The sequence below is a fragment of the Dipodomys merriami genome, unplaced genomic scaffold (assembly GCF_024711535.1).
Source record: "Dipodomys merriami isolate MVZ:Mamm:240054 unplaced genomic scaffold, mDipMer1.0.p SCAF_13, whole genome shotgun sequence".
NCBI classification, from domain to species: domain Eukaryota; kingdom Metazoa; phylum Chordata; class Mammalia; order Rodentia; family Heteromyidae; genus Dipodomys; species Dipodomys merriami.
Window position 1 is genome coordinate 40910755 of NW_027202604.1, and position 138805 is coordinate 41049559.

Below are 138805 nucleotides of genomic sequence, written 5' to 3' on the forward strand. Positions count from 1 at the left end.
GAGGTCTGCGGTCCCAGGCTAGTGGGAGGGGGTCTGCGGGCCCCGGGCGGGGGGTCTGCGGGCCCCGGGCTGGTGGGAAGGGGTGTGCGGGCCCCAGGCTGGTGGGAAGGGGTGTGCGGGCCCCGGGCTGGTGGGAGGGGGTGTGCGGGCCCCGGCTAGTGGGAGGGGGTGTGCGGGCCCCGGCTAGTGGGAGGGGGTGTGCGGGCCCCAGGCTAGTGGGAGGGGGTGTGGGGGCACCGGGCTGGTGGGAAGGGGTGTGCGGGCTCCGGATTCCGGGCGGGGGTCTGCGGGCCCCGGGCGGGGGGTCTGCGGGCCCCAGGCCGGGGTGTGCGGGCTCCAGCCAGCAGGGCGGGTCTGCAGTGCAGGTCTCCTCGTTCCACGGGCCACGCCTGGAGTGTGGCCTGCTTCAGGTCCCGGCCTGGGACGCTCCGCCCGCGTGACGCCGGCGTGACGCTTGACGTCCTCCATCCCCGCGGCTCCCGCCCGCCTCGCCCTTCCCGTCCACTGGGCACGTTCCCCGCCCCACCCCCGCCCCGCACACCGCGTGCGCCGCGGCGTCAGCCCCGCTCAAGCGGTGGAGCGCGGATCTGGAGCACAAAAGCTCGGGACTGTGCTCAGGCCCTGAGTTCGAGGCACGCGCGCGCACAGACAGACAGAAACACACACACTCCCCAGCTTGACCCCTGGACTGCAGGGTGCCGCACCATCCCGCCTGGCTAGGCTACTTTTTATTCTTGCTCCCATCGCCCTGGGGACGTCGGTCAGAGCGGAACCCCGCGAACCCCGCGAACCCCCGCGGGCCGCCCCGCCCGCGCTCGCCTCCGCACGGGGCGGTGCGCAGCATTAGCTTTGGAGGCACGGCTGGAGGAAAAGCGTCCGAGACGGTAAAACGGGCGGCAGGGCACCGCACCGGGCACGCCGGCGAGGCGGGCACGCGCGTGCGCCGGCCGCGTCTGCCCTGCGGGTCCGGCGCCAGCACCCACGCGCCCCATCCACGCGGGCCGGGGCCGGGAACGCGGGGTCCGGGCCGCTCGGCCCGGGCTGGCGCTCTGCCGCTCGAGCCACAGCCCCGCTCCCGTCGTTGTTGGTGCCCAGCGGGAGACTTTCCCGCGCGGGCCCAGGTCCCGGCCCGCGGACCCCAGCCCGGGCGGCCGGCGCGGCTCCGCTCCGCACGTGTTGCGCCCGCGCGCCGGAGCCGGGGTCGGAGCCCGGGGCCGGGCCGCGGAGACCCCGCCCGCCGCGTCTCCGGCCCCGCGCGCGCCGCGCCCCGTCCCGCCCACGCCCCGCCCCGAGGCCCGCGGCGTCACAGAGCGGTTGCCCGGGCGACGCAAACGCAGACGTGCGGAGCGGAGCACTGAGCGGCGGCGCGGAGGCTTCGGAGCCTGGGTGCGGGCGGCCGGTGGGTGCGCGCGGGGCCGGGTGTGCGGTGCGCGCGGGGCGGGGGGCGGGGCGCGAGGCCGAGGCGACCGCCGGGGCCCCCGTCGAGGCTCCGCCCCTGCGTCCTCCCCTGGTCCACATCGCCGGCCCCCTGCGCGCCCAGCCCCGTGTCCCCCGGGCCCGCGCCGGGCCGCGCCGGGCGCCTGGGCTGCTCTCCTAGGGGCTGTCCCCTGTCCCCGGAGGGAGGCGGGGAGGCCCGGCGACGGGGCGGAGGGGCCCGGCGGCCTCGCGGCCTGCGCCCGCGGGGAGAGCGCGCACCGTCCCGCGCCTCCGCGGAAATGACCGTCCAGCCTGCCGCTGAGGAGGCCCCGCTCCGCGGCCTTGATGGCCCGAGACTCCTGAGCCGGGCCCGCGCCGGTCATCCCAGCTGCTCAGGAGGCTGAGATCTGAGGATCAGGGCTCAAAGCCAGCCCTGAGACTGGAAGTGGCGCTGTGGCTCAAGGGGTAGAGCGCCAGCCTTGAGCAGACAAGGCCAGGGACAGCGCCCAGGCCCTGATTTCAAGCCCCAGGACTGGCATAAAAACAAGCCAGCGAACCCGCGTACCCCTCTGTCTGGAGCTTATTAGGCTCTGGGAAATCCACAATAAACCGATTTTTGTGCCGTGATAACCCTGTGGTGGTGACTGCAGAGAAGCGAGGTGCGGGACAGGGGGGGGAGGGGAGGCCTCTGCAGAGGACTGTTGGGCCGGGTCTGAGTGGGAAGAGCCCCCACGGGGGGGGGGGGACAGTTTCATGGCTGAGGAAGCTGCAAGCACAAAGGCTCCGAAGCAGATCAAAGCTGGTGCCAGGGGAGAGTGTGCGTCAGAATGGGGGACACGGAGCACATGGTGAAGCCCTGGGCAGGGGCGAGGGGCTGGGGGCCATGCGGACCCCTCAAGCGCCGTGTCCCTCCCGAGGCCAGAACCTCCTTCAACAATGCCAAGTTTCCCATCAACCCACAGGGCCTCGGCCAAGATGTCCAAGATACTGTCTGAAGTGCTCAAAAACTTGGCCCCCAACAGTAAGTGTGGGCTTGGGGGAAGATGGGCTCTCGGGGGTTCAGGCCAGAGACAGAGAGGAGAGACTCACCCCAGGAGGTTCTAAGTCTGCAGCCGGGCAGGTAGGCCCCCGTTCCCTAGATGTGAACTCCCTCAGGAGTTTCTTGGCCCACTCTAGGCTGGAAGGCTGAAGCAATAGGAGTGGGTGGTCTCCCAGTTCTGGGGGGCTGGAAGCTAAAGAGCAAGGTGTGGGCAGGTGGAGCCTCCTGAGGCTCAGGGGGCAGGCTGTGCGTGCGCGCTCCTGTGTTCCGGCCGCTGGCATCTCTGTGTGCCTCCTCAGGGCCCTGTGGTGTGGCCTGTGTGGGCATCTTGAGTTCAGCCCCCTGGTGATGTCGGGTCAGGGCCCATTCCACAACAACCTCGGCTTTGGCGGCCACATCTGCAATGATCTACGTTCCAGGTTCTATGGTACTGAAGCCTCAGGATTGGGGGGCGGGGGGACAGTTCTGACTGTAGCAGGCCATGAAGAAGCGTGCCCCTCCCTGCTCTCCACCAGCCACGGCTGCCCGGCTGGCTGCGGGACCGTGGCGGCTGCCCTGGCCTCTGAACCCACTGGCTCTCCACAAGGCCCCTCTCTAGCCCAGTGACACGCTCGCTGCCCGGCACTCATGGTGGATGGCTCTGGGGCTCTGGGAAGGGCGTCTGCGCAGTGCTATCTGTGTGCTCACCACTCTTTTTTTTTTTTTTTTAATTTTTTTTTATTGTAAAGATACTATACAGAGGGTTACAGTTACATGAGTGAGGTAATGAGTACACTTCCACTTTGTCTTGAACATTGTTACCCCCTCCATTGTTTTCCCCCTACCATCCCCTCCCTCCCTCCCTTCCCCAAGGTTCTTTTTTTTTTTGATTGTGATTAAGTGATTACTTAATTTCCGGAAATTCACAGTATTGTGGAATAATGATGCTCATTTAAAGTCACAAGTTCATTCTAACTTTCCTGGAGCAAATTGTCTATCACAGTCTGTAATATATAACGGTGCTCATATGTTATATACCATATATGTGATCAGCAGCATGGGGATATTTAGTAGTGGTTCAACCAGATGAGTGGGAGTTCTTTGTTTCTTAAGTCCTATTAGTTTTGTCATATCACCTAACATTTTGGATTCATCATCCACTTATCAGGGAGACCATGTACTGTTTGTCTCTTCGTTCTTGGCTTACCTCGCTCAACATGATTCCTTCTAGCTCCATCCATTTCCCTGCAAATGCCATTATTTTGTCATTTCTAATGGCTGCATAATATTCCATTGTGTATAGATACCACAATTTTTGGATCCATTCATCTGTGGTGGGGCATCTAGGTTGTTTCCATATCCTAGCTATTGCGAACAGTGCTGCAATAAACATGGAGGTGCACGTGTCCTTGTGTATTGGTTCCTGTTGTTCAGGGTAGATGCCTAGAAGTGGTATGACTGGGTCGTAAGGGAGGTCAATCTTTAGCTTTCTAAGGACCCTCCAGACTGCTTTCCAAAGTGGTTGTATGAGTGTACATTCCCACCAGCAGTGTAATAGCGTTCCTCGTTCTCTACATCCCCTCCAGCATTTGTCGTTGGCTGATTTGTGGATGTGGGACATTCTGACTGGGGTAAGGTGGTATCTCAGGGTTGTCTTTATTTGCATTTCCTTCACCACCAGGGATGATGAACATTTCCTCATGTGTTTCTTTGCCATTTTTATTTCTTCATTTGAGAAGTCCCTCTTTAGTTCCCTTGCCCATTTAGTAATTGGTTTGTTGGGTTTGGGAGGGATTAGTTTCTTGAGTTCCCTGTATATACAGGATGTTAACCCCTTGTCTGATATATTGCTGGTAAATATTTTTTCCCAATTAGTTGGTTGTCTTTCTAGCTTGGTTGCGATAGCTTTATCTGTGCAGAAGCTTTTTATTTTAAGGTAGTCCCATTTGTCGAGTCTCTCTCCAATTTGTTGTGACCCTGGGACTCTGTTCAGGAAGTTCCTTCCTGTGCCTATTAGTTCAAGTGTCTCTCCTACTCTGTCCTGCAGTAGTTTCAGAGATTCAGGTTTAATGTTAAGGTCTTTAATCCATTTTGAGTTGATGTTGGTGCATGGTGATAGGCTGGGGTCCACTTTTAGTTTTCTGCATGTGGCTGCCCAGTTTTCCCAGCACCAGCGGTTGAAGAGGCTGTGTTTCTTCCATTGTATGTCTTTGGCTCCTTTGTCGAATATCAGCTGGCTGTAGGCCTGTGGATTTATTTGTGGATCTTCTATTCTGTTCCATTGGTCTTCGGGTCTGTTTTTGTGCCAGTACCATGCTGTCTTTGTTATTATAGCTCTGTAGTAGAGTTTGAAGTTCGGCATGGATAGTCCTCCCATATTGTCTTTATCCCCTAGAATTGTTTTGGCTATTCTAGGTCTTTTGTTGTTCCATATGAATTTTTGGACTGTTTTCTGTATTTCAGTGATGTACGTCATTGGGATTTTAATAGGAATTGCGTTGAATTTGTATATTAGTTTTGGAAGTATTACCATCTTTATTAAGTCGGCCTATCCAGGAGCATGGGAGGTCTTTCCATTTCCTAGTGTCTTCTGCAATTTCTTTCTTTAACTTTTTATAGTTCTCATTAAATAGTTCTTTTACATCTTTGGTTAGGTTAATTCCTAAATATTTTATTTTTCGGGAGGTTATTGTGAATGGGGTTGCTCCCTTTATTTCCCTCCCTTCCTGTACATTATCAGTGTATAGGAAGGCAACTGATTTTTGGCTCACCACTCTTTTGCTTTTAAATTTGAACTTAATTTGTTTTTGACATAGAAAGAAGTCCGTAGTTCAGAAGGTTCATCTTCAGCCCCTCTGTGAAGACTTAGCCCCACCCTGCCCCTTGGGGACACCTTGGAGGTGGCCAGTGCCCCCCATCCCTCCGCTGCTGGAGAGTTGACTGTCCACATACATTAAAGAGGGCAGAAGCTGGTGCAGTGACTCTCACCTATAATCCTAGCTACCTGCTCAAAAGGCTGAGAGCTAAGGATCATGGAAAGTCCATGAGGTTCTTGTTTTCAATTAACCACCAGTGGTAGAGCACCAGCCTTGAGCGAAAAAGCTAAACAAGAGCACAGGGATCTGGGTTCAAGCCCCAGTACACACACACACACACACACACACACACACACACACACACACACACACACACACACACACACACACACACACACACACACACACACACACACAGAGCAGAGATTTCCACAGGACAGCTGTAACCCCAGTGCCACCTCCAGCAGAGCGGCAAGGGCAGGAGCGGCAGGGGCAGGAGCGGCAGGGGCAGCAGCGGCAGGGGCAGGAGCGGCAGGGGCAGGAGCGGCAGGGGCAGGAGCGGCAGGGGCAGGGCAGAAGGCAGTAAAGGGAGGCCGGCACCGGGCCGGTGTCTGGCTGGAAAGAGGGCAAAGCAGAGAGAGGCTGCAGGGTGCCAGGGATGAGATGTTTGCTGGGGCAGCCTGGTGCAGGGCCAGGACAGGGAGATGGCGTGGGAAGACCCGCCGCGCCTGTCACGGGGACTTGCTTCCAGAAAGAAGCGAGGGAGTGATCCACGGAGCAGCTGGAAAGCTTGAAAACTGCAAAATGCTGAAAACAAAATCTCACCCCGCCCAGCCGCAGCGCCGGCGCAGGGTGCTCACACGCAGAAGGCGCAGGGTGCTCACGCGCAGATGCACTGTAAAAAAACAACACTTTTTTTTTTTTTTGGCCAGTTCTGGGGCTTGAACTCAGGGCCTGGGCTCTGTCCCTGAGCTGCTTTAGTTCAAGGCTAGCGCTCTACCACTTGAGCCAAAATGCCACGTCTGGCTCTTTTTTTTTTTTTCTGAGTAATTTATTGGAGATAAGAGTCTCATGGACTGTCCTGCCCAGGCTGGCTTTGAATCCTGATCCTCAGATCTCAGCCTCCTGAGTAGCTGGGATTACGGGTGTGGGCCACTGTGCCGGGCTAACCACCAAAACTTTAAAATAGGGTAAGACGCATCTAAGGCGGACTCAATCATCGTCCTAGCAGTGTAAGTGTGTAGCTCTTATGTGCAGGGAGCATTCTGGTCCACCCAGACCCGACAGCTTCTGCACCTTTGGGCAGCAGGTGTTGGGGAAGAACACAAAGGCGCTGGAGCCCGGTGTCCGCCCGGTGCCACGTGAGTCATTGACTTTCTGTGTCTCCCCAGGGGCCACCGTCCAGGACATCATGAACAATTTTTCAGTCACTGAAGTACCACAGGACAAAGAGACCAAGATGGCCAAAGGTCAGACACAGGGGGGGGGGAGCCAGGCCCTTCCCTCTGCCCCAGATGCCCCTGGCCTCAGGCTGCACCGCCAACAGAAGACAGCAGGTGCATCAGGAACACAGCATAGGATTTATTTTTCCCTCTGGCTCCCAGGGTCTCACAACTTCATGGACTCATAAAGTGACCAGGCCGGGAGTCTTTCCTGCTCCACCTGAAAGCCCGGGGCTTTTAACTACAAGGCTGTCTCATAGTTACACAAAGGCTGCTGCCGCTCCATCTGCTTCTAGGCAGGGAGAAAGAAACAATGAAAATACAAAACTGCCCTCTTGCTAACTCCATCCTTCGGGGAAAGGGTTCTTACCCAAAGCCCCATCCTGCAAATTCTGTCCTCGTCCACTAGCCAAAACACAATGGGTATTAAAACCAGCCTTGAGCTGAAGAGCTCAGGGACAGCTCCCAGGCCCAGAGTTCAGGCCCCACAACCGACAAAAAAAAAAAAACACCAAAAAAACCCAAAAACCAAAAACCAGGCATATTACTGCCACCATGGGAAGATGGGCAGCCAGCTGCCGAGCGCCGCGCCCGCCCCCTCCATCCCTCCCCAGCCCCCAGGTCTTCACAGAGCACTGACTTCCTGCAAGATAGAGCGCTGTGCAACACAGAGTAAGCTTCTACTGTGCTGTCCTGTTCTGCCCTGCCCTGGGCTCCCAGGCCAGGCTCCCTACACACACCTGCCGTTTCCTCTTTTTAAGCTTATGTGTGTGCACATGCATGCACACGTGCACCAGTATTGAACTCAGAGCCTCACAGCTCTCACTTGGCTATTTTGTTCAAGGTTGGTGCGCTACCACTTGGTTCACAGCTCTACTTCCAGTGTTTTGATGGTTGATTGGCATTAAGAGTCTCACAGCCTCTCCTACCTAGGCTGGCTTTGAACTTCCATCTTTAGAACTTAGCTTCCTGAGTAGCTAGGATGACAGGCACAAGCTGGCGATTTCTCAAAACTTTCAATGCAGCTTGTGATCTCTACACGAGAGCCTGTACCACGTCACAGTGTGGGAACACCACCCCTGCTTAAACCACAGTGCTAGAGGAGCTTTGCGTTGACCTGAGGCACAGCCTGGTCCAGGAAGACATTTCTCCTTGGGGGCCCGGAGGGCTGCGGGTCGGGTCAGAGACAGAGCCACTGCCTCATGTGCAGCGCCCCTCTCCCTCCCCAGAGCACAGTGCCAGCGAAAATCCTTTCCACTTGTCCGAAGATACGGATTTCTTTGTGCTCAGAGAAAAGGAGAAGAGAAAGGCCATTTTGGTGAGTGTCTGGTCCCTCTGTGGACCCTCTCTGCTGCTCTGTCTCAGGTCCTCCTTCTCCCAGATCAACCATGGCTGTTCCTTCCCCTCCTTCTCCCAGATCAATCATGGCTGTTCCCCCCCCCCCACTCTCCCTGCCTCTCATTCCAGAACCGCCCCTGGCAGAGCCAGGTGGCCAGGGCTGCCTATCATCCTCCACAGCAAAGCCAGGCCACCCCTGTCTCTCCAAAGGCAGGGCTTCTAGCCTGGAGCCAGCCCACAAACAACACAGCTCCACTCCCCCCCATCAGAAGCCCGATGTCCGGCTGGGAAGGTGGCTCAGTGGTAGAGCGCTTGCCTTGCATGCCTGAGGCCCTGGGTTTGATTCCTCAGTACCACATAAGCAGAAAAAAAAGCCGGAAATGGCGCTGTGGCTCAAGTGGTAAAGTGTTAGCCTTGAGCTGAAGAGTTGAGGGACATCGCCGAGGCCCAGAGTTCAGGCCCCACAACCGGACCCAAAAACAAACAAAAAACAACAACAAAAAACAAAACAGAAGCCCGATGTCCCGCAGACGTCCACAGCCCCCAGGAGGGGGCACCTGTGGTTGCCCTCACCCAGGTCCAGGGAGGACCAGAGACCCCAGGGGGCACCGCAGACCCAGGGGGCCGCCCAGCCTTCCCCGTGGCCCTTCCCTGCACCCAGTGCAGGCCCCGCCCGCCGGGCTGCCTCTCCTTTCCCCCAGAAGTCCAGCGCAGCAGCCTGCCTCACCCGGTTCTGGAGCGGCGTCTTGCCGGCTCTGTGACTCGAGTCCTCCAGTGCGGCGGGGTTGGGCTGGGTTGGGCTGTTGGCAGCAGCGGGCTTTGCAGCGGGAGGCAGAGGGTGGCTGGCTCTGCCCAAATCACAGACGCGGGAAGGCCTGGCGGGGAGGTGCCATGCACTGTGCCGTCAGTGGGGACAGCTGGTCACCTGTGGCCTACCAGCTGGCCAACAGCAGCAGCCGAGAGCAGAGCAACCTCGGGCTTTCTGGGTTCTTTGAGAAACCCAGAAGGTTCCAGTGCCCTGGGCCCGCCATGGTTCAGCACAGCAGAGTGGCCCCCAGCTAAGCGAGAGCTTGGCTCGCAGGGCTGGTCTTTCAGCCGGGGCTGCTCCGCGTGCGTCCCGGGTCTGTCTATGCTGCTGCCCCTCCTGGTCTCCCGGGGCTCTTGGCTCAACCAGGGGCAGCTGTGCTCTCAGGGTGGGGTTAGGAAGTGGGGGGCGTGGCATGTGCCCTTGCTGCCCCCATGCAGCAGATGCAGGGTAGCACGGGCCCCTCTGTCGTCCGCAGGAGCGGGAGCAGAAGAAGAATCTGCGGGTGCATCAGAAGATGACCTACTCTTCCAAGTTGCTGGCCCGGCACGGCAGCCTCCGCCGAGAGCTGCAGATGGAGGAGGACACCGACGACCAGGAGCTGATCTCCGAGGCGGAGTGGCTGCGCTCCATCAAGGACAACACAGCCTGGAAGCTCGCCATGACCCAAGGTGCCGGCGCCGTGGCCCACGGGTCCGGGAAGCCCCGCGAGTTCGGCAGAGGCTGGCGCCCTTCGGGGCCGGCCCCCATATACCTGGCGGAGCCGGGCACGGTGGGCTGCAGACTAACTGCTCAGTTCACGTGGTTGGCACCCTGAGTGGGAGGCGGCAGGTAGCAAACAGGCAGCCCAGGGCTGGGGGGCGGCGCCGGCAGAGCACTGCTGGCAGCAGGGGCCATCCCAGCACTGCAAAAAAAAAAAAAAAAAAAAGTCAATAGGTGAAGGCGGGAGGGCTCTGGAACAGATCCTGCGGCTCCCCAGGGTCCTGGTGGAGGGGAGCAGGCCAGGGGCCACAGGGTTCTCCACAGCTCTTCAGAGGCATAGGGCAAGAGAGGGGGGTTCAGACACAGCCTGCGCCCTCGCGTCCCCCCCGCAACCCCAGGGGGAGTTCTAGCACCTGGGGTTCCACACTTCGCAATGTGGGCGTGGCAATGCGTGGTGTCACAAGCGCTGTTCTCAGGAGCGGCCTGGGACTGCGCATTCACTGCCTCGCCACTCTCCATGCAGAAAAGAAAGTGGAGCCCGATAGGATGAACAGCTACATCCAACAGAAGCGAGAGATGTTCCTCATCCAGGTAGGCTGCCCTCCTCTCTCCCCCCCACCCCCCACCCCCGGCCCGGGGGCCTCCCACCGCGCCCGGCCCGGCCAGCCGCAGAGACCTGCTCTGTGCTGGCCTCAGTACAACCTAGAAATGAAGCGGAATGAGATGCAGCGGCTGGAGATGCTGGCCGCGAGGGAGGAAGGCAGGCTGAAGAAGGCTGAGAAATCTCTGGAGAAGGACGCCTCCTTGTTTGATGAGTTCCTCAAGGAGAATGATCGCAGCTCCGTGCAGGCCATGCGTGTGTGAGCCTGCGCCCTGCCCCGCGCTACCCCGTCCCCCTGGGCCTGTGGGCCTGAGCCTCTCAGCATTCCCCACCGTGGGCCTGAGACACCTTCCCGCCTGCCCTGCCACCCGCACCCAGCCCAACCCAGCCTCGGCTGGACGTGAGGTTCCAGCCCTGCTCGGAGCCTGGCCTCCCATTCAGGGCAAGGCCAGTGTGTGGAGGCTGCCTGAGATCATCCTCCCGACCCCCACCCCTCCCCAGAGCTGAGAAGGAGACCAAAGCGAAGATGGAGAAGATCGTGGAGATCCGGGACATCACCACTCAGATCATGAATATCAAGAGGTGCGGGCAGAGCCCCAGCTGTGGCTGTCCTCCTCACCCATAACCGGGCAGAGCGCATAAACCTCCCAGGGGCCCCAAACCTCCAGGGGGCTGCCACGGGCTGTAGGGGCTGAGTAGCGTGGCCCAGGAGACGGCAGGCACCGCCCATAGCAGCGCAGCCCACAGGCCCAGAGGGCAGGGCCCCTGGCACCGACGCCTGGACTGCAAGGCAGATGCCCTTCCTGGCTCTAGGGGATGGGCGGGCCATCTGGAGGTCACGGTGGATGGGCCTTGACCTCCTGCCCCCTCCCTGGGCCCAGCGAAATCTCCAAATTCGAAGACTCACTACAGCGCTGCAAGTTGTATAAGGACTTCCTGTACAAGCTGTCGCCTGAGGAGTGGCAGGAGGCGCACAGCAGGAAGCAGCTGGCTTTCAAAAGGGCCAAGGAGATGGCTGCAGCCCCCAAACCCAGCACATCCACAGTGGAGGACAAAGGTAGTGAACGTTATGCCGTCCCCAGGGTGGGCTCTGCCAGTGGCATAGAGCGACCCTGGCCCAGGGCAGGGCCCTTCCGACAAGCAGCCTCCCCGCTTCCCCGAAGGCTGCCCGGAAACCAGACTCCCAATTCAAGCCAAGGGCTTGCCTTCCAAGGACCAACCTCCCTCCCTCCCTCCCTCCCTCCCTCTCTCCTTCCTTTCCTCCCTTCCTCCTTCCTTTCCCCCCTTCCCTCCTTCCCCCCTTCCTTCCCTCCCTCCCTCCCTCCCTCCCTCTTTCCTTCCCTTCCTTCCTCCTGGCTTTCCTCTTTCTTCCTCTCTCCCTTCCTTCTTCCCTCCTTCCTTCCCTCCCTCCCTCTCTCCTTCCTTTCCTCCCTCCCTCTCTCCTTCCTTTCCTCCCTCCCTCTCTCCTTCCTTTCCTCCCTCCCTCTCTCCTTCCTTTCCTCCCTCCCTCTCTCCTTCCTTTCCTCCCTCCCTCTCTCCTTCCTTTCCTCCCTTCCCTCCCTCCTTCCTTTCCTCTCTCCCTCCCTCTTTCCTTCCCTCCCTCCCTCCTGGCTTTCTTCTTTCTTCCTCTCTCCCTTCCTTCTTCCCTCCTTCCTTTCTTTCCTCCTTCCCTTCCCCTGAGGTGGGGCAGTCACATGAGGCCAGGAGCCCAGGCTGCCCCGCTCCTTCCTTCATTTCCTCTAGGGTTAGGACCAGGAATCAAGAGCAAGGCTGCTTCCCAATTGTCCAAAGGTAGGTGGCTGGCCAGCGCCGGACCCCCCCCCCCGCAGGGCCCGCGCCGACCCCTGACCCCTGACCCCTGCCGCCGCTTCGTTAGAGCCCCCGGCCGGGAAGAAGTCGGTCAAGCTTGCGGGCGCGGAGCCAGCCGTGCGCAGCAGCAGCCATCTGCAGCAGCCCAGCCACACCAGCGAGCTCGCCGTCATGCAAGTGTGAGCCGCCGGGGCCTGCGGGGCCGGGACCACAGCCCGGGCAGCGGGGCCGGGAGGGGCCGGGAGGCGCCCGAGACGAGGGCGCTGAGCTTCCACCCGGAGGGACGGCGACGGGGGCAGGAGAAGAACAGCCGCCGGGTGCCAGTCTCAGGGCCGTCCCGGGTGTCTCAGGGCCGTCCCCGGCCGTCCCAGGCCGCTCATCTGACTGTGGGAGGGGCTGGCCGGGCCGGGGGAGGGGCTGGCCGGGCCGGGGGAGGGGCGGCCTGGGCCGGGGGAGGGGCGCACAGAGCCGGGGGAGGGGCGCGCCGGGCCGGGGGAGGGGCGCGCCGGGCCGGGGGAGGGGCGCACAGGGCCGGGGGAGGGGCGCACAGGGCCGGGGGAGGGGATGGCCGGGCCGGGAGAGGGGCTGGCCGGGCCGGGGGAGGGGCTGGCCGGGCCGGGGGAGGGGCTGGCCGGGCCGGGAGAGGGGCTGGCCGGGCCGGGGGAGGGGCTGGCAGGGCCGGGGGAGGGGCGCGCCGGGCCGGGGGAGGGGCGCGCCGGGCCGGGGGAGGGGCTGGCAGGGCCGGGGGAGGGGCGCACAGGGCCGGGGGAGGGGCTGGCCGGGCCGGGGGAGGGGCGCACAGGGCCGGGGGAGGGGATGGCCGGGCCGGGGGAGGGGCTGGCAGGGCCGGGGGAGGGGATGGCCGGGCCGGGGGAGGGGCGCGCAGAGCCGGGGGAGGGGCGGCGCAAGAGAGTGGGGTGGAGAAGCTGTCTTCTAGCTGGAGTGAGTCCTCGGACCGTGCGGACGCCCCCCGCCGTCCCTCCGCAGGTCCAGCTCTGTGCTACCTATTCAAGACGACGCGGACAGTGACGCGGAGGTCTGTGGCTGGGACGTCCTACTCCCTCCGCCACGCCCCGGCCCCCGGCCCAGGGGCCCTGTCTTCCCCCCAACAACGCCCTGTTGGCCCAGCCCCAGCCCCCGGGCCACACCCCTGCCAGCTCCGCCACCAACCCAGACCCAGGAAATCCCTCCCACCTCCCCTCGCCAGCCTCCGGCCCACCAGACAAGCCCCGCCCCACAAAGCCCCGCCCACCAGATGAGCTACCGCCCCTCAAGCCACGCCCACAAATGCCCCGCCCACCAGACACGCCACCGCCCCACAAAGCCCCGCCCACCAGACGAGCTACCGCCCCCTCAAACCACGCCCACGAATGCCCCGCCCACCAGACACGCCACCGCCCCACAAAGCCCCGCCCACCAGACCAGCTATCGCCCCCTCAAACCACGCCCACAAATGCCCCGCCCACCAGACACGCCACCGCCCCACAAAGCCCTGCCCACCAGACGAACCACGCCCACAAGGACCCAGCTAGGTCCCGCCTTGCCCAGGTAAGCCCGCCCACCCAGGCAGGCCCCGCCCCTCCCGCAGGACTTGGAGCTGTACTTCACAGACCCGCAGCAGCTCCTGGATATCTTCGCCGATCTGGAGGAGCAGAACCTGTCCCTGATCCAGAATACGCAGGAGATGGAGGAGACCCTGGAAGATCTGACGCGCAGCCTGAAATCCACACAGAACCGCATGTAGGTCGCACGCTGGACGTGTCCCCCCAGCAGGGCCTGCCACCTGCTCCCACGGCCTCCAGGTGGGGGCCTGGCCGTGAGCTCCGTGTGTCCCCTCGAGGGGGCCGGGAGCAGGGCCTTGGTGCTGACCCCACTCCGGAGCCGCCTGCTGCCAGGAGGCCGCATTTCTGGTCAGTCCTCCCGGGCCTCTGCAGTGGACTCCGGGGAGCGCTGGGGTCCCGGGGCGGGTTCGAGGCCACAGACCTTGTCCATGGCTCATGGCAGGGCTCTCTGGCAGGCTGGCCTGGAAGAAGTGTCCACTGCCCTTGGCCTGGCTGCCAGGAGAGCCACCCCAGCCTGCCGGGAGGAAGCACGCTGGACATCAGGGGCCCCAGCACCAGGAGCGCCTGCGAGGCTGGGCTCTCAAGATTACCGTCCCCTCCCAGTCACTCCAAGGGGCTCCTCAAGCTGGTGTGGGCTGGTCCAGAGAATTGCCCTGCTTCCTAAACACTGGTGCACACTCTTCTAAGTCTGGGCCAAAGGCCCGTAAGGATTAGGCAAGGCCCCATCTTTTTCAAGCTTACATCAACAGCCAGACACAACAAACAGGCCCACCCACCATTTCACCTGTCGGCATCGATAGAGGCTAGGTAGAGGGGAGAGTCACAGGAGAAGAGACCGAGGTAGCGGTGGGCAGCAGAGGAGCTGTCTCCTCCGCAGGCAGGTGGACACCGTGGAGCTGGTACCGTAGCCCTCAGGTCCAAGTCTGGATGGTGATCGGATGGGGAGGGTCGTGTGGGCCTCTAGGTGACCTGCACTCTGCTCCCCCGCGCTCCGCCCACCCCCCAGGGACAGGGAAGTGAAGCAGCTAAAGAACTGGATCACCACAATGATGAAGTCCATTGACAAGGAGGAAGAGATGGCTGGTGAACTGCAGTTCAAAGCCCGCGTCTTCCACTTTGGGGAGTATAAGGCTGATCAGCAGGTAGGCAGGTCCCAGTGTCCATGCTGCCTCCCTTTCCCCTGTCCTTCCCACCCCTTTGCTCTTCCTCCTACACCCTGGGTCCAGCAAGATGGCCCCAAGGCGCCGGAGAGGCCTGTCCTCAGGCCAGGTTGGGGGATGAGAGAATTCTGGGGGACCAGTAACTGGGCAGTAGGACGGGCCAGGGGTCCAGAACATTCCCAGCCTGACAGCATGCCTAGGGCCTGATTCATTTAAATCCACTCAACTCTTTTGTGAGTCATGGAGGTTTTTTTTCCTTTTCACTTTTTTCTTTTTTGCCAGTCCTGGGGCTTGAACTCAGGGCCTGGGCACAGTGCCTGAGCTTCTTTTGCTCAAGGCTAGCTCTCTACCTCTTGAGCCACAGTGCCACTTCTGGCTTTTTCTGTGTATGTGGTGCTGAGGAATAGAAGATAGGGCTTCCATAGGGCTTCGTGCATGCTAGGCAAGCACTCTACCACTAAGCCACATTCCCAGCCCCCAAAACTAAGCTTGGTTTTTTATTCTTGCCATTTATTTTTGCAGGCCCTTGTTTGCCAGGTAATCATCTATCATTTGAGCCATGCCTTTAGCTCTTTTTTTGCCTTTTTTTTTGGCCAGTCCTGGGGCTTGAGCTCAGGGTCTGGGCTTTGTCCCTGGGCCTCTCTGTGCTCAAGGCCAGCACTTCTACCACGTGAACCACTTGTAGCTTGGAGAGCTTTAACTTAGGACCTGGGCACTGCCCTTGACCTCTTTTGCTCAAGGCTAGCGCTCTACCACTTTGGGCCTTAGCTTCACTTCTGGTTTTCTGGTGGTTAATTGCAGATAAGAGTCTCACAGACTTTCCTGCTCAAGCTGGGCTGGCTTTGAACTGTGATCCTCAGATCTCAGCCTCCTGAGTAGTTAGGATTACAGGCATTGTACCACTGGTGCCCAGCTCAAATGCACTCAACTCTAGATTCATCTCAGTATTGCCAGGAGCATTCTGTGTGCCGGGCTCTGAGGCAGGGCAGGGAAGGTGGGAGTAGCGGGCAGGCTGGCCCTGTGGCTCACATACAAGCACACATATGGTAGCAGCTGTCCACTGTTTTGAAAAGGTCAGAACAGGCCCAGGGAAGGGAGGCCACGCAGGATCTGGTCCTGCAGGGAGTCCTGCCAGTGCAGGGCTCCTGGGGCAGGGGACTAGGCCTCCCTGCTCACCAAAGCATCTGGGGAAGGGGCTGGGGCAGGAGGTGAGCCTGGCGTCTGTGTTTCTATGAATACTGATACTCATGGCACTGAGCACCAGCATGGCTGCTCCATCCTAGAGACTCCCTGGTGCTGGTGGGCTGTACAGGGAGGGGCTCAGGCCTGTAGCTCCCTGCCTCCCTGCAGGACAAGCTGCTGGAGAGCCTGAACCAGAAGGTGCAGAACGTGTACAAGAACTGCGTGGGCCCGCAGCAGGAGACCAGCCTGAGCACGGTGCAGATGCTCACTGTGGTAGAACACCTGCTAGACGACCTGCTGGAGAACCTGGAGCGTGTGCCGCAAGCCAAGATCGAGCAGGCTGGGAAGGCCAAGGAGAGGGAGCGGCGTCAGAGGTGCGGGCAGGCCCCGCCCGCCCGGGCCCCGGCCTTCACACAGACCAGCTGTGCTGGAGCTGGCCAGGGTGGCGGGGGACTGGGGTGGGGAACAGGGGTAAAGGCAGGGTGGGGTCTGAGAAGGGAGAGTTAGTGGGAGAAGGGGCAGGCAGGCACCAGCTCGCTGCCAGAACACCTGCGTGGGTGTGGGCAGGCTGACCTGGACCAGGTAGGGGAGGGCCTGGCCTCCCGGCTTGTGCGCTGCTGCCTTATTCTCACCCACTGCACGTGCCATGTCCTCTGCTCACAGAGCCCCTGCTCACAGCAGGCAAAAGGTTTTGGTGAGTAGAAGCTGCTACAGGAAGGAAGTAGGGCCACAGGTGCCCTCCATCATGGGTGGTTCATGGACCGGGAGCTCATGACTCAGGTGGGGTCGCTGTGACTTCCACAAGCCCCCAGGCCAGGCCTGCCTTCCGTCCTTGGATCAGTGCTGGGCTGTGGGCTGTGGTCCCGGCTGGAAGGAGCCTTTGCCAGTGTGGGAGGGCACGGCCAGACTGTCCCAGTGGAGGAGGGGCGTGGTTGCTGCTAGGCCCCAGCCCTGCCAGCCGCCTCTTATACCCAGGCTGCGGGAAGAGAAGGCCAGGATGCAGATGCTTCTGCAAGAGGAGCGGATGAAGCGGGCGCGGGCGCGGGCGCAGGCTCAGATCAAGAAGAAGGTGTGCAGGGGTCTCGGGGTTCCCCCATCTGAGTGCTCAGGACCTCCCTGCCGGTGGCATCATGGAGGCAGGAGGCTGGTCCCAGCGTGCTCTGTGCCCCGACCTGCTGTCCCCTGGGGCTGCCTCCTCCCCCAGGATTCATCTCCACTGCCCAGGCCTCTCCATTGCGGGCGGGCAACACAGCGCACAGAGCTGGCACCAAGAGCGCAGAGCCTGGGGTCCCACTGTCCCTTCCCGCTCCAGCCACACCCCAGGCCACGCTCACTGCCGAACCCCTGTTGGGTCCCAAGGCCTTCCCTGGGGACGGGTGGAGGTAGCCATCTTACTTTTGGCTTTGGCCACGGCAGGCCTGGTCCCTGGGGCGGGCAGGAGGCGGGCATGGCTTTCTGCGAAGCGCACCAGGGCAGGTGTACTGTGGCTCTGCCCAGCTGCAGGAACGGGCCCACGGCTAGCCTGGCACCGCCGTGAGCCTGGCATGCACAGGTCCCCTCAGAGCGCGCTCCCTGGGGCGGCCTTGGTGCCTGCTTCTGGGCAGCAGCCCTCGGCTGGCAGGCGGCCCGCGGCGCGCTGTCCGGGCTCAGGCCCACTCCCCACACCTGAGGGCAGGGCGTGTGCGAGCATCTGCCTGCGTGTGCAGCTGCGCCGCCCACTTCCTCTGCAGAGAGGCCGGAAGCTGGTGCGCCGCTCCCAACCCCCGGCGGCAGCGAAGGTGCAGGAGGAGTCGGAGCACCTGGAGGTGGACAAGGACAAGGAGGAGCTGCTGTTCTTCTTCACTTAGTCCCACGGGCCACGCTGGCGTGAAGGCTCGGGTGGCGGCTGTGGATGGAGAGGCAAGGAAGGCTCTGAGGACCCCGACTCCATACTCAGGGTTCCTAGGGCGTGTCCACACTCACATGAAATAAACTCTTCTCAGTGGAGTCGTGTGGCCTGGTCAAGGCAGCAGCGCTGCCCCTGCGCCTGGGCGTCAGGCATGAGGGAAGCGCTCGGCCTGGCTCTCACTGGGAGGCCCCACGGCCCCGTGGCCCCTTCCATCCGCAAGACAGAAGCTAGGGCAAGCAGGGTGCCTGGAGCCACACACAGTCCCTGATGTGAAGCCAATACAAAACACTTTTATTGATTTGCACTAGGAGCCGCAGCGGAGCGCCTGGCCATGTGGTGGGGGACACGGTGGGGGGGGAGCTGTGGGAGGAGGGGCTTGCGGTGAGATGGGGTCCTGGAGCAGGTGACTGGTAATGACTCCCCACGAGGGAGCAGGCCCCCCGGGAACCGGCCCAGCCACAGCAGAGACCTGTGGAAAGGCCTCTTCCTAATGACACGTGAAGTTGCTGGGTGGCGGCCATGGAACCTCAGGGAGGAGGGAGGAGACTCAGACGTGACATCTTCCCCAAACGCAACACACAGAAACAGGCAGAGTAAGAAGGATTCCAGGTCTGAGGACCGAAACAGCATCCGAACACACACACCAAAAGGCACGAGGCGAAGAGGCTTCTGAGCTACCCTGTGTCCAGTCCAGTGCCAAATAAATACCAACTCGTCTTCCTCCTCAAGACAGGACGTTACTCTAAAAAGACACACGGACATAGTCTATGCACATCTTCAACCTCAACTACAAAAAGCACTCGACAGTCCTACACATAATTTAGAAAAATCAGAACACCGCTTTATAAACACTGCCAAATGACTAACAACCTCCAAACACGGCATTTAGAAAAATTACAAGTTTTAACTCCTCCCATCCCAAACTGGGAGCTGCCCTTCTGGTCTAGGAAGAAGGCCCCTGGCCGACGGGCACCGGGACCCCACTCATATTCCCCCAGGCTGCCCAGCTAGAACATGTGCCAGAACTAAACCAACACAGACACCATCCAGGCTGCCCACGCTCTCAGAAAAGGAGACGGAACTTGTAGAACACAGGCACAACGCTGTGACCCAGGACCTGGGAGACTGGGGGACGAGGAGTTGTACATGAGCAGGGAGCCAGAGCTCTACGCCTTGCAGAAGCCTAATTAACACAAGTGCTACCAGATCCAAGAGGCCCAGGCGGGCGTCAGTGCCGATGCTGGGGGCCGCCCCCGCCTTAAAGGCGATTTCCAAGAAAAATGCAGACTTGGCTGATGAAATGGAAGGAAAGGGTTTTGATAAACAAGTTAGGCTGGAGTTCTGAGCAGGGATGAGGAAGGTGGTCTCGGGCTGGTCAGTCAGCGGCTGTGGTCACTGAAGGTCCTGCAGGTTGATGGTGCTTCCGGGCACGTATGGGGGCCCGGTGCTGCCCATGGGTGCTGGAAGGGCCTCCTGCAAAACCAAGCAGAGAGTGAAAAGATGGAGGGAGGAAGGGAAGGGAGAGGGAGGAGGGGAGGAGAAAGAAAACAGAGGCTTGGCCTGGAGTCTCAGCCGCAGCGTTGAGGACCGAGGAGCCAGCGGCATCACGGCAGCTGCGGTTTCGGGGTGAGCACCATGCAGGAGCTGGGCACGGAGTCCATGGCTGCAGTCCTAGTGACTCAGGAGGCTGAGATCGGAGAATTACCGTTTGACACTAGCCAGGGCAGAAAAGTCTGTGAGACTCTTTCTCTCCAATGACAGAAGTGGAACTGTGGCTCAACTGACATAGTGCCAGCCTTGAGCAAAAAAGCCAAGTGACACACAAGGGCCGGCACAGAAACACATTCTTCCATCTTCTTTTATCGGCAGGACTGGGAATTTGGACACTCAGCCTTGTGCTATCACTAGGCAAGTGCTCTGCCGACTTAGCCGTGTCTCTAGCCTTTTTCCTCCTTTGTTTTCAGCTTTCATTCCTTGAAGGAAAACTATCAAATATTAAAGAAAAATGACAAAACGTCCTCAGTATTGTACAAGTTTTTCTAGACGTTTCCTCGGTCTTGGCGCTTGGCTCAAGCACCCGTGTGCATTTCTGCAGAGCGGCTTGTCTTTGTTTAGTGTCACAACCCTCCTTGCAAATGGGCTGTGGAGAGCAGCCCTGGCCCTGTCTACCGTGAGGGGGGGAGGGGAGGGAGGGAGGCGCTGCGGTTCTGTGAAAGCCCATCCGCTGCTCTACAGGCGGTGGCGAGAAGCGTGCGTGCTGCCCCTGGCTGGCTGGACCCCAGACCCAGCTCCAGAGGGGAGCGCTCCTCACTCATCTTCACCCAGGCTGATGAGCAGCTGCATGTCTTGGGCATGATCGGCCTCGTTTCTTTAGGAACGGTCTTGCTGGTGGGTGTGCCAGGCAGAGCAGCGCCGGCAGCTGACACGCACTACACACCTTCAGGACTGTCTCTTCTCAGCCCCTGACGACTCAGCTCCCAAGTTCTCACTACTAAGCACGAAGTAGCTCGCAAGCAGGCTGCGTCCCACCCTGTCCATCCCCGAGCCAGAGGCTGCAGTGATGCAGCTGAGCCTCTGACCCCCTTTCCAAAATGACCCCCAGCGGGGGCCCCACAGAGGCCGCGGGGCGGCCCACCTGCCCAGCCCTGTGGCGCAGCAGCCTTTCAAGACAGAACAGACCTGGAGCACGCAGACGGGCAGGTCCATGGAGAAGCAGGGGTGGAAGGTGGAGGGGTGTGGGCTGAGGGCCAGCGGCAGGACTTCTTCCCCTGAGGGGTCATCCTGGGGAGGAGAACACACACAGAGCTTTCGCGATTGGCCAGCAGCTGTTCCCTCACGCCCCTGCCTCCATGCTCGGGAGAGCCGCCCCCGGCACTGCGCAGACGCTGGGCGGCTCTGCTGTCTGTCCTCACTGGCCTCCCAGACTTGCCCTCCCTCAAGCCCGTGTGCCCTGGCTAGCCCTAGCCCAAACCGAAGGGTCCAGAGCAGACTCATGGTTCCTAAGGGGGAGGCTGCCGGTACCCCACCATCTACCCAGACAGGACCTGGACCCTGCCTGTGATTGCCACGCACAGGGGCACCGAGTGCCTTGTATCACAGCCGGCCTCTACCGCCCCAGCCTCCACTACCCCGTATCCACCCCCCCCAGTGCCAGGCAGGTGCTCCATGTCTTCACCTCACAGATGACAGGCGGAGGCCAGGGTTGAAGACACTCACCCAAGACTCCTCTGCCAAGGGGAACAGAGGTGATGGAAGCCCGGGTTCAAGGCTTCTCATCTTTGATGCATCCCTTAAAGACACCCCGTGGCTCCCTCTCCCCAGCGCCCGGCCGCAGGACCACTTCCTGGCGGTTTCCCCACTTAGCCCTTGCCCACCAGCGGTGTGCCCTCCTCCACTTCTGAGCCAACCCCAGTGGCTGTGCCCTTCATCTCTTCACAAGGCCCAAACCTAGAAGTTTTCTAGGTCATCCATGCAGAGAAGCCTGAGACACCCCCCTCCCACCAAACCACGGCCAGCCCCCCCGCCTGGCCCCGCGGCCGCCGCCTCACACCTCTGAGCTACTGCAGCCCCACTCCTTCCCTCCACAAGGGTCCCTAGGATTTCAACTTCCTGACTCAGTCCCTAGGCTGCCCAAGTACCAGAACCGGGCCTGCTCTGCGCGTCTGCTGCAGTAATCTACAGTCCCAGAGCGGTCCGTGATGAGGGGGTGCCTGAGATTGGGTCAGGTCAGTCAGAACGCCGGTTCTAGTCCCTTCCTTCCCCGCAGTTCTGGCTCCTGGGCAGAGGCTGGAGTCTGTGTGGCGGCGGGCAGTGCTGGCAGGCGCCACGCACAGGCTGCCGGCCGCAGCTCTGCTGAGCCCACAGAGGTGGCTGGCCTGACCTTTTGTGGCTTGCTGAAGTAGCAAAGAAAATGGACAAACAGAAACCAAGTCGCCCACTCTGAGCCTGGCAGTGGCACTTGCTGGCACTGGCCGGTGAGCTTGCGTGTGGTGGCAGCCCAGCAAGCCCTTCATCTGGTCCTGGCTGCCGCGGAATCCGTGGGGTTGGGGCGGGGGAGGCGGGGTGCACAGCCAGCCTGGGCTCCACCAGACTTTGTTGGCACAAGAAGAGGTATAGCAGGAAGCCCTTGGTCTCTCCCTTGGAGGGGGGAGATTGGGGAGGGGGCGGCCGGGCACAGGCGAATGCAGGGCAAACCCAGTGTGCTGGTCTTAGCCCAGGCGTGGTGACGGGCTGAGATGCAGAACTGGACTTGGGGAAGTCGAGGCAGGGCTGGGGGCGGAGGCGGCCACGGTGGGCCTGGGGATCAGACAGGGTGCGGGGCCTCCACCCGGCCTGCTGTTGGCACGTGGCCCCCCGCTGTACCTGTGTCCGGGGGCGCCAGGCGCCAGGCGCGTCAGCAGCCGAGGCTGGTCCTGGCAGACCTCTGTGGGCCACCACGGGGCTCTCACAAGCACCCCTGCCCAGACCGGCGTGGAAGGAAGGAGGGCTGTTCTGGCCACTTTCCATTTTTCTTTGAGATGACTCTGAGACTTCTAAAAGGAAACAGATAAAACCAGCACATCCGACATGGCTCCAAGGTCAGACTCTTGTCCTCTGCCGGGCTGCAGAGACCACCACCGCTCTGTTACCTGGCCTTTAGCAGAAACAAGTGAGCCCACCACCATTCCGATTAGAGAAATTGGAAAACACACCACAGGTCTCTTTGCGGAGCTGGGCTGAAACCCCGGGGGCTCACAGCTGGAGGGCAGCGCCCACGCCCCAGCCTCTCCCTGCAGCTGCTTGGGGCAGGCAGGAGACTGGAGCAGAACGCTGTAGGAAGCACACAGAGCCACCAAGGGGAAGGGAGGGGAGCAAGCGCGCCTTCACTGCGCTCCCCTCCCCGGGACTTCCCCCGATTCCCAATCATCCAGCCAACAGGTTCCTTCCAAAGTCATTATTTCATAGGCTTTAGAAACAGGTGTTAGAAAAATTCAATGACTAAGGGGGATGTCTGAGGGCCAGGGGAAGCCCCACAGGCTTCGGAGGGCACCTGAGCGGCTGGGGCTCAGCACCAGCTCACCATGAGGCCTCCTTTGAGCGAGGTCCAGGAGTCCTGGTGTCCATGAGACCATGTCTACCGCCCTTCCTGGAGGCAGATCTGTGAGGCTGGCCACAGCTGCGATGACTGACTGCCCCACAGGGTATTCACACGAGAGTAATTTAATCTGTTGAACTGCACGCTGGCTTTAATCTGTGATCCTCAGATCTCAGCCTCCTGAGTAACGAGGATTATAAGGCATGAGCCACAGGTTCCCTGCCGTAAAATGTAAAATGTGCGTGCACTTTAACATGAGTTTGTTACAACTCTGCAGCTGAGCTCCCGTCCTGCAGGGGGTGCCTGCTGGAGGCCAGGCAGTAAGGCCTGGCTTCAAGGTCACACGGCCAAGCTTCAAGGTCGCACCTGTATGCTCTTCACATGAAAGTCTCAGTTTTTTTTAATTCTAGAAAATATACTAAAATGTATTTCAAGAAATGTCATAAACCCACTGTTTAACATGGCTTTTTAGGTTCCCTTTTTTTTTTTTTTTTGTACTGGGGCTTAAACTCAGGGCCTTGTGCTCTTTCCTAGCTTTTTTTGCTCAGACTAGTGCTCTACCACTTGAACCACAACTTCACTTTTGGCATTTTGTGGGCTAACTGGACTAAGACTCTCATAAACTTTTCTATCTGGGCTGATTTCAAACTATGATCCTTAGATTTCAGCCTCCTAAGTAGCAAGGATTGTAACCAGTCACTAGTGGCAGTTTTGTGTTACTTAAAAAAAAAAGCAGACAAAGCTGGGCACTGTTGACTCCTGCCTGTAGTCCTAGTTATTTAGGAAGCTGAGATCTGAAGATCACCATTCGAAGCCAGCCACCAAAAAGCTAAGTGGAGCTATGGCTCAAGAGATACAGTGCTAGGGCTGGGAAGGTGGCTCAGTGGTAGAGCGCTTGCCTTGCATGCTCGAGGCCCTGGGTTCGATTTCCCAGCACCACATAAGCCAAAAGAAAAAAGCCGGAAGTGGCACTATGGCTCAAGTGGTAGAGCGCTAGCCTTGAGCTGAAGAGCTGAGGGACAGCGCCCATGCCCAGAGTTCAGGCCCCACGACCGGACCCAAAAAAAAAAAAAAAAAAAAGAGATACAGTGCTAGTCTTGAGCAAAAAAAGCTCAAGAACAGGGCCTAAACCCTAGTTCAATCCCCAGGACTGGTAGACACACACAAAAGCAGACAAGGTTTAAATGATGCTTAGCTTTGGAGTAAGGTAAAGGCTGCAGGCACAGTGCAGTAGCAGAACATGAACTTAGCAACAACAATGCCAAGACACCATTCCAATTTCCAGCACCAAAACAACACCAAACAACAACAACAACAACAACAACAACAACTCAAGAAAACTTGAGCCATCTCTCTGTTGATTTTGTAACAATTCAATGGCAAATGTGTAGGTCCTGTCCTAAGTCACCTATGAAACAAGAGAGGTGACAGGCTGTACTCTTTCGCTACAGATGATTGGCATGGAGGCCAGTCAATCGTGAAGTTAATTAAGTGCTCAAAATCAATGACAATCCCACTTTTTATTTATTTATTTATTTATTTGTTGTTGTTGTTGTTGTTTTGGTAGGTCCTGGGGCCTGAACTCTGGGCCTGGGCGCTGTCCCTCAGTTCTTCAGCTCAAGGTGAGTGCTCTACCACTGGAGCCACAGCGCCACTTCTGGCTTTTTCTGCTTATGTGGTGCTGAGGAATCGAACCCAGGGCCTCATGCATGCGAGGCAAGCGCTCTATCACTGAGCCACCTTCCCAGCCCCCACTACTTTTTTCGACAACATGATTCTATTAACAGAAGACAAGACAAGGGCATATACTACTAAAAACCTAGTAAGCAGACCACAGCTCTACTTCTGTCAATAAAGGGCTGTTAATTGTGTATCAGGAAATAAGATGGACCATAAGAAGAACATTTCCCAATCTGAGATAAACTCAGTTTTAACTTCTGCTTATTAACACAGTTAATCTGAAAGAAATCACCAATGCTTGTTCACCTGTGTCTAAGTCAGCTTTCTGGGGCCCTGCGGCTACCAGTTACCTTCCCAAGTCCCTGGTGCTACCTGGGCTGCAGCCTTGGAGGTTTTTCTTTGCGGCTTAGAACTCATTGTAGGGATGACAAGCCCCAGGCTTACTCATTCTCAGATGTATCCTTCTGGAAGGAAACATGTTTGTTGATAACAGAAGATTAGGGAAATGATGGGGCTGGGAAGGTGGCTCAGTGGTAGAGCACTTGCCTTGCATGCATGAGGCCCTGGGTTTGATTCCTCAGCACCACATAAGAAAAAAGCCGGAAGTAGCGCTGTGGCTCAAGTGGTAGAGCGCTAGCCTTGAGCTGAAAAGCTGAGGGACAGCTCCCAGGCCCAGAGTTCAGGCCCCACGACCGGACCCCAAAAAAAAAAAAAAAAAAAGATTAGGGAAATGAAAGTAGGCCTCAGTGAGAACCTCGCAGGATCCCCTTGAAAAATCTGCATGACAAAGGGCAGGCTGGATATGGCTTCCAGTTAGTTTTGTTCTTCTATATGTTCTTCTATAAAAGACACTTAGCTGAGCTGGGCACCAGTGGCTCACACCTAGTTACTCAGGAGGCTGAGATCTGAGGATCACAGGTTGAAGCCAGCCTGGGCAGAAGAGTCTGTGAGACTCCTATCTCCAATAAACTACTCAGAAAAAGACAGAAATGGTGGTGTGGCTCAAGTGGTAGAGCACTATCCTTGAGCACAAAGAGGCTCAGGATCAGCACCCAGGCCCCGAGTTTAAGCCCAGACTGGGGGGAAAAAAAAAGACACTTCACTGAAGTCAGTCTCTTGAATTGTCTCACTCGGTGCTCTCAAAGATGAGTTTCTATGCGCATGTTAGGCAATGTGTCATGGTAAAAGTGTGGCTTGTTTTTTTCTGGAAAGTAGAGAAGTACTGCTGAAGGAAAGCAGGACGAGAAGCCACAGCATCCTCTCACGTGTATCCGTTTGGGGAGAGGTCACGCATTTAAGACAGGTGTCGGCCTGAATCTCCTCACCCCGTCCTGCAGGTGAGGACTCACCAGACACTGCCGGACGGCCACAAAGGGAGGGCAGAGGAGGGGAGGCCCGGGCAGCACAGCCACACCCGGGAAAATCGCTGGGGAGACCACAGCAATGCCCTGACACTTGCTAATGGGCCCTAAGCAATAGAGAGGCCTGATATTAATGATATACTTCCTGGAAGTATATAAGTCCTGGAAGGCAAGCAGGACTACCTCGGGACGCTGAGACACAGCCACACTGGGTCGTGACAGTGACCACAGGGCCCTGGGACCTCACCGAGGAAGGGAACATGGCCAACCACAAGGAAAAGCTTGGAAACCCACAAACCAACAGTGCAGACTCCCGAGAGCGGGAGGAAGGCCTGAGATCAACCCCCTTGAATAGGAAAGCAAACAGCCAATGGCGTGTATGTAGGCCAGGTGTGAAAACCACACAATCCAGTCCTGCCTCTGAGCTCTTTCGTGAACCCAGCTGACAAATCTACCTCCACCCTGCTGAGCCGGAAGAGTTCAGGGAGCCAACACAAGAGCTGGGCTGCATGGAGGCAGGACAGATTAGGGAAAACGAGGCACGGTAAAGGCGGCCAGGAACGAAAAAACACCAAACCAAACCATAGCTTAAAGCTAATACAGGAGATTCATCTTCACTCGACTTCCCTTAAGATTAAAGGAGGGGTGTTCGCTTTGGCAGCACATATACTAAAATTGGAACGATACAGAGAAGATTAGCATGGCCCCTGCGTCAAGGATGACATGCAAATTCGTGAAGCGTTCCATATTTAAAAAAAAAAAAAGATTAAAGGAGGGGGTGGGAGGAGGTGAGGGGGGGTAGGGGGTGGGGTGGAAAATGTAGTTGAGAAGGTGGGAGGGAAGGGATGGTAGGGGAAAACAATGCTTGATGAGAACTGTACTCATGCCCTTGCTCATGTAACTGTAACCCCTCTGTACAGTGTTTTCACAATAAAAAACTTATTTAAAAAAAAGATTAAGGGACCAAAGTCATTTTCAGGCAAAATGTGGCAGGGCAGATGAGGTAAAATAATGTGAATGGCAGCCAGGAATTCAGAAAGTGTGTTTAGAAACAGAACTATCGCTGGGCACCGGCGGCTCACACCAGCAATCCTAGCTACTCAGGAGGCTGAGATCTGAGGATCACGGTTCAAAGCCAGCCTGGGCAGTAAAGTCCTTGAGACTCTTATCTCCAATTAATCCTAGAAACCTGGAAGTGGTGCTATGGCTCAAGTGGTAGAGCGCTCACCTGGAGCTGAAGGGTGCAGGGACAGCACTCAAGCTGAGTTCAAGACTCCCGGCTGACAAAAATAAACAATGATCTTTGTTTTAACCCTTGGACTGCTTCATAAGCTGTGGTGTTAACACAAGGGGAAAAAAGGAGCAAGAGCAGCTCTCTCCATCTGACCTTGCCTGCTGGCCCCAAGCAATTAATGTGTTGCAGAAACAACATCAGAAAAAGACACGTGTCCTGGAGAAGCAAACGCTCGGGACAAAGGCTCCGCCTGGCGCCACGTGCTTGCCGCCAAGGAGTAACACCTGTGGCAGTCATGTTCCCGCTAAGGAGAAACCCCAGGTTTCCACGCACGGCGGACTGCGAGCCCTGGTGGTAGACGCGAAACGCGACACCAAGAGCACCAGGAGCAGACACTCATCACTGTGACAGTGTCACACCTTGCCTTCATCATATCAAGATATGGACGTCAAAGTGCCCAGGGTGTGTCTCCCTCTGGGAGCACCCACAGTTAGAGCGTGCCCCTCCCTGCCTTTGGCTTGTCTGTCTGCTTGCTCACTCATTCAATAAAGCCCTGCCAGGTTTTCTTGCCATTACAACTTGTCCAGACATTCTCACTATGTGATCGAGGTGTCAAGGACCCTAAGAGAAGAGGGGAACTTCACCCTCACCAGTGACGGCACATGTCTGCCACACGTGGGCAGCCATGGTGGGCACAGTGCACACGGTCCTCTGGGAGGGATGTGCAGTAGCCCAGGGGGCTCAAAGGGCTCCATTATCCCTCCCCTCCACACCACAGTCTATGGGGCTGCTTGGGGAAGCTCAGAACAGGGCACGGGACCGAGGGGCTTCTCCCCAGCTCCCGTGGACAGGAGACCTGACCCAGGACACTCATGGGTGAAGAATGTCGGGCCTTACTTTCACAGCTCTTTATGTGGCAAGCTCCAGTTATCAAAATGACAATGACACTCAACTGGACTCATTCACAAGGAATATATTCATATTGGGAATGGCGTGACTGGCAAACCCTCAACAAATCAGGGGTTTCTTTGGTCTTGTTTTTTTAGTGCTGGTAACTGGGGCTTGAAGTCAGGGCCTCAGGCTTTATTTTTTTGAGGGTTATGGGGCCTGAACTCTGGGCCTGGGCGCTGTCCCTCAGCTCTTCAGCTCAAGGCTAGCGCTCTACCACTTGAGCCACAGAGCCACTTCCGGGTTTCTGAGGTGTTTATTGAAGTCTCAAGGCCTTTCCTGCCCAGGCTGGTTTTTAACTGTGATCTTCAGATTCGGCCTCCTGAGTAGTTAGGATTACAGGCGTGAGCCACCACACCTAGCTGTAAAGACCCCCCCACCCTTTTTTTTGGGGGGGGGTCAGTTATGGGGCTGGAACTCTGGGCCTAGACGTTGTCCCTCAGCTCTTCAGCTCAAGGCTCTTCCACTTGAGCCAGTGCTCTTACGTAGCTGTTTTGCTCAAGGCTAGCAACCTACCGCTGTAGCCACACCTCCAGTTCTGGCCTTTTGCTGGTTAGCTGGAGGTAAGAAGCTCTTAGATTCGTTTGCCCCAGATCTCAGCCTCCGGTGTAGCTAGGCCAGCAGTAGTTTAGCCTGGGTGCTGGAGCTGCAAGGACTGTACAAGGAGAGTGAACCGACACAACCCGTCTGTCCGCTCACGCTGCCTCTCCCCTCGCCACTACCTGGCACACCCAGGCCACTTCAGCGACTCCTCAGCCCACCTTGAGTACCCCAAGAGTCTCCGGGATTCTAAAGGAACCAGATAAAATGAATAAACAGAGAAGCAGCAAGCATTTCCACTCAGCAGACCTAATTCAGGACCTTATCCCGCTCAGCAGGCCTGTCACTAGTGATCTCAAAATGTCCTTATTGTAAGACCTATTTTTTTTATTTTCTTCCCGATTATTCTAACAATCTAAAACACACTATTTTATATAGCAGTAAGACCGTGTTAGTAGCTGTTTATGGGTTCTCTTATTACTTGTTTAGGATTTTTGTTGCCATACTGGGGACTGTTTATGCTAGTAAGCATTTTCTCACTCAGCACCTCCCTGCAGCCCTTCAGTTTTTATTTCCAGTCAGGATGCTGTCATTGTCCTTGGACTGTCCTCTCAGTTTGTGATGATCTTGATTCCCGTTCTCAGCATCAGGGGTCTGAGCCCCTCCCGGGCTTCCTGTGGGTCTCCTCTCCTCATTTGAAGAGCACTCTCTGGTAAACCATCACCACTTCCTTCTTAGCTGGACTCCTCTATACGCCATGTATTACTGGACTTCTCTTCAGCCAAGTGGCAAGTAAGTTCCTGACAGCCCCCACCCGCGTGGAACCTTCCGCACCCATCGTGACAGGCCCAGGAAGAAGGGTAGGAAACCCGTGACTCACATGTCCAGGGTTCTTGGTGTAAAGAGAAGGATTATAACCATTGGAATGCTAATTTATGGCTGGAGTCCACGTTGCAGCTCACCCTCTGCCGCAAGCTGGTGCTGGGGTGGGCTGAGGGGCAGAGGCCACCCCCATGCTGCCAAACCACACGGGCAGGAGGGACACCTGTGCCCTGGCTTCTTCCCAGTGCCTCCTGGGAAGGGAATACAGGTCTGTTTCCAAGTGAGGACACCAGAGGCTGGGAGAGCTCACACGCTGTCCCTCGAGGAGTCTTTTAATTACACACTGTAGTGGAAATGACCATAACACGCTCACACACTCACACATACTCACACACGCCATGCGTAGACATGCCCTTCCTCTTTTTTTGAAAATATACATATCAATGTGTCTATCAATAGCTTTTTGTAGACTTACCAGAAACACAAAGTGTGCGGCTTTATTGAAAAACATGAGTTACAACTATTTCATCACAAGCAGGTCTGCACAGAACACTGGCTGGCGCATGATACCTTCTCGTGGCTCCCTGGATATTTCTGTACATCAGATTTCAAAAATAACTATGATGGGACATTGTGCTTTTTTTGGGGGGGGGTCTTGGCAGCATCACCAAATGACCTTTTAAAAATGCCAGCTTGAGCGGGCGCCAGTGGCTCACGCCTGAGATCCTAGATACTCAGGAGGCTGAGATCTGAGGATCGTGGTTCAAAGCCAGCACAGACGCAAGTCTGTAAGACTCTTATCTCCAATAAACCACTCAGAAAACTGGAAGTAGTGCTGTGGCTCAAGTGGTAGAGCACTAGCCTTGAGCTGAAGAGCTGAGGAACAGTGCCCAGGCCCAGAGTTCAAGCCCCATGACCGGAAAAAACAATGCCATGAGGCCCCTTTCCCCTCCCAGGCCCTGGGTCTCTATTCCTGCAAGCCGTCCTGTGTCCCATCCTCACCTCCCCACGAGGCTTCTTCAGCATTTGCATCTGGTGTTGCTTTTGGGCAGATCGGGGCTCACAGACATGCTCACAAGGCATCTCCCTGTAGTTCCCTGGCACGCGCAGCGTGAGGGGGAACAGCAGACTCCCTGGCCAGCCTGCCTATATGATGCTGGGAATGAAACCCAGGGCCCCAGTGGCTGAGTGCACCAAGGGCTGGGTCATGGGATCTCCCTTCTAGGGCCATCGTGAGATCATGTGCGATCATGTGCCCACATGCGCACACACGGGTGTACACTGGCTCCGATGATAGCCTCCCAAGAGCCTTGAACTCATCTTCATTATTCCGCATGGAGTTTCCATTCCTCACTGGAAGGCCAGCGCGCACCACCCCTTCCAGACACGAGGACAAGGCCGATCCTGGGTCTGTCTCTCGGACACTGGCTCTGCACATAGGGCACCCTGCCACACCTGAGTTGTGGGGACCCCGAGACAGGGCTTAACGGAGCTAAGCCTCCAGCCCGTTTTTTCTTTTTTGGGGGCAGTAAGGAGGTTTGAACCCAAGGTCCTTTGTTTGCTAGGCACAGGGCTCCGCCAGCAAGCTTTATCCCTTGTCACTTTGTTTTTCGACTGGACTGCAATCTTCCTGTTTATGCTTCCCACATGCTGAAATGACAATTGTGAAATACGGCACCCAGCTTTTTTTTTTCTTTTTTTTTTTTTTTTGCCAGTCCTGGGACTTGAACTCAGGGCCTGGGCATTTTCCCTGAGCTTCTTTTGCTCATGGCTGGCGCTCTACCATTTGAGCCACAGTGCCACTTCCAGCTTTTTCTGTGTATGTGGTACTGAGAAATCGAAGCCAAGCTTCATGTGTGCTAGGTGAGCACTCTACCACCGAGCCTGTCCCAGCCCTGCATCCAGCTTTTTATGGGTTGATAAGGGGCCCAGGCCAGCCCTGAAGTTAGATCCGCCCAATCTCTGCCTTCCAAGTGGCTAGGATCACTGTTCCTGGCTGCCAACCACGGTTCTTCCTGTGGAGTGGCCTTGGATTTCAGTCCTTCTCGACGGACTTTTTCTTCCTCATAACCAGGCCAGTCAAGAAGCCCCACTGGCTGTCTTTGAGGCAGTTCTAGAACCTCTCCCGTTGGCAAGTTGCCGCTCTGACCGGACACTTATTTCTGTTTGAAAACCACTGATTGCTTTCTTTGCTCCCATGCTGCCTATTAAATGCTTATCAGGTAAACTGGAATGATCTTTCTGAAAATGTCATTTTCCCCCTTCCAATGGCTGCTCGACTCTGGCAACTGGGCCCTCCGCTCTGGCTCCTCTTCTCAGGGTCTCAAGCCCTTTCTGGACTATTTATTGGTTTATGTAGAAGGGAAGTTGTCTCCTGGGACAACCCCCGACGGCTCCTTCATTACCTCCTGCAGCTGTCAACTTCCATGCGGCCCGTTCAGCTTGCGGCTTCTCATACTCCCTCCCTGGCCGGCTCTACCTCAGCCATCCTTTGGTTCACTCTGTTTACCAGTAGCTTCTGCCGGTCCCCAGCAGCCCGCAGGTGAGAGGATGCCTGTGCTTCTCGCCATCTTCTTGATGCACTGTAGGGAAGGGAGCCACCTGTCTCTCATTCAAACTCTGTGTCCTGTTCTTTCAGGTTCTGCCCGGCTGTGAAATTCCCCATGCAGAGCTGGTAACTCGCGGCAGCTGTAAACTGCACTGACTTGTCAGAGGGCTGCCACCGCATGTGCTTCCTGACTGTCCGCTCCAGCTGATTCTTCTGGGTTTCTAACCAACAGCCAAACCAGCTACACATTATTTGCTTCTTCCTTGCAATCTATTTTAGTTCTTTTTCTCAGTTTATTTCAAATGCAAGAACCTTCCAAAGAGACTAAGACACGGAGGTTAATACACCTGTGATTCCCGTACAATCCCAAGGACACAGGCGGGAGGCCTTTGGTAGCTGACATCACTGTACGATTCTATTGAGCTAAAGAATCCTATTTTCATCATTGATGTGAAGACCATCAATTGTTAACAACAAACAATATCTCTTGAGAAAATTATTACTAACAAAATTCTTTACTGACCTATGACTGTGATAAATCAGTCCACAGATTTCCTACCAGTAAGTCATTCTCAAGCTCCAGTTGGGCCAGCATGTACTGGGTATACTGACAGAGCCTAAAACATTTCCATCTGTCCCTGGAAGCCGCCAATCTGCGGCTCTCTTTTCAACCCTCGGCCAGCACGCACGCCACACATCCTGTGAAAATGACCATCATGAAACACGTGTGAACCCGAGACATACCCATGTTTCCCACTGCTCACGCTCTTTCTGGATGACCATGATTTGTTTTTCTGGAAATTTACATATTCTGTTGCAAATACTGAAGCTTATTACACAGTTGGGATATGACAGCAGTGTTCTTATGCTTTCTCTTTTCTCTGGGTCAAACTGCTCAGGCAGAATTGAAAAGCAGGGGCTGTGCCTACTTAAGGGGACGTTCTGCTTGGCTTACATCAAGTCCTTGAAATCTGAACAGGTGGTTACAGCTAAGTCTGAATCTAAGGCTTCTTGAGGCCTATTCTTTTCCATCTTGAAACAATAGCTAATTGTGCTTGGCTTCCTGTCTTACTGAACTCCAAGGGGTGTGTAGCACTTGCCCCTAGCATCAGCCACGTCCCTCACGTCCCTGCGTTTTACACAATGTGGAGCGGTCAGCAGCTATGCCCTTAGCGCCTCACAACATGCAGCTGTGTCAGCTCCGTCCATCTCCACAAAACTCCTAAGTCACTGCTTTTACAAAGGTTACAAAGGAGAAAATGCGCACGGGCAAGCTACTTTCTCAGGAGTTCAAATTTATAGCTAGATGGCCACCAATTTTTCTATAGCTTGTATTTTTTCTGTTATCCATTTTTCAGTGGGCTTTCTTTTTGGAGGGGGGGAGTGATAGGGCTTGAACTCTGGGCCTGGGCGCTGTCCCTCAGCTCTTCAGCTCAAGGCTAGCACTCTACCACTTGAGCCACAGTGCCACTTTCAGTTTTCTGGTGGTTAATTGAAGATAAGAGTCTCACGGCCTTTTCTGCCCAGGCTGCCAGCTCTTCCGGACAGCAGCGTGCACTTGGGATTTTGCTTTTTGACATACCGCGTCCTGGACTCTCGGCATTTGTGTTCACAGTGACATGCATATTCTCAGGTTTCTGTTTCAGTGTGTCTTGCTGCTAACTGTCCCTTTTGGTGAGCGTTATGGTATAACACAGCCATTTATAGTTCTGAGGTGGGTATCATTTTTTTGTTTTAGAAGTCCTTTTGATGGCAATTTAAAGAATAAACGGGAGCATTCTTATGAAGATGAGTTGTTCTGATGGGTGGAGCTCTATGTGAGATGCAGCAGCCAGTAGCCTCTCATTCCTGCACTCACCATGGGGGCTCCACAGCAGCACCGCAGGTGAACACATGCAGGAATGAAGTCTTGCCTGTGCTGACGGCTGAGTTCCACCAACAATGCAATTTCACTGTGCGACTCCTGTTCTCAACTAGCTGTGCAGTCCACTCACAATCTCGAAATTCAAGGACCTCCAAAAACTAAAACTTCCCTCTAAATTTGGGGCCAACATTTAGCAGCAAAACTGGTAAGAAGCTGCTAACAGTCTTATTTCAGCCTACTTAGATGAATATATTTTACTAAGTGCAATGCATTAACAGACTCAGCTTGTGGGTTAGAACGGGTAACTATAGCCTCGACCACTGGCAGCACTGTGCAGGGGAGGTGGGCGGTGCGGAGCACATCTAAGGATTCATATCCTGACCTGAATGCCATTCTCCAAGAAAGTAACCAGAGTCCTCTGGAGAAGTGGCTGATACTATCTGGGCAGGACAAATATAAGGTGAGCTGGGGGGTGCCAGGAAGAAAGTATTAAAAAAAAAAAGAAAAAAGAAAAAAGGCAAGCCAAGACAAGAACACAGACAAAAGCCACTGGACACTATGAAATAAATGGTAATAAAGTATTGATTACAACCTGAAGAGTAACAAGAATACCTCTGAGTTCATACTGACACTAATAGAGTGCATAATAAGTGGGAAGGTAGAGCCAGCTCTTCATAAAGAAGCTTTTTTTTTTTTTTTTTTTTTTTGTTGGTCGTGGGGCTTGAACTCTGGGCCTGGGCGCTGTCCCTCAGCTCTTCAGCTCAAGGCGAGCGCTCTACCACTTGAGCTACAGCGCCACTTCCGGTTTTCTGGTGGTTTATTGGAGATAGGAGTCTCACGGTCTTTCCTGCCCGGGCTGGCTTTGAACCGCGATCCTCAGATCTCAGCCTCCTGAGTAGCTAGGATTACAGGCGTGAGCCACCAGCGCCCGGCCATAAAGAAGAATTCTAAAGTGCCTGAAAATGAGAGGAAGAGAAAGTCATCAGCAGAATACGATGGTAACACCACAACAAAACCCACTGTTGTATTAGGTCTCAGTAGGAAGTTTAAAGAGAAATGGGGTATGTGCAGTGCCCCACGGACCCCTAAGAGCAGGTGACTGAAAGGACCTTGGAACACCTGCCTCGTAAGAATGTCTTTGTTTCCCTGGGGCCACACTAGACAGCCAATGCCAAGAGTGCACAGGAAGTGCACAGTGCAAAGCCCTGATCACACAACCGATCCCGCTGAGCACTGGACAGCTCGCTGCAGGCAGGTGTCCCAGCTGGTGGTCCTGTGTACCAGCACACTGTTTGCACGGCCAGGGGAGGACCACTGGGAAGCTTTGAGCTTGGAGGATCTGGCCCAAAGCCCTTTCCCAAGATGGCTTCAGTCTGTGTCCCTTCACTGCAGCAAGCCAAGTACAACAGCTTTGGTGAGCTCTGTGGATTCTAGAGAATGACTGATTCTAAGGGTGTGTTTGGGGGCCCCAGACTTTGCACACTATCTTAGATGATCTGGCTCAGGATAGCCGCTTACTGTAAGGGAAGAGTGTTTCCACCATAGGAAGCACACAGGTGCCACCTCTGCTAGGACTGCAAGTCAACACGGTTGTATCACTAACTCCAACAGATCAGGAGAGCACATCAAGAGACCTACACGGAGAGCCGGTCCACAGAGTGATGGAGCCAGCCTCTTCAAAGGCATCACAATAGGCAAGGAGGGCTGAGCTTGAGGAGTCCAGAGAGCCCAGACAAGAGGACGTGAGTGAGGAGCAGGGTGGGCCCAGGGCAGACAAGGAAAATATGCATGCCTGGTTAGAGCAAGGCGAGCCCCTCCTTGGCTCCAGGGCCGTGGTAAGGAAGCTCTCAGCTTTGATGTATGACGGCACCACGGGCATGGAGGCTAGGCTGGGCCACGGGCATCCCAGCTAGGAACACAGAGGCATGATAACAGAGTACTGCCATTCATGGAAACATGTTTTCTCTAGTCTTAAATCACAGCAAATAAGAGGCCGAGAGAAAAGAAAAGCACAGCTGGCCCTGAGGACTCTGTTAAAGGAGCCCTCGCCTCCATGTGGATTCGTCACAGTTCCTCTCGAGAGGGTCTGTGGGTGGCGAAACCAAGCGTTCTAACTGCCTTCACACAAGAAGCCAGGGGCCTCAACTCTACTTCTCTTAAAAAGTCTGTAAAATGCCTAGGGCAATGAGTAAATTCCAACACTGGCATCACCACTGGAAGATGCTAAGAAACCAAGTCTTGATACTTGACTTAATTTTTATTTTATTTTATTTTTTTGGGTCCGGTCGTAGGGCTGAACTCTGGGCCTGGGCTCTGTCCCTCAGCTCTTCAGCTCAAGGCTAGTGCTCTACCACTTGAGACACAGCACCACTTCCAGCTTTTTTTTCTTTTTGCTTATGTGGTGCTGAGGAATGGAACCCAGGGCCTCAGGCATGCAAGGCAAGCGCTCTACCACTGAGCCACCTTCCCAGCCCCTTGATCTTGATTTAAAGAAAGACTCATCTGGATGCCAGGAGCTCATGCCTGTAATCCTAGCTACTCAGAAAGTTCAAACCTGGAGGATCAAGGCTTGAGACTATCACCAAGTTTAAGACTCCATCTCCAAAAGAACCAGCAAAAAAACAATTTGGAGACATGGCTCCAAGCAAACAAGCTGAGCAAGCACAAGGCTGAGTTTAAAGCCCAATACTGGCAATACAATAAAATAAAAAAGGCTCCAATATCCCCACTTTCTGATATGAATTATAGCTCAAAGGGAAAGAGCTGACAACTTGCTTTTTCTGTGAGTACTTTACATAATAAACAGAGAAGTGCAGCATTAGAGCACCATTTCTCTGCACAACCCAACTGGTGAGGCTGAGTGCAGATCACCGGCGACTGCTACCGCTATAGGACAGGGCCTCTGGGGAGTGCCCAGCATCACTGAGAAGGGGTTTTATTGTCCCACTCCAAGCATGAAGATGCAACTACCAATGGTCAAGACACACACACACACAATAGAGAAACATACTCAAGTATGTCACAGTGAGGCAATCAACAAAAGCCTCACTACCAAACTAGTTGGCTGTTTGCAACAAACCCGAGAGAGGAGGAGACTGACAGCTGTAGAACAAACCCAACAGCTGAAAGGGATGCAGGATCATTCTTTGGATTGTGACTCCAACAGATTTATCAAAGTTCTTTTCATGAACTGAGTGATGGTGGTTCATGCCTGTAATCCCAGCTAGTTAGGAGGCTGAGACCTAGAGGATCACAGCTCAGCACCAGCCTGGGCAGAAAAGGCCTCAAAGTCCACCTCCAATTAGCCAACAAAAAGAAGGCCTGGCTGGAGAGATGGTACAAATAGTAGTGTGCCAGCAAGACAATGAGTATAAAGCCCCTGAGTCCAAGCCCTGGTATTGGCAAAAAAATTTAAAAAAATATATATATATATGGCATTTGAGACAACTATTTGCTAGATTTTAATATGAAGGGTAAAAGTGGCAACAGTACATGACTATGGTTTTTAGATGTCCTTATTTTTTAAAGATAATCCTAAACATGAATGAAAACAGTAATTAAAAAAAAAATCAAACCATCTGTGTTGACACCACACCAACATAATGCAGGGAGCAAAACACATGCTGAGTACCTGAATGTTACAGAATTCTTTTCTGCAAGTTCACAATTTTCTATCACGTTCAACAGAGGCATTTAGTTTCTACGTGAACTTTGCTTACTTCGACTGCCACATTTTCTTCTACTGAAACCTGTAAGTTCTATGCTGGTACTTTATACACTACAGAGGTCTCCTTTCCTAAATCACAACACATATACAACAGCTACTTCAAGATCACAACACTCACATACAGCAGCTACTACAGGATGACAGCACTCACATACAACAGTTACTATAAGAATTTGCTTTGAGAAATCTCATTAACAAAAATAATTATTGTAGTCTTCTTTAACATTTTTTCTTTTTTCCTGAGAAAGTCTCACTTTATAGCCTAATTTGGCCTCAAGCTCATAATCCTCATGTCTCTAACTCCTGAATGTTAGAATTACAGGTGTGAGAGCCTGGCCTAGAGTTATTTAAAATAATAAGCTATCATATTGCTAAGAACAGAAACAAGACATAAAATTAAACCCCAATCCTACATACCCATTAAATTTTAAATGTAAGAGATGAGCCACCATGCTAGATGAATACGCTGGCTTGCCACTCAGCGACCCCTCCCACCAGCCGCCCTTCTGACAGACACATGGCCGCCTCATTTATCTTGGAACCCTTCTGGGCCACTCATACCTGGGGTTGAAGCCCTACCTGGCACAGAGCTGTTGGTAAACCAAGCATGTTCACATAGGCTGGAGATCTGGTTATTGTTTATCTTAAGCCCACACAGAGCTGGAGCTGACAAAAGGACATTCTGAGCATAAAACCAAGAACATGCAAATGCCTGTTCCGAGTGCCTCCGGGGCCTGAGCATGAACAAGAGACGCAGCCCCTGGGCACCAGCACTGCAGCGCCCAGCCTCACCTGCATCGCTCCCAGCTCCTTTCTGCTTTTTTTTCTTGACTAGTTGAATGGCTCGGTAATCAGTTCTTGCTGAGCCCCCACTCTCCTGGGACCAAAGAAAAGTGTGTCAGTCACTCGATCTACACAGTAAAGGAAGGCAGCAAGGGAACTACAGAAATGTCTTAAGTCTGCTTCTGGAACACCTTGGAGCTCCAGTAATCACATCAGCGCCTCCACCAAAGGCAGAGAGACAAACACTACATTCAGTTGCAGAGTGAGAACAACATACGTAACTTCATTATCTGGAGAACTAAATTTTATTTCTCCAAAATCTCAATTGTATTAAAATATTTTACATAAAAACTATTATAAAATAAACTGCTTACTTCCCAACTTTTTCAGTACACGGGCTTCCCTTAGTGCTAAGATTAAGTCATGACAGCCTGCCCCAAGGATTCGCACTGTCCACAACCTTGACCAGCAGCTAGGGAGGTATTAATGGTAGAGGCCACACTCCATCTTTCTCTCCCACACCCAAAGAGTAAACATGTCACTGAATTCAGCTAGCTGACTCAGGGAGCCAAACAGTATCCAAACAGTGAACTGCTGAAATTGGTGTACACTTCATAAGAAAAAGACTTTCATTCTTATCATCAGAGAGGAAAAGAAAGCCCTCTACAGCTCAGGACATACCTGTAACCCATTCACTACACACCATGTGTACTCAGAGAAGCTAGGGAGCCCAGCATCACACAGCTAGCGAGACAATGAACAAGGGGTGAGGACTGAGTTCCCATGGGCTCTTCTGTCTCCACCCACAGTCAGGCCCAAGTGCTTGGTTCCCAAGGATCCAGTGCAGGGGACTGGCTTCCTAGGCAGCTCTGACCTGCGGACACCTTCCATCTCTGCTAGCCAATTGGTGCCTTTCAACCACGTAGCGAGCCAAAGCACATGCTAGCAAGTGTGGCTCTGCCACAGGCTAGCAGCTGGGATCAGAGAGACTATGCTTCTCTCCATGAAGAACTGGAGGCTGGCTCCAAAGAAGACCAGTTACTAAGTCCCCTTCACACCTGATCTGAACACGGAAGACTAACATTTTAAGGTGTAGGAAAATATGAGTGAACATTTTAAGAACATTGTCACCCACAAAATCTAGCCACACCACAAAGGCAGATCCTGCATGATCATTCCCACTGCAGACTTAGGAAAGGCAAAACTCTCTCCAAGAATCATTAAATTACATTAAATGTATCACTGATATAAATACGATTGTAGTAACTGTCCAGCCTCAATCTTGGAATAGTCATCTAAAACTCTCCAAGATCAAGGGCTCATATATCACTTAACTTTTTTTTAATTCTAACTAAAAAAAAATATTTTGGCATGTTTAAAATTTTTCATTGAACCTTAGTTTATGCTGCAATTCTTCCTCTTTTACGACTTGTCATTATGTAAAGCACACAGAGAGAAAACATTTCAACATTATGAAATGTACCAAGAATTTTCAAAAAAACACATTGTCACAGATTCACACAACTAGAAGGGACCTTAAAAGACATGTAGCCAAATCCCCTTATTTTAGAAATAACTGAGAATTTAAGGCTCAAATAGGTTGATTTGCACAAGGTCATTAGTCAGTTCCAGATTTCCAGACTTATAGCCCAGGGCTCTGTCCTTTTGCAAACCAGTAAGGAGAGTCTGCATAGAAAGGTTTGGTTCCCAGTATCCTTAGAACTGAGTGACAGAAGTGAGCTATGAGCTGGGGACTGAACAGAGTGCTTCATACCAAGTAGAGAAGGCCGGTGCCTGCACCGGGCGCTGTGTCTTTCTGAGCACTGTGCCCCTCTGCTGGGATGGAGAGCACAGACAGGGGCAGCACTTGACTTTCTTCATGTTGCCTGGCCACCGTGGGGACAGGAAGTGAGTCATGCTCCATCTTGATTGGAGCCAGCAGTTCTGGAACACTGAGAGTCTCTTGGGAGGTGCTTGAAGAGGCTGGTGTGGTGACAGGTACTAAGTTACTAGTGGAGGTCAAAACGGATGTGTCTTGAGCTAGGTTCTTCATTGGCAAAGCCACCAAGCAGCCTACTGCTCCTGAGCTCATGGCTTGTACCTCATCTGCACCGAAGCTGCCTGGCTGGAGAACTGTGGCTGCTGTCCCAAGAACCAGAGGGCTGTCCAGACTTGGAGGAATATCACTGTGGGCCACCAGAACCAGAGGGTCCATAGACCCTAAGGAACTATTATTTGTAGGGAGACTTGCTCCCAGAGAGGTGCTCACAGAAGTAACATCAATGGTCAGGATCCCAGAGTTCAGTGCCTCGTCTGACGCACCTGCTGAGCTGCTCCCTTGGGCAGGTGTGTCAGAGAAAAGAGCTGCTAGGTCTATGTTGCTGAGCTCACTTTGGCTGGGGCTGTTCAGCTCGCTGCTAGGTGTGAGGGAACTTGGAGCTTCCAGCTGAGGTACGAGATCTGCAAAAGGAACGAATATTCCAGTTACTCAGGACCTCAGAGGATTAAGAAATGTTGCTGAATCTCAAGGTATTAGCATGCAACCCCTCAAGTCAACACTGGCTCTGCTTCCTCTGGACTCTACTGTTTATCCCAAACATCCCGCTGGTCGCACAGTACTAGCAACTAACTGATAGATGATAGGAAAAGGGATGCTTGAAGACAGGTTAGGCGCTTCAAATCCTTAGGCCCACAGGGATTTCTCTGGACCATCTTGGGTCAAATCAAGGAGAATAAGGTTGGTTGAGTGGAAAGCTTCAGTTCTAGGCAAATGCACAGACCTTAGGCCTTTTCAGGTGCCCAGAAGACGGTCCCCCTTCCCATCACAGGTCCAGCCTCTAATTCCCTCCCTTCTCACAGAGTTAGTCTGACTCACCTGCTCCAGTAGCACCCAGCAGTGCCAGGCCCTTACTCAAGATGAGGGGATTACAGAAATAGTTCTAACAAACCCTTCTTCAGCTTGAGTCTTCGAAGTAATTATTTATTACTCAATAAACCACTATGAATAACCAGAAAACCCTTGGGAGAATAACAAACATAAATATACTTCAAAAAGTTTTAGGGTGGCAGGGTGGCTCACGCCTATAATCCTAGCTACTTAGAAGGCTGAGATCTGAGGATCAGTTTGAAGTCAGCCCACCAGAAAAGTCCCATGAAACACTTATCTCCAATAAACTACTCAGAAAAAGCTGGAAGTGGTACTGTGGCTCCAATGGTAGAGCGCTAGCCTTAAATACAAAGAAGATCAGGGACAGTGCCCAGGCCCTGAGTTCAAGCCCCACGACCGGCAAAAAAAAGTTTTAGGGCTGAAGACATGGCTCAAGGGGTAGAGCACTTATCTAGGCCCAAGGCTCTGGTCAATTCCTTAGTACCAGGGGGGAAAAAACACCGATGAACATTCTAGATGAGGTTTATCGATTCTAGATGAGGTTTATCGACACACACGTGTCAAGTACCCCAAACTGAAAGAAAGATGTAAGCACTGAGCAAACATAATTGGAACACAATGAGCCAGGGCAGAGTCCAACAAAGCTTTGATGCTAAACTGTGGCATGCTAAGTGCACAGGCACTTGGCAGAAGGAGGAGCTTTCTGGTTCTGCTCCTTCCACACCAACTGTCACTAACCACCAACTTCTACTTTCCAAAGGCAGATAACCACTTAGATGCATGCTGTAATCTACTCTAGACAAAACAAAACAAAAAAAGAAACAAATTTAGAACTTTTTTAGTTGTCACATTAAAAAAATTCATAAATAATGGAGCATTTTACAAGTAGCAATATTTTTGAGAAATTCTAATTGTAAACCTATCACTTATTCAAAAACTACCTTGAGGATTCAACTGACTGTGAAATTAAGAATAATCTCAGTGTGAACAAGGTCACCAATTTATATTAATTTTTTGCCCAGCCACTTATTGATTCCATAAACGTCACCTAGAGAGCTGACATGTGCAAGGACACACACATGGACACCAAGCAAATGGTGTAAGAGCATAAAGAGCAAATGCTGAGGGTCACATGCATGAGAGTAGAGATCCCAGCTCAGGTCCGGGCTCAGGTCCTTCCTACTCTTGTGACCCTGGTCTTTGTCCAGACATCAGAACAGGGCCACCAGGAAGGTGAACTGAACCTAAGGGCCTGGTGCAACCCCACAGTAAGCAGGTGTTGAGAGTTCCTGACTGCCCTGACAGCTGGCAAGAGGCAGTACAGCGTAAGCATGAGACTGGGACGCACAGGGTGTTATTAAAGGAGAGCTCACAAACAGCCGGAGAGTTTAAAGTGAGCTCATCTGAGCAGCCCTGAGCCCCTGTCAGCTCCTGTACTGGTCAGGCTAGAACAAGGGAGAGGAAAGGATGTTGTGAGCCATGGTATCTGAGAGCATAGGCAGAGGTGGAGAGAGGGACCCGAGGACAGAGGCCTGCACGAGCAACTACAACACCGACTTCATCAGGCAAGGCATGTATTCCATCCTTACGATAACCACCAGGAAACTTCTTCAAGGACAAGGCAGAATGGCAACTGCTGAGAACTGTGACAGGCTGATGTCCAAGTGTCACCGAAATGAAGAAGAGGACCGACAGAAACCTTCACTGAGCTACACCTGCACAGAACTCCGTGCTAGGCACTGTAGCATCAGAACTCTGCACTAGACATGCCACCTCAGAACCCCGCACTAGACTAGACATGCCACATCAGAACTCTGCACCAGACACTCTCACATCAGAACCCCGCACTAGACACTCTAACGTCAGAACCTCACACTAGACACTCTGTAACATCAGAACCCCTCACTAGACAGACATCTAACATCCGAACTCTGCACCAGACACTCTCACATCAGAACCCCGCACTAGACACTCTAACGTCAGAACCTTGCACTAGACACTCTGTAACATCAGAACCCCTCACTAGACAGACATCTAACATCCGAACTCTGCACCAGGCACTGCACATCAGAACTCCGCACTAGACACTCTAACGTCAGAACCCCGCACTAGACACTCTAACGTCAGAACCTCCCCTCACTAGACAGACATCTAACATCTGAACTCTGCACCAGGCACTGCACATCAGAACCCCGCACTAGACACTCTAACGTCAGAACCTCGCACTAGACACTCTGTAACATCCGAACTCTGCACCAGGCACTGCACGTCAGAACTCCGCACTAGACACTCTAACGTCAGAACCCCTCACTAGACAGACATCTAACATCCGAACTCTGCAGCAGGCACTGCACGTCAGAACTCTGCACCAGGCACTGCACGTCAGAACTCCGCACTAGACACTCTGTAACATCCGAACTCCGCACCAGGCACTGCACGTCAGAACTCCGCACTAGACACTCTAACGTCAGAACCCCTCACTAGACACTCTGTAACATCAGAACCCCGCACTAGGCACTCTGTAACATCAGAACTCTGCACCAGGCACTGCACGTCAGAACTCCGCACTAGGAGACACTTTACGTCACAACTCTGCAAGAGGCACTTTGCAAGACACTTAGTTCCATCAGCTACTGGTCCCCAACTCAGGAACCTCAACTGGGAAGACACTGTGGCTGTGGCGGCTGTTCTGCTTCCGCCATGCCTCCAGGCCATAGTGAGGGCTGAGTTAGACTCACCTGGTCTCCACAGACTTGAGCTTAAAGTACCTCTTCAGCTGGCCAGGACTTCCTCAGCCAGATCCTACCACAGCAAAACCCTACCATACCCCAGAGAGCAGGGTCTCTGGAGTGCTCTAGGGGACAGATGGCCACTGCTACTGCCCAGAGGACTGTGGACAAGGCTTCTAAGTCCCAGGCCGCAGGGGGCCAAATAGCAGGTCCTCTCACGCTCAGAACCCTCCCTTTTCACATGTCTGGACTACAGTGGCAGTTTCCTCCTCCTCCTCCTCTATTCTCAGTGCCTTGCCTGGAAGGCGCTGGGCTGGAAGGCTTCCTGCCTCCTGGAAGAACTAGACCACTGCAGTCTGGAATCTACTTCCTGCAAGACTTAAGAAAGACAGTAGGAAGCAGAAAGATGAGAGAAGGTGCTGGAAACACTGGAGGACATTAGCCCCAGTGGGAGATAGGTTAGAGCCTAATGCTCGGGCAGGCTCAGGACGTAAAGACTGAATGTCCTCCAAGGGAGAAGAGGGAAGGACAGAAGAGTAAGGGCAGAAGAAAGCGCATGAGAGGAAAGGAAGCGCAGGCTGTGCCAGCTGCCGGCGCTGGGGGGTGAGGAGGAGCAGCATTTGTTCCCTCACACAGGCTTCAGTGCATACGTCCCTGCGGCCGCAGGCACTGGGAGGGCACAGACCTGGGCGCGGGCTGTGCTGCCGCACCACGTGTGCCTTCATGCTGTGCTTAGAGGTGAAGAGTCTGCTGCAGCTGGACACAGGGCAGCGGCTTTTTGGAGCCCCCACATCCTGCAGGTGCTTCTTTGAGTGAATGTACAAACTGCTGCGAGCTGAGAAGCGAGCACAGCACCCTGAAACAGAAAGGGGAAACAGTGTTACTCCTGAGGGCGCTGGAGGAGCGGTGAGGAAGGACGATTCCTAGTCAGATCAGGATGACAAGACGTGTTCCCCAGCACTGGTGCTGGCGAGGGTGTCCACCAAACATCCACAGGAGGAACACCACAGCACAGGAATGAACCCACAGGGAGAGTGAGGGCATGCAGCAGCAACATTTAAGATTCAGTGTGACCATCAGACCTCATAACTGTCTGCGATGCATCTAAACACGTCACAAAACTGTACTACCAACAACAGCTGCCACATTCAGAGTGGCAACCATCCCAGAAACCAACTCCTTCCATGTTGCCAGTGCCCTGCTCATGACCAGTTCTCACAAGCAGGTGGCAGTGAAAGGACTTGTCCCTGGTGTGTGCCAAGTGCCACCCCTAAGCAGACCCATGGCAGAGGGAGCTGCTTAGCTAAGGTGGCTCGGCTCAGCTCAGCCATCTGCTAACTGTGGGGCCTGAGACAAGTTGTTTATCCTTTCCAGAACTTCTTTTTCCTTCCTGTAAAATGAGGATAATACTTTAAAGGATTATGACAGGGTCAAATAAAGCTATAGCTATCCACACACATGACCTGGAAAATCACAAAGCCTCATCTGAAATGAAACTGGAGGCAGCCAAGGCCCTTACTTCTCTGATTCTGGCCTAAATTTACTGTCAATTTTCTTATAATAGCCCCATTAGGCCCTGGGCACAGCAGCTTCTTTGTCTGTCCCTCTCCCCTGAAAAACATGCTTCAGCTTCCTGGTAATCATTTGTTAGACTGTAAGTTAGCTGTCCACAGGAGTTACACCACTGTGATCCACAGCAGACTTTTTTTTTAATTGCTGGTCCTGGGACTTGAACTCAGGGCCTGGAAACTGTCCCTGAGCCTCTTTGTGCTCAAGGCTAGTGCTGTACCAACTGACCCACAGTGCCACTTCTAGCTTTTTCTGAGTAATTTATTGGAGATAAGAGTCTCACAAGGGTTGGGGGAGGGGGAGGCTGGGAAGTTGGCTCAGTGGTAGAACGCTTGCCTTGCATGCATGAGGCCCTGAGTTCGATTCCTCAGCACCACATAAGCAGAAAAAAAAGCCGGAAGTGGCGCTGTGGCTCAAGTAGTAGAGCACTAGCCTTGAGCTGAAGAGCTGAGGGACAGCCCCCAGGCCCAGGCCCACGACCGGATTCCAAAAAAAAAAGAGTCTCACGGGTACTTTTTTTTTGCCCAGCTTTGAACTGTGATCCTCCGATCTCAGTCTCCTGAGTAGCTAGAAGTACAGACATGAGCCACCAGCACCAGGAGACCACAGATTTTATTTCTTACAACTAAAGATAATTAAAAATTCAGGAACCATTGGAACCATTAGGTGCTGGTGGCTCATGCCTGTAATCTTGGCTACTCAAGAGGCTGAGATCTAAGGACTGGCTTTTGAAGCCAGGAAGACTTAAGACCCTTATCTCCAATTAACCAGCAAAATGCTAGACATGGAGGTGTGGCTCAAGTGCTAGAGCTGTGAGCAGAAGAGCCAAGCAAGAGTATTTGGCCCTTGGTTCAAGCCCCAATACTGGCACCAAAAAATAAATAATTGAGGAATCACTTATCATTAGGGTCTTGATCACAGACTATGGTAGACAATCTAGTTTTACTATTGGCTAAGACAACATGGGAAGGTAAAATTATCCTTAATACAGAAGATCTCAGAAAACATCACCTTAAGCTTCTCTCTGCAATCTACATCATGGGAAATGTAGTCTTGGATTTTTTGTTGTTGTTGTTGCTACTTGGGTTAGAATTCAGTGTCTCATACTTTCCAGGGATGTGCTCTAGTGATAAGCCACAACTCCAGCTCTTATTTGTGATAATTATTTTTTATTTTAAATCTATTTTTCTCATTCCCTAGAGTTATCTACATAAGTGTTTTTTGTTTTTTTTGGCCGGTCATGGTGCTTGAACTCTGGGCCTGGGTGCTGTCCCCTCAGCTCTTCAACTCAAGGCAAGTGCTCTACCACTTGAGCCACAGTGCCACTTCTGGTTTTCTCAATGGTATTGGAGGTAAGAGTCTCACAGAGTTTCCTGCCCAGGCTGGCTTTGAACCGAGATCCTCAGATCTCAGCCTCCTGAGTAACTAGGATTGCAAGCGTGAGCCACCAGCGGCCAGCTTGACATAAGCATTAGTTTTATCAGACACACCAAGGCAATGTCCCTTGTGTTTCTCTCAAGAGTATCACCCTTTGCCAGGCGCCAGTGGCTCATGCCTGTAATACTAGCTACAGAGGAGGCTGAGATCTGAGGATCACGGTTCAAAGCCAGTCCAGGCAGAAAAGTCTGTGAGACTCTTATCTCCAATTAACCACTAGAAAACCGGAAGTGGTGCTGTGGCTCAAGTGGTAGAGTGCTCGCCTTGAGCTGAAGAGCGCAGGGACAGAGCCCAGGCTCAGAGTTCAAGCCCCATGACTGACAAAAAAAAAAAGACTATCACCCTTTGGCCTTACTGTGTGTGAATGCCTAGAGACCTGTATAATTTGTCATATGCCATATATTTTAGACCTAGCTTCTGCATATGAGGAAAACCACGTGCCATCTGTATCTCTGGGCTTGGCTTACTTCACTTAACATGATTTGTTCTAATACCAACCATTTCTCTAATGGGCAAAATGGAAGCCTGGAAGACTCTGTAGTTTCTAGGCAAAGTCATATCTCAAAAGCCATCATCATTGGGTTGAAATTTGGATATAAGCTTGTATATCAAGTTTGCTTTCCATTATTTATCTTCTTTCAAAGCACATACAAGGGTATTGAAACCTGTATTTTAAGCTGTCCATCCAAACCTAAATGGGACATTCAGCCTTCTGCAACCCATCACAAAGAAATTACAGAAACAAAAAATGTTCCAAATTATGTAGGAGGAGGAAGACACAGAGTATTGCCTAGCATTTATGGGCACATACATCTTCTCCAGTCTCTGGAGACAGACAAGAGTAGACAGACAGCTGCCTAGTAAGTAGCTAGGAGTATAGGTGTGAGCCACCAGCACCTGGTTAAATTTTGACTTTCAAGCTGAAAAAGACTCACCTTTATTTCCCACTAAGAACTCAACCAGTGCTCTTTCCCAGATGGAACTGGCTTACCTAACCAATCACGAAGCTTTCAAATCCATCCTCTACTCTTGGACTCTTCCTGGCCTGAAGAAGAGTCCGCCCATAGGGGCTGGGAAGGTGGCTCAGTGGTAGAGCGCTTGCCTTGCATGCTTGAGGCCCTGGGTTCGATTCCTCAGCACCACATAAGCAAAAAGAAAAAAGCCGAAAGTGGTGCTGTGGCTCAAGTGGTAGAGCACTAGCCTTGAGCTGAAGAGCTGAGGGACAGCGCCCAGGCAGGCCCAGAGTTCAGGCCCCACGACCGGACCCCCCCAAAAAAAAAAAAAAAGAGTCCGCCCATGCCAGGCAGAGGATCTACATGCAAGAGTGGCCTGGCAATTGGTAGGGCCCTCCAGTTACCTGTTTTCACACACAGTGTGGGCTTGGCTCTGGTGTCCATGTGATAGTTATTTCTGAAACAAAGTCTCACTTTACCCCAGTATTGTAACTTGTCTTAAGCTTAAAAAGCCAGGCACGCTGGGCACTGGTGGCTCATGCCTATAATCCTAGCTACTCAAAAGGCTGAGATCTGAAGATCACAGTTCAAAGCCAGCCCGGGCAAGAAGGTCTGTGAGACTCTTATCTCCAATCAACCACCAGAAAACCGAAGTGGTGCTGTTGCTCAGTGGTAGAGCGCTAGCCTTGAGCTGAAGAGCTGAGGGACAGCGCCCAGGACCACAGTTCAAACCCCACGACACCGCCCAGCCCCCCCCCCCCAAAAAAAAAAAGCCAGGCTCTGGTGACTCACACCTACGATACTAGCTACTCAGGAGACAAAGATCTGGTGGACTGTAGTTCAAGGCCAGTCCAGGCAGAAAAAAATTTGAGAGACTACATCTCCAAAATAACCAACAAAAAGTTTGGCTGAAGTATGGCTGAAGTGGTAGAGCCATCTAAGCAAGCAAATGTGGGGCCCTAAGCTCACACCTAATATGGGAACAAATAAAAAACAACAATCAAAACAACAGTGAACTAACATGTACTCACGTTTTCTACCAACTGAACCTTCACAACAATCCTACAAGGTAAAGAGGAACAGAGCTCAAGCTACTTGTACCAGGCCCCACAGAAGCCTTGTAGCGTGGCAGACTTGGGATTTGAGTCCAGATAGTATGAATCTAGAACTCGTGTTTAGTTACTGTCTTACTTTTACTGTCCCTTAAGAATTCCATCTACTTCCACAGTTTATATATACAGCACAATCTGTCAGCACCTGGCTAGCTCTTTCCCCCAGAGCAGTATAAGGAGTCCTATGTGCCCCAATTATAGCCTGCATGCGCCTGTTTACCACCTGCTCACACCCTAGCTGGAAGGCTGACAGAGGAGGACCTGCAGGGTGGGTCCACTATTTGTATTACATTTGCTGAATTCTAGGAGCTGGTCTCAGCTCTACATGGATCTTTACTATCCCCTCCTCCAGTTAAAGGCACTGGGGCGGGTGGCAGCTGAGGTGACCACTGCGGCTAGGGTGGGCACCCACAGGTCACAGCAGGCCTGGTAAATGAGCTGTGCCTTCAGCATCCTAAAGAAAAACTCCAACCCACCTTTAAAAAGTTAATCTAGAGACTGAGGAAAGGGGCAACATTGTCCAAAAAGAAAGTACTCATTACCTGACTTACGTAACTGTAACCATTCTGTGTATCACCTTTATTGTAACAATTTTAAAAAAGGTGGGAAAAAAAGCCAATCTGGCTTTACCACTACCTACCTGACACAAGAGTAGCTACCTACTAATTAGCAAGTTCAAGCTAAATGTCAGACATTTGAGAACCCCTAAGCCCGGGTTACACATGTAACATAAGGAGAGCCGTGGACAGGGAGAATCAGGGATGAGAGTAGGCCACAGGAAACAGGATTCTCTACCTGCAATCCTTCTAATATACTGGTCCTAAGACAGTATGTTTGATCCACTCAGCAAATAAACCATACTACCTTTACGTAACTGAAGTTACCTTGAAACAACATAAATTCTAGCGTGAGTGTGGGTGGTGCTTAGTGCATAGCTCACTGTGGCATTTAAACCCTACCTTTCACAGGACACTCAAATGGCTTTGTGCCCAGGTGGGTGATGCTGTGGCCTTTCAGGTGTTCTGCTCTGGTGAAGGACTTGCCACAACCCTCGACGGGGCAGGTAAACCTGCGGTCATCGTCATGTTTCCTGCCAGGAATAAAAACAAAGGGGCAGTGATTACTCACAGAGCTCACGGGGCCTGAGGTGATTCTTCGCTTAATGTTCTGCAAAACATATAAAATTATAAGTGCTTTCCATTTAAAATATATGATCAGTTTGTTTCAGTAAAAATTTTATTTGATCTTCAGTCCATATGAGGTTGGTAATTTAGCCATCTCATAATTAGAAATTCTACTTTAATGATTCAGTGGATTCATAATGAGACACAGAATAATTCGTGCTGCTTCAACTTAGGAAGAGCATGTCCCGAATGCACTGATGAGGCTATTTCTATTGTTTCCCTATAACAGGCTTTCCAAGCCACAGAGGACTCCAAGAAGGGCACACAGAGCATCAGTGGCAATGCCAAAAGGGCCTTCTTAAGCCAACCTGGAAAAAGTGTCTTTTCCATAGCATCCCTATGGTATGAAGCACCCAGACCGGCCACCTCTGTTCCATGGCAGAATAGGGAGAAAACTAAATGTAGTGTCAGAGGTGTGGGGTGAGCAGAGATGTGCATGCAGTGGAGGCCCAAGGCCGTCACTGAAAGTTTGCAGTGACTTGAGAAAGCTTATTCTATGACATTTGAGAGAAAAAAATAAACTGGAACTGTATGTAAAGTATGCCAACTCAAAAACAAAAAATAACAACCAAAAAAAAACCCACCCCACCCTACCCCACCCCCCAAAAAAGAACCAAAAAACAGGGCTGGGAATGTGGCTTGGTGGTAGAGTGCTTGCCTAGCATGCATAAAGCCATGGGTTGGATTCCTCAGAATTGAAAAAAACAAAAACAGAAAAAGCCAAAAGTGTCATTGTGGCTCAAGGGGTAGAGTGCAAAGCTCAGGAACAGTGCCCAGGCCCTGAGAGTTTAAACCCCAGGACTGGCAAAACAACAACAACAACAAAAACACTCGTAAAACCCCACAATAGTAGACTACAAAAAACAGATAAAAACAATATCTTGGGGCTGGGAAGGTAGCTCAATGGTAGAGTGCTTGCCCAGCACGCATGAGGCCCTGGGTTCAATTCCTCAGCATCACATCACATAAGCAGAAAAAGTTGGAAGTGGCACTGTGGCTCAAGTGGTAGAGTGCTAGCCTTAAGCTGAAGAGCTGAGGGACAGTGCCTAGGCCAAGAGTTCAGGCCCCACGACTGACCAAAAAAACAAACAAAAAAAAATCCCCCAACGTCTTTAAGTGAGGAGATTCTAGCAATTTTCTTCTTATAATTTTCCAGTTTTCTAAGAATCTACACTGTGTTTCTTTATAATAATCTAAAAAAAAAAAAGCGAATAGGTTTCTACTACTAACAACTCATTAACTTTCAAAGCTGATAATACATACCAAAATGTAAGGATTACCTCTTGTGCCTTAGAAGTTTGGACATGCTAGTGAAGGTCCAACCACAACTGTCCGAGTCACAGACAAACGGTCTTTCACCTTGTGAAAAAACAAAAATTACAGAGAATAACTGCAACAGCTCCTAGAGACAAATCGTGGCTCCAAAGGATTCTGTTCTCCAGGTTTCTACCTGTATGGCTTCTTAGGTGAATTTTCAGTCTACAGGCCTTGTCATATTGTTTGCTGCATCCGGGAAAGGAGCAGGAAAAGAGCTCTTGTTCCCTGAAGTGAGCTCGGTTATGGGAGAACAGGGCACTCACTGTGATGAACGTCTTCTCACAGCCTGAATGGAAGAAGCACAAACCCTGCTCACCAGAAGACAAAAATCAAAGCAGTCAATGCTAGTCACAACCAGGGACATGAGTCCTTTCTAAAAGGTCTCTGTAATAGCCAAGCAGGAGCGGCTGTGAGGCCTGAGGTGCACACAGGCCACCTCTTGCAAGGTGACTAACTTGGGAGGGAACACGTGACCAAGTGTTGCTCCAGTCTCAGCCGTCCGCTTGGCTGGTCTCACACACATTAAGTGCATTTTTCATAAACATAAATGTCAATGCTGTTTGTGAAAACCAAGAAAACCCCAGGAGAGAAATAAAATACTACAAGAACAAAATTTTGTCTGGTACAGTTGAGCTGTAAACAGGTGCGAAGCATCCCGTAACCTTTTGGGTGATGCTGCACTCCCTACACTTCGATCTCCTCCGACAGCCTCTGAAATGAACTGCCTCGCATCCTACCCAGGGGGCTTCTCTTTCCTCAGGTCTGTCATCGTCACCCACCTAGCATTTTCCTTCACCTCCAAACTCAGCTCCTACTGGGTCACCTATACTCCAGCAATGGCTGTTGTCCATACTAACACTTCTCCTTTGATGACAACAATCAGTGCTTAGGCAATGTGGAAAATCAGGCTGAAAGAGCCTTCCATGTTATCAGGGGGCCCATGAACCACCATGCAGAAATACATTGCATAGCACTGCAAAGAACCTACTCTCCCCCTGGGGGGAGGACAGCATTCTGTGGACAAATGGTGATTTTTCTAAATCACTAAAGTTATCCTCTCTGGCTTCAATCTGCCCTCCCTACCCCTTTCCTATTCTGGGCCTTTGTGTGTTTACACAATTGGTCATGTGAACTGAACGACCACACTCCTAGCCTTAACACCCCTTCCCCCAGGTACCCAGGCCTTCTCATCCTACCGCTGTGATTTCTTCTACCTGTAAGTCCACCACCCATCCCACTGCTACTCCCTGGCTCGGGCTGTCCAAAAACTCAAGCCGGGCCATTTACTGCATCACCTGCTCCTCTCCAGCTTCTCTACCAGCTGCACCAGTGGCTAACACACATCATGACTGGATCCTCAACTCTGCTAGAGAAGATGATACCCTTCCTACCAGACTCACAAGCTGACTAGAAAAAGTCTGCAGGCAGTGGCCCAGTGCTCTCCAGAACCACACAATCCACCCACAAGGGAGAAGAAAATATTAGAAAAAATATTAGAATCTGTTGATGTTTTTCGAGTTACTCTCAAAATGCTGTGATTGAGCACCTGATGACTCACATTATTAGGATGGGTTTGTATGACATCTTCTAGACACTCAGGCGCGTTTTAATGAGCGAAGGTCCTCTAGCCAATCCACGGTGGCCCCCACCCCACTCCTCACGGCCCGTCCTCCACAGAGGCGCCGCCACGCTGCCTCCTCTCGACTCTCCTGCCTTGCCAGCCTCAGAGGGAACTGGGCCTTCTGATGCCGACGCCGGGGCGTGGGGCCGCGCTGGGTGGGACTCTCAACCCCCACCCCAACAGCCCACTCAACTCGGCCGACAAAAACCCACCGGGCAGTGGGTTACTTTATCCACACTAATCTAGCCTCGCATCTCCATCTGTAAGACGGAAAAAGAGGTTTAAGCTCTAGACAAGGGTACGGCTTAAAAACTCCTGGAAACTACGAAGCCGACCAGAGCGAGGCGGAAAGGGCGCCAGACCATCGGGCGCCCCCGCGCCCCGGGTCGTCAGGGGCCTGCGAGGCCGAGCGTGGACCCCACCAACGCGCGGCCGCCGAGTACGTCCAAGCCGACTCACGACACGACTCGAGGTCCACGAACGTGAGCTCGCCGCGCGGGGCGCCGGGTCCCCCCCCCCGCCCGCCCCGGGCCCGCCCCCCGCGTTACCCGGAAAGTCACACTTGTAGGGGCGCTCGGGCTCGAAGTGGCTGCGCTGGTGCGAGCTGAGCTTGGCGTGCGTGGGGAAGCGCTCGGCGCACACCTCGCACTTGAACAGGCTCTCCTGCTCGTGGCCCCGCATGTGCGCCTTCAGGTTGTAGACCGTGGTGAACTTCTTGCCGCAGCCGCCCGCCGGGCAGCCGAAGGGCCGCAGCTTGTCGTGCGACTGCAGGTGGCGCTTGAGCTTGTACGAGGTGGTGAAGGCCCAGCCGCAGCCGTCCAGCGGGCACTTGAAGGGCCGCCGGCCGCGCAGCCCGCCGTGCGTCAGCAGGTGCACCTGCAGCTGGTGCTTCCGGGCGAAGGCCAGCGCGCACTGCGGCTCGGGGCAGCGGTAGCCGGGCGCCCCGGGCCCGCGGCGGGCGGCGGCGGCGGCGGCGGGGGGGCGCGGCGGGGCGCGCGGGCTGCGCGCGGGCGGCGGCGCGGCGGCCACCGTGAGCACGCCGCGGTCGAAGCGCACCAGCAGGTCCCGGTCGTGCAGGGCGACGGCGCCCGCCAGGGCCGCGCCGGGGGCGGCGGCCGGGCCGCGGGGCGCGGGCGCGGGCGCGGGGAGGCCCGCGGGGCTCGCGCCGGGGCCGGGCCCGGGCTCCCGCCGCTCGGGGGCCTCGGCGGGCCCGCGCGCCACCTCCAGCAGCACCACGAAGGAGTCGCCGCCGTCCTCCGGGGCCGGCGCGCCGGGCGCGACGCCCTCCTCACGCCGCGGCCCGGGGGGGCCCCCGCGCCCCGGCTCGGGCCCGCCATCTTCCGGGTCGCCCAGGAGCAGCAGGCGACGGCGCGCGGGGCTCGCGCTGAGGGGCGGCCCCGCGCCCCGGCGAGGCCGGCCCGGGGCGCCGCCGCCATGTTGGTCTCCGCGCGCGGTCGGGGCGGCGAGCAGCGCCGGGAGGTCCATCTTGTCCGGGCCGCGGCCGCCGAGCCGCCGCCTGGGAAGACGCGCGGCCCGCCCCTCCCAGGCGTGCGCGCGACGCCGCGTGGCCGCCGCGGGCTCGTCACCGCGGGGGCGGGGCGCGGGGCGGGGCCCCGAGAGGGAGCCCTCGCTGCGGACGGGACGGGCCGCGCGAGGCCTGCTGGGCGGGGGCGGGGCCGGGGGCGGGGCCGGGGGGAAACGGGCTGCTCGGAGTGGCCGTGGCCGCGGGGACGAGTGGCTGGGTTGGAGGGCGGGGCGGGGCTGGAGGCGGGGCCGCGCGGCGGGGGCGGGGCCGCGCGCACTTCCGCGCGCAGATCGCGAGCTTGGCTCTGGAGCCCGGCTGCCAGCGTGGAAAGCGGGCTCGTCTCTCTCCGCGTCCCACTTTTGCTTCCGGCCGGGCTAGCGGACTGCGATGGCCTAGTGCTTGGTCTGGAGAGGACCGGCGTTCACACAGCGGGCGAGTGCGTGGCGGGGGCCGTGAGGCCGAGCCCCGCCGGGATTCCGGCGTCCCCGGGCCTGACGTCAGGCCGGCCGGGTCCCCTGCAGCCCGCCAGCTGCCCTGGCCCCCGGCCTTCGCGCCCGCCCCGCTCCCGGGTGGGATCCGGACTCCCTCCACCCCGTCTGCACGCGCGTCCCGCCCGCCCTGCCCCTCCGCCTGCGGGGGAGCCCGGGCCCCCGTCACGAGGGGAAGCAGCCAGGGGCTAAAGGGAACTGATGTGTGAAGTCCCTGGACACCCCGACGGGTGGCGGTGCTGGGGGTGGCGCTCAGTGGGGGTAGTGTTCAGTGGGGGATTAGCGTTTACTGGGGGTACCATTCAGTGGGGGGTGGCACTTAGTGGGGGGTGGCGCTCAGTGGGCGGTGGCGTTTGGTGGGGACAGTTTCCCCTCGGGAAGGGGAAGGTCTGGCGCGGGTCCTGGGGACGACGCAGCCTGTGCATTTGTCCACTGCCGCTGGAGAGTGGTCACGGTGGACAACTTCATGTTGTGTTTTTTACCACGACGATCTTGGAGGGCGATGTGGACAGTCCCCCTCAGAGGTAGAGGTTCTGAGTGGTGGGGTGCTCCCTGGAGCCTCCTGTGGCCCCTGGTAAGGATGAAGACCCACAGTCCTCTCTCGGTGGGGACTCCGGTATTAACTCTTGTACAGATTAGGAAACTGAGGCCCAGAGCCCGTGCCCCCAGGCACCCTGGCCAGCAGGGTTGGGAGAACACGAAGGACTGTCTGGCTCCACACTTACTTTCTAACTTAGAAAAATCTTTAAGCAAGAAACACATTGGGATTCCAAAAGGAAGGTTCTGGCCCCTATGCCTGGAAGAGAGCTCCCAAAAGGCAGCCGCATCTCCAACGGGAGGAGATGGGAAGTGGAGGAGGGGCAGTGGCCGGTCCCTGGCCCCTGGTGTGCCTGCCTTCCCTTTGCTTCTGCTTGCTGTGCCAGGCACTGAGTCCCAGAGGCCGCCCAGCCTCCACTGGAACGTGCGGTTTCTCCTCATGACTGCCTCAGGTGTTTTGTTATGATAGCGCAGAGCTGACCAGTACAGCCACCCCACTCTATTGTTGGGCTCCAAATGTTTTATTCGAGGCTTCCAGTCTCACTAAGAGAGACTAAAATCTGCAAACGGGGTCACAGGTCGCTCAGGACAGGAAAGCAGTAGCCCCCCTGGCACTGCACCCCCCTTCAGCCCCCAGCCCCTCCCTCTCCTCGCTCAGGCCTGGCTCCACGTGAGGTCGAGGCTCCCCCTGGATTGGGCCCTGCTGTAGCAAGTCCTCTGCATGGCTGGCTGGAGACCTCGGCCCTGCACAGAGCGGGCTAGCAGTGCACCCTGTCCAGGCACTCTGAGGGCCATGGAAATGTGTGTGTAGAGGCCAGAGGTGTGCTGTGGCTAGCAGGCTGAGGATGGCTGAGGGGAGAGGGGCAAGGAGGAGGGCGAGGAGAACCCCGCTTCCTCTCAGGGCTGCAGGGCCCGCTGGAGCAGGCGCTCATCGGCCACCTGGTGCGGGAGAGTCACCACCAAACCGCTGTTCTCCCTCATGGTCTGACAGATAATGTCATAGGCCTTTGAGTTCCCAGACCAGCAGCGCCGGGCCACCTGGGGGAGGGGGAGTGCAGCGGCTGGGGTCAGTACCACCACGGGTTTCACCCCAGACTCCCTGTCCTCTGCCCTCGGGCACAGGGGCCTCCTCTCTGTGTGCCCATCCTTTCTCAACCTTCCCTGATGCAACCTGTTCTTGATCTAGAACTGGCCACTGACCCCTTCATAATCTCCACTGATGACCCAGCCTCCATCTGGGCTCCTGGCTAGGAACTGGGGTCACCTGAAGCCCTTCCCTCTCTGCCCTCAAGAATCAACCTTCAAAATGCCTCTCTGGCCTGTCCCTCCCCATCCCTCCCCTCCATCTAGTCCTTCTAGATGGTGGTCTTGGCACCTCACCCCTGCTGCCCTTCTCCATGCCTTCTCCATCTCAGCAGCATCTCGGACCCTTCTAGAACCAAAGCCCAGCGCAGTTCCCTGACTCCCAGCCTCTGTGGGAGGCTCTGCGGCTGGGGTAGGGGCCTGGCCAGAGTCCCATCCAGTCTCACGCTCACCACAGTCCCCACCCAGCGTCACACCGCCTGCACTGGCCCCCGGCTCCACGTCCCTCCTGTTTACCCCTGCCTGACCTGTGACCTCTGGCTGAGCTGCCCATGCTATTATCCTAGAGGATACCCCAGGATGCTGCCCACAGCCTGGTTGCGGGTGCTTTCCCACAGGCCTCTGGTGGGGAGGGCTGGGGTGCCCTCGGTGGTGGAGCCCACCTGGCATCCCCCCAAAACAGCAGGACAGACAAGCCTTAAAAGTGAGACCCAGCGGACCATGGAGAACCCCGTGGAGAACCAGAAAGAGCAGCGCTGGGCAAGGGTGGGGGGAGGGGCTGGGGCCAGACTCGGGGGTTGCCACGTAGGGACAGCAGGAGGCCCAAAGGAGTCTGGAACCTACTGGGCGTGACTCGGGTGGGGGAGGGTGTGGAACCGCGGCCCAGGGCTGCCGTGAACAGGGACGGCCATGGAGGCTCAGCAGGAGCTGGAGCCGCCCTGGCGACTTACGCCATTGGAGACGTCCCAGCTGAGCATCATCCGGGCTTTCTCCTCGGCCTCAGGGGTCCCGTCCAGCACCAGGCCAAATCCCCCGTTGATCACCTCACCCCTGTACGAGGCAGACGGGATCCCAGGTCATCACACCTTTCCCCTACCACATACCCCGTGTGGTGGTGGCCTGGGGAGGCATCCAAGAGGGGCAGCCATGTCACACCGGCCTCTGCGGCCCGCAGCTCGCGTACCGGGGTGCATGGGCCTGGGGGGGTGGGAGCCTCCCAGCTCCAGCCCGAGGCCCGCACCAGGCTCCCTTCCCACCGCACTGTCTCTAAGGCCACCCAGTCCGGTTGCTTCTCCTCCTGACGTTGCCTGGGTGACCCATGTCCTGCTCGTCCCTCCCTTCTACTTGGTCCTTCCTACTACCTGACCTGTTTTCAGTGTTGCTCATTTTGTAATCAGTGCATTTCTGAGTGCCGCTGGCTCTCCAGCTGGCGTCCGGTCCGCGTGCTGTCTTTTCCTTCCTCTCTGAGCAGATGGGACTGGAGCCCCAGGGACATCCTTGCTAGCCTGCTTTCTGCACTTGCCCTGGCCCTTCTCCGTGAGTTGGGGCCTCATCCCCGCCGGGGCCTGTCTCGATCGGTGATCGGTTATGCTGCGTCCGGCCTGGGCCCCTGCTCAGGGTTCTGCCTTCGGGGACGTTCTGTCAGCACTGCGGGGGGCCCTCAGCCTCTGGCTCCTCCCTGGGGGAACTGCTCCACCCCGAACCTCACCTCGAATGTGCGCCTGGACTCCTGTCTCTGACCTCACAGGCCTGTCCAGCTCTCCCGCTTCGGGTCCTGTCTGGACCATCCGTAGGGCTGGTTCTCGCCAGGAGGCCAGAGAGCCCTGCGCCCGGAGACTCCCGCACCCCTCCCTCCAGCCCTCCTGCCAGTGGGCTAGCTGCCATGGCCCCAGGCCCGGCCCTGCCCCCACGGAATCCCTAAGACTTCCTCCCCAGCCCGGCGCACCCTGGCAGCTCCTTACCAGCCCACACCTCCTCCGTTGTGAAGCGCCACCCAGGTGGCTCCCCGACAGGCATCTCCCACGAAGTTCTGCACAGCCATGTCTGCAGAGACAGGAGCCCACTACCCATAGTTTCCTGTGCCGGGCGGGCCCGGCACCACACTGCTCAGGACAGTGCAGCAGCCTGCGGAGGGGGGCAGGGCCTGGAGACTCCAGAGACGGGGACAGAAACAGACAGGAAACTCCAGAAACAGCAATGGTGTGTGTTAGAGAAACCCAGGCTGGAGCAGGGGAGCCGGCAGCCGTCCACAGCCCATCACCTCTTCCCCTGGTGAACTCTTCCACGCAGGGCACCAGCTAAGAGCACCCACAGGCAGAAGAGCGAAAGAGTGAGGCAGGCTGTGGTTCTGGGAGCTGCAGGAAGCCAGACACCACTTCCCTAAGCCTCGCAGGCAGGGATGATTGAAAAGGAAAGGTTCTGCTTGACTCCATTAGAGAACCCAGGTCCCAGCATGGCTGCTCTCCTCACCTGCGCAGAAGGCAGAGCCGTCGTGGATGTTGGAGGTCTCCCGGAAGGGGCTGTCGGTGCCGCTCACGTCGTGATGGTCGCGGCTCAGGACGACCGGCGCCTGCAGGTGGGGCAGTGTCCGTCAGCCGGCGTCCACCCGGGCTGCCCAGCAGGGGCGGGGCGCAAGGGGCCTGCTTCAGGAGCCAGGAAGACTCTGCTCTTGAAAACAGACCCCTCCCGAAGAAACAGCCACTTCTGCTGTCCCCCGGAGCTACGAACACTCCCTTGAGCCCGCCAGTGCCGGTGCGCTGCGCCAGTGCCGGTGCGCTGTGCCCTGTCCACGCCCCGCCTCCACACCCCTCATCCCAACAGCACGGCTACCACACCCCTTCCAACCACGAAAACTGACACACAGCAAGGCTGGGGACTTGATCTGCAGCACACAGCTTGTTAACAGGCAAGCAGAGATGTAACCCCACACACGCTGTACCAGAACTGGGCTTCTCGCTGGCCCCCGAGCCTGTGTGGTGAGAGCAGGGGCTGGCAGAGAGCCCAGGGAGGGGGAAGGCTGGTGGGCATGGCTGTGTGGCCTGGGGCCCCTCTCTGGGCCTTGGTCATTGCCTTTTTGTGTTGAGAGTCTCTGAGGACAGAGACATCACGTGGGAGAAGCAGACACGCTGAGTCTGACAGTGAACGTTGTAGGTGCTTCTGAACAGAGAGGTGGCAGCTAGTGAGCGCGGTGTGGCCCGAGCCTCTGAGACGGAAGGGCAGGGTGGCTGTGCCTGGCAGGCCACGCAGGGTCCCGTGCCCCTCAGTAGCAGGGAAGTGTGCCATAGATTGGAAAGGTAACTAAAAAGATCTGGGTGACATGGCTTTGTAGAGACACCGCATTTCATCCTCATACCCACGCACTGAGGTTCTAATACAATCCTCTCACAGATAGGGAAACTGAGGCTTGGAGCAGATAGCTGACCTGCCCAAAGTTACTGAGAAAGCAACATTGGTACCCCTTACTATGACCCACACTCAGAGACTGGGGGTGAGGAGTTCACTGCCAGCCCCTCCCCGCCTCCTTCCCTTCCTTCTCTCAGGGCTGCTGTCCCCCCTCACTTCCCAAGCAGGGGCTGGGTCCCAGCCTGGCTCATCTCTGAGTCCCTCTGCCCATCTGCTCCACAGAGGCTGAGGCTCTTCTGTTTCCCTGAGGCCGGGGGCACCCAGGGGAAGGCAAAGGCTCCCTGGACACCAGGTTACTGAGGCCAGGGAGGGTGGGCTGGTTGATAGGGCAGAGGCTCAGGTGGGGGGCCTCAGGGCCAGGCCTGGGTGATGAGCAGCAGCTGGGGAGAGGCCACAGGCAAGGACACGTCACCTTGATCGCCCCACTGGCGATGGCCTGGTTAATGGCCACAGCAATGGCCACACGGCCCTTCTGGTCTGAGTACAGGATCCTGGCCTGGGAGCCCACCACCTGCGGAAGGAAGGGGGGCTGTTGGTGATGTGGGGGTGTTACGCAGGGGGCCCCAAGGCCCTGTGTGCGACCTGATGGCCAGTCCAGTTGTGTAGCCGTGCAACATGGCTGAGACACTGATAACAAAGACAGGCATGGGGTCTGAGTCACGTTAGCGAGAGTTCTGCCCCGCCTCCTTGTGGGGACCACAGCGGGAGCTTCTGCCCAGCCCAGCTGCGACACAGAAGGTGGGGCGCGGTGCTGCTGGAGGACTCCAGCGGGCCAACCACACAGGCCTGGGGTGCAGGACAGAGGACGTTCCCAAGGCTCTTCCAGGAGAACCCCTAGGAAGAGGGTCCTGGGGGCCACAGGCTGGTCTGTGTGGACCAGAGCGGGTACTGTGTGTGGACCACACTGGCCGTCTGTGGGCTGGACATGCAGCACACCCCAGCCTCCAGACTTGCCAGTTGCCACACAGCTGGCCTCCTCTGTCCATGTGTTTCAATTGCAGGCCTACTTCGTTCGCACCTGTGGCAACACGTCTTTTTTTGGGTAATCCACAGGTGTAAAATCACTGCTGCTGGGCTGCTCAAATTCCCTGGGTCCAAGCTGGGCGCTGGTGGCTCATGCCTGTCATCCTAACTACTCAGGAGGCTGAGATCTGAGGATCGAGGTTCAAAGCCAGCCTGGGCAGGAAAGTCCATGAGACTCTTATCTCCAATAAACCACTCAAAAACTGGAAGTAGTGCTGTGGCTCAAGTGGTAGAGCGCTCGCCTTGAGCTGAAGACAAGCGCAAGGACAGTGCCCAGGCCCAGAGTTCAAGCCCCACGACCAACAACAACAACAAAAAAATTCCCTGGGTCCAGACTAGAAAAGTGCTGATATAAAATTGCTAGATTTAAGCTGGGTGTCGTGGGCTGTGGCTCAAGTGGTAGAGCACTAGCCTTGAACACAAAGAGGCTCAGAGAGACAGCGCCCAAGCCCTGAATTCAAGCCCCAGGACTGGGTAAAAGAAAAAAAAATGGCCAAGTTTATCTGGGTGCTGTGGCTCACGTCTGTGATCCTAGCTACTCAGGAGGCTGAGATCTTCAGTATCTTGTTCCCAAGCCAGACTAGGGAGAAATGCTTACAAGATTCCATGTCCAAAACAAGTACAGAAAGCAGGGCAGGAGAGGTGTGGCTAAAGTGGTAGAGCACCAGTCAAGCCAAGTTCAAGGTACTGACTTCAAACCCCAGTAACTACCACCCACTTACTGCCTCAGAGCTCACCTCCTCTTCCTCCTCCCCCCTCCTCTTCACTGGAGATTGAACTGAAGGTCTCACACAGGCAAGGCAAGCACTCTAACATTGGACCCCCCCTCCCTCCACCCTTCCGATTGCATTTTGCTCCTGAGACAGGCCTTGCTGACGTCCCCTCCCACCACACCCTCTGGAGAGGCTGGGACTGCAGGCCTGCACCATCAAGCACAGTTTCCCAGTTGTTTCTTTTTTGGTAAAATGTAGATTACATAGAACCGATCATCTTGGCCGTTTTCAGTGCCCAGCTTGATGGCATTTAATAAGTTCATAATACAGTGCAACTGTCTAACCATCACTTCTAGAACTTTTTTTTTTGGGGGGGGGGTCCAGTCGTGGGGCCTGAACTCTGGGCCTAGGCGCTGTCCCTCAGCTCTTCAGCTCAAGGCTAGCGCTCTACCACTTGAGCCACAGCGCCACTTCTGGCTTTTTTCTTTTTGCTTATTTGGTGCTGAGGAATTGAACCCAGGGCCTCTGGCATGCAAGGCAAGCGCTCTACCACTGAGCCACCTTCCCAGCTTCTAGAACTTTTTAATCTTCCCTGAACTGACATTCTGTCTGCAGGTCTCCTCCTGCAGCTCGTCAGCCCTGTGAGCGCACGCGTGCTCACGCTGCTGCTCTAGGGAACCACTTGTCCTTTCCGCCGGCCCATTGCCCTGGGCAACAGCAGGCCTCCCAGGCCCCTTCCTTGTTAAGGCCAAACAGCAGTGGGCCCTAAACAAGACCACGTCTGGTATACCCCTCTGCAGAGACCACTCTGGCCGTTCCATTCACATGGACATTGGATTGTTTTGCATGTTAGCTGTGGTGAACGCTGCTGATAAAAACACGTGCACAACGTGCGTGTTGGAGATCTCACTCCCTGTTCACAGAGCTGAAAACCCTAGTGGGTGTATGATCTTCCCTGCCTTTTTCTTTGGTGCCAGTCCTAGAGCTTGAACTCAGGGCCTGGGCATCATCCCTGAGCTGCTTTTCTTTTGCTCAAGGCTAGCACTCTACCACTTGGGCCACAGCTCCACTTCCAGATTTTGGGCAATTCACTGGAGATAAGAGTCTCATGGACTTTCCTGCCCAGGCTGGCTTTGAACTACGATTCTCAGATCTCAGCCTCCTGTGGCTAGGATGACAGGCGTGAGCCACTGGCACCGGCTCATGGGTTCTGTCTGTGACTTTGGAGGACCCCTGCACTGTCGTGCACAGCCGGAGCCCCTGCCAGCTGTCCGGGCTCGGGCTTCTCCAGGCTGCCCCGTTCAGGGCAGGGCGGACTCCTTTCTCCAGCTCTTGGGGAGGTGACAGTGCCTCTCCTAGATGGCCGGCTGGGGGTGCCATCAAGTCACACAGTCCAGGTCTGCAGCCCTCAGGACACGATGCCCAGAGGCCCCGAAGCAGAACGGCACCCCCAGGCCGGCTGGGGAGAGCCCCCAGCCCTGTGTGCTGCCTCCCAGACCCGCCCACCCAGGCCCCGCCCTCACCAGCTGGTGCTTGGCGGCCTCTTGGATCCAGCGGATGTTGTCCAGGTACTGCAGCTTCACAGACTCCTTCACTGCAGGCAGAAGGAAGAGAGAGCCTCGGGCATCCGCTCCCGAGGGGCTGCTGGAGCCAGGCTCGGGGCCCACCCCACCCACCTTCCCACCAAGGTCCCTAGCTCCGGAAGGCAGCATACTGATGGCAGGGATTACTGCGTGGACCACTGCCTGATACCTTTCCCCCGTGCATGCCAGACATGGTACAAGGAGCTCCGACAGCAGTTGGCCATGAGGAAATGGGGGTGGTGGGGAAACGGAACCAAAAGCTCCCAAGAAGGTGATGGTCAGGGTGAGTCCTAATTCTGAGGTGCAGGCTCCACAGAGCTGTATGGGAACAGCGCTGGGCAGCGGGCACAGCCAGTGCGATGGCCCTGAGGTGGGAATAAGCTTGATCCATCTGAGGGTGAGGGACAGGGTGGCAGCATGGCGGGAGGAGCCTGCAGGAGCCAGCTCTGAGAACAGACCGGTAACTTACTAGAAGTCACGTGAGTCAGTGGCTAGCACTGCGATTGCTAAAACCATCCTTCAATAAACTTACACCTAAAAACTTCCTGCTTCTCCGTGCCTGTGGCTTCGCTGCCCTTGGCTGAATCTACGCTCCCGAGGTTACCTCAGCCTCATGGAGCCACCTCGGAATGGCTGCTCCAACAGCATGAATCCCGGGCCCCAGGCCCATCACAGCCCAAGGGCAGCTGTGCTGGGAACACCCAGGCTGCGGTCACTGGCAGGTGTGACTGCTGGACACTGGGCACTGGCACGGCCCCACAGGAGCCTGGGAAGTGTGGGTACCTAGAAGCCTTGAGGGGGCCTGCGTGGGGCAGCTCGGTTGGAAGTGCTGCTGACAGGCATGAAACAAGGCCGGTGTTCTGGCGCCCCCAGGGGCTGGGGGCAGGGCAGGCCAGAGAAGGCTGCAGTGGGTCAAGGGCTGCCCAGCCAGCCCTGGCTGGCTGTGACCGCTAAGCCGCCTGAGCCCCAGGCTCCCTGGCTTCAGTCACCTCCAGAGGCTCCTGGAGTTTGGATCTGAAATGTTCCCAGAAGAACTGAGTGCTGGGAATTGGAGGTGGTGGCAGCCTTGAGAGGCAGAGTCTAATGAAAGGCAGGGAGGGCCTGGGGGGGCTCTCCACGGGGGGTCGGGACCCTGCCCTTCCTCTCCCTTGCCAGCCACTCGCTCTACCCCAGACTTGCGCCGTGATGCACAGGCATGTCATCGGCCCACTACAGACGGAAGCCTTGAAACTCCTCAGCCAAAGGGAGGGTGGAAAGCTGACTGGCAAGGTGGCTGCCTGCCCTGACTAGCAACCTCAAGAGCCGTGTGAGGCAGGGCGTGGACAGGGCTTCCCTGGCTCAGGACCCTCGAGCAGAATCTTGCTGGCTGCCTTTGTGTCTCACTCACAAATGCCGGCGGGGCCTGGGGTCCTGGCAGAATTTGCACTGGCTGCAAGCTGCCCTGCAGGGGGGACCCCGGGAGCCCGCCGTCCACCTTACCTCCACCCGCGATGACCCTCTCCAGCACAGAAGTGGCCAGCCGGTCGGTGACGGCCAGGTCTTGGGGGTCCCCCGATGTGCACACCCAGCGGAAAGGCCCGAACCCCCGGGAGAATATGTCCCTGTGGGGACAGGCTGCTCAGCTGGGCTGCTAGGCCACAGCTCCCGCCTGGGGCTGGAACGGCGCGGGGTCCGCCCTCAGAAGGAACGGGGCAGTTTCTGGGGCCCCTCAGCTCTCCCTGTCCCCCTGCAGGAGCAGGCAGCGGGGACAGGGACAAGAAGACATCTTGTCAACTGCTGTCACTTCAAGATGAACAGTCGACCTGCCCGGGTGGCCGGTGAAGGAGGCTTGCTTTCCAGGCAGTCCAGCTTGGGTGATGCGGCAACCAGGAACAGAAGGACTCGGCCACCCGGGCCTCCCAGGGGCCTCCCAGCTTCTACGCCCGGGCCTGGCTGGGCGCATGCCTCAGGCCCGCCCCCCGCAGCGTTCTCTCCCCAGGGAGCCCAGCTGCCTGCGCCCTGGGCCCGAATCCGCCTCGACCCCGGCAGCTGTGAGCAGGTGCGCTGTGACCTCCTCGCCACCTCCCCGCTTGGGTCCCCTCTGCGCCCAATCGGCCTGCACCCAAGGCTGGTCTCGCGGCCCCGCCCCCGCCGCAGGGCACGTCGGGTAATCAGGCGCGAGGTGCCGCCCGAGGCCTGCGCTGCTCTCTGGGGACGCGGCCTGTCCCCGCTGCGCCCCGCGCCCCTCGCTCCGGGCCTTCGAGGATCCGGGCACGTGGCTCTGCGGCGGGCCGGTGCTTGAGGCCGCCCCACTCACCCCATGATGTGCTGGACGTAGGACGGGTAGCGGAACTCCATCTTGCCGGCGCCCTTCTTCTCCACGTCCGCTCCTGCGCGGAATCGCGGGGCTGAGCCGGCGGAGGCTGGGCGGGCCGCGGGGCCTTTGGAGCACGAAGCCCCGGGCACGGCCTGCCGTCGCCGGGCGGGCGCCCCGGAGAGGCTGGGGAGGGCCCGGGACCCGGGCCGACGCGCCGTGCCAGCCCGGCGAGGGGACGCCGCCCGCTCAGCCCGGAGAGTCCCACCCCGGGATCGCGCCGCCCACTACAGCACGGGGAAGCCGAGGCCGAGAGCCCGGCGCCCAGGCCCCACCCTCTGCGAGACCCCTGGCTGAGCTGCCAGATGAAGCCGCAGGAGGGCAGCCGCCAAGCCTGCACCCGTCCCCAGTCCCGAGCACCCCCAGTCCTGAGCACCCCCGCCCCCTCCCCAGTCCAGAGCCCCCCCACCCCCTCCCCAGTCCTGAGCACCCCCACTCCCCCACCCCCTCCCCAGTCCAGAGCCCCCCACCCCCTCCCCAGTCCTGAGCACCCCCACTCCCCCACCCCCTCCCCAGTCCCGAGCCCCCGCCCCCTCCCCAGTCCAGAGCCCCCCCACCCCAGTCCAGAGCCCCCCTGCCCCCTCCCCAGTCCAGAGGGCCCGCCCCCTCCCCAGTCCCGAGCACCCCGCCCCTGCCCCAGTCCAGAGGCCCCCCGCCCCTGCCCCAGTCCAGAGGCCCCCCGCCCCTCCCCAGTCCAGAGCCCCCCCACCCCCTCCCCAGTCCAGAGCCCCCCGCCCCCTCCCCAGTCCAGAGCCCCCCACCCCCTCCCCAGTCCAGAGGCCCCCCACCCCCTCCCCAGTCCTGAGCACCCCCACTCCCCCGCCCCCTCCCCAGTCCAGAGCCCCCGCCCCCTCCCCAGTCCTGAGCACCCCCACTCCCCCGCCCCCTCCCCAGTCCAGAGCCCCCGCCCCCTCCCCAGTCCAGAGCCCCCCACCCCCTCCCCAGTCCTGAGCACCCCCACTCCCCCACCCCCTCCCCAGTCCCGAGCCCCCGCCCCCTCCCCAGTCCAGAGCCCCCCCACCCCCTCCCCAGTCCAGAGCCCCCCTGCCCCCTCCCCAGTCCAGAGCCCTCCCCGCCCCCACCCCAGCCCCCCCTCACCTGCTCTCTGTGCCTCCAAGAGGAAGGCATTGCCATAGTCCCAAAAGAAGAACTTCTCCCTGGCCAGCCTGTTGATGGCGTCCACGTGCCTCCTCAGGCTGCGGGACGGCGTCCGGTCAGCTCAGCTGGGCCTCACGGCTGCTCCATCCAGGCCAGAAAGCCGTGCCAGGCCCGCTGTGCCCTGTGCCCTACCCGCGTGCCTGGAACGGCCCTGCCACGGTCATCTGTGTAACCGTGTGTGCCCTCCATGGCCGGTCACCTGCTTGCTGAGTCAGCCAACTGCAGGTCAGCACCCGCGCCTCCCTAGCACTGACAGCAGGCTGAGGATTTTGGTGACTCCTGTCCACTGGGCCCCCCCCCACCCCAGGAACCTCGGCTCAGTGATGACGAGCCCCCCCCCGCCCCTCCACACAGCCAGCCTTGTGAGAACCAGGTGCCAGGCCACCCAGGCCCCGTGGCCACCCCAAGGCCGAGCCCAGGCCCTGCGGCTGCCCTGAGGCCCTGCAGCCCACCCCAGGGCCCTCGCCCACCCCGGGCCCTCGCCCGCCCCACCTCTCCTGCACCAGGCGCTTGAAGGCAGCCGGGTTGGAGGCCATGAGGCTCTGGGCCTCTGAGAAGCTGAGCTGCACGGGGTAGTAGCCGCCGTTGAACGGGTTGTGACAGGACGTCTGGTCTGACCCCAGATCCACCAGCAGCTCCCCGGTCGTGTCCAGTTCATGGACCAGCCGCTCCCTGGGGGCAGCAGCAAGACGCTCAGCGCAGGGCAGGCCGAGAGCCGGGGGTGCCGGCTCCTGGTGGTCGGCGCCCATTTTCCCACCCTTGGGCCCGCTTTCCCGTGGACGGGGCCTGTGTGGCACGGTAGGCCTTGCAGGATGCCAGCCGTCCACAGTGGGATAGAACCAGGCTTGGGGCTTGCGTCTTGGGAGATCCGGGCTGGCGCTGAGAACTCTGCTTTGGGAATCTGCCTACATGGGGGTCCCCAAGACCACCAACCCCCACCACCACCTACCAGAGATCCACTACGTTGCCATGGTAGCCAAGGCTGAGAACCTCCTTGTTTTTTCTTGCTACCCTAGAAGGACATGGGAACAAAACAGATGGCCATCACGTGTCCACAGCCGCCTGCACCGGCTGCCCCCACCACGCCCGGGCAGTGCAACGCTGGCAAACCAACAGATTCTGGAGCCCAAGAGGGGCTGTGGGTGAGCATGGGGCCCGCCAGCTGCCATAGTGTGCCCAGGACGCAGAAGAGGAGACACTCGCATGGAATAGTCTAGCTGGGACTCCGTGGTGGGGCCGGTCGCCCCTCTCCAGGGGATCGGGGAATTGCAGCCATGGCTGCTGCGAGTGGAACTGGGCCTCCGGAGGGCTCCCTGGGGGCAGGGGCTCCGGAGGGCTCCCAGAAGGCCAACAGTATTTGGGAAAATAGAAAGGCAGGAAACGCGAGCACTTTTGCCGCACAGAAGGTGGGAGGAAGCGCGGCCTTGCAGGGACAGCATCGCACCGTGGGGAGTAGGCCGTGCACTGGCGGCCCCTGGGCTGAGAAGGCACACCCCTGCGGCCGACCTTCCCAGACAGGTGAGCAGGTGGACACGGCCACAGTGGGAAACAGGTCACACACGCTTCCCTAAACTGTGGCCAGCAAGACACGGGCCCCAACCCACCAGAGCCACCAAAGGAGCAAACGCCACAGCCTCCCGCACGCCAGCAGTAATGGTGAGAAACGGAACTCAGAAAGCCAGCTCCTGTGGCCAGCTCCCCGGCAAAGCCGCCTCGCGCACGGGAGTGTGCCCGCCTGCAGCCAGTGTCAGGTCCTGGACAGTCCCGCTCCCTGCCCCTTCCCACGCAGGCGTGACTGCTCCGAGCAGAGCGGGCGCTGTACCTGAGCCTGGCAATGCAGTGGTCCAGGCTGTCCGTCACTTCCATCAGCCAGCCTTGCTGGTGGCGTTTTACAAGCGCAGCTTTGTCAACCTGGGCCAGGAGACATAAGGCCGCCTGTCACCCATTTCACCGCCACGGAGACCACAGAGACCACCGCACTGCGGGCAGTCCCAGCAGGCGCTGCAGGACGCCTGGGCCACCCCCTGGCCATCCGTTCAGGGTGACACTGCGCTCAGCCCCCGGAGATGAATCACCTTCAAACAGTCACCTGCCCGTGACTCCCCTCCCCCCCTTTGTGGACAGGACCTCTGTCTGACCCACGACTGACCAATGAGCACGGGTTTCTGAGACACAACTTCCCAGCGGAAGTAATCCTAGCTGACACTTCCCTTCTCACTTTTTTTCCTGACTTGAATGTGGAAGAGTTGCTGGAGCTAAGCAGCTGTTTTGTATCCATGAGGAGAATCTAGAGATGTTGCCCCTGATAGTACTGAGCTTCAGAACCAACATCATCACTGCTGGTGAAACAAGAAAAAGAAAGTGCTATGGACAGAAGCTGCTGTGTTACCCCGTGTTAAATCTCAGCGCAGGCTCTCTGATCCTGTGGAGAACTACTATGATGATGATGAATGGGACCTGCTGTGTTACCCCATGCTAAATCTCAGCGCAGGCTCTCTGGCCATGTGGAGCACCATTAATATCATTATTATTACAGGACAGGAGTTTGGAGTCAGGGCCTGGTGCTTGCTAGACGAGCACTCTAGCACTCGGGCCTCATCTCCGGTCCCTTCGTGATCTTCTGTGGGTCTTTCCTGTTGTCCGCAGCCCAGTCAGTGCTGTGCGGGATGTAATGAGCGTCACTGGACGCCACGCCTCACCATTCCCTACTCTCCTTCCCCTTCCTCCCCGGTCACCCACCGTTGTCGTGAGTGCCAGAGCCCTGGGGTGGCCTCCGCCGCTGGCCTGCCTCCCGCTCCTGACTGAGCTGTTCACACTCCATCCCCACCCGGACCCCGGTCTGGAGGGGCCCAGGGAAGCAGTGTCCATGAGCAGACACTCGTGGCTGTGTGGATGCTGGGTCAAGGGCCCTGAGCAGGGAGGTCAAGGGGCACGGAGCAGGGAGGTCAAGGGGCACGGAGCAGGGAGGTCAAGGGGCACGGAGCAGGGAGGTCAAGGGGCACAGAGCAGGGAGGTCAAGGGGCACAGAGCAGGGAGGTCAAGGGGCATGGAGCAGGTGGAAGTCTGTGCTGGCAGGGCCTGGGGTCTACCCAGTGAGGGGGGCAAGGCTTTGTGGAAGGCCCTGAGAGAAGGGAAGGGAGGGGTGTGAGCAACTCCAGGAGGGAGGGAGGGAGGGAGGGAGGGAAGGAAAGACAGGGAAAGGAGGGAGGGAGGGAGGGGAGGAAAGAAAGTGAAGGGAGGGAGGGAGGGAGGGAGGCCTCCCGCTCACCTCTGCTATCACCCCGATGCAGCCCACAATGACAGCCGCTTTGGCTTGCGCGCCACTCATTCCGCCAAGGCCGGAGGTGACGAAGACCTTGCCAGCCAAGTCCTCCACCCCCAGGTACCGACGCCCGGCGTTCAGCACTGTGAGCTGAGACGGGGAGGCCAGGGCTCAAGTTCAGCTTGCACGCTCACCTCGCAGGCCCACCCCACTTCTGGGGGCCCCTCTCTCACCACGGTGCCGTGGACGATCCCCTGGGGGCCGATGTAGCAGTAGCTGCCCGCCGTCATCTGCCCGTACCTGAGCACAGTGAGGGCTGAGCGGTGCCAGGCCTGGCTGCCCCACACGACCTCCCCACTACCCAAGAGAACCCAGGGGTTCACCTGTGACTATGTCTGAGCTAGCTCATCATGCAATCTCGGAAGAAATACAGAACCCCGATTTTATGTTCTTTTGCATACATGTCCGTAACACGTACTACAGGAAACCTCTAGAACACGTAAGGAAGACATGGCCGTGCTATGTCTGCAGTGGCCTGTTTTTGGAGGACTGTGTAAGAGTGCGGAGCTGAGGGCGGCAGGCGTGGTGATGGATGGAAGGCCGCGCTAGCCAGCCGCACGCAGCAACTTACATGGTGACGCCCAGGGCAAAGAGCTTCTCGTATTCTGTCCTGGAGGAGTAGTTGGGAATGACCTGGGAAAGGAACAGACAATGGGGGCCCAGAGACAGCGTCCTCCCTCCTCCCCCCTCCTGCAGCCCAGCCCCCACCCAGGCGGCATTGCCCCCCCACACCTACCATGCCGTTGGTGATGACCAGCCTCGGGGCGCCAGGGCTGCTGGGGAAGAGGCCCAGTGGGTGTCCACTGTACATGACCAGGGTTTGTTCCTCTGTCATCTTCGACAAGTAGGACATGGTGAGCCAGAACTGCAGGGAGGCACCGCGCAGGGCCATGTAAGTGTCAGGGGCACTCAGGGACTCCCAGACCACCGAGGGCCCGTGGCACTCAGGGACTCCCAGACCACCCAGGGCCCATGGCCCGGCCCCTCGGGTCACCTGTCCCCCCGGGGCTCCCGGAGTGGAGTCTTCAGTTATAGCTGAGATGCCCCCAACAGCTCCATGCCCCAGGGGCAGAGCGGGGAACTCCAGGCCTCCCCAGGCCGGGGAGGAGTGGGATCCCAGGTGCACATACCTGAGCCCAGTTGCTGAACACCTGCCCGTTTCCTCCATAGGTCACGAGTTCCTGTGGAAACTGGGGGAGATGTGGGTCTGAGATGGGGCGGGGCGGGGGCGGGGCAGTGCACTGGGCGGGGCCTATCCTCTAGCCGCACCAGACGGGCAGGAGTGGGGCTAGGAGGAGCCGCTGTGGGAACTCAGTGTGGGATCCATGGCATCCAATATGGCAGTCTTGGGCCATGGGGGGCCTTGGAGTGATGCTCCTATGTGAAAGACACTGCAATTTCAGAGACTTAGTATGAAAAGAATATAACACACTTTGCCAGCGATACTTTATTAAGTGTTAAAACAACAGAAGGCTTGGGACCTATTGGGATAAATGAAACATAGTAACTGTTTCTTTTTGTTCTTTCTTTCGCTCTTGTAAATTGGAGTTACAGAGGCATTTACAGCCCTGGCTTTGAGACTCTGGGGAGCTAGGAGAAGGGCTGGGACCGCCCTGGGTTAACCTCGTAGCCTCGGGAGGATCTCTAATTACACGAAATGCTTTAAAGCCTTACCTATGTGTCCTGTGCTGTCTCTACTGGGCAGTGCTGTTACCTGGGCCACAGCGGGGTCCAAGTTGTTCATGATCATGTGCATGATGGCGGCCGCGGCCTTGGTCCGGCAGGGGTACTGGTTGAGGGGGTAGGCCCTGCAAGAGCCAGAGGAGGGCCGGCACCAGGCGTGAGCAAGCGAGGCACCCGCTCCTTCCTGCCTGGCCACGGCCGAGTCTGTGAGAGCCGGCACACAGCCCTCCCTCGGGGCCCCGCCTGGGGGTGCGCATGCGTGAGTGTGAGGCGTGCCCCCGTGGGGTCTGTCCCCCAGGGCCGCCCCTCTGCCCTGGGTGATCTGAGTTCCCACAACCCACCCTATCCAACCTCCTCCCGTCTTAACCAGAACTCTGAGGGAGAAAGCCGCAGGAGCTGACGCCCCAGGCAGTGTCCTACGTTCCTCCATTCACTCATCCAACACTGCTGGGCACCGGAGGTGCTCCGAGCAGGAGCTGAGGAGAGCGAGGGGCGTGGCCAGCTCTGGCCGGCGGGACCCGGCTCCCGGGACGCCCCAGCGCAGGCTCCAGCCTCCGCAGAGCCGTGGGCTGGCATTCCCGGGCGAGGCCAGCCCGCCACGTCCTGTGGAGGCTGCTGTGCCGGGCTGAGACGCCGCCCCTCCCGCCCCGCTGCCCGGCCTCCGGCCATGGGCAAGACCCCGCTTCCCAACAGGGTTTGTACGCAGTTGGCTCCCCCGTTGCCCAGGATGAGGGGCCGGCCAGGGCGGCTCAGCTGACAGGTCCCCATCTCCTGGTCAGGACAGGGGTGCAGGCAGCTCCAGCCACCCAGCCCCTCTCCTCACCCACCAGGACCTCCCGTCCCGTGTGGCCCTGGCTGTGACCCCCGCAGCCCCGACTCACTTCATCTCCATGCTGGGGCAGAGCCGGTACATGTAGATGTGCCCGTACAGGCGCAGCTCCTGGGCGAACTCGGGGGCCAGCAGCTCCTGGGCGCCAGGGGGGAAGTAGCGCAGGGCATTCCGCAGCGCCAGCTGGGGGGAGGGGGGCGAGTGGGTGGTGGGAGGCAGCGGCCCAGGCGCCACGCAGGGCCTGACAGCCCCCATGATGGGTCTGAAATCTGTCGGTGTGCTCAGAGACCTCCTGGCTCTCATCAGCCCGCGCCCCGCACCACCCCTCCGCGGGGAGCCTTCCTTCATCCCTGCCACCTCCTTCCACAGAGGCCGGCCAGCTCCTCTCTCTTCTGGCTCATCATTGGCCCAAGCCTGCCCAGGGACCAAGTCGCTTGTCCCCAAGGAAGGACTGGATGGCGCAGGGGCTTCAGGGCCGGGGCAGGTTGGGCAGGGGAGGTGCAGATGCCTAGGATGGTGGGTAGAGTGTGGCGCGCACGTTCCACCTGCCTGGTGCCCAGCTTGGGAAGTGATACGGCCTGGGGCAACACCCACCACCCCGCCGGTGCGGGAGTCACAACAGTGCCCCACCACATCCCCATCTGAACCACAAGGTGCCCCACAGCCCGTCCGAGGCCCTGGAACCCGGAGGCTGGCCCCTCCCAGGGGGCTTCCCGGAGGGGATGCAGGAAGCATCTCCAGCCCGCTTTTCCTGGATCACGCAGTGGGCCCAAGTCCCCTTTGTCATGTAGGGGTCCTTGTTAAGAGGAAGGCAGCAGGGAGCCGGAGAGACATGAGGTGCTAGGCCCAGTCCGGCGTGGGGCTGCGTCAGCGTGAAGATGCTGAATTTCTGGCTCTGAAGACAGGAGAGCTGGGGAAGTAGGCGGCTGTCCAGAGCTTGCTTGGTGCACTCGCAGGCTCTGCCTGACTCCCTTTCCCCCTGCAGGCTGGGCCCAGGCGCCCGGGAGGCTCAGCCGCAGTGAGATGACGCTTAGAGGAGCGTGAGGCATGCCGCCTCTCACAATGGCCACCTGCTCCAACCTGGCTCTGCCCGCGTCCCTGCTCTCCAGGGAGTCTCTCAACCATCACCGAAATGTGCGGTGCATGTTAGTTTTCATCTTTGTTGTTGTTGTTGTTGGTTGTGGGGCCTGAACTTTGGGCCTGGGTGCTACCTTCAGCTCTTCAGCTCAAGGTGAGCGCTCTACCACTTGAGCCACAGAGCCACTTCCCATTTTCTGGTGGTTCATTGGAGATAAGAGTCTCACAGACTTTCCTGCCTGGGCTGGGTTTGAATCTCAATCCCCAGATCTCAGCCTCCTGAGTCGCTAAGATGACTCATTCTTCATCTTTACAAGGTAATTTCCTTATTTGTGGAAAGGCATGGCAACAGGTAGATAAAGAGCACAGAAGGGAACATTCGAGACACTCTGAGCAGTTTGTATTGGCTAGGAAGTCGGGGCGGCTGATGGTCCCTCCCGGCCACAGGGTCTGGGGCCAGGCCAAGTGCACATTTACCCGTCTGGGTGGCAGCCACTTCACACCCCGCCTGCTCCTCCCACAGTGCCACCAGGTACGGGCCGGTGACCTTGATCCCATGTCCTCAGCTGTCCATGGGGACCACAGCTCCAAACCCCAGGGCTGCCCTGGCTGGCCCCTAAGGATGACCAGCCTGGCATGGCGTGGACGTGGGCGCCCCTGCTCTGAGTTCCTGGAGGCAGGGGGCGCAGGAAGGAGGCCGCCCACCCAGACCACCCCAAGAGCTGGGGAAGACCAGGACGGATGCATTACCTGTTCCTCCTCAGGGCTGAGCCCGGGGGTCCTGACTGGGGCGTGGGGCACCCCAGGCCGGCGGCCCCGGTTCTCGGGGAGGGGCTGCAGGGGCAGGCCAGAGCACAGCTCTTGGAGGCTGGACATCTCTCTCTGTAGATTCGGAGGCAGAGACCAGCGGTGCGGGGGCGCTGGCAGCCAACAGGGTGGGACCAGCGGGGCCCACCCCAGCCCCTCCCCCAGCCCCTTATTGGGCCCAGGAAGGGCACAGGGGCGGGTCTTCCCACCCCGGATGGCTGGCAGCCAGGTGTCCTGACCTGGGGAAGGGCAGCCCGGGCTGGGGAGATGGCTGCATGGGCCTCCCGTGCCCTTCAAATGGGGTGGCCTTGAGGGACTTCCTCTTTGGGGGGCAGGTGGGCTCTGAGGCCGGGGTTCGCTCTGGCAGTCTCGATGGGGGGTTACACCAGCCGGCAGGACTGGAACGTGTGTCCCGGTGGCCCTGAACAGGCAGGACCTCTCCCCTAGCCAGTGTCCTGTGAAGGCCTCTTCCCTGCCCATGAGGGTGGTGCGCTGGCGGGGGCCTGTGGGGAGCCCTCCTCACAGACCCAGGCCAAGCCGGTCTCGCTCCCGCCAGGAATCCCAGGGCCCCCGCAGCCGCCCCAGCCTGCGCTGCTCGGCTCCTGGCCAGCCCGGCAGCCTTTGCCCGTCCAGCCGCAGGCGGGGGTGGGGGTGGGGGCAGCCAGTGGCGGGTGCAGGGGCAGTGACCCCGCACAGGGACTGGGCCGGAAGGTGAAGTGCTCGCCCTTCCCAGTGCAGTGCCAGGGGGGCCCCCTTCCCGTCAGCCCCGAGGTGCTGGGGGGGTCCCCCCTTCCCATCAGCCCCAAGGTGCTGGGGGCCCCCTTCCCATCAGCCCCGAGGTGCTGGGGGGGTCCCCCTACCCATCAGCCCCAAGGTGCTGGGGGCCCCCTTCCCATCAGCCCCGAGGTGCTGGGGGCCCCCTTCCCATCAGCCCCGAGGTGCTGGGGGCCCCCCCTTCCCATCAGCCCCGAGGTGCTGGGGTCCCCCCTTCCATCAGCCCCAAGGTGCTGGGGGGTCTCACTCCTTCCCATCAGCCCCGAGGTACTGGGGGGCCCCCTTCCCATCAGCCCCAAGGTGCTGGGGGCCCCTTCCCATCAGCCCACTTCACAAGCCTCGGATGACACCAGTGCAGAGCTCTGGGCACAGGTGGGCTCTGTGGGGTGGGAGGGGCGGGGCCTTGTTCCAGGAGGTGGCCTCACCCCTTCCCACCCCTCACCCCTGCCCTGGCCTTTGACTGCCACCTATCTTCTTTCTAACAGTTCTGTAAATGTAAGTGAAATGGTATCCTGGGTGCTGAGCTGTTCATTAGCAGATTAATGGAACCCGAGGAGGCAGAAGTGCAGGCCACAGCTATTGTGGTGTGTGTGTGTGTGTGTGTGTGCGTGTGCGTGTGCGCACTCGTGTGTGTGTAAGAGCAACTCTCCTCTCACACTGGGGGCTGTGGTACCCCGCGGGGTGCTGCTTGGAAGGGCAGTCAGCAGAATCGCCTGCATTTCCGCTGCTCCTCCAGCCGCCGGGCTCTGGGGCACAGCTGACGGCGCCTCCTGGCACTCGGCCCAGCTGGGAGCAGACAGAGGCGGCAAGTCCTTCTGCAGCCCTCTGACCGGCCTCCTCCTTGGCCTAAGGACTCTCTAGTGGCCAGCAGCAGACGTTGCTGTTCCAAAGAGCCTGCTCTTCCACGGAGAGGCCGGGCTGAGAGGCCTGGAGAACTGTCCGGCCTGCCCCGCCTGCCCTGCCTGCCGCAGAAGCAGCCCTGGGCCAGGGCTGGGTGGATAACCCCAGGCTCCCTGAGTTCAAGGACCCGGCCCCTGTGGGGGAGGGGCCGGTGCTGGCCTAAGCCTCCTCCCCTGTGGGGGAGGGGCAGCCTGGGGTCCCCGCTTAATGGGGGTTCTCCCCAGGCCTCCTCAAGGGGAGGACTCCCCTTCCCCGTCCCTTCCTCTCCCCCCTCAAAGAGCGAGGAGAGCCGTAATTTGATCCATCAGAAACCAGAAAACTTTCTGTAAGTTCTCCTAGTTTCTTTTTCTTGGCAGTGTTGGAGTTTGAACTGAGGACCTTGTGTACATGCTAGGCACTTCAGCCATATCACAACCCTCTTTGCTTGCATGTCTTGAACAGGGTCTCATGTTTACGACTAGGCCAGCCTGGATCACCATCCTCTTATTTATGCTTCCTGCATAACCGGGATGACAGGTATATGCAATGCCACCTTGCCAAGCTGTTATTGTTTGAGATGGGGTTTTTTCCCTAGGCTGGTCTTGAACCATGGATCTTCCTGATCTCTGAACCCTTAGTAGCTATGTTATAGGCATGAACCATTGTGTTTGGCTGAACTTTCCTAATTAAGAACTGTTTACAACAAAGTAAAAAATGTAATATTGTTCAGAAGATTTATAGGCAATATTTATATCAACCGTGACGCTGTATTACAGTTTTCTAACATGTCCCTATTGGGGAAACTAGACAAAGGGTATATGGGCTTTCTCTGTATGATTCTTACATGAATCTAGTTGTCCTCAAATAAATTGTTTAATTAGCAAACAAGCCCACATTGCAGGGGCTCTCACAGAGGCCAAAGGTCCCCCACTCAGCTGGCCTCACGGCCAACTTCCTGTGGAGAGAGAGATCTAGCCACAGGCAAGTTCTGGGGGGCTGGGCCTCCTGTCCGTCTCTTACCCCTTCCCTCTCATCCACCCCAGGTCTCCTGCGTGTGGTTGGAAAACATGTCCTCGCGTCTTGGGCACATCTCCAGGGCATTTCTGGAACCAACACAACACGGTCCCAGGCCAGTCAGATATGGCGGCACAGCCCACCCCCGAGGCCTGTGCCTGAGGCTCCGAGGACATCGGCCTCCCACAGCAGCGTGAGCGGTCTGCGCGTGGGCATCCCACGCCAGCTTCCTCACCGAGCCCCGGGCGAGACGCCTGCAGCCACCTCCCTCCCCAGGTCCTGACCCACAGAGCCGAGAGCACAATGCACATGGTTTTGTTCAGCGACTCAGCAATACCACTAGTCACGTCCGTGCCCTCAGGCCTTTGCCATGGTGGCTCCTGGGCCGGAACCGTGTGTTCCCCAGAGAGCAGCGGCCTCCTCTCCCTCTGCACTCCGAGGTCACCTCCATCCTGCAGCGCCCCCCATCCCTTGAACACACTTTCTCCCTCCATGGTGACATGACACACGCTATGTAGCTTTGACTCCTGTTGCCTTTGCCTCAGCTAGAACCCCAGCCCCTGGGGCAAGGATGGAGTCAGCCTTGTTTGCCCTCCTGGAGCTTCTGGAGCTCCGAGCTCCATGCAAAGCAGGTGTTGGGTCAGCTGGCAAACAAATGGATGTGAGTCCCTGCAAGAGGGTAGAGAATCATCTCAACTAGCTACTGAGGCTCTGGGCTATAGTTAGGCATCACACATCCTACCCCAACCCCGAGACTTTCCTGGTGGGTCTCCAGGGACTCTGTCTCCAGGGCTATCAGTGGAAGAGACTGGGCTGAAATGCTGTTTGCAATTCTGGTCACCAAGTGGCAGCCTAGAAGGCCAAGACACAGAAAAGTAAGGGACTGAGCTGGCTCAGGAATGCGGGTCTGGGGAGACTTGGGGTAGCCAGAGGATGCAGATGGCAGCCCCTGGCCAGGCTGGGGGCAGCCCAGGTCCTGCCCCCACCGCGAGAGAACTGCTGCGGCCAGGCAGGCAGTCTTAAAGGCAGATGACTATGATTTGCTTAGTATTTTCCCTCAAATACATTTTTAAAACTCTTTTTTTTTGTGCTAATACTGTCCTTGAGCTTTTTTGTTCAAGGCTAGAACTCTACTACTTGAGCCACAGCTCCACTTCTGACTTTTTTGGTGTTTCATTGGAGATAGGAGTCTCATGGACTTTACTGTCTGGGCTTTGAACTAGGTCCTCCTGAGTAGCTGTAATCTCTAGGGTTACAGGTGTGAGCCACTGGTGTCAGCAAAACACATCTTTCAAAACATAGTTGTGTACTAGGAAGAAATTGTGAGATAAAATTAGTTTCATCAGGCAGTAACTATAAAATGAATTACTGATATCCTCGAGCTCCAGACTGTTGCAAACATCCTGTGGGTTATTTAATCACCACACTGTGAGGTTTAGGGTTACCCCACCTCACAGAGGACTGGGTGTAGGGGGTTAGGCGACTCTCAACCTCATACAGCAGGTAGGGGGCACTGGCAGGGTTTGGTGGCCACATTTTCCAAGAGCAGTTAAAAAAAGAGCTCAGAGCAATACCTTACATCACACACTCACTGCTAAGTGCTGGTTCAAACCCACAGCCCTGTGTACTTGTAGGGTCCCAAATGACTAACTTCTGGGCTGGGGCCTAGCTGGCTGTGCTTATGCTTTTGCTGTTGATGATGGTGATGGTGGCTCACTGACACTCAACCACCACACCAGACCCCAATCCTTCCTTTATGTTCCAAAGCCTGGTCTCTACTCTCACTGTCCCTTGCTCCTCTCCTCCATGGTCTTCTGTAAGTCCTGAGTGCCTGCCTGGTGCCCGCAGCTGCGGCTGAGATGAGGCCACAGCAGGTCTGGTGCTCAGAGGTCCCGCCTGAGACCCCTCTCCCGTGTGAGCTGGGATTTGGGCAGGATGCTGAGGCTGCAGGGTGGACCTGCGTCCCAAGCTTAGGCTGCGGTGGGAATCCAGGAGTTTGTACAGGGGTTGCTGCCTGGGTTCCTGGTCTCCCCAGAGAAGGCGTTGGGCCCCCAGACTTAAGGCAGTCAAAAGACACCGGGAGGTGTCCGCTCCGTTCTGTTCCGGTGGCCAGAGACAGTGCTCCTTGGCCTCGGGTGGAAGCAAATTCCAGGGGGTGGACCCTCACCCGAGAGGGGCCCCGACCTGGTCTCCACCCAGCGAGCGGGGCTCTGCCAGCTGGGGCATGGTGTGAGAAGCAGGTGCACCCACGCCCGCCCCCGCTGCTGGCAGGGCTTGGCTGGCTTCTCCCTGGGCACCGGGGCAGGGAGCGCAGTGGAAAACGTCCAATCCCTGTGACTATTCATGGAAGCTGTTATCGTAGACACCCTATTTAGTGTTCATTTCTCCTTTAAAGAAGCTGAGCTGTGAGGGCAGCGATTTGTGCCCTCACTGACAGCAGTTAGACCTTTCCTGCTGCCTCCAGCGGAGGACTGAGGCCCGGCGTCCCCACCGGTGTATGCCCTCACCGCGGCCCGGCCTCCCCGAACCTCCAGAGACCCCGAGGAGGCTGCGCGGCAACCACAGCTGCTCGCTGCAGAGCGCAGCTCGGGCTCTGGAAGGCACCGTCCCAGCCGCGGCTCTGCTCTGCCCTTTCCAGCACCACCCACCGCAGGCCGCCCGGAGGACCCGGCCGCCATTGCCACCCCGGCCAGAGGGGGCGCACTTCCCCTGGGGCGAGGAAGGTCCAGCAGAGGACCTGTGATTGGTGCAGCCACAGCTCTTCATTTGCATGGAGGGCTGCTGTGATTGGTGCAGACACAGCACTTCATTTACATGGAAGTCTGCTGTGATTGGTGCAGACACCCTTGCCACGCCCTCCTGGTGGTGTAGGCGGGTTAAAAGGCTTCTCTTGCCCACTTCAGGTGGTAACAGAGGTGGGGGAAGTGGCCGGGTGGAGGTGGCAGCTCAAGTTTTAGATGATTCTCCAGGATAGAGATGGCGGGAGAGGGAGGCAGAGCCGAGGAGGGTGGAGAGATAAGAAAGGTCCTAAAGAGCCAGAGCTGGGGTGCCTGGGCCTGGCTGGGGCTCCGGGGATGCTGCCCAGCAGCCGTCCCGCGGGGTCGGAGCCCAGCGGGGCTGAGGGGCTCGGGGGCGGCGACGGCCTGCGTCTGCCCTGCTCAGAAGTCCAACACGGCTCCGGTGATTTGCCAAGCTGCTGTGGCTGAAGCCCCGAGCGCCGGACCGCCACCCCGAGGGCCTGTCGGGCTGCTGCAGCCTGGAGCGGCCCCGGCCCTCGGGGTGCGCAGAGCCTCTGGGTCGCAGTCCTGACTTGGGGCCTTGGGTGCTGCCTAGGGACCAGGGCTTCGAGGCTGGAAGCGCTTCTAGCTACTCAGGATTCTCTTCTGAGCAGGACCCCAGCCAGGGGTAACAGGAGGGGCCGGTGGGCCAACCTCTGGGTCCCTTGCCCTTCGTCCTCTGCGCTGGGGGCCCGAGCAAGGCAGGTGGGGGCGTGGCCTGTGGCGGGGGCGGGGCCTCGGGGCGGGGCCTGGCCCGGCACCCCTGCTGGCCCAGGCCCGGTGCGCCCTTCCCGCCCGCGGCTCGCAGGAGCAGCATGGGGAGACGCTGCTACGGGAGGCGGCGCGCGCTGGCGGCCGCGTGTCTGTGCACCACGCTCCTGCTCCTGTGCACCGGGCCCCGCGCCCCGCGTCGGGGTAAGTGCGGCCGGCTCCGCCCGCCTCGGCCCCCACCCCGGTGCCGGCCTCGCGCGCCCCGCTGGCAGCGATCGATCCCTCCGGGGCGGCGCGCACACCGGCTCCTCCCCCCAGGCAGAGGTCCCTGGTGGACCCAGAGAGGCTCTCGGTGGCCGGCCTGCCCCCGCAGGGCTCCTCCGCTGGCCCCGGGAACCGCTCGGTGCAGCGTCCGCAGCGCTCGGGGGACAGGCGGGAGGGGACGCTTCAGTCCACCCTGGCGTCCATCTGTAGGGGCCGTGCGCCCTGGAACCCCGCTGCCCCCAAGTCCCCACGGAGAGCGGCTGGCCCCATGGATCACAGGCTGCGGCGGGGAGCCGGGGCGGCCCACCCCGCGAACGCGGAAACAGGTGGGAGGTGGAGGGCGCAGGGATATGGCCGGCGACCCGTCTTGGCCGTCCATCTTTCCTTCCTTTTCCTCCAACGTGGACTCTGAGGACCCCCAGGAGCTGTTGGGACCGCACGCACGCACACGCACGCACACCGCTGGCTGAGAGGCGCCGCAGGGCAGTGGGGTCGGCGCTGACCTAAGCCACCAGCTGTTCTCAGGGCGCCTACCCAGGGGAGGCCTGGGGTCCAGGCTGCGGGGCCGCTTCTGTACTCGGTGGCCTCAGTGGTCCCATCTGTAAGGTGGGACGGAAAGTCCTTCCTTCCTAGACTTCAGGAAGCCAGAAAGCGACGGGAAGCAGCCTCTCCATCCTGCTGGCTGGGCCGTGGGGCGCCCCCCCCTCCATCCCCGGGGATGGAGGCTGGAGTTCGCCTGGGGTCCAGCTGGGAGAGGCCAGGGAGACTGCCACCGCACCTGCCTCCGCCCGCACAGGGGCTGCAGCTCTCTTCCCAGCCCGTGCGCTTCCCGGGCCGGCCGGGTCCCGGCTCTGAGGCTGTCCTAGCGCACGTCACCCTGTCATTCACTAGTTAGATGTCTCCTGAGCCCTGAGCCCAGGCAGGGCACAGAGCTGACAGTCCCTGAGGCCGGGCCCTCGGGGGCCTCGCTGTGGCTGGGGAAGGGGTCATCTTTGGGGGAACCTGTGGGTGAGCCAGGGTTCACCTGCCTGCTCTACATGCCCCAACTCGCAGGCCGTGAGCTCGAACTCCTGACCTCAGAGGACAGGGGCTGGCTAATGGGGCCTGCAGGGCCCTCGGAGGGAGGACAGGCCTGGAAAGGCCCCTTCCTGCTTGGCTGCCCTGCCAACCTGTCTCACTGTGGGGCCATGTGGGGCCTTCAGTGTCCCTGCCACCGCGCCTGAATGGGGAGGGCGGCAGGTGTGCTCTGTACTGTGAGTGGGGAGGAGAGCAGGTGTGCTCTGTACTGTGAGGGGGAGGGCAGCAGGTGTGCTCTGTACTGTGAGGGGGAGGAGGGCAGGTGTGCTCTGTACTGTGAGGGGGAGGGAGGGCAGGTGTGCTCTGTACTGTGAGGGGGAGGGGGGGCAGGTGTGCTCTGTACTGTGAGGGGGAGGGGGGCAGGTGTGCTCTGTACTGTGAGGGGGAGGGCAGCAGGTGTGCTCTGTACTGTGAGGGGGAGGGCAGGTGTGCTCTGTACTGTGAGGGGGAGGGAGGGCAGGTGTGCTCTGTACTGTGAGGGGGAGGGGGGCAGGTGTGCTCTGTACTGTGAGGGGGAGGGAGGGCAGGTGTGCTCTGTACTGTGAGGGGGAGGGCAGCAGGTGTGCTCTGGACTGTGAGGGGGAGGGGGTCAGGTGTGCTCTGTACTGTGAGGGGGAGGGGGGCAGGTGTGCTCTGTACTGTGAGGGGGAGGGAGGGCAGGTGTGCTCTGTACTGTGAGGGGGAGGGGGGCAGGTGTGCTCTGTACTGTGAGGGGGAGGGCAGCAGGTGTGCTCTGGACTGTGAGGGGGAGGGGGGCAGGTGTGCTCTGTACTGTGAGGGGGAGGGGGGCAGGTGTGCTCTGTACTGTGAGGGGGAGGGCAGCAGGTGTGCTCTGGACTGTGAGGGGGAGGGGGGCAGGTGTGCTCTGTACTGTGAGGGGGAGGGGGGCAGGTGTGCTCTGTACTGTGAGGGGGAGGGCAGCAGGTGTGCTCTGTACTGTGAGGGGGAGGGCAGGTGTGCTCTGTACTGTGAGGGGGAGGGGGGCAGGTGTGCTCTGTACTGTGAGGGGGAGGGGGGCAGGTGTGCTCTGTACTGTGAGGGGGAGGGCAGCAGGTGTGCTCTGTACTGTGAGGGGGAGGGCAGGTGTGCTCTGTACTGTGAGGGGGAGGGCAGGTGTGCTCTGTACTGTGAGGGGGAGGGCAGGTGTGCTCTGTACTGTGAGGGGGAGGGGGGGCAGGTGTGCTCTGTACTGTGAGGGGGAGGGGGGGTCGGTGTGCTCTGGACTGTGAGGGGGAGGGGGGCAGGTGTGCTCTGTACTGTGAGTGAGGAGGGTGGGCAGGTGTGCTCTGTACTGTGAGGGGGAGGGTGGGCAGGTGTGCTCTGTACTGTGAGGGGGAGGGGGGGTCGGTGTGCTCTGGACTGTGAGTGAGGAGGGTGGGCAGGTGTGCTCTGGACTGTGAGGGCCAAAGGTTCTCCAGATAGGAAGGCTGAGCCTGGGCGCTGAGTATGTTAGGCTTTGTCCCTCCCTTTTGCAGAACAGGACAGGAGTGTCAGAGTGTCTGTCTGGGCAGGAGGCTGGGGGGCACAGGGAGGGGCCCCACTGGCTGGCAGGAGGCTGGGGGGCACAGGGAGGGGCCCCACTGGCTGGCAGGAGGCTGGGGGCACAGGGAGGGGCCCCACTGCTGTGCAGGCCGGGAGGCCTGTCAGTGGGGTGCCTCCCTAGCCCGTCCTCCATGACTGACCCAGAGCCCCGGTGCAGCAGAGGGGAAGAGCTGTCCAGGGCACTGTGGTCCCAGCACCCCGACCTCAGCCCGAGCCCCTGGGGCAGCTCCACCCTCACGGTCCCGCCTGCGTGGAGGCTGCGGCGGAGTGAGGTTCCTGAGCTGGGCGCAGCGGTGCTGCCGGGGCCCTGGGAAGGAACTGAGTCCAGACAGTCGCCGCTCGCGGCCACGGCGGAGCAGGAAGACCCACAGGGCTGCCTGGGGTGCGGCCACGGCGGAGCGGGAAGACCCACAGGGCTGCCTGGGGTGCGGCGGAGGAGCGGGAAGACCCACAGGGCGCCTGGGGTGCGGCGAGGAGCGGGAAGACCCACAGGGCTGCCTGGGGTGCGGCGGAGGAGCGGGAAGACCCACAGGGCGCCTGGGGTGCGGCCACGGCGGAGCGGGAAGACCCACAGGGCTGCCTGGGGTGCGGCCACGGCGGAGCGGGAAGACCCACAGGGCGCCTGGGGTGCGGCGGAGGAGCGGGAAGACCCACAGGGCTGCCTGGGGTGCGGCGGAGCAGGAAGACCCACAGGGCTGCCTGGGGTGCGGCGGAGGAGCGGGAAGACCCACAGGGCTGCCTGGGGTGCGGCCACGGGGGAGCGGGAAGACCCACAGGGCTGCCTGGGGTGCGGCCACGGCGGAGCGGGAAGACCCACAGGGCTGCCTGGGGTGCGGCGGAGGAGCGGGAAGACCCACAGGGCTGCCTGGGGTGCGGCCACGGGGGAGCGGGAAGACCCACAGGGCTGCCTGGGGTGCGGCCACGGCGGAGCGGGAAGACCCACAGGGCTGCCTGGAGCGGGCGGCGGCGGAGCGGGAAGACCCACAGGGCTGCCTGGGGTGCGGCGGAGCGGGAAGACCCACAGGGCTGCCTGGGGTGCGGCGGAGCGGGAAGACCCACAGGGCTGCCTGGGGTGCGGCGGCGGGTCCGCTTCCCTTCCCGATGCTGGGCTGGGAAGGTGGCTCAGTGGTAGAGCGCTTGCCTTGCATGCCTGAGGCCCTGGGTTCGATTCCTCAGCACCACATAAGCAAAAAGAAAAAAGCCGGAAGTGGGGCTATGGCTCAAGTGGTAGAGCGCTAGCCTTGAGCTGAAGAGCTGAGGGACAGCGCCCAGGCCCAGAGTTCAGGCTCCATAACCGGACCCCCCCCCCAAAAAAAACAACCCTTCCGGATGCTGGCGCTCAGGGAGCGGAGTTGAGACGCGGCGCAAAGGAAGAGGCCGAATGAGGGGCTTGTCTGGTGCGTCCTCTCTTGGGCTGATCGTGGAGAAGGCGCCCGGCGCGGGGGTGCGGGTGTCCCAGTAGAGCCTGTGGGGGTGGGGGGCAGGGCAGGACCCCACACCGGTCCGGTCCGGTCCGGCTCCTGCCTGGCCGCGCACCCACCCGCGGGCAATGACGAACCCGAGCCGCGCCGCAGTCTCAGCCCCAGGGCGCAGCATCCGCACACTGTGGCTGGCTCCACGGGAGGGCGGCGGGCACGCGTGGCTCCTCACGTGGGGTTGGCACGCGTGGCTCCTCACACGGAAGGCGGGGGGGCGTGGCTCCTCACACGGAAGGCGGGGGGGGGCGTGGCTCCTCACACGGAAGGCGGGGGGCGTGGCTCCTCACACGGAAGGCGGGGGGGGCGTGGCTCCTCACACGGAAGGCGGGGGGGCGTGGCTCCTCACACGGAAGGCGGGGGGGCGTGGCTCCTCACACGGAAGGCGGGGGCGCGTGGCTCCTCACACGGAAGGCGGGGGGGCGTGGCTCCTCACACGGAAGGCGGGGGGGGGGGGGGAGTGCGTGGCTCCTCACACGGAAGGCGGGGGGGCGTGGCTCCTCACACGGAAGGCGGGGGGGGGGGGGGGGGGCGCGTGGCTCCTCACACGGAAGGCGGGGGGGCGTGGCTCCTCACACGGAAGGCGGGGGGGCGTGGCTCCTCACACGGAAGGCGGGGGGGCGTGGCTCCTCACACGGAAGGCGGGGGGGGGGGGGGGGGGGGAGTGCGTGGCTCCTCACACGGAAGGCGGGGGGCGCGTGGCTCCTCACACGGAAGGCGGGGGAGGGCGCGTGGCTCCTCACACGGAAGGCGGGGGGGGCGTGGCTCCTCACACGGAAGGCGGGGGGGGGGAGTGCGTGGCTCCTCACACGGAAGGCGGGGGGGGCGTGGCTCCTCACACGGAAGGCGGGGGGGGGGGGGAGTGCGTGGCTCCTCACACGGAAGGCGGGGGGGGGGCGCGTGGCTCCTCACACGGAAGGCGGGGGGGGGCGCGTGGCTCCTCACGCGGCTCCCGCGCCTCCGGCTGGGTGCGGGCTGCCCATGGCCGCCGGGCCGCGCCTGCCACCCCTCCGAGCGGGAGGTCACCGACGCGGAGCCCGCAGCCCCTGAGGACGAGGCGCCGCCGGCCCAGGGTCAAAGTCTGCAGCCGCCGGCGGCGCCCTGGCTCCTCAGCCCGCCGCGCGGAGACGCACGGGTGGAACGGCGACTCCAGGCACCCCGCACGCACGGCGCGGCCACCCGGGCAGGCCCCATGCCCCCGGGGGGCGGCCCAGCCCGCGGGCACCGCCGCCTCTTGGACAGGCCCCATGCCCCCGGGGGGCGGCCCAGCCCGCGGGCACCGCCGCCTCTTGGACAGGCCCCATGCCCCCGGGGGGCGGCCCAGCCCGCGGGCACCGCCGCCTCTTGGACAGGCCCCATGCCCGCCCCCGCGTTGGGCGTTCGGGAGCATGGCCGTCTTCCTCTCTCCTCCTCCTGCTGGCTGCGGTCTGTCCTTGCGGAGGGCTCTCCCCTGGCTCCTGTCACCGTCCCTCCTCCCCCTGCGACCTCCCAGCGGTGTCTCTCAGGGCTGAGCGGAATCACCCGAGCCTGTTCCGCGCGTCCCCCTCGGCCCGGCCTGGGCTGCAGCCGAGTCTGAGGATGGGGGCAGGGGTCGGGGCACTGCGGGCGGCGCTGCTGATGCCACACAGTGGCCCGTGCAGCGCTGACCCCAGCTGTGCCCGCCAGTGGACCCGGAGGTTTCCAGGGCCTCCTTTGGACCCCTGGGCTCGTGACCGCCCAGGGCTGTCTGCCCATCCTGCCAGGAAGCTCAGCCCTGTAACCAGTGGCCACCGATATTTGGGCCCCTGGGGGAATTTCAGGACCCTTTTTCCCACAAGCCAGGGCCTGGCCTCGGGCCAGGGAGGCATCCCCGGGGCTCTTCCTATCCTCATACACCTGGTGCCCAGCTGCCTTTCCTCGGACACCAGCCGAGCCACCATGATACCATGTCACTGGGTAACCGCAGCCAGAAAATGCCAAGAGCGCCCCTCGTCCTCTCCAAGCCGGCAGCGGTGAGAGGCGCCACCTTCGCGTGGGACCTCCTGGCTCGACTCAGGGTGGCTGTTGCCACACTCGGGCCAGCGGCAGTGGCCAGCCCCACACACCCCACCCGGCCCTGGCTGGAGCTGCCCTGCACTTGGAAGGGACAGCCAGTGTGGCTGCCCTCTCCTGCCAGCGCCTGCAGCCTGGTGGGGACATGTGTGGGCTTGGGAAGGCAGCACGAGGCACAGGCAGGCCTGGCCAGAGGAAACCTGACCTTTGCCCAGGACACAGCCTGGGCTGTGGAGGGAGGGGACCGGAGGCTGGCAGAGGGTGCGGTGCACTTCCGGTGTCCACAGCAGGCATCTAGAGGTCAGAGCCAGGGTCCCACAGTGACATTCATTCCTCCGGCAAGCCTCTTTATTGGCCACATGTCCTGCACTGCTTGTTGGTGCTGAGCTAGTGCAGCAAGTTGCCCCAGACCAGACCAGAGCCATCAGCTCCACAGCTTTAGAGATGCAGGGTCTCAGTTCCAGCACCAGGTGAACGTACGTGGGGCAGCCCGTGCACCGCAGGCAGCTACAGGCTTCCTCAGGCATCCATGGGGGTTCCTAACACTCAAGAGCCTGCGCTGAGCTGTGCCACGCCACTGCTGCCCACACCAGAGCTGGGTGCTGACAGATGGGCTGAGCTGGGAGGGGCAGGCAGAGGGTAGCGGGTGAGGCTGGCGGTCAGGCCTTCCCAGCCTACTAGAGGGCCGGGTGCCACCTTCTCTCCTGCCTGGCACACTCCAACTTTGGTGGGCAGTTCACAGGGCCAGATGACAGGTCACTGTCCTGGCTGACCAATCCCCTGTGCATGCTACCAAGCCCCCAGGGGCTGGAGAGGCCAAGGGGGGAAGTATACTGAGTCCCGGTGTTTGTGAGCAGACCCTAGGCGTGTGGCTGACCTCCCCACTGCACCCAGGCCGGCTCCATGCCGCCCTCAGTGACACGGCTGTCCTGTGCCCCACAGCGTCTGCAGACAGGGCCCTGGGCCCCGGCCGGTGGCATGCTGGGAAGAGTCCTCGGCAGCTGCTCTACGAGCTGGACCAGGTAGGTGGGCAGAATGCACGTGCTGGAGTGGGGCTGCACCCCCTCCCAGGTGAGGTGGCTGTCCAGAGTGTGCCTAGACAAGTGCTGGGGCCTCTGCCCACCCAGCCGGCCTTCCCTCATTATTTCCACCTTCCCTAACGGCTCCTCCCAGCTCAGCCCACAACACACCCTCGCGCAGGGTCATCTCCCCTCTGTCTGGGCTGCCTGGCCTGAGGAGGGAGAATCCAGACTGATTAGACTCAGATTCAATCGCTCTCTACAGAAGGCTCAGGACTTTCCCATCACTGTAGAGGAAAATCAAGTCAGGGGTCAAACCACCACAAGCCAGGGGTCAACTGCATCCCACCGGGACGCCTGCCCCTCATTTCTAGGGCCCTGCTCTGTCTCACCTCAGGCAGGTGGGGTCTTGGGCTCCATTCCAGCCGCGCTGGCTCCCTGAGCTGGGAAAGTGGGAAGTGAGGATAATGCACTGGAGTCTACTCTGGCCGGTTCTTCATGACTCTTAGCAGCAGACGCCTGCCCTTCCCAGCCCTGCCACATGCCCACCACTTTGTCTGTACAGATCCCCTATTCCAACCAGTGTACACAAAAGGCCTCCTTCTCCCTGCCAAGGCCTTCGACGCTCACCAGCGCAGGGACAGGTGGCACACCCAGGGGAGGACACCCCGCCCAGGGAAGGACACCCCCAGGGGAGGACACCCCCCAGGGGAGGGCACCCCGCACAAGGGAGGACACCCCCGCCCAGGGGAGGGCACCCCACCCAGGGAAGGACACCCCCCAGGGGAGGACACCCCACCCAGGGAAGGACACCCCCCAGGGGAGGACACCCCGCACAAGGAAGGGCACCCCCAGGGGAGGACACCCCCAGGGGAGGACACCCCCAGGGGAGGACACCCCGCACAAGGAAGGGCACCCCACCCAGGGAAGGACACCCCCCAGGGGAGGGCACCCCCCAGGGGAGGACACCCCCAGGGGAGGACACCCCCCAGGGGAGGACACCCCGCACAAGGGAGGGCACCCCCAGGGGAGGACACCCCCAGGGGAGGGCACCCCACCCAGGGAAGGACACCCCCCAGGGGAGGACACGCCCCCCACGCCCCTCACGCCCCCCCCCCGCTGTCGTCTGCAGGCCCCGCGCCGCTCACGCCCCTCCACTGTCCTCCCCCCTCACCCCCCCGCCCTGCTGTCGTCCGCAGGCCCCGCGCCCCTCACGCCCCCGCCCCGCTCACGCCCCCGGCCCCGCTGTCGTCCGCAGGCCCCGCGCCGCTCACGCCCCCGCCCCGCTCACGCCCCCGGCCCCGCTGTCGTCCGCAGGCCCCGCGCCCCTCACGCCCCCGCCCCGCTCACGCCCCCGGCCCCGCTGTCGTCCGCAGGCCCCGCGCCTCTCACGCCCCTCCGCTGTCCTCCCCCCTCACCCCCCCCCCGCCCTGCTGTCGTCCGCAGGCCCCGCGCCGCTCACGCCCCCCCCCCCGCTGTCGTCCGCAGGCCCCGCGCCGCTCACGCCCCTCCGCTGTCCTCCCCCCTCCCCCCCCCGCTGTCGTCCGCAGGCCCCGCGCCGCTCACGCCCCCCCCCCCGCTGTCGTCCGCAGGCCCCGCGCTCCGCGCTGGCCGAGGTGCACCGGCAGCGGCGCGACCTGCTGCGCCAGGCCTGCAGCCGCCACTCGCGCCGGCCGCGCGCGCTGCGCCCCGAGGAGCTGCGGCACGTGCTGGTGGACGACGCGCACGGGCTGCTGTACTGCTACGTGCCCAAGGTGGCCTGCACCAACTGGAAGCGCGTGCTGCTGGCGCTGCGGGCCCGCGCCCGCGGCGACGCCCGCGCCGACCCCCGCGCCATCCCCGCGGGCGAGGCGCACGCGCCGGGCCGCCTGCCCTCGCTGGCCGACTTCCGCCCCGCCGAGATCCGCCGGCGCCTGCGCGACTACCTGGCCTTCCTGTTCGTGCGCGAGCCCTTCGAGCGCCTGGCCTCGGCCTACCGCAACAAGTTCGCGCGGCCCTACAGCGAGGCCTTCCAGCGCCGCTACGGCACGCGCATCGTGCGGCGCCTGCGGCCGCGCGCGCACCCCGAGGCGCTGGCCCGCGGCCACGACGTGCGCTTCGCCGAGTTCCTGGCCTACCTGCTGGACCCGCGCACGCGCCGCGACGAGCCCTTCAACGAGCACTGGGAGCGCGCGCACGCGCTCTGCCACCCGTGCCGCCTGCGCTACGACGTGGTGGCCGGTTCGAGACGCTGGCCCAGGACGCCGACTTCCTGCTGGGGCTGCTGGGCGCGCCGGGCCTGCGCTTCCCCGCCGCCCCGCCGCCCCGCGCGGCGCCCGCGCGCGAGCAGGCCGCGCGCCTCTTCCGGGACATCAGCCCCTTCTACCAGCGGCGCCTCTTCGACCTCTACAAGTTGGACTTCGTGCTCTTCAACTACTCGGCGCCCCCGTACCTGCGGCCCCGTTAGCCCGGGGCCGGCGCCCCACGCGCGCTTAATAAACGCCTGGCGGCCCACTCGGGCTCCGCGTGCTCCGCCTCCTGCGCTCCGGGCCGCCCCGGCCCCGCGGCGCCGCCCCGGCTGCACGAGCCCTTCGCAGCGTCCTGGCCTTGGCACGGGGGCCACGGGAGGCGACCCCAGAACTCCTGGTGAGGTCTATCGCGGGGGGGGGGGGTGGGGGTGGCGGAGGCGCCGGGCGCAGCCCTCAGGAGTCGCCTCTGAGAGGCCGCGCCGTGCCAAGGCCCGGGCCGCACGCACGCGGGAGGGCCGCACGCGGGAAGAGCCGGCCCGTGCCTTTCCCGTGACCCCCGGCCCGCCCTCCTCCGGCGCCCTTCCCAGGCCCAGCGGGCGAGCCCCCGCAGCCCACTCGGCTCCGCCCAGCCAGACGCCACCCGTTGGCTAAGCCCGATGCCCAGCCGGGAGGGCTCGCCCCGGGCCACGTGCTCTTCCTGCCCCGCCCCAGATGCGGGCGCCTGCGCACAGTGCCCCGCCCACAGCTGCCCTGTCCAGGGCCCGTCCAGCCTGCGAGGCAGTCGAGGCCGCTCCTCCTCCCTCGCCTCCCGCTCTGGCTGCCCTGTCCAGTTTCCTCTCTGGCCAGTGCCCGTGTGCGTGCATGCGCATGCACGCGTGTGTGCTCACAGGTGGCCAGAGCTGACCCCTGCCTTCAGATGGTGGGGTCAGTGGATGACCCGGGAAAGCCAGGGTTCCCCAGTCGGGTGACAGGAGGGGTTCCAGCAACCATTTCCCGCACTGGTCGAAGGGGTGCTTGGGGCCGGGTTACACGCCTGCACACAATGCGCCCCTCGGCCATCGGGAACGTGTTCTCTGCGCTTGCGTCGGGGCACAGGTGCACAGGTGTGTTTGGTTTGTGTCTTGTGTTCTCAGTTCCATTCCGGGGGCCTTGTTGCGGGCCACAAGAGGCTTGTTTTTAAGGTCTGATTGATGTGGACGGATCCCAGCGCTCACAAGCATAACTGCATGCTGACAGTCAGCTGACTACTCCGCAGGCTTCAGTAAGGCCCTGGGTGAAGGCAGCCCAGACTGCGCTTCACCACACACTGCAAGAGGTCTGTGGTCAGGAGCACTGAGGGCACTGACCTCCCCGGGGCGGCAAGTGATACCATGGCTCTGAAATTAGGACAGAGATGCCCGTGACAAAGGCTCCCGGACCGAGGCTTCAGCAGGATGAAGGCCGGCTGGTATGACAGCTGCCCTGGGCCCCCAGGAACCCAGGCGCCTGTCTTGCTCTCCTTCCCCAAGGACTGGCCTTCTTCCACGTGACCCACAAGACTGAGCCATTCACTTCTCAGAAAATGGCCAAGCCTAACTGTGGGTGGGCACCATGACATGTCCTCCCCGGCTTGCCTTCACACTGGCCAGAGACAGGGCGAGCGCCCTGGCACCTGCCACCCTTGGGGTCCCCTCTGAGCACCGGCCTCTGAGGGGACACGGGGAAGGGCGGATCAGGTGTCACCTTGAGAGGGCGTGGCCTGCCGGCCCGCAGCCTTCCCTCCCTCTGTGGATTCAGGTTTCTCTGTGGTGGTGCTCCCAGTGTGGGGGCCTCCCCTGGAGGCCAGGCACCCGCTGGGGTGCTGTGTGGGACCCTGCGCGCATCGTGTGCATAGACTGTCACCACATCACAGTCTACCGTCAAACGAGGTTGTTTCAGACTTTTTTGTGAGGAATTTTGCCACACCTGGTTCCTGGACTTGGCTTGAAGGCATGAGGTGTAAGAAAACTCCTGGCGAAGCCAGGCGCTGGTGGCTCACGCCTGTAATCCTAGCTACTCAGGAGGCTGAGATCTGAGGATCACTGTTCAAAGCCAGCCCGGGCAGGAGAGACTGTGAGACTCCTATCTCCAATAAACCACCAGAAAACCGGAAGTGGGGCTGTAGCTCAAGTGGTAGAGCGCTCGCCTTGAACTGAAGAGCTGAGGGACAGTGCCCAGGCCCAGAGTTAAAGCCCCACGACCGACCAAAAAAAAAAAAAAACAAAACTCCTGGCGCGAGCAGGGATCAGATGTTTCCACACTTCCTTTATATGAACACTGCCCATTACAAGCCATGCACGTTTTGATGGTGACTGAACCTGGGCCCTGGCCTGAGCTCTCTACAGGCCGGCCTTCCCCCGCAGTGCTGGGAAGGCCAGCGCCCCCGGTGTCCTCCGGGGCCACACCATGCCACACCTGCTTTGCATTCATCTTTAGCAGTTCAGGCAGGAGAGGTGAGGAGTCCAAGGCAGAGCGGGATTTGAACCTGGTAAGTTAGTCCACAGGAGAGCAGAGTTTGCACCTGGTGAGTTTATTAGCGGGGCATGGTCTCGGGTGATGTGGCAGCTCCCGAGTCACTAAGGTCTCTGTGGCCGCAGCCCAGAGCTGCAGAGGAGGCAGAGGCAGGCCATAAGGGAGCCCTGGGGAGCAGGGGTTTAGGAGACCACCCCGGATGGCCCCGGGGTCTCGCTGGTCAGCACTGGCCTGTGGAAGGTATCACTTGGTTTGGGGGCGCAGAGGATCTGACTTGAGTTCTGAGGCATTGAAGGATCGGGGTGACGGGCTGTTGTTGGACGGTGTTAAACTTGGAGCCCCGACCCTAGAGAAGCCACACAGAGCCACACCTGGTCCGAGTGGGCCCCGCTGGCCACTGGGGAGGGTTCTCATCGCATCTACTCCCAGCCTCCGCTGCTCCCTCTTGGGGGACACCCGTGCTTGCCTCCCGCTATGGCTTCCTGCCACCTACATCGCATCTGGAGCCCCGCCCGTCCCCAGTGCCCCGTGGGCCTTGCCGGGGGGGGGGGGGGGGGGGCAGGGCCAAACTCTGAGTCCTACATCCACTCGCGAGGTTTCAGTGACTGCTGAGGTACAGCTCAAGCTACCATGTCTGTTCAGGCCACTTGAGACTGCCTCTCCTACCTCCCCCCCTCACCTCCCAACTGAGACTCCCCCAGCCTCTACACCGAGACCACCCTGCCCTGCCCTGGCCCACAGAGAACCTGCCCTTCTAAGGTGTCTTCTCTAAGAGCTCAGTACAGAGACATTTTGGCATCTAGTGTCTTCAGAGACAGCACAGGCCTGCCTGTCTCTTGCCCCTCCGCTGTCCTCCACGGGGCTTCCCCCTTCACGGAGCCCTGGTCTCTCCGGCCCCAGCCTCTTGCTGACTGTTTCAGCTCGCCCAGGGCCCCAAAGGAAGAGGCACTGAGCAGTGTCAGAGCTGGAGGGCTGTGAGGCCTGCTGACCTCTTCAGGTCCGGCCCATTCCCAGCTTCTGGGGTCTGCCTGCCCCTCTAGCCAGGAGTTAGACTAGTTGTCCTCTGTAGCCACCCCGTTGCTGCCCTGTCCCGGCTGGTTCTCGTGGCCCAACCTGGCTGCTGCCCACCGTCCCTGGGGCTCCTTACCACACTAGCAAACGGCTTGGGTTTTCCCCTGGCTGTCTGGAGTCGGCTCCCTGCAGGACTCGGCTGCCCAGGCTTGGGGCTACACAGCATCCTCGCGATGAGGGATGGGCACTGGTCCCCGCCTCCTCCCCTGGCTTGCCCAGACATGGCTCAGCATGTGTGGGGCCAGCCTCTGCTCTCCTGCCTCAGTCCCACATGGCCGGACTGGACTTCACCCGGACTCTCAGCTGCTCTAATTTTGCCCAAATGAAGTCTAGGACTTGGGGACACGGGAGCTTTCTGATGCCTCTCTCCGTGGCTCAGCTCCATGGGGACCAAGACCAGGCTGGGCTGTGTGTGCCAGTGTGTGCTGTGTGTTGTGTTCACGCATGTGGGTGTGTTCAGGGTGTCTTGTTCTGGAGTGTGGAGGTGCACAATGGCCAGAGGCCAGTCATACTGACTCTGCCCTTGGTCCAGAGTCCCCTGTGGTGCCAGCATTAGCTGGGCCTGGAGCGGGGAGGGAGGTGGTGGCGGGGGGCTCTGGGCATGCAGACGTGCTGTGTGCAGGGCAGATGGAACAGCGGCCGGCAGCATGCCTGTGCATGTGCAGACTTGCAGTGCACAGCGGCTGCTTTCTGAGTGTTTACTTGGGAGGGAGTGTAGCCACCTGCAAGCCTCTTTTCCGTGGGCAGATCTTTCCAGGAGTCTGCTGTTCCCTCCATCTGCGAGGGTGACCACACACCTCTGGGTCACGACTGCTTAGTGTTGGTACTTACCTTGAAATTGGGATGGACCTTGTTGGCACTAGCTTCTTCTGCAGGGGCAGCTGGTCCTTCAGGGAGACATTCTTCTTCTCCCAGGATGGCGGGGACTCAGAGCTGTGTTCCGCTAGCCAGGAGAACCTATAAACATCACTTAAAGTAGCTGTCGCTCATCAGCAGTGTCTGCCAGGCACTACTCCGAGGGTTCTACAAATACCCTGAGGCCCTTGGTCTGGGCTGTGCTGGGGCGGACGTACGACCTCAGACTGGCAGTACAGCATGAGGTTTCTCAGGGACTCCAGTGGGCCAGAGACCGCCCCCCGCCCCCACCCCCCACCCCTCCAGCTCTCCACAGTGCTTTCTGGGGCTCTCAGGCTTGGTGGGCTGAAGAGCTCCACCTAGGGGTCTGGGAATCGTGTACCTGTACGGAAACTTCTTGGCAAATCTCTCCTGGGTCTTGACCCTGCTTTTCTTGGATTTGCGAGACTTCTTGGTGGCATTAGACGCCATCCCAGAAGGAGTCAGGTTGTGGTTTCCTCAGTCATGGCTGGAAGGCAAGGCACGGCTGCTACACGCTGTGCGCCCCATCGAATGCTCTCCACCAGTGGAGAACATGCTATCCTTGTTTCCATTTTTCAGGAGAGAGAAGGAGGCTCTAGAAGGCCACTGCTTCGCTCCCATCTGCTCGGTGGCTCTGGGGAGGACTGTGCTTGTGCCGTGAGCCGCCCGTCCTGAGGCAGCTCTGACAACCCAAGAATATTCTCCCTCACCGCTCCCCGCTCGCTGCCCACTTCTAAGACGGAATGAGACCGGATAGCTGGGCTGAGTGTCTTGTAGGAGACACTGCAGTCCAGGGCAGCCCTGGACCCCATCTACCCACCCTGGTCACCTCCCCGACCTGTCAATGGGTCTCCCTTCCCAGCCACACGGGCGGCTGAAGCTTACCACGCTGCCCACTTCCAGTCCTGATGATGGTGATGATCATTGGAGCTGGGGTGACAAAACTCCAGAACCACTTCAGTGCAGATAGATGCACAGGAAGAGCTTCCGGGGCCTTTGGCTACAGTCTCAGGCCTAGGGTTTGCCAGGAGAGATAAAAGGTAAGAGAAGTAGGCCATTATGCATTAGGCTATGTGATACCACAGGAGCTGCCGCTGACCATGGTCCTGATTGCCACCACCAAAGGAGCCACAACCCCCGGGCTCTGGGAAGGCTGGGCTCACAGGCTCATCGCAGTGTCATAAGTTTTGAGGTCACAATTAGTGACATGACTATTGCTGGCCCTGTGGCTCAGCCTGGAGATCCCCTCCCCAGACCACGGTGATTGTGAAGGCTGTGGCAAGCAGAAGGGTGGTGTGGCACCTGTGGTAGCTGGAGGGGAGACCTATCTATACACTCTGTACCAAGAACTTGCCCCATTCAAGCCCCAGAAACAGGAACAGAAGAGTGAGCCCAGAAACAGCCCGCACTCCCCGCGGCTACAGGAAAGCTCTCTCTGGCTGACCTTCACCTGACCTCTAACATCAGGTAAGAGGTTCTGAATTCAGGCTGAGGGTCTGAACTCAAGAGTCTGGATTCTGCAGCCTCAATTCCTGTTTCCCTGTGAGGCCTGCCTCACTGTGCTGAATGTCCATCCTAAAGGCACAGTATTAGCACCACCTCTTGGGCTATGGGGCAACAACTTGGCAAGGTATGTCACATGCTTAGAGCAGGTCTGGTGAATTAGGAACTGCTGCGGACCGGGTTCTGTCGGGACGACGGAGGATACCTAGGGGAGGAACCTGGAATAGGTGGGGAGATGGCAAACAGACAACTCACACACAAGAGGAGTGGATGCTGAGTGCTGAGTGCGATTTAATGCAGAAGATAGCAAACTTTTATAACAGAAGTCTCATGAGAAAGGGCAAAAGGTTACACAATCTTGCTGCATGGCTTCTTTCTTGGGTGGTCACCAGCTGGGCACCTGATAGGCATTTGTCTCCGGCTTATCTCTAAGGAATACAATGGGTTTGGGTTTCGATGTTTGTCACCAATTAACCATTACCTATTTTTATAGAGGCCTTAACTTTCCCATAAGATCTTTCCTGTCTCTTCTTTAATAGTAAACTTTAAGGAGACCTAGCAATTCTCTTAGTAAATAGCAGGAAATTCTCTCTCCTAAATAATTATCTCAGCAATTGCCATACATTCTTTCTATTTTAGCTGAGCCTACTGCTTCTTGTAAGTCCCTTACAAACAATTCCTTCTGCTGAAGTGACTTTGTGAAACCCCCAATACTTTTATATTTACTTATAACTTGTCTACTAGCCTTCATAAGAGGGGTTTCAGGTTAGCACTTAACTCTGGTGAGTTAGTCATATTTTTTAAGACACTCATCAGATATTGGAGTCGTCAACACTCTTAAGAAAGAGCTTTGATCAGAGAAACAGAGAAGGAAGGAGCTATCCCAAACTCATTCTACGAAGCCAATATCACACTCATCCCCAAACCAGGCAAAGACCCAACCAAAAAGGAGAATTACAGGCCAATCTCCTTGATGAACACAGATGCAAAGATCCTTAACAAGATTCTAGCTAACAGAATCCAGAAACACATAAAAAAAATAATTCACTATGACCAGGTAGGCTTCATCCCAGAGACACAGGGATGGTTTAACATACGTAAGTCAATAAATGTAATCCAACATATCAACAGAGCCAAGGTCAAGAATCACATGATTATCGCTACAGATGCAGAAAAGGCCTTTGACAAAATTCAACATTCATTCATGCTAAAAGCTCTGGAGAAAATAGGAATAGAAGGAACATTTCTAAAAACAATAAAAGCCATTTATGACAGACCAATAGCCAATATTATACTTAATGGGGAAAAGCTACAACCAATTCTCCTAAAATCAGGAACAAGGCAAGGATGCCCACTGTCTCCACTCCTCTTCAATATAGTCCTAGAACCCTTAGCCAGGGCAATAAGGCAAGAAAAAGATATTAAAGGGATCCTCATAGGAAAAGAAGAAGTTAAACTATCCCTTTTTGCAGACGACATGATACTATACCTCCACGATCCCAAAAACTCCATCCCCAAACTCTTAGAAATCATAAATCACTTCGGCAAAATAGCAGGATACAAAATAAACCCACAAAAATCAGTTGCCTTCCTATACACTGATAATGTACAGGAAGAGAGGGAAATAAAGGGAGCAACCCCATTCACAATAACCTCCCGAAAAATAAAATATTTAGGAATTAACCTAACCAAAGATGTAAAAGAACTATTTAATGAGAACTATAAAAAGTTAAAGAAAGAAATTGCAGAAGACACTAGGAAATGGAAAGACCTCCCATGCTCCTGGATAGGCCGACTTAATATAGTAAAGATGGTAATACTTCCAAAACTAATATACAAATTCAACGCAATTCCTATTAAAATCCCAATGGCGTACATCACTGAAATACAGAAAACAGTCCAAAAATTCATATGGAACAACAAAAGACCTAGAATAGCCAAAACAATTCTAGGGGATAAAGACAATATGGGAGGGCTATCCATGCCGAACTTCAAACTCTACTACAGAGCTATAATAACAAAGACAGCATGGTACTGGCACAAAAACAGACCCGAAGACCAATGGAACAGAATAGAAGATCCAGAAATAAATCCACAGGCCTACAGCCAGCTGATATTCGACAAAGGAGCCAAAGACATACAATGGAAGAAACACAGCCTCTTCAACCGCTGGTGCTGGGAAAACTGGGCAGCCACATGCAGAAAACTAAAAGTGGACCCCAGCCTATCACCATGCACCAACATCAACTCAAAATGGATTAAAGACCTTAACATTAAACCTGAATCTCTGAAACTACTGCAGGACAGAGTAGGAGAGACACTTGAACTAATAGGCACAGGAAGGAACTTCCTGAACAGAGTCCCAGGGTCACAACAAATTGGAGAGAGACTCGACAAATGGGACTACCTTAAAATAAAAAGCTTCTGCACAGATAAAGCTATCGCAACCAAGCTAGAAAGACAACCAACTAATTGGGAAAAAATATTTACCAGCAATATATCAGACAAGGGGTTAACATCCTGTATATACAGGGAACTCAAGAAACTAATCCCTCCCAAACCCAACACACCAATTACTAAATGGGCAAGGGAACTAAAGAGGGACTTCTCAAATGAAGAAATAAAAATGGCAAAGAAACACATGAGGAAATGTTCATCATCCCTGGTGGTGAAGGAAATGCAAATAAAGACAACCCTGAGATACCACCTTACCCCAGTCAGAATGTCCCACATCCACAAATCAGCCAACGACAAATGCTGGAGGAGATGTGGAGAAAGAGGAACGCTATTACACTGCTGGTGGGAATGTACACTCATACAACCACTTTGGAAAGCAGTCTGGAGGGTCCTTAGAAAGCTAAAGATTGACCTCCCTTACGACCCAGTCATACCACTTCTAGGCATCTACCCTGAACAACAGGAACCAATATACAAGGACACGTGCACCTCCATGTTTATTGCAGCACTGTTCGCAATAGCTAGGATATGGAAACAACCTAGATGCCCCACCACAGATGAATGGATCCAAAAATTGTGGTATCTATACACAATGGAATATTATGCAGCCATTAGAAATGACAAAATAATGGCATTTGCAGGGAAATGGATGGAGCTAGAAGGAATCATGTTGAGCGAGGTAAGCCAAGAACGAAGAGACAAACAGTACATGGTCTCCCTGATAAGTGGATGATGAATCCAAAATGTTAGGTGATATGACAAAACTAACAGGACTTAAGAAACAAAGAACTCCCACTCATCTGGTTGAACCACTACTAAATATCCCCATGCTGCTGATCACATATATGGTATATAACATATGAGCACCGTTATATATTACAGACTGTGATAGACAATTTGCTCCAGGAAAGTTAGAATGAACTTGTGACTTTAAATGAGCATCATTATTCCACAATACTGTGAATTTCCGGAAATTAAGTAATCACTTAATCACGATCAAAAAAAAAAAAAAAAAAAGAACCTTGGGGAAGGGAGGGAGGGAGGGGATGGTAGGGGGAAAACAATGGAGGGGGTAACAATGTTCAAGAGGAAGTGGAAGTGTACTCATTACCTCACTCATGTAACTGTAACCCTCTGTATAGTATCTCTACAATAAAAAAAATTTAAAAAAAAAAAAAAAAAAAAAAAAAAAAAGAAAGAGCTTTGAATAAGGGGACATTGACAATGAGCAAGTACAAAAAGCAGTAGAAGCAGTAAAAGATTAACAGGCACTCTTATGAGGGAAAGAAAGACAGAAACACATTTTTCCCAGGGGTTTGCCAGCCTTTCCAGGAGTAGGCCTCTTAGAAGCCCTATTCTCCGAGGTACACTTCAGTGAAGTCCCAAAACTTGGAGATAGGTTTCTGAAGCCCCTATCATGGTCTGATAGATGGTTTCCCATGCTAAGCAGACTCCACTGGAGTCGGCGTGGCAAGGAACCAGTTAGCCATGCTGTCTTCCCTGGCCCAGGGAAGGTGTTCTGGACGAGTGCAGGCTCTGGGTTAGACCGCTGCCTCAGAAGGAGCGGGTGGCACGAAGGAGAGGAAAGGAAGGAATGCTCCTGTCTGTCCCGGCCTGCTAGGGCCTTGCTCCTCAGGATGGACACAAGACACATGTATACATCGTAGGGATCTCAGATCCAGAGCCCAGTACAAGTGAACTGCTGAAGGGGTCTAGCAGCCGCAGAACAGGATGTGGGAGAGGCCAGCAAGGATGGGCTCCGTTGGAGACGCTTCCATGTGGCTCCAGAGCAGCAAGTGTTGTTCAGGCTGTCTACCTGGGCAGGGGCCTCTTCTGGAGGAGGGGGCTGTGGGTAATATGTCTGGATCAAATCAAATCAAATATTGGACCACCAGCCCAAGACAGGGAGCCTGCCACCTACCTTAGTAACAAGACAGTAGAAAGAAACCCAGAGGCCAGGCGCTGGTGGCTCATGCCTGTAATCCTAGCTACTCAGGAGGCTGAGATCTGAGGATCGCGGTTCAAAGCCAGCCCAGGCAGGAGAGACCGTGAGACTCCTATCTCCAATAAACCACCAGAAAACCGGAAGTGGCGCTGTAGCTCAAGTGGTAGAGCGCTCGCCTTGAGCTGAAGAGCTGAGGGACAGCGCCCAGGCCCAGAGTTAAAGCCCCACGACCGACCAAAAAAAAAAAAAAAAGAAACCCAGAGGGAGATGGTGAGCAAGCTGTGGAGGTAAGCTGGACAGAGGTCCAGAGACACTGCCATGCGGTCAGAGACTCCCAGGGGACTACGAAGGGAAATCAAATAGGATGTTATAGCCAAGACTATACAAGAATTTCAATCCAAATCCTTAAGCCTAAATTTAGGTTTTCCCATCCCTTCTGGATCAGAAGATCTACCAGCTTCTTAAACGTGGTTTAACATGAACAGCAGGACAGGGCCTAGAGCTTCAGGGCCGGGGGGGGGGGCTGGGGATGAGAATTGTCACAGGAATTTGGGGTCTCTGAGGCTGGGAGAAGCTGGACTTGGAATGGAGTAGTATGAATAGGAACAATCCTGGTATGGTTTGGCTGTGAACTATCCCTAAATGCTCATGTGCTGAAGCCTTGGTTCTGACAACAGAGTTGATCAGTGAGTGGTGCTGAATTATGAAAGCTCTGATTAATTAATAGATTAATCCATTGATGGGCTGACTCATGGCCTCATTGGAAGTGATGGGAATTAGGAGGTGGGCTTCACTTTGAAGGGTAGATCTTGTCTCTCCTCTTTTCCCTCTTTCTCTCCTCCCTGGCTGTCATGAGGTGACAATGCTCCAGTGCCCTCTTTCTGCCTTGCCACAGGCCCAAAAGCAATGGAGCCAACTGACCACAGACAGAATCCCCCCAAACCATGAGCCCAAATGAATCTTTCCTCCTCTTACGATGCTTTCTGAGATTTTTTTTTTTTTTGTCTAAGTGATGAAAAACTAATGCGACCCCCTTTGTCTAACTCGGGCAAACAACAACCTTGGTTTGATTTCCTCATCACCAAAAACGAGATCGCCCATCAGCCTGGTGGCTCTGCGGTCCTTGCCTGGCATCGGCCTGATACCACGTCACAGACGTAGAAGTAGAAGACCTCTGTGGCCATCCGAGGAACTTAATTATATTTGCCTGTTATGTATCCTGCTCCTTCCTTCCAACCTGATTACCAAATGGTAAAGAGCTGGAAGGAGGCCTCGTGGCCGGGAGGGATGAGCCCAGGCCTGGTGAGTCAGGTCTCACATGCTGTCATGGAAGGTTCACAAAGGTCTCAAGGAAATGACAAGACTAGATATCCATTCTGAAAATAATACCCTGAGCTAAGTGCTGGTGGCTTATGGCTGTAATCCTAGTCACTTAGGAGACAGAGATCTGGAAGACAGTGGTTTGAAGCCAACCCAGGTAGAAAATTTGCTTAATCCCATCTCCAAAATAACCAGCAAAAAAAGCATGGCTGGAGTGGTAGACTGCTAGCCTACCAAACAGAGAGGACCTGGGTTCAAACCCCAGTACTATCCCCCACCAAATACAGCTGACGTGGCAATATGGAGACCAAAGGGTCAGGGGCTTGGAGTAGGCAGACCAGATGACCAGCAAAGGAAGTAACAAGGGAACAATAGCGGTGCCTGGGAAGGAGGGGCTGGTGAGAATGGAGCAGAGGGAGGGGTAGGTGGAGACCCCAGGGCTCCACAGCTTCAGGCACTGGACTCAGCTGTTTCAGGGAGTCGATTCCTAGTCCTCATTTCCCATACTATCCCTCCTGTTTGTTCACTGTTAAGTGTTGAGGAGAGTCAGTGGTTCAGATGAACTACCCGGGACAGACCCCCAGCTGGAGGGAATCCCAGCTCCAAGGTCCTGGTGAGAGGCTGCCCTCCCTCCCGACACCCAGGCTGACGCAGGATGGTCATGGCCGGACAGCTGGCAACCTCTGAGATGCCAGGGGCAGGGGCCAGGCAGGCTCAGACGGTCCTAGCTGTCCAGGGAGCCGCGCCCATCCCATCATGGGGATGAGGGGCTGAGCACCACGCAGGGAGCAGAGCCTCCTGCAAACCTGAGCCTCTTTCATGTCTGCTGCTTCCTCTCCAGGCAGGGCCGGGGTGGGACACTCAGCAGGCACGCGCTCGCTCACCTCCTCGCCTGGGCTGGGATGATCAGCGGGCGCTCACCTCCTCGCCTGGGCTGGGATGATCAGCGGGCACTCGCTCACCTCCTCGCCTGGGCTGGGATGATCAGCGCTCGCTCACCTCCTCTCCTGGGCTGGGATGATCAGCGGGCGCTCACCTCCTCTCCTGGGCTGGGATGATCAGCGGGCGTTCACCTCCTCTCCTGGGCTGGGATGATCAGCAGGCCCTCGCTCACCTCCTTGCCTGGGCTGGTATGATCAGCGGGCCCTCGCTCACCTCCTCTCCTGGGCTGGGATGATCAGCGGGCGTTCACCTCCTCTCCTGGGCTGGGATGATCAGCAGGCGCTCACCTCCTCTCCTGGGCTGGTATGATCAGCGGGCCCTCGCTCACCTCCTCGCCTGGGCTGGGATGGTCAGCGGGCGCTCACCTCCTCTCCTGGGCTGGGATGATCAGCGGGCGCTCACCTCCTCGCCTGGGCTGGGATGATCAGCGGGTGCTCACGCTCACCTCCTCTCCTGGGCTGGGATGATCAGCAGGCGCTCACCTCCTCTCCTGGGCTGGGATGATCAGCGGGCGCTCACCTCCTCGCCTGGGCTGGGATGATCAGCGGGTGCTCACGCTCACCTCCTCGCCTGGGCTGGGATGATCAGCAGGCGCTCACCTCCTCTCCTGGGCTGGGATGATCAGCAGGCGCTCACCTCCTCTCCTGGGCTGGGATGATCAGCAGGCACTCGCTCACCTCCTCGCCTGGGCTGGGATGATCAGCGGGTGCTCACGCTCACCTCCTTGCCTGGGCTGGGATGATCAGCAGGCGCTCACCTCCTTTCCTGGGCTGGGATGATCAGCGGGTGCTCACGCTCACCTCCTCGCCTGGGCTGGGATGATCAGCGCTCGCTCACCTCCTCGCCTGGGCTGGGATGATCAGCAGGCGCTCACCTCCTCTCCTGGGCTGGGATGATCAGCGGGCGCTCACCTCCTCTCCTGGGCTGGGATGATCAGCGGGCACTCGCTCACCTCCTCGCCTGGGCTGGGATGCTCAGTGGGCGCTCACCTCCTTTCCTGGGCTGGGATGATCAGCGCTCGCTCACCTCCTCTCCTGGGCTGGGCTGATCAGCGGGTGCTCACCTCCTCTCCTGGGCTGGGATGATCAGCGGGCACTCGCTCACCTCCTCGCCTGGGCTGGGATGCTCAGCAGGCGCTCACCTCCTCTCCTGGGCTGGGATGATCAGCGCTCGCTCACCTCCTCTCCTGGGCTGGGATGATCAGCGGGTGCTCACCTCCTCTCCTGGGCTGGGATGATCAGCGGGCACTCGCTCACCTCCTCGCCTGGGCTGGGATGATCAGCGGGCACTCGCTCACCTCCTCGCCTGGGCTGGGATGATCAGCGCTCGCTCACCTCCTCTCCTGGGCTGGGATGATCAGCGCTCGCTCACCTCCTTTCCTGGGCTGGGATGATCAGCGGGCGCTCACCTCCTCGCCTGGGCTGGGATGATCAGCGCTCGCTCACCTCCTCTCCTGGGCTGGGATGATCAGCGGGCCCTCGCTCACCTCCTTTCCTGGGCTGGGATGATCAGCGGGCCCTCGCTCACCTCCTCTCCTGGGCTGGGATGATCAGCGGGCGCTCACCTCCTCGCCTGGGCTGGGATGATCAGCGCTCGCTCACCTCCTCTCCTGGGCTGGGATGATCAGCGGGCCCTCGCTCACCTCCTTTCCTGGGCTGGGATGATCAGCGGGCCCTCGCTCACTACCTCTCCAGGGCCGCACTCTCACCGCAGGCCGCACATTCAGGGCCTACAGCAGGGCCAGGACGGGGTCGGGCTCCCCACAGGCTCCGGTCTCACCAGACTCCAGACCGGCGGCAAGGACGAGACGTGCCGGGTGCACAGGAGGGCTTCCGGGCAGCAAGGCTGTCGCTGGGCAGCCACGGGGCCTCCGCGCAGGACACTTTCAGAAGTGAGTGCGGTGCGGCCTAGGAAGGCCAAACCGGTGCAGGTGCGGTTCCGCCGGAGTCCAGATCCCGGAAGAGGAGGAGCCAGCGAGGGGGCGGGGTCACACGGAGCCAACCAACGGATGCCCTGTGGCTGACGGTGGGCGGGGCCAACGGGTAGAGCCGAGCAAGGCGATTGGCGCCTGGCTGGCAGGGATGGGCGGGGCCTAAGGAAAGCGTGAAGTGATTGGCGGAGCCTTGCTCCGGAGCGGGGCTGTGTGGCGGAGGCCGGCGGGCGGAGGCCAGTGGGCCGTGCCTCCCCAGACCCAAAGGGAGCGGGCTGCAGACGCCCCGCGCGGCCTCTGGGAGGGGCGGGAGGTGTGTGCGGGAGGGGGGAAGGGACTCAGGGTCCTGAGCCCGGGAGGGCGGGGTGGGGGGGAGGGCGCGCCCCGGATCCTCAGCGCCGCCCACCCAGGCCTGCGCGCGCATCCCGGCCCACCCCGCCGAGGGGGGTCCCGGGCCTGAGGGCGGAGGAGCTTGACCCGGACCTCCGGAAATGGGACCACAAGGCACCGGGCGGCTGTCTTCCCACGCCCGGTGAATTCGTCGAGTTGATTCGTGCCTGCGGGAAGGGTCGGTCCGAGCATGGCCTGTCTCAGGTACGGAAAGCAAAGCAAAGCGGCTCTGGACCCGGGGGTGGTGGTGCCAGGCAGCACGCTACACAGGGCAGCAGCTGCCAGGACTGGTCCCGGCCTCCACCAGGAGCTTCTGGCCAGGGCCTGGCCCAGAGGCCATAAACAACGTCCCCTGTCACCACCCACAGCGATTTCCACAGCTGGAATAGCTTTGATCTTCGATGGAACAGGGAAGGCCACGTGTACTCACACCTTCCACGCAGCTGTAAGGGCAGCGTGTACTCACACCTTCCACATAGCTGTAGGCCATGTGTACTCACACCTTCCACGCAGCTGTAAGGGCAGCGTGTACTCACACCTTCCACATAGCTGTAGAGGGCAGCATGTACTCACACCTTCCACACAGCTGTAGGCCATGTGTACTCACACCTTCCACGCAGCTGTAAGGGCAGCGTGTACTCACACCTTCCACATAGCTGTAGAGGGCAGTGTGTACTCACACCTTCCACACAGCTGTAGAAGGCAGCATGTACTCACACCATCCACACAGCTGTAGAAGGCAGCATGTACTCACACCTTCCACACAGCTGTAAGGGCAGCGTGTATTCACACCTTCCACACAGCTGTAGAGGGCAGCGTGTACTCACACCTTCCACGCAGCTGTAGGCCACATGTACTCACACCTTCCACACAGCTGTAGAGGGCAGCGTGTACTCACACCTTCCACACAGCTGTAGGCCACGTGTACTCACACCTTCCACGCAGCTGTAAGGGCAGCGTGTACTCACACCTTCCACACAGCTGTAGGCCATGTGTACTCACACCTTCCACGCAGCTGTAAGGGCAGCGTGTACTCACACCTTCCACATAGCTGTAGAGGGCAGCGTGTACTCACACCTTCCACACAGCTGTAGAAGGCAGCATGTACTCACACCTTCCACACAGCTGTAAGGGCAGCGTGTATTCACACCTTCCACACAGCTGTAGAGGGCAGCGTGTACTCACACCTTCCACGCAGCTGTAGGCCACATGTACTCACACCTTCCACACAGCTGTAGAGGGCAGCGTGTACTCACACCTTCCACGCAGCTGTAGGCCACATGTACTCACACCTTCCACACAGCTGTAGAGGGCAGCGTGTACTCACACCTTCCACACAGCTGTAGGCCACGTGTACTCACACCTTCCACACAGCTGTAGGCCACATGTACTCACACCTTCCACATAGCTGTAGAGGGCAGCGTGTACTCACACCTTCCACGCAGCTGTAGGCCACGTGTACTCACACCTTCCACACAGCTGTAAGGGCAGCGTGTACTCACACCTTCCACACAGCTGTAGAGGGCAGTATGTACTCACACCTTCCACGCAGCTGTAGGCCACATGTACTCACACCTTCCACATAGCTGTAGAGGGCAGCGTGTACTCACACCTTCCACACAGCTGTAGAAGGCAGCATGTATTCACACCTTCCACACAGCTGTAGAAGGCAGCATGTACTACCTTCCACACAGCTGTAAGGGCAGCATGTACTCACACCTTCCACGCCACTGTAGAAGGCAGCGTGTACTCACACCTTCCACACAGCTATAGAAGGCAGCATGTACTCACACCTTCCACACAGCTGTAAGGGCAGCGTGTACTCACACCTTCCACACAGCTGTAAGGGCAGCGTGTACTCACACCTTCCACACAGCTGTAAGGGCAGCGTGTACTCACACCTTCCACACAGCTGTAAGGGCAGCGTGTACTCACACCTTCCACGCCGCTGTAGAAGGCAATATGTACTCACACCTTCCACGCAGCTGTACAAGGCAGCATGTACTCACACCTTCCACACCGCTGTAGAAGGCCGCGTGTACTCACACCTTCCACATAGCTGTAGAGGGCAGCGTGTACTCACACCTTCCACGCAGCTGTAGGCCACGTGTACTCACACCTTCCACACAGCTGTGCAAGGCAGCGTGTACTCACACCTTCCACGCCACTGTAGAAGGCAGAGTGTACTCACACCTTCCACACAGCTGTAAGGGCAGCGTGTACTCACACCTTCCACGCAGCTGTGCAAGGCAGCGTGTACTCACACCTTCCACGCCGCTGTAGAAGGCAGCGTGTACTCACACCTTCCACACAGCTGTAGGCCACATGTACTCACACCTTCCACACAGCTGTAAGGGCAGCGTGTACTCACACCTTCCACGCAGCTATAGAGGGCAGCATGTACTCACACCATCCACGCAGCTATAGAAGGCAGCATGTACTCACACCATCCACGCAGCTATAGAAGGCAGCATGTATTCACACCTTCCACACAGCTGTAAGGGCAGCGTGTACTCACACCTTCCACACAGCTGTAGAAGGCAGTATGTACTCACACCTTCCACGCAGCTGTGCAAGGCAGCGTGTACTCACACCTTCCACGCCGCTGTAGAAGGCAGCGTTTACTCACACCTTCCACGCCGCTGTAGAAGGCAGCGTGTAGTCACACCTTCCACACAGCTGTAGGCCACGTGTACTCACACCTTCCACGCCGCTGTAGAAGGCAGCGTGTACTCACACCTTCCACACAGCTGTAAGGGCAGCGTGTACTCACACCTTCCACACAGCTGTAAGGGCAGCGTGTACTCACACCTTCCACGCCGCTGTAGAAGGCAATATGTACTCACACCTTCCACGCAGCTGTGCAAGGCAGCGTGTACTCACACCTTCCACGCCGCTGTAGAAGGCAGCGTGTAGTCACACCTTCCACGCCGCTGTAGAAGGCAGCGTGTAGTCACACCTTCCACACAGCTGTAAGGGCAGCGTGTACTCACACCTTCCACGCAGCTGTGCAAGGCAGCGTGTAGTCACACCTTCCACGCGGCTGTAGAAGGCAGTATGTACTCACACCTTCCACGCAGCTGTGCAAGGCAGCGTGTAGTCACACCTTCCACGCTGCTGTAGAGGGCAGCGTGTACTCACACCTTCCACGCCGCTGTAGAAGGCAGCGTGTACTCACACCTTCCACGCCGCTGTAGAGGGCAGCGTGTAGTCACACCTTCCACGCGGCTGTAATGAACTCACCCAGTCCTTAGGTAACCGCAGAGAGACTGGGAGATGTGGTCTGTGGGGGGAGCGCCGTGTGTCCTGCAGGCCTCCTCACCAGACGTGCTGTCATGTATCACAGAATATATGCTGTGCACATGACGTGACTAGGTACTGCAGATGGAAAGTGGTTGTATCTGGAGTACGTGCCATTTTGTCCGTAGAAAAGTTTGGGATTGCTGATGGGTAGGTGTGTGTGTGGGGGTAAGGGACAAAAGAAACTGAAGATGAGACCTGAATATTCTGCTTGGGTATCCTAGGGGTTAGTGATTCCCAATATTGGACAGGGCAGAAAGGACAGGAAAAGAACATCTGGCTTGAGGGAAAGATCCTAATGAATTGTTAGATGTGTATGTGGACAGGTGTGCATGCAGAGGAGAGCATGGGGAAGTGGACAGGTATCTGTGAGATATTAACTAGTATTGGACAATGTCTAGTGCATTTAGATAGGTCCGTGGTGAGAAGAGAGGGCGGGGAAGGAGATACACAGGCGGGAGACCAGTCAACGCACAATGCTTAGTGCTGTGAGACTGAGTGAGCCAATAGGCAGAAGACGCAGGTCAGGAGCGCGGGGAGGCCCGTGGTGTGAGCACTGAACACATGCTATTTAGAGATGGAGCTGAGAGGAGGTCTGTGAAGGAGACAGAATGACTGTAGTCAGCTAAGGAGATGGGAAACAAGGTAAATGTGATTCTGTGGATTTCAGAGAAGAAATTATTTAAAAATTGGGCTCCTCTTGTACTGAATAGTAAGAAAAAGAAAAAAAAGACCAGAAGTTGAGCAAGTGTGGATCTTGATGATACCATGGTTGCTGTAAGGGTAAGTTGTTTACTACTTACCTCTGCTTCCTAAGAGATGGAAGTCACTTATCACTTGAATAAGATTGTACCAGATGTTGGTGCTTGTGACTTCAAGGATATTGATACCTTACTTTCTGCGCCCTGTACCAAACTCAATAAAAACTTTGGCCATGGGACCTGAGTGTGAAGCTGGTAGAAGGCCACAGGTTCCCTGGTATCCCAAACCTCAGTTCCACAGTCTGGCCTCTGTTACTGCCCTGTCCCCAGTCGCAGTGGGTTGTGACAAGAAATCATATCTGTCTCCATATTTTTTATTTAACAATATAGGATGCATCTATGATTTTTCACTCCAAAGCCAGTATATTGACTCATTCCTAAGGAACCTGATCTTTGACAGAATACTCAAGCATTTGCTCCCTTCCTACAAGGATTTCAAAAAGTTAGTTATGCGTTTTTCCGTGCTGATGAACACCAGAGGGCCGACTGTGGCATAACCACTGGCCACCATCATCTGGATGCCACGATGAATTGCCACCTATTTCTCAAGGAGGAGACAACACTGTCCAAAAGGTACATGAGCACAAAGATGCTCATGACTGACAGAATGGTCCGGTGGCCCTTTGCTCTGGGGCTGCTCTTGGAGAAAGGCTGGTGTGGTGAAGATGCTGGACCGCCTCTTGTGCCTGCACAGGAGTCACCAAGTACCCACTGGAGAGGCCCCGGAGCCCTGGAAGAGACACATCCCGGAATGTGACCAGTGTAGACAGTAAGGACTTGAGGGAATTGTTCAAAGTCTGAAGAGAAGAGGATTTGGTAACAGATACAATATTGTGAGAAGTCACATTGGGGGTAGCACCAATGGAGACTAAGAAGTGGCCACTAATGGAAATATAGAAGACCCAAAGAAGAAGAAAGCAACACAGGCTGTTGTATGGAGATTTATCTTTGAGCTTTGCCAGACAGGAGCTTCTGGGGCTGCGGGTGAGGGCCTGGGGGACACTCAGCAGGCAGCTGGCACAGATGGACAGGCTCCTTATCAGCCTGTACAGGTAGATGACTGGTTTACATGTGTTCTTGTCCCCAAAACCTTGGAGCCCCAAGGTATCTGTGGCCATCAAGGCCATGGTAAGCAGCAGCACGAGGTAGATTAGAGCCAAGAGACACGTGATCAGGTCCGTGGACTTGGGCCTGTGCTCCAGAAAGAATGTGAGGATGTGGAAGAGAAGAAGCATGGTGTTGGCCAAGATTTCAGTGATAACTTCAGAGAAAAGGGCATTTCTGATATCATTATTGTATAGATTGTTGTTTAAATTCATCTTATGGGGGAATCATACAATGAGTGCCTGAGACTAAAGGAAGAACAATGTATGCATCTCAACCAGCATGATTCCTCATAAAAACACGTGGATCAATTACAGTGCACCTTGTTTCTGTCCTTCAGCAGTCAGGTCTGTCGGGGCCGCCCTGGGAAGCAGGACAGACTCCTCCCTCCTTCCAGTACCTGTGTCATCTAGGTAACCGGCACACCTGGAGGCACAGCCCCTCCTCCAAGGCCACACCTCTCACCTCCCACTGGAGGGTCCCAGGCCCTGTGTGGCCATACCTTCTCTACTTAAATCCAGCTGGGACCTCAGCTCACCTCTTCCAGCCACGTGCTCTCCACCATGCGCAGGATGGGAATAAAAGTAGCTTCTCTTCTTGCCTGAATACTGGTGGTGGTCTCTTCCTCAGCTACCTAATTAAACCTACCTCTTTAATTTACCTAAGTTCTACCTCATATTCGCAGATGCCCCCATCTGCCTTCCTCCATCACTTCCTAGTCATGGCTGGAGTGTGCCTCCCACTGCTGGGGTCCTGCAGAGTACATGCTTCATTGAGCTAAGAAACAACCTCCCATCACACAAGGTGTGTTCGTATCATCGCCTCGTTTGCATGTTTGCCAGGGTGACAGCAGTTCGACCTTCATCTTTGACAGTGGGAGCCCTACAGATTTTGTGAATGACAAGGAAGGAAGGTGTGCAAGTGAGCATGGTGGCTCACACCTGTGAGCTCAGCTACTTGAGAGGCACGAGATTGGGAAGACTGTGGGTGGAGGCCAGTCTGGGCAAAAATATTTTGAGACAACTCCAACTCAACCAATAAGCTGGATGTGGTGGCACATGATGTCATTCCGGCTAATTTGAGGCCTTAGGTAGGATCATGGTCAAGAGGATGGCCTTGGGCAAAAACATGAGATTCTATGTGAAAAATCATGAAAACATTCCTGAAAATGTATTGGGGGTGTGGCTCAAGTGGTATAGCACCTGCCTGGCAAGTGCAAGGCCCTGTGTTCAACCCCAGCACTACAAAAGAAATGTGGAAACGAGGGAGCCTCCAAGTAAAGAATCTCAGCAATTCAGACACACAGTTATGTTATCCCAGTACTACTTTATTCTGACTGGTTTATCGTCCAGTCTCCATGTGTGAACAGAGCGAATGACCCCAAGCAAGGGCCAGATTTCTGACTGAATTTAAATTACGGCTCTGCCCTGACTCCGAGGGTGATCTGGGCTCAGCCGTCCTATCTAGTCATGTTTTAAATACAGTGCATGCGCTGTAGAAGCATCGATGTATTTCTGGCACACAATGATTTATAGAGATGTTGGCTGCCGTGTTTATTTATGCAGTGCTTTGTACATATGACTGGACACACAATTCTTTTTTTTTTTTTTTTTGGTCTGTTGTGGGCTTGAACTCTGGGCCTGGGCGCTGTCCCTCAGCTCTTCAGCTTAAGGCTAGTACTCCACTACTTGAGCCACAGCGCCACTTCCAGTTTTCTGAGTGGTTTATTGGAGATAAGAGTCTCCAGTTGACTTTGAACCATGATCCTCAGATCTCAGCCTCCTGAGTAGCTAGGGTTACAGGCATGAGCCACTGTTGCCCATCTAACGCAGTTCTTTTAATGTTTAAACAACTCTACCTCCACCAAAAGACAGAAAGAGAAACAACCCTCTTATCGCAGTTGATCTGACAGTACAGAAGACTGGCCTTACGCTTGTCATGCAGGGTGTCTACCACTTGAGCCACTCTGCCAGCCCTAAGGAGCAGGTTTGTGTTAAGAAACATTGATGTGAGCTGGGTGCCGGTGGCTCACGCCTGTCATCCTAGCTACTCAGGAGGCTGAGATCTGAGGATCGCGGTTCAAAGCCAGCCTAGGCAGGAAAGTCCATGAGACTCGTATCTCCAATAAACCACTAGAAAACCGGAAGTGGCGCTGTAGCTCAAGCAGTAGAGTGCTTGCCTTGAGTTGAAGAGCTGAGGGACAGCGCCCAAACCCAGAGTTCAAGCCCCATGACCGACCAAAAACAACAACAACAACAAAAAAGACATTGGTGTGGATGTCTAACTTAGGTAGAGGGCACTGCAGGGAAGACCTTCTAAGAAAGCACCTCATTTTTTGAGACAGTCTCACTAGCCCAGGCTGGCCTAGAACTGGAGATTCTCCTGCTCTTCCTTCTCAGTTTGGGACCACGGGCCTGCACCACCACATTCAGCATAGGTTTAAGTATGTGTTGACTTCTCAAGGTAGGATCACATGTCAGATGTGCTTCCCCACGCCCCGTACTGGGGTTTGAACTCAGAACCTTGTGCTTGCCTGTGCTTGCTCAGCTGGCACTCTACCACTTGAGCCGGGTCCCCCGTCCCACACCGTGTTTCAAAACCATCGTGTCATCACAAGCAGCCCATGTGAGGAGAGTCCAGTATGTATTTAAAAAATATCACCTGAAAATTAAAGGTGCAAGGGTATATTATTTCCTGGCTCTTTACACCATGTATTTTTTTCTTTTGGTGCCAGTCATAAGGCTTCAGCTCAGGGCCTGTGCGTTGTCGCTCAGCTCTTTTGCTCAAAGCTAGTGCTCTACCACTTGAGTCACAACTCCACTTCTAAGTGTTTTGGTAACTCATTGGAGATGAGCCTCATGGATTTCCTGATTCTTATGTGGTAACCTCCTGAGTAGGATCACAGGCGCGAGCCATGAGTGCCTGGCTTATACCACGTACTCTTTTAAGACACTAGTGGAAAGCAAAATTGTTGAAGATTTGTGAACAGGAGATAGCACTTAAAAGCTGGGCGCCAGTGGCTCATACCTGTGATCCCTAGCCACTCAGGAGGCTGAGACCTGAGGCTCGTGATTCAAAGTCAACCCAGGCAGCAAAGTCCATGAGACTCTTACCTCCAATAAACTACTCAGAAAAGGTGAAAGTGGTGTTGTGGCTCAAGTGGTAGAGCCTTGAGCTCAAAGAGGCTCAGGACAGCGCCCAGACTCTGAATTTAAGCCCTAGGACTAGCAAAAGAAAAAAAAGAAAGAAAGCAAAAAAAAAAAAAAAAGACATGTAACATTTAAAATTCAAAACTGAAACAGATACTTGGTTAAAATACTGGAAAATGTGAATTATCTAAATTAAGATTTTGTAACATTTAGAGAGCGTATCTTTTTCTCAAAATCCTGATCAAATACACCAACATGTTTCTCCATTCCTACACTTGGCAAAGTTTAGTTTGCTGCCATGATAAAGTCAAGATTTAGTACACAATACTAATTCAAGGTTCACTGTTCCCAAACAACCCAGAACCTTGGTATTCTGTAATGCTCTTGTACCTGAAAATACAATACGCCTGTTTCACATAAAAATTTTACACATATAGAGTTCTGAAAGAATAATTTGAAGTATTACATATGTGTACACACACACACACACACACACACACACACACACACGAGGCTGTGCTGGACATCCAATACCAGGCCTATGTATATTAGGGAAACACAAATACTAAGCTACGTTCTCAGCCTGCTACATAATAACATTTACTAAACAAGTTGAATAATAGTTGTCAGTTCTGAGTGATACAGATTTGGCTTTAGTTCAAGTTAAACCTGAACAGCATGCACTTTCCAAAGACAGCACTGCAACTCTCTGCAAGTGGCCCATTTTAACCATCTCTGAAGTGGGGCTTTAGCCTACACGATCTTCAGCGTTACTTGAAGGGATATGTGTTAAAACTGCATATGCTTTGAGAAAACTCATGGGCAGATGTCATGAAGTTGGCCCAGTGTTTAGGAATTCATGGCCTAGGTGGAGCATTGTTTAAAAATCCCTGGTAAAATCCTCTTTGGTAAAGAAAAAAACAATACCAGGAGCATAAAACAGCATCCTTCTGAAGAGCACTACTCAAGACAATCGACGCATTCATAAATACTCACTTGTATTAGCACCTGTGGAGCACCAGGAGAGACACGGAAACCATGACCTTAGTCATGCACTAATATCCACAATGTATGGACTGCATAGACAGTATCAACGAAACAAATATAACAAATGGAAAGCTGTGTGGCTGTTTCTGTGGGAACATGTTGTTAGGGAACAGCTTGTGGCGGATGGAACCCTTCATACACACAGGCTAAGGGACATCCTGCTAGAACCTTCTCTCCCCCAGTTCCTCATCCTGCTCACAGCTGCCGAATGCAGCTCCCTCACGCTCAGGATGACCTGGGAGGCCCTTCTCCAGGGTGGCTCTCAGAACTGTGGGTGCACAGGCGACGCTGGCTCACCTAGCGCCCCAAGCACGGTCACACTGAACACGTGGGAGGCAACCGACATGCCACAGGCATCATGGGAAAGTGACACGGAATTCTGGAACAAGTGGCCTTTGGAAAGGCAAAATGGGCAGACAAGGAAACAACACACACACTGAGCGTTCTACTCAAGGCGGGAGGACAACACAGTGAAGGCTTCTTGATTATGTGATCCAGGAAACAAGTACCTCCATGGTCTGTGTTCTGCGAGTACCCACCCGGTGGGCAATCCTGTGACAAAGGCATAGCACAGAATAGCAAGGAGCACTGATGCACTCAAACACGGAGAGAAGAGGAGAGAAGAAGGGAGTCCAGGAGAAGGAAGCTCCTCAGCACACCCTGGCGCGTGCGGACACCTGGCCAGCGGCAGGCGGTCAGATTACAGAGGCAAGGGTGGGAAGGACACGTAACACACAGAGAAAATAATGGGCGCCCACGTTCGTTCTCCACAGCCCTTGGAAATTATATTCCCAGCTACTTGAGCCAGGGAGGGAAACTGTTGCAGTGGCTTGTGTAATTGTATTTAGTGCTGCCCCACCTCCCACTCCCTCCACACTCCCGCCACACCCCCATCTGGGGCAGCGTGTGACTAACCAGTCACTCCAGGCAGTGAACTGGGACAGGGAAGGTCTCCTGAGAACATTCTAGCAGATACTTTGTAGTTCTGCTCTCGTCATGACCCCCATTTCCTCTTAAATCATCTACCACGACTGCTCTAAGCTTCTCTATAGATGTCATTCACACCAATAATGGCTCAATCCTATTTATACAGATGAAAGAGGCAAAACTGAACATATTTCATAAACATGTGAAATGGAAAGAACTTACCACCATTCTGCTAATATGCAGAATAAGCAAGGTTTAAAATCACGAAAATAGAAGGTACGTAACTTGCATATTGATATAGCTGGTCAGTGAAAGTAATTTTATTAAGACAATACATGAAAACCAAATTAGTTAAGATTTCTTATGAACCTAATCCCTCCCAAACCTAACAAACTAATTACTAAATGGGCAAGGGAACTAAAGAGAGACTTCTCAGACTAAGAGATAAAAATGGCAAAGAAACACATGAGGAAATGTTCACCATCCCTGGTTGTGAGGAAACAAAGACAACCCTGAGATACCACCTTATCCTAGTCAGAATGGCCCACATCCTCCAGTCAGCCAACGACAAATGCTGGAGGGGATGCGGAGAAAGAAGAACCCTATTACACTGCTGGTGGGAATGTACACTTATACCACCACTTTGGAAAGCAGTCTGGAGGGTCCCTTATGACCCAGTCATACCACTTTTAGGCATCTATACTGAACAACAGGAACCAGTATACAAAGACACATGCACCTCCATGTTTATTGCAGCACTGTTCACAATAGCCAGGATATGGAAACAACCCAGATGCCCCACCACAGATGAATGGATCCAAAAATTGTGGTATCTATACACAATGGAATATTATGCAGCCATTAGAAATGACAAAATAATAGCATTTGTAGGGAAATGGATGGAGCTAGAAGAAATCTTGTTGAGCGAGGTAAGCCAAGGACAAAGAGACAAACGGCACATGGTTTCCCTGATAAGTGGATGTTAAAACCAAAATGTGAGGTGATATGACAAAATTAACAAGACTTAAGAAACAAAAGACTTCCACTCATCTGGTCAAATCACTACTAAATAACCCCATGCTGCTGATCACATGTATGGTGTATATGTGCACACCGGAGGGGAACCAGGAAGAGGACACAGAACTAGAGGGAATCAGGGAAACCCATCCGCTGCCCTGGACATTGACCAAAATGAACTAAGCAACTCAATGGCAGCGATGGGAGGGAGGGAACAAGTGGGAAAGAGGGAACAGCTGATGCTATGCAAAACAAAAGAACTGTACATATCACCCAATGTGGAAGAAATAACTGTATCGCAAAGCCCATAGAAATCATAAATGTTATAGACCACGATAGACAATTTGCAAAATGTGTTTGTGACTTTTTTTTTTTGGTCCTTCATGGGGCTTGAACTCTGGGCTTAGGCACTGTCCCTCAGATCTTCAGCTCAAGGTGGGTGCTCTACTGCTTGAGCCACAGCACCACTGTGTGTTTGTGACTTTAATTGAGCATCACTGTCCCACAATACTGTAAAATTTGGGAAATTATGTAACCACTTAATCACAATAAAAAAATTTGAAAAAAAAGATTATGAATCAAAATGGATTTTCTGAATCTCTGAGTTCAAGAACTCCATACCCTAAGAAGGAAATTTCCTCAGCACCATCCACAAAGCCGTCCCCTGGGCTGCGTGGGCGGCTGGAGCTGGAGTCTCATCTGAGGTGACTAAACCTTGCCACAAGCCCAACCCGGCTCCTTGCTCAGGACTGGCCGGCCAGGGGTCTGCATCTGCCTAATGAGGGGCACCCGCGGAGGCCGAGGGTGGAGGGCTTGTACCCCAGAGAAGCAGCAGCACTCCCGTGAGAATACTTCCCTTGAGCTCACCACCTGCTGGCCTGTCGCGTTAATGTTCTTGTGCGCCGACAGGCCCTCCCTAGAGAGCAAGCCTGTGGCGTCCCGGTGGACCACTTTGTCATAATTTCACTTTCCTGCCTTCTGCATAATGGCAGTCTTGGGACAGCAGTGCGGGAAAGTCTGTCCTAGTGCTCTTGGGACATCTGGGTACGGAATTAGAAAGCTAAGATCGTGCCCATGACACCACTGTCTCTCATTTTTATATTAACTGAATAACGTCATGCCCCTCCATGGATTGTCTCACCTGAGATTCTCCTTTGGCGAGTTCTCTGTGGCTGGGAGGACCCTCTGCCGACCGTGCATGATGGGCGTCCTCTTCCCCACCCCCTCTTTCATGGGGGGCACTTGATTTTCATGATTTCCAAACATTTAGTTCCACGTTTCAAGCTCTGAATGTAATACAAGTGCAAAGCAGAGGCAGAGGTAGCAGTTAGGGGGGCAGGCGGCAGATACGGAGGAAGCAGAGCTGGAGCTGGAGGAGCTGAGTCTGGCCGTGGGGCAAGCCACCCGTGAGCCAGCCACCTCCACTAGGCCCATTCTCAAAGGCCCCACCACCTCTGATGACACCCACCACCGAGCCTCCAGCACAGGAACTTCTGATGCCAACCATGTGCAAGCTCCTTGCCCCCTCCCCCCGTTTCTAAAATGTTGGTGCCAACAGTTCCTACACCTAGGGCTGCTGACGGGTGAGAGGAGGGAACACGTTCACCAGAACACCTAGCACAGGCCACGGCCACTCCTTCCCTTGTAGCAGTCACTGTGTTTTCTTTTCTTTCTTTTGAACCCAGGTCTTGGTGTGTGCTCGGCAAGCGCCCTGCCAGTGAGCTAGCTGCCTCCCTGCACAACAGGGCCCATTGCTACCAACAGTGCTCAGCCTCTGCCTGTGGGACAAGGAAAATGGAGTGGGTTTCACAGAGCCTGTTATTTCCAAAGAAACCTTCCCTTATCCCAGGTCAAGTCTGCTTAGTCCTTTTTCCACAAAATGGACTTCCCATGATGGAGTTGGGTACACTGAGGGCCAGGGCAGAAGAGACAGTCTTTCAGTTTTCAACCCAGAGCCTGGAGTCCAGTCGGAGACCATCAACCAGAACTTTCTGGGTGCCAAAGATGACAGACAGAACCCAAAATACTCATGCTAGTGTGCCGGATACCCATGTTCCTTCAGGGAAGATCAGAAATGGTTTAGTTGTTGACTTTCTTCAAGAAGTTGGCAATTTCACCGGAGGTTTTCATTAACTTAAGGGAGAGGAAGAGGAAGAAGAGGAGGAGGATAAACAGGAGGCAGCAGAGGAAGAAAATAAGAAAGAGGAGGAGGGGCAGGGGAAGCAGCAGCAGTACACAGTCTTGAAAACACCAGGGCCTCTGAGAACTCAAGGACTCTCAGCGTGGTCACCCTCACTTTCTCTCGACCTCTATTTTGTTGTTTATGCGCAGAACTCTTAATGACTTCCAATCAGAATAAGCAAACTTTGCAGCTCCAGCTGGCTTTGGACTGAGACCCTCCTGTTCTGAGCTTCTTAAGGATCTAGGATTACAGGCCTAAGCCACCAGTGTCCAGCTAAGTGACATTCGAATATACACATATATTCTGCATTGTGATTGCTACAATCAAGTTAATTAATATGTCAATCCTTTACATAGTTGCTTTGTATAAGTGAAATAAGGTAGGTGCAGAGAGAGCGAGGTTTATTATCTTACCATGTGCAGAATCTTGTTTAAAAGCTGAGTTGGTGGGAACAGAGGTGGGGCGTGGGGGTTGCCAGGAGTCAGAGGTGGAGTGCAAACGTGTGATTGTAGGATGAGTAAGTTCTGGAGACCTAACCACATCATGGTGCTGAGAGTTCAGCATAATTTATTTGGTACTGGTGTTTTGCCTGGGAATCATTTTTTTAAGTTTTACCGTAGAGGCAATGTACAGAGGGGTTAGAGCTATGCAAGTCAGGTAATGAGTACATTTTCTGTGAACAGTGTTACCCCTACTCTCACTTTCTCCCAATTCTTTCCCTCCTTTTTTCTCTTTTTATAAAGCACAATAGCCAGGCTCCAGTGGCTCTCACCAATAAACCTAGCTACTCAGGAGACTGAGATCTGAAGATTGTGGTTTCAAAGCCAGCCAGGGAAGGAAAGTTCCTGAGACTCTTATCTCTAATCAATCACCAAAAAGCTGCAAGTAGAGCTGTGCCCAAGTGGTAGAGTGTTAGCCTTGAGTGAAGAAAGCTCAGGGACAGCACCCAAGCCCGAGTTCAGTGCCCAGGACCAGACCCTAGCCCCAGCCCTCATCCCCCCCCCCAAAAAAAAGCACAATGTTGATCTATCTCAAATATTTTCTGCTTCTCTTAATGTCATCATGTTTCTTCTTATTATGCTTTTATTACTGCTTTTTATCCTTTTTATATATTTCTAGATTCTTTTTGTTTTTGTCGGTCATGGAGCTTGAACTTTGGGCTGGGGTGCTGTCCCTGAGCTCTTCAGTTCAAGGCGAGCTCAAGTGCTTCCATTTCTTATTTCTTTCAAAATTCACCTTTGAAAGCCCATTCTTTTAAAATCTGGTTCCTCGCTTTAAGCCGAAACTGAAAACTTGCTATGAAATTCAGAGCCAGTCATGCGCAGAGTACGTGCAAGCGTGTGTGTGGTATGACCTGCTCCTCTCTCAGCAGACGCGGCGAGGGAACTCAGGGAAACGTTGTGAGCCCAGCCCTCCCAGGACTGCTGTTATCCAGGAGAGAGCAGAATGAGACTGAGGCAGGTGCACGGTTCCCGTGGGCCTCCTGGCCTTGTGTTCCCAGGGGGCTCTTCTCACTGTCCCCCAGACACTGAAATTGCAGGCCGCAGAGGGAAGACCCTTTCCTTAAAGGTTTGCCTCGACTGCTGACACGTCTCCTGTCCATATGGGTAAGTGTCTCCCAGGGCCACAGGTGTAGAACTGGGGCTGGCGCGTTCTGGGGGGCAGCTGGGTCTGACAGGGTTTGGGTGCACTCAGATGTGCTACCAGCAACAGCCACTGCCCACAGCCTGAGGAAGCTCTTCGCATCAGTGCACTGGAAATTTTTGTGGTAGCATAATTAGGGCTTTAATTTAATTAGTGATTTGTTTCAAGTGAAACACTAGGTTAATTTCAGGCATGCACTAATTTCTCTGAATTACATGGGATCCCAGTTCTCAAGGAAGATATACGTTGTCATTTGAGACTGAAAAGTCCTTAGATTTGTATTTATAACCCTCATGAGAGAAACTCTTGCTATAGTTTTCATTACTCAGTTTTCCTTTAATTATTTTATTTTTTGTTGGTCATGGGGCTTGAATTCTGGGTCTGGGTGCTGTCCCAGACAAGGCAAGCACTCTACCATTTGAGCCACAGCACCACTTCCAGTTTTCTGATGGCTTATTGGAGATAAGAGTCTCACGGACTTTCCTGCCTGGGCTGGCTGGGAACCGTGATCCTCAGATCTCAGCCTCCTGAGTAGCTGGGATGACAGGCATGAGCCACCAGTGCCCAGCTTTCCTTTAATTATTCTTACGAGTTGACTGAAACTGTTTTTGCATGAGTTAGCTTGGCTTTGGGGGGCTATTTAAAAACAATCTAGCAGGACATGGTGTGCATGCCTACTATAATCTTAGCTCTGGGAAGGCCAAGGCAGGAGAACCACAGTAGTGAGACTCTGTCCCAAGAAAGTTATTCAGTAAGAAATGAGATTCTTTGTTCTAGGTATCAGCTCTTAAAAAGCTTAACCTCATTCCTGCAAACTATACACATGAAATTTTTCCTCAAGATCTTTAATTTTCTCACTGTTATTTCCTCAAGATCTTTTTTAATTTTTCAATTGTTAAAAATCTTTCTTGTCTCACTTTTAATTTCACAAATTCCAACTCAATGGTGTTAGCACTTAACCATCTCTGACAACAAATTCCATGGCAGGAAAACAATGAAAACTGGATTGTAATTACATAAAAAATAAAGGAAATAAAGAGATTATAATAGAAATCTCCCCATCTTTCTAGAAAAGGTCAAATAATATCATCTATCAGGCTGTGGCAAGGAGTGCTCATGTGTGTTCTTCATTTAAAAATTCATCTTCTGTCACCACTGGCGGTGGATACGCAAGGACCCATTTTGTTAGGGAAAAAATTTAGAACAAAACAGTTTCTTTTTCCTTGATGTCTATGCTTGTGTTTTAGAATCTGCACAAAATCAATCATTTAAATTTCCATTATAACTAATGAATGTGAACTGGTCTTTTTTTTAATTAGCAAAAGTGAGAGCTGTTCGTTGAGAACACATGTTGGCCCTCATTTCGTGATGGGCCTGACCGGAGAAACTTCTCAAACAAAGCTCTCTCTGTTTTTGAGGAATGACATCTTTGTGCTTTGTGATGATTTTACTTTTTCTTCACTTTGTAGTACTAATTTTTTAATGAAAAAACTTAAAATGCTGACTTTTCTAAGGCTGGTGTGAAGTCTGAACACTGAGAAGACTCATCGCTGCTGGTTCCCAGTCCTTTCATTTTTCACGAGCAGTGGGTATTTCTCATTGTTTCTTGGAAACAAGGATGTGTGGAAACAGCTCACTCCCGTCTCTGTACCATCGGCATGCTTTCCGCAGACGCTGGGTGTGCCTTGCCAAAGCACACGCGTGTGATCCTCACAACCTGGAGACAGCTGGGTGATGTGCCTTGCCAAAGCACACGCGTGTGATCCTCACAACCTGGAGACAGCTGGGTGATGTGCCTTGCTGAGGCACACGCGTGTGATCCTCACAACCTGGGGACAGCTGGGCGATGTGCCTTGCTGAGGCACACGCGTGTGATCCTCACAACCTGGGGACAGCTGGGCGATTGTTCTTGTTTTCTGCCACCTCTCTGCGTGTTCCATAGGAGCTGCTGTACAGGAGTGAATGCATCAAGCTGTGTCACTGTCCTAGACAGTGTTCTGGAGAAAGGAGACCAACTTCTCCAAAGACCTGTTGGTCTCAGGTAAGACCCACTGACCCCATGGCTTCGTGGATGTTGGGTGAACTATGCGACACTCACACCTGCTGCCTCAGTCACGAGGTCCCCTCTGTAGTGATGGGGAAGACAGCCCCATCTCCTCAGCACACAGATGATTCAAGCGTGCCTCCTGGCCAGGGTTATGAGGCTGTGAATGTCTTGTGTGTGCCACTCGGTACTGGGGCTTGAACTCAGGGCCTGGCACTGTGATTTAGCTTTATCACTAAAAGGTGGTGCTCTAACACTGGAACCACAGCTCTGCTTCCAGGTTTTTTGGTGCCAGTTCTTGGGCTTGAATGAAGGGTCTGGGTGCTATCCCTGAGGTTTTTCTGCTCAAGACAAGCTCTCTACAACCTGAGTCACAGTGCCACATCTGGATTTTTTTTTTTTTTGAGTAGTTTACTGGAGTTAAGAATGTCATGGGTTTTTCTGCTGGGGCTGGCTTTGACCTGCAATCCCCAGAGTTCAACCTCCTGAGTAGTATGAGCTACTGGTGCCTTGCTTAAGACTGTTTTCAGTTCTCACTCAACTTCTATAAACAGAATTAAAGCCTAAATTTTATAGAAATAACACGAGGAAACAAATTTATAACATGTTTTCACTTATTTCATCTCATTCTTTAAAAGTGTTATCTTAGGTATTGTTATTACTGTTGTTCCTTTAGGACATGGCCAGGGATATTTTGTCACTTACATGAAGTAGGGGTTCAGGAACGAGGTGTATGCTGCCTACAAGTGCACGAAGGTCCAGGGAGGCCATATAGGGCTGTGTGGGTGATCAAGTGTTCGATCTGCACAAGCCAGTGACAGCTGGCCTATCAAAGTAGTGTATCACAGGAGCAAGTCTTAATGTGCCAAATGTATAAATGGAGAAGACCGTGGAATATCTGGATAGATGTAAGTATAAAAATACTAGTGACTTCATTTACTTGATCAACACTGTGGAAAAGTTAGCCTTTTCTAATTCTTATTACAAAGTTTGTTTTTAAAAATGAAAATTTCAGCCGGGCGCTGGTGGCTCACGCCTGTAATCCTAGCTACTCAGGAGGCTGAGATCTGAGGATCGCGGTTCAAAGCCAGCCCGGGTAAGAGAGACCTTGAGACTCTTATCTCCAATAAACCACCAGAAAACCGGAAGTGGCGCTGTAGCTCAAGTGGTAGAGTGCTCGCCTTGAGCTGAAGAGCTGAGGGACAGCGCCCAGGCCCAGAGTTCAAGCCCCACGACCGACAAAAAAAAAAAAAAAAAAAAAAAAAATGAAAATTTCAAAAGACTTAAACCGAGCCCCCTCACTGGGCTCTGTGTTCCTCACCCTGAAGCCACACTGCTGGGGCCTCATGGAACCACGTCTCAGAACTTGTGGAGGGCATTTGGCCGTGTGCTCTGCGTCTCACACACGTGAGGCTATGCGAGGCTGAGGAAACCTACTGTGCTTGACGAGGCATGCCTCTTCTGGTGTAGATGGGTAAACATCATCAGCTGCACACACAGAGAACTCCCCCAGCAGGGAGTGCCAGTCTCCAGTACACACTTACCCCCTGCCCAGGACTCTACAGAAGTTGCTTTCCTTTCCTTTCCTGCTTAGGAAGGTATGGGAACTTGGGCTTCCTTGAGCTACCTTCAGGGTAGGGATGGCTGCCTGACTCTGACAGAAGCCTGAGAAAGAATCATCTATTGCAAACGTGGGTGCACTTACCTCTGCTTACACATGCCTGCAATGGGGTTCTGGTATGACTGACAATAAGACTCTGCTGGCCTTGCGTCCTGTACCCTAGAGACAGCAATGGTTGAGAGTTTTACTGCTTTGGTCTTCAGTTCTTTTTGCTCCTTTCCTTACTTTTCCTTTTTTGTGCCAGTCCTGGGGCTTGACCTCTAGGCCTGGGCATTGTCCCTGAGCTTTTTTCCTCAAGGCTAGTGCTCTACTACTTGAGCCACAGCTCTACTTCTAGCTTTTTAAGTAGTTTAGTGGAGATAAGAGTTTCATAAAGGGGCTGGGAGGTTGGCTCAGTGGTAGAGTGCTTGCCTTGCATGCATGAGGCCCTGGGTTCGATTCCTCAGCACCACATAAACAGAAAAAGCCAGAAGTGGTGCTGTGGCTCAAGAGGTAGAGCACTAGCCTTGAGCTGAAGAGCTGAGGGACAGTGCCCAGGCCCAGAGTTCAGGCCCCACAACCGGACCCAAAAATAAAAGAAAAATTCAACGTTCTTTCATGATTAAAAACTCTGAACAAACTAGAAGTATTATGCCTCAATTCAGTTCAGCTAAATATAACAATCTTGTAGCCAACATCATATTAAATTGGAAGATACTGAAATCATTTCTGCCAAAATCAGAAATGACAGAAGGGTGTCAATTCTCTGTATTCTTGTTGAGTTGGGCAAGTTAAAGATACATTAATGCAAAATAATAGGATGCATACAGGAAAGGAAGAATCAAAATATCCCTAATGGTATGACCTCCAATGACTACAAAATTGTCTCCAAAAACATCTTGGATAAGCACTTTCTGCAAATAACAGGATACAAAATCAATGTATAAGTATCAATACATTTTCTATACACAAATAGTGAGAAATAAATTAGGAAAATAATATCATTCCCAAAATTCATAAAAATTACATCCTAGGAATAAACCTAAAAATGAAGTGAGACCTATACAACAAACTATATTCAAGAAATTGAAGAAGGATGATATTGATCAAGACATTATACTCATAAATTGACATACTGAATGATAATTTTGTATGACTACTTAATAAAACAATTTTTTTGGTTGGTCATGGGGCCTAAACTCTGGGCCTGGGCGCTGCCCCTCAGCTCTTCAGCTCAAGGCAAGTACTCTACCACTTGAGCCACAGTGACACTTCTAGGCTCTTTTGCTTATGTGGTACTGAGGAATTGAAGCCAGGGCCTCATGCATGCAAGACAAGCATGCTACCATTGAGCTACCTTCCCAACCCTTAATAAAAAATTTTTTTAAAAATTGAAGAAAACTTTAGAATAGGAAAAGACCCAGAAAGTGACTATGCTACTGAAAGCAATCTACAGATTTAATACAGTCCCATACACATTCTAGTGTCCTATTTGATAGAAATAGAAATACCAATCAAATACTTCATAGTCAAAGCAAATAGTCAAAGCAACTCTGAGCAGAAAGAAGGGCAATACTTGATTTTAAATTATACTACAGAACCATAGTTACCAAACAGCCTGGTATTGGCTCAAAAGCAGACACACACATGGTCTCCCTGATAAGTGGATGCTAAATCCAAAATGTTAGGTGATATGACAAAACTAACAGGACTTAAGAAACAAAGAACTCCCACTCATCTGGTTGAACCACTACCAAATATCCCCATGCTGCTGATCACATATATGGTATATAACATGTGAGCACCGTTATATATTACAGACTGTGATAGACAATTTGCTCCAGGAAAGTTAGAATGAACTTGTGACTTGAAATGAGCATCATTATTCCACAATACTGTGAATTTCCAGAAATTAAGTAATCACTTAATCACAATCAAAAAAAAAAAAAGAACCTCGGGGAAGGGAGGGAGGGAGGGGATGTAGGGGGAAAACAATGGAGGGGGTAACAATGTTCAAGAGGAAGTAACTCATTACCTCACTCATGTAACTGTAACCCTCTGTATAGTATCTTTACAATAAAAAAATTAAAAAAAAAAAAACAGACACACAGAACAACTGAAACAGAAGGTCCAGAAACAGGTATAGACAAGTTTGAGAACCTGGGAGAAATGGAATCATTCCTAGAGAACACTGATATCCCCAAACTGAACTGTGAAGATTTAACTCAACCAAATAGACCCATAACAAGTAATGAAATTGAAATGGCAATATGGGACCTCCCTTCCGAGGAAAGCCCAGAACTAGATGGATTCACAGCTGGATTCTATAGGGTCTTCAAAGGAAAGCTCACCCCCTTACTCCTCAAACTCTTCAATGAAATAGAAAAGGAAAGATCACTACCAAACTCATTCGATGAAGCCAGCACACTGCTCATCCAAAAGCAGATAGGAACCCATCAAAGAAAGAGAATATAGACCCATCTCTTTGATGAATGCTAATGCAAATCTCCTCAACAAAATTCTGGCAACGACTAACAAAAAATTTATACATTGAAATCAAACGGGATTCATTCCAGGGTTGCAAAGCTGGTTCAATATATGAGAGTCAATTAATGTAATCTAACACATCAACAGAAGCAAGGACAAGAACCACATGGTCATCTCAAAAGATGCAGAAAAAGCATTTGACAAGATTCAACACCCCTTTATGATAGAAACTCTGGTGAAGCTAGGAATCCATGGAACATTTATCAATATAATAAAGGCTGTATATGATAAACCTACAGCCAGTATTATATTTAATGGGGGGAAGTTAAAACCATTCCCTCTAAAATCAGGAACAAGACAAAGATGCCCAGTCTCTCCACTCCTCTTCAACATAGGGCTGAAAGTCCTAGAAAGAGCAATAAGGCAAGAAAGAGAAACACATAAAGAGGATTCAAATAGGGACAAAAGCTATCCAGCTGGGAAGGCGGCTCAGTGGTAGAGTGCTTTGGAAAGGCAACATCAGCCAACACATTGCCCAGAACCAGCGCTGCAGCAAGGGCAGGCCTACCCAGACAGAACGATCCTGGGGGACCTGAGGAAATGAACCGTCATGGATTAGATGGCCTCAGGACACTGCCACAGCTCTGGGGTTGGGTGGGTGTTCGTGGAGAACTTTGTGTGGAGAGTGAGGTCTGATACAGAGCCAGGGAGGAACTCCAGCAGTGGGAACTCTGACAGTAAAGGGGGCAGTGATGAATGCCCCACCCTGCCTTCCTGGGGCAGAGGAGTCCCATTGTCTGAGAATCTCAGTGGAAACAGATCATGGAGGATATGGCTAGTGTTGTGTTCCACCTGCAGGTTCCTTCATCTTCCCTGCTTGAGGCTCCTGAATCATGTGATTCCTCCTCCTTCCTGTTAGCACAGAGAGGCATAGTGCCGGGAGGAATCTGAAAGCCCTAAGTGCTGCCTCTGGGAAGCGCGTTGGTACTGTTGGATGTCAAGTGGGACAAGAGCACCATGTCTAGGCCTCTGAATCACATGATTTCTATGGAAGCCCGCTCTCCGCAGGGGAAGCAACTTCTGAGTAGGGCAGGAACCACCGATACTAGCGGGATGGTGCCAGGGCTCGGGCCCTCCCCAGGGTGCACCACCAGTGCATCGAATGCCACCCCACTCTGCTTCATTTGGGGCTCACCAGGAGGCCTGAATTCTTGTTACTTCTGAGGACATAAATGGGGGGAACTTGGAATGTTCCCTCTGGCTGCTCACTGCACCTCTGACATAAAAATCACCCAGTAAAAAGCTGAATTAAACCCAAACTACTCAAATAAAAGCTGCATGAAAAAGACAATAATGTAGCAGATGAAAGAGTTGTTCAGTAAGCATGTAGAAATTCTAGCCATACCTGTGTGTAATTCTATTGAATAAGCTGAGATTCAGAGGATATTGATTCAAAGGTGGCTGTGAAGTAAGTCTGCAAAATTTCATCTTTCAAAGTAGCAAAAAGCCAGACAAGAGCCATGGCTTAAGTGTGGGTGCCAGCCAAGCAAGCTGAGCAAACACAATATATACATAAGCTGGGCACTGGTGGCTCACGCCTGTAATCCTAGCTACTCAGGAGGCTGAGATCTGAGATCACGGTTCAAAGCCAGCCTGGGCAGAAAAGTTCATGAGATTCTGATCTCCAACAAAAACCACTGGAAAACCAGAAGTGGCACGGTGGCTCAAGAGGTAGAGTTCTCGCCTTGAGCTGAAGAGCACAGGGACAGTGCCCAGGCCCAGAGTTCAAGCCCCATGACCGAAAAAAACAAACAAGTAAATAAATAAATGTGTCTATATACATATATGTGTCCATCCATGTATAGTATGTTTATTCACTATTCATAGTGATTGACCAGTGATAGATGATTTACTTATGTATATTTACTATATTATATATAGTAAAAATTAAAAGCCTAAAAATGAAAATCTTAAGTCAAAATGAAAAAATTCAGTAGAAAGCCTTATCAGAAGACTTTACAACTTGAGACAGACTATCGAGCCTAGGAGAAATAGATGCATATAAACATACTGTAATTTTTAAAAAACCTGGAAAACTATGAATAGAAAATTCATAATTACTCTGTAATCAAAAAGCAAGTGTTTCTTGATCACAACAGAAAAAGAGAATTTTAGATATAGTTGAATTGAAAACTTAGTAGTCTTATAATTTAACAAAGACTGAAAAACAATCTCTAACTAGTCTTGTATAAAATGAATAAATTGTATTTGTTAAGAAACTTATATATTATAAAACACAGCTGGATCCAAATTATCCTGGGAACAAAACTGATTAAGGTGATTAGTCTTAACAAATTCCAAGATCCCTTTGCCACTTGAGTTTAACTTGACCCTCACCCTCTTTATTCTGAACCTGACAGCTCATTCTGGATTGAATAAGATAGTGAAAATGTTCAAGAGTGACACAGATATTGCATGCTACAGTAACAGTTTAAGTTGCTGCTTGTTGCCCCTTTGGTAGAAGAGTTGGGATGGAGAGAGTAACTGATGTGCTCACATACCTAGTGAGCTGAAAAACTACTTACTTCAATGTCACTAGGAACTAACTCACACGTCACTGTGAGTGGTGTGGGCAGCCTGTCAGCTCCCTGTTGCTGTAAGTCAATGTCTGACACAGTCAACTTAAGGAGGAGAGCTGTATTTTGGCTCCTGCATTCAGCCCATGCTCTCTTAACCCTGTTGCCAGGGCTGTGGCAGTAAAATGACCATAGCCAGGAGTGGGAGAGGAAAGCTTCTCACTTCATATGCCGGGAGAACGAAAGGTGTTGTCCCAATGTCCCTATCAAACCATATCCCCAGTGACTTCCCTTGTACTTGGCCTCACTCTCCCATAGTGCCCCAGGGAGGGGAAACTCCTGAACATGTGGCACCTTGGGGCTGTTATAGATCTAAACAACAACAGTGGGTTAACTAGGCTCTGACCGGTGAGAACACACCACACATCTCCCTTGAGGACCCATTCAGAAATTTTAAAACATTCACATTCCACAACAAGTATGTATTTCAACTGCCTTTATTTCTTAGCCATACATATATGTCAAAGTAATAAATATACTGGGAAAAAGCCATAATTCTACATTGTAACTGGAGTCACCTGGCACATGGTGTATTTCACAATGCATTATCTAATTTTGAGGACATACCCAACTCTGAATAATTAAATATTTACTCTCTACCACACATGGTTCTCACAAAGATGATCACACGTTTATCAGCACTGATCAACACCAGTGTACTGACTGTGGCATAAATATGGCCAACAAGAATCAGGATATAAAATAAAATTGGGTCATCATTCCACATAATTCGTGAGACATGGATACTGTAGAACAAAATGGACATCACCAAAAAGAAACTCATGAGCAGCAGAATGGTCTGGGTGGCCCTTTGCACTGGGGAAGCATTTGGAGAAAGGCTGGTGTGGTGAAGATGCTGGGACCACCTCTTGTGCCTGCACAGGAGAAGGGCCATGTACCCACTGGAGAGGAACATGAGGCCCATGAGGAAGACTTCCCGTAAGGTCAGCAGTGTAGAAAATACCTGCCTGAGAGTGTGAGAAATGGGACAAACGGAGCAGGATTTAGATACATAGACAAGATTGCTGGAGGTAAAATTGGGGGTACCAATGACAGACAAAAAGATGTGACTGTTCGCTAACATGTAGAAGACCCACAGCACAAGAACAGAACACAGGTAGTGACGTGGCGATTTACTCTTGAACTTTGCCAACCAAGAGTTTCTAGGGCTGAGGGTGATGGCCTGGAGGACGCTCAGCAGACAGGTGATGCAGACAGACAGGGCCCTAATAAACCTGTGTAAGTAGACAAGTGATTTACATGTGATGTCATCCCAAAAACCCTCCCAGTACATTAAAATGTCTGTAGCTATGAACGCTGCGGTTATCAGCATCGCTAGGTGGGTGAGAGCCAAGAGCCCAATGGGCAGGTCGGTGGGCTTGGGATTGTGCTCAAGAAGGAAGATGAGGATATGGAAGAGAAGGAGGATGGCATTGGCCAAGATTCCAATGGCATATTCAAAGAAAATGGTGCTTCTGATAACAGTATTCTGGTACAGATCTTTTCTAATCATTCTATGTGATAAAGAAGCATATATTCAATATCTATGGAGAAAGAACAAAATACTTCATTATGACAAATCTTACTACTTCATTAATCTCAACTAACACCAAAGGCTCTGTCAAAATAAAGAATAACAGTGAAGCTCAAAACACACATCACCATTGTTTCATGTGTACATTCAAAAGGATGATAATAATAAAATAACATGATTTTGAAAGGTGGACTGTTTGGGTAGATCCAAGTGATGGGGGTTACAGAACGAGGTGACAAGGGTCTAATGAGATCAAAGTACATCATCTATATTTATAAAATTATTGTAAGGAAACCACTAGGAACAGGGGGTGGAGGAAGGGGATCAGAAAGAGTAATTCAGAAGCCGAATTAATTAAAGTGTGTTATATGTGTGCACAGAATAACCCAATGAAAAACCTTTCGCACAATTTATGCTACTAAACATATGTGTATCAACCCTCACACACCTTTTTCCTCCTTTCTTATCAAGTTTATCTCACACTTTGCAGAAACCACAGCCATTGGTTCCCACATACCAACATATCCAAATTAGGACAGATTTACAAATGTATCTGATGGGATAGCTCCCCGTACGTGATTTCTTGCCATTGTGATTTGCTGTATGTAAGGAAAGCATTTCTGTGCATTACTTCCTCTGTGAGTTTTTCTGGGGTAAGAGCATTATCTTATTTTGTTCTCATCTGTGGTATCTATTTCTCATTTTCAGTGCAGGGAAGAACTCACCATGGCAACCATGCAAACTATGTAATCACTCTGTCACTACCACACCCACACCCTCATGCGCATGACCTTATGTGCATAAAGGTAATAAGCACTCAAAAGTACTGGTGAATTGAATGGTGAGGACTGAAGGAAAGTGACAGGAGACCTCTGCAGCCAAAGGACTCCACAGGTTTGACACACATGTTATTCACTGCTTTCTCTCTGGATTTAGTATAGTTAATGTCAGACCCAATACCCTTAATAGATGAACAGAGCACAGGCTGCTATTGGTGGGCTGTAAAACTACTGCCTGAATCTGCAAACATGACCCTGAGCTACAACACTGAGCGCCAATCTTTTCTATATGAATAGTGGGAGTCATATTACAGAAGTGGGTACTGGTTGCTCAATATTTTTGTCAACCTGACAGACTAGCAATGAAGGATTACAGTTCAAACCTAACCCAGGCACTAAAGTCCATGAGAACCTCTCAAGTATGAGATGGTTGGGGCCACATGCCTGCCTGGGACCCCAGCTGGGAGAAAATGACTAACAGAGGATAGTACACACAGGAATACCAACGTCCACGAAGAGAAATCCCTATAATAACTACCAAAACACAGAACGGAGGCATTCCTCTGTCTTAGGAACACCAACCAAGTAGAGCTTTGACCTCAGAACTCAGTCAGACCACAAAAAGAATAGGACTTGGAAAAACTAAGCATTCATACCAAATATGGAAATGCTTCTGGCATGAAAAGACCTCTGTTGAACAACTGGCTAGTATTTTATCATTATGTAATTTCTCACACATGGGATTTGAAATAATGCTGTTCTTTTAATATCAATAGCTTCTTTCTATCCTAGGACAGAGAAGATTAAAAAAAACTACAAAAGGGTAAAATAGTTTAGCAGTCTCCATTCATAGAACTGAGATTTCCAAATCTTTTGTCTGAATTGTTCCAAAATAACTACACATTCTATGCATGTTTATTTTTACGTCAAAATCAATACTCTAAATGACCAGAGCCCACACTCAAATGTTCATCACAGCTTATGACAAAGTGTTTTATATAAAGAGAGGAGTAGCATGGCCCCTGGAACCCCAATTAACATAGACTCTGAGACACTTAATATTCAGTTGGGTTAAGACAAGCATCCATCCAGCCCTGAAGTTCTCCGCAGGAGTTCGAGTTTCCTTCCTGCCTCACGGGAGCCATGATGCCTCTCCAGACTCAAGAGGCCCAAGGATAAAGTTAATAAGGGACAGTTTGTTGATGACGCACTGGTGGAACACCTCCTTATCATCACCATACATGTTTAATTCAAGCCTTATACACACTAGTTTTCAAAGTTTCCAGTGACACATTGAAACTATTAAAATTTAAAATCAGAGATACAAAGTGGAGTCATTTCATGATTCTTCAGACTGTTCAGATCAAAAAACAAAAGGAAATATACAGAAAGGGAAATATTTATGAATATGGAATTCTCTTTCAGAATTCAGAGCTGTTAAAACACTGGAAATGTGATTTTTCAAAAATAAAAATTTCATGGTAGCATTAAAAGAATCAGCATTTTCCCAACTAGTAAACTATATTCTACATTCACACATACAATGTATATTAGTTAAGTCCTGAGAAATCAGAAAAAAACAACACACCCTTGAGGATGAGCACCCTGGTGTCACACCTGAAATCTGGGCTACCTGACATGCCAAGAGGAGGATCATGAAGGTCAGCATGTGCAAACAGCTATCTATACCCCAGGGGACACATTAAGGTGAAAAAAGTTCATCAGAGAGGTTGTGCCACAGCTGAAAAAGTGAATGACACCCTGGGTCCAAACTCCAGAACAGCAATGTAAGAAAGTATGATAAAAGATGAGGAAGGAAGGAAGGAAAGAAGAAAGGAAGGAAGGAAGGAAGGAAGGCAGGCAGGCAGGCAGGCAGGCAGGCAGGCAGGCAGGCAGGCAAGAAAGAAGGAGAGAAGGAAGGGAGGAGAGAAGGGGAGGGAGATGGGTAAGTACATGGAAATAGAAGAAAAGAAACTGTGTGCCTGTTCTTGCAACCATGCCTCAGGTTGCAAACTCACACACTTTGTTGTCCATGAGGAGACAAAAAGCCCTGTCCTCTGCAGGGTGTCCTGGGGGGTGCCCCGGGAGGGCCTTGACTGGAGGGTCCCTGTCCTCTGTCCTGGGGAGGGCCTTGACTGGAGGGTCTGAACTGTGGCAATGTGGGAAATGGTTGAAAAGCTGCACGCTCATACTCAGAGCTTCCATTTTATACACAGGAAAAAACAAGCAAAATGAGCAGACGAGCTTTTTGTTGGCCCTCATAGAGAAGGTGAGCAGCTACAGAGATTTCCTTAGTACCTGGAGGAATAAGCAATCATTTCAGAGGCTGTGTCCTTGGTAGTTGCCCAGGTCCTGTGTGAATGGATCACCAGCGAGCTCCAAGCTGGGGTGGAGGCCCAGGGCAGCGCCCTGAGCGTCGGGAGGCGGAGGATGGGCTGCCTCGGCACTGCGGGCACGGCGGGGACGTCTGCGGGGACAGACTGCAGCATGGAGAGAGGGAGGGAGGCACGCCTGCTTCTCGTCTGCAATACCAACATAATTGCGCTTATCCGCTGGGTAAATAAAGATGCTACTGCAGATGACATTCAGGAGAGTGACAGAACTCACGTCTACCCAGGCATACCACAAAGCACACACGTTCCTGGCACCACCACAGCTCCGCTTCACCACTGACACCAGCACCATAACCTCACAAACGAAGGCGATCCTGCCAGCCTCACACGGGTGACCCTGGAAACTAGAAGAGCACCTGGGAGAGATGGCTCCAGCCCTTGGAAGGAAAAACACCCGCCAGACACCAGCCCTGTGCCCAGAGAGGCCACAAGGGAAGCCCGGCCGGTAAGGGGCAATAACCAGAGAAATGTCCGGAAAATGGTTGGTTTTTCAGCTAGTTCTGAAAAACAGGATGAGAATGTGCACGACTTTGTAAGCTGACAGAATGGTAAAGAATAACTCAGGGCTCACACTTTATCTATAGCGTTAATGTGTGAAACTGCTCTGGGAGACGTCCATAGAAGAGTTCTCGATAGGGAAGACCGGAAGCCGGAGGAGTGCCATCCCTGACAGGAGGCTGTGGCCTGGGAAACCCAGACAGACCTGCAGACAGCTGCTTCCTGAGAAGCCCAGGGATGAATCAGAGGCAAACTGCATTCTTGCTAAACAGCCTTGGCCTTCCTTTCTCCCCAAACTCACTGTACCTTAGGAACAAGCAAATTGGTTCCTATGTCTCTCTTCATACAGATAATAAGAAGAGAGTCTGAGAAAAATAAAAACTAAGCATGGAGACAAGGGCAAGATGAGACAGGAAAATTTCATGACAAATACTACCAGATATTGCAGGCACATCAGGTTAGCCGCCGTGAGTTACAAGCTTTGGAACAAAGAACCCCATTCCCGCTAAAGAATTCAAAATCTTTGTTTTAATTTAAAAACTTACAATTCACATGTAGCTCACTTTTCTACTTGATTTATGGAGAGTAGCAAAGCTTTTGTCATAATAATGAGAAAGAAAAACATTATTTCATGAATTACATGTACATAAATAAGTAATCTTTATTTGTCAAAATTCCTGCCTGACAAAGTGTAACTTGAACATTCTGTGCTCCTCAACTAAAGCCATTTAGTCAGAAAAATAAATAGGAATTACTTCTTACCTAGAGGAAGAGCCTACTAATATTATGAGCTACCAAATTTAAGGTCTAGATGTCCTAAGAAGAAATGTTCCGTCTGCATTCTAGAGGACACGTCCTCTGAGCCATGAGGACTTTCAGAGATGGAGGCTGAATCTGAGGCCCGACACCCAACACGCACTTCCCTTCCCGTCCCGCACAGGGGCCCCACCTGCCCGGCACCCTCCACCTGACACACAGAGCAGCACCGACGACGACGACCTGAGGCACGAGGGAGTCTGTGCGCTGAGAGGAGCCGCGCAGCTTTAAGGGCGTGAGGTGGTTGGCTCATCCCCCTGCAGCCTCTAATTGTAGTCCTCTGTCAGTCCGTGACAAGATCTCGCCGGGGAGCGCAGGCCTTGGTGCCCCCAGGGGGACCTTTCACCTGCTCACGGTTTACTTCCCTCTCTCCCAGACATGGCGATCGGGGAGAGCTGTGCTCAGAACTTTTCTCTAGCTTCCCTTGCCACATGTGGGAGAGGGAGCAGAGGAGTCCCCTCCGGGGAGAGCCCAAGTGCTCTTGTTGATCACACTGCCAAATGAGTCCAAAGTCGTTTCTCGCTTTGTGATTTCTCCCTCTGGGGGAGTGACTCTGGCACCTCAAGTGGACTCCCGAGGCTTTGGGTGTCTTCTCCCTGCGGCCTGCCCTCTTCTTAGGTTTGTGGCTCCAGTCTCCCTGGCCGGTGTCCTTCAAGATTTCAAAACTCAGTGTTGGGCTTAAAGCTCTGTCCCAGGCTGACAAGACACTGAAATCGTTCTGGGGTAGATTGCAGGGATTGCCGGCGAGACCCCAGACTCCTGCTGAGCTGGCTCACAGCTCTGAGAGGAGCCGGGGGCCTTTTGCTCTGAGGCCGAAGCCCTGGGAGCCAAGCCCTGAGCCCTCAGGACAAAAAAAGGAGAGGAACCGAGCAAATACATCAGAAGACTGAACGACTCTGCTTTCTGTGTTTTATTAAACTTTGCGAGAAGGGAACTGGAAAACAGGCACAGGCTGCTCTCTACCCACCAGACAGTGCGTTATTACACAGCGCGAGGCCAAGTACAGACCACAGAGATCACCGGCTTCATAAAGAATGCCCTGGCTGCAAAGACTGCGCAGGCGCGCAACCTGCGCCAGGACAGGGGAGGACGCAGCCCGAACCTTCCTCGCCACCCTTCAGCACCACGGACAGCGAATGCAGCTGCGGATGGGACTCAGCTGCAGATGACAAGGGGTGGGGGTGGAAACCATGCAGCCATGCAGGAAGGCCCATCCCCCTGTGTCAGGAGGAAGGCCCGCCCTCCCGTGGCATCAGCAGGAAGGCCCGCCCTCCCGTGGCATCAGCAGGAAGGCCCGCCCTCCCTCCCGTGGCATCAGCAGGAAGGCCTGCTCTCCCGTGTCCGGCGCTGCTACGTTTGTCTTCTTCTCAAGCTGCTATCAGAAATGAAGTAAGTGCCACAAGAACATGGAGTGAGTGCTGACAGAATGCCAGATATGAATTGCGTGGTGTTTTCCTCAAGAAGCACTGAAAAAATAAAGCATTAGGTAGGTCTCAGGGCATAGCACAGGGGCAGCACATTGTTTAGCATATGCAAGACCCTGACTAAATGGAATCGGTAGATGCAATGAAAAAACAAAATTAAAAATACCATTCAACAATTCCAACAAGTACAAACCCTAAGGAAATGGAATTATACCAAAACATGTATTCACTCCTTGCAGCACTATTCACAAAAACTGAAACACAGAGCCAACCTAGATCACCCTCAATGGACAAATAAAGAATATGTGGACTACATGTACAAAGGGGTATCACTTAGCCATTAAAAAGAATTAAATCGGTGCTTCATAAAGAATGCCCTTGGCTGCAAAGACTACGCACTGGGCTCCCTGCGCCTTGACAGGGGAGGATGCCCTCGGGGCGCTGGTGGAAATAAAGGTCACTGTCTTAAGTGAGATAATCTAAACACAGAAAGACAAATTAGTGCAAAGTAGAAAGTTGGCCTCAGAAGAACAGAGTGGAGGATGGTCATGAGATTCTGGGAAAGGTAGAGAGGAGGGAGCACAAAGAAGTTTAATAAGGGGCACCAAGACACAGGGAGGAGGAATTCTGCTTTTCTGTAGCAGTATGTATAGAATACTATAGAAACATTGGAAGAGAAGGGAATGCTTATGGCCCTGATCTGATCATTACACAGGCATCAAATTATCACAACATACCCTACAGAACATTTTTTAAAAGTCTTAATAAGAAAGAGAAACTCAGCAGTAAGGACACAGATACACTGAGAGTGGACAGACAGAAAGACACGCCAGGTGGGTGGAAACCAAAACCAAGCATTAGCCACTTGTATTAGATAACACAGAGTAGGTCAAAACACCAAAACATTCACAGCATAGGTCATGGCAGTGATGATCATGAGAAGAGGGAATCCACTGTGCACAGGCAGGGGTACAGATCAGCAGCATGAGCCTATAGCATCCAGAGGCAGAAAGCTTTCACAACACTGTCAGTCAGCCCAGGATCAATACCGGGAACTGTGAGTACCCTGCCAGGACCCCTCCCACAGGAGACCAGCACTGGTGGAGACCCACAGTGCTTAGCCTGGACCCCTCCTTCCCTCCCTCCCAAGAAGGGACAGCACACTTGAAGGAAAAGAGGCCAGAGCCTGTCCTCATCTCTCCCCCTCCCCACCTGTCTGCTTCCAGCAGAAGACCACCAGGGACAATACTGGGTGGGCACAAGGACTGCATCCTCCACAGCCCTGGCTGCAGCAGAAAAACCTGATCTGCTGAAAGAAGGTGGGCCAATCTCCCTGTGCCTAGAGGAAGATCGCCCTTCTGAAGGTCACACCCACCCCAGAGGCCTGGATCTAGCCACTCCCACCCCCACCCCAGGCCTGACCAAGCCTGTGCCAGCCTGAGGAGAGCGTGGCAGCCTGAGAGCCAAACTTGAGCTGGTTCACCCAAGTGAGCCACCCTCCAGGTGTTGGACAGTCCAGGGCCAAGAGCATTCCAGTCTGGAAGAAGTAAATACCAGCCCGGGATTCGGGTGGGAACAATCCCCTGCACCACCCTGTGGGAGCCCACCCCCTCCGATGCCCATTCCCGTCCCAGTCCAGGACTTGTGGGGCGGGGAGATAACCTCTCATTACAGCGGAGTGGGAGCCTGCACCTCCCACAGGGCTCAAATGAGACCGGCGCTGGAATACTGCCTCCAGCCCCTCTGGAAATAGACACCAGTCCAGGACTGGCCAGGGGTCAGAACGAGATCCCCCTGGGCTAGCGGGGATCCACCTGCCCTGGATAAAGAACCAGACAAAGACACCAGACCGCTGTGCACTACATACCGGGAACATGCCACTGGGCCCAAACCTAGGCCGGAACACCAGATTGACCCTACACCACACAGCCCCAACCACTGAGCAGGACACATTACGCTATCCGCACCACCCGGAGCTGAAGACTGCCGGACGCTAAGTCTGACAGATCCATCCAGTGAGTCACTCCACCACCACA

General features: G+C 55.3%; 6 protein-coding genes and 1 non-coding gene across 12 annotated transcripts; 3 read left to right on the forward strand and 4 right to left on the reverse strand.

Moving 5' to 3' along the window:
* Nucleotides 1–1324: 1324 nt before the first annotated feature.
* Nucleotides 1325–18023, forward strand: LOC138824861 (cilia- and flagella-associated protein 100-like). 4 transcript variants are annotated; one of them, XM_070019257.1, is made up of 17 exons: nucleotides 1344–1399; nucleotides 2379–2437; nucleotides 6642–6719; nucleotides 7922–8010; nucleotides 9314–9506; nucleotides 10061–10128; nucleotides 10234–10397; nucleotides 10640–10720; nucleotides 11020–11195; nucleotides 11882–11929; nucleotides 12015–12126; nucleotides 12935–12983; nucleotides 13536–13687; nucleotides 14516–14651; nucleotides 16020–16225; nucleotides 16827–16920; nucleotides 17582–18023. In XM_070019257.1, exons 2-17 carry the CDS (start codon nucleotides 2392–2394, stop codon nucleotides 17696–17698), a joined length of 1809 nt encoding a protein of 602 aa, XP_069875358.1. In that variant the 5' UTR covers nucleotides 1344–1399; nucleotides 2379–2391; the 3' UTR covers nucleotides 17699–18023. The 4 variants fall into 4 exon arrangements, with proteins under 4 accessions (XP_069875362.1, XP_069875358.1, XP_069875361.1 ...); XM_070019260.1 differs by having other exon boundaries at nucleotides 1359–1386; XM_070019259.1 differs by lacking the exon at nucleotides 1344–1399 and adding an exon at nucleotides 1497–2075.
* Nucleotides 18010–54634, reverse strand: LOC138824858 (zinc finger protein ZXDC-like). Of its 2 annotated transcripts, XM_070019254.1 has the most exons (10): nucleotides 53678–54634; nucleotides 51642–51794; nucleotides 51472–51550; nucleotides 49967–50097; nucleotides 44622–44792; nucleotides 40095–40780; nucleotides 38330–38414; nucleotides 22102–22271; nucleotides 20419–20520; nucleotides 18010–19212 (listed from the first exon to the last, which is right to left on the reverse strand). In XM_070019254.1, exons 1-10 carry the CDS (start codon nucleotides 54612–54614, stop codon nucleotides 19132–19134), a joined length of 2595 nt encoding a protein of 864 aa, XP_069875355.1. In that variant the 5' UTR covers nucleotides 54615–54634; the 3' UTR covers nucleotides 18010–19131. The 2 variants fall into 2 exon arrangements, with proteins under 2 accessions (XP_069875355.1, XP_069875354.1); XM_070019253.1 differs by lacking the exons at nucleotides 18010–19212; nucleotides 20419–20520; nucleotides 22102–22271 and adding an exon at nucleotides 29733–34766 and having other exon boundaries at nucleotides 53678–54629.
* On the forward strand, nucleotides 26500–26607 carry LOC138824896 (U6 spliceosomal RNA). Its single transcript, XR_011371212.1, has one exon. It is a non-coding gene; the product is annotated as a U6 spliceosomal RNA (small nuclear RNA).
* A 1547-nt stretch (nucleotides 54635–56181) lies between the features above and the next one.
* LOC138824859 (urocanate hydratase) lies at nucleotides 56182–74799 on the reverse strand. Its single transcript, XM_070019255.1, has 20 exons — nucleotides 74656–74799; nucleotides 72881–73011; nucleotides 72031–72124; nucleotides 71447–71506; nucleotides 71053–71181; nucleotides 70888–70949; nucleotides 70490–70556; nucleotides 70263–70406; nucleotides 68817–68905; nucleotides 67944–68006; nucleotides 67487–67666; nucleotides 66935–67032; nucleotides 65780–65852; nucleotides 64963–65084; nucleotides 63424–63494; nucleotides 60577–60675; nucleotides 59232–59331; nucleotides 58724–58805; nucleotides 57713–57812; nucleotides 56182–56717 (listed from the first exon to the last, which is right to left on the reverse strand). The coding sequence occupies exons 1-20, from the start codon at nucleotides 74779–74781 to the stop codon at nucleotides 56577–56579; spliced, it is 2031 nt and encodes a 676-aa protein (XP_069875356.1). The 5' UTR covers nucleotides 74782–74799; the 3' UTR covers nucleotides 56182–56576.
* A 6172-nt stretch (nucleotides 74800–80971) lies between these two features.
* LOC138824862 (carbohydrate sulfotransferase 13-like) lies at nucleotides 80972–90721 on the forward strand. The gene is given in 4 exon segments (XM_070019262.1): nucleotides 80972–81071; nucleotides 88199–88278; nucleotides 89868–90486; nucleotides 90489–90721. Coding segments are annotated over 4 exon segments (1032 nt in total).
* Nucleotides 90722–93035: 2314 nt separating this feature from the next.
* On the reverse strand, nucleotides 93036–96097 carry LOC138824865 (uncharacterized protein C3orf22 homolog). Of its 2 annotated transcripts, none has more exons than XM_070019268.1 (4): nucleotides 95826–96097; nucleotides 95302–95427; nucleotides 94896–95021; nucleotides 93036–93224 (listed from the first exon to the last, which is right to left on the reverse strand). In XM_070019268.1, the coding sequence occupies exons 2-4, from the start codon at nucleotides 95388–95390 to the stop codon at nucleotides 93176–93178; spliced, it is 264 nt and encodes an 87-aa protein (XP_069875369.1). In that variant the 5' UTR covers nucleotides 95391–95427; nucleotides 95826–96097; the 3' UTR covers nucleotides 93036–93175. The 2 variants fall into 2 exon arrangements, with proteins under 2 accessions (XP_069875369.1, XP_069875368.1); XM_070019267.1 differs by having other exon boundaries at nucleotides 93036–93339.
* A 33727-nt stretch (nucleotides 96098–129824) lies between these two features.
* On the reverse strand, nucleotides 129825–130954 carry LOC138824863 (vomeronasal type-1 receptor 94-like). The gene has a single exon (XM_070019263.1). The coding sequence runs from the start codon at nucleotides 130836–130838 to the stop codon at nucleotides 129915–129917; it is 924 nt and encodes a 307-aa protein (XP_069875364.1). The 5' UTR covers nucleotides 130839–130954; the 3' UTR covers nucleotides 129825–129914.
* Between the last annotated feature and the right edge of the window lie 7851 nt (nucleotides 130955–138805).

Bases quoted from the DNA above. Each gene is read 5' to 3' on its own strand.
- LOC138824858 (XM_070019254.1), bottom strand. From the start codon at position 54,614: ATGGACCTCCCGGCGCTGCTCGCCGCCCCGACCGCGCGCGGAGACCAA. The intron at 50,098-51,471 runs GTAATCCTTACA...TATTCCTGGCAG, and splicing joins AAACTTCTAAGGCACAAGAG to GAAACATGACGATGACCGCA. The intron at 20,521-22,101 runs GTACAGCGGGGG...TCTCCTCCCCAG, and splicing joins CCTGGCGCCCCCGGACACAG to GATGACCCCTCAGGGGAAGA.
- LOC138824865 (XM_070019267.1), bottom strand. From the start codon at position 95,390: ATGGCGTCTAATGCCACCAAGAAGTCTCGCAAATCCAAGAAAAGCAGG. The intron at 95,022-95,301 runs GTACACGATTCC...TGATGTTTATAG, and splicing joins GCCAAGAAGTTTCCGTACAG to GTTCTCCTGGCTAGCGGAAC. The intron at 93,340-94,895 runs GTAAGTACCAAC...TGGCTTCTCTAG, and splicing joins AGGTCCATCCCAATTTCAAG to GGTCGGGGCTCCAAGTTTAA.
- LOC138824863 (XM_070019263.1), bottom strand. From the start codon at position 130,838: ATGATTAGAAAAGATCTGTACCAGAATACTGTTATCAGAAGCACCATT.
- LOC138824861 (XM_070019257.1), top strand. From the start codon at position 2,392: ATGTCCAAGATACTGTCTGAAGTGCTCAAAAACTTGGCCCCCAACA. The intron at 2,438-6,641 runs GTAAGTGTGGGC...GTGTCTCCCCAG, and splicing joins CAAAAACTTGGCCCCCAACA to GGGCCACCGTCCAGGACATC. The intron at 6,720-7,921 runs GTCAGACACAGG...CTCCCTCCCCAG, and splicing joins AGAGACCAAGATGGCCAAAG to AGCACAGTGCCAGCGAAAAT.
- LOC138824859 (XM_070019255.1), bottom strand. From the start codon at position 74,781: ATGTCCAGCCTCCAAGAGCTGTGCTCTGGCCTGCCCCTGCAGCCCCTC. The intron at 68,906-70,262 runs GTGAGCGGGAGG...CTCCTGGCCCAG, and splicing joins GCATCGGGGTGATAGCAGAG to GTTGACAAAGCTGCGCTTGT. The intron at 57,813-58,723 runs GTAAGGAGCTGC...TGCCTCGTACAG, and splicing joins AACGGAGGAGGTGTGGGCTG to GGGTGAGGTGATCAACGGGG.